Below are 124,480 nucleotides of genomic sequence, written 5' to 3'. Positions count from 1 at the left end.
TTGTTATATTAAAAAAATACTACATGAATAGTCGTAGCAACAACTTTAGAGCCTCGTTGCAACGATGTTTTCCAAGAAAGAATGGCTGCTGTATGAAGAGCTTTCAAAAAACGTGTGATAAACTGTTGCAATAAAAGCATGAATTTGTAGACAAAATCCTAATGAAGGGCCTATGTTCTGTGGGCATATGTAAAAGGACTCGTTGCAAGGAAGACAGCACAGACTTGTAGCATAAAAAAAATAAATCTGCTACATCTAGAGATGTGTGGTCCGCATTTGCGCACAAGAAAAAAGCCCATGGGAAAATTTTGTTGCCAATATGGCTGAAAGATGCTTTCACCAACGTGCATGCCTTTAGGCCGCTACATACGCTTGTTTACATGAAGGTACTTATCGTATATTTGTTGTTAAAGAACTTTAATTCATACATTGACATGAAAGCCTCCTCTGATGACGGAAAAGGAATAGTTCTGTTGTCATATACACATAACATTTAGATGAAGGTACCCTTTTTCACATTATGCAAGTACTCTTGAGAAACAAGACTGCAACAAACAGCATAACACTTCTGTACATTTCATAATCAATTATATCAATGAGCTTCCTATTTCATCTGGCAAATTAGCATAGGGCAGTTGGGATGTGACATCTCTTATTCAGAGATGCGTCATTCAATATATGCAACTCATCATTGTGCGAATAAGAAATAAAAAGCATTGATTCCTGGTATGTCATCATGCCACATGCATCTGAAAAGTGACTGTCATTTCAAATCAAGCTTGCACCTGACACACTTGCATTAAAAAAACTTAAATTTGGGGCTTCACGTGCCAAACCCACATTCGGATTATGAGGCACGCCGTAGTGGAGGACTTCATAAATTTCGACCAATTGGTGTTCTTTAACGTGCACCTAAATCTAAGTACATGCGTGTTTTCGCATCTGGCCCGCTCAGAAACGCGGCCGCCGAGGCCGGGATTCGATCGCGCGACCTCATGTTCAGCAGTCCAATACCATACTCACTGAGCAACCACGGCGGGTCACACTTGCACTGCACATCATGTTTATGTGCCCTATATGTGTACCCCATTTGTAATGAACCGTTGCTTTAAGTTATGACCAGTGTCATGTTAATCCTGTACATAATTGTGGTTTCACATAATACGCTTATAAAGTGTTTGATCAGCATGGTAGTACTTATTCTACATACGCACCGCCTTTCTGTCACTACATCCACTTAACATCCATGATAAATGCTGAAATCAGCAAAGTGAAGTTTTAGATTAAGTTTCCTCAACTGCTTTCATTCCAGCAAACCCCAAGGAAAGTTTAGGTTCTTGAGAACAAAATTTATCTGCGTTCTCTGATTTAATGCTTGCAATGAATTTTAGGATTTCTGCTGTTTAGATTGATGTCAACTTGATAAAGGCGATGGTGAACCAAAACTTGCAGTCGTGATACTAGTTACTACCAAGCCCGGATTAACCTATCGATTGAACGGCTTCTACCCCCGGCCCCTGACTGCCAGGGGGCCCTATGAGAAAAAAAAAATTTTCCTTGAACTGAAAGTTATTTTTTGCGTACAGTACAAAGTAAAACATGTGAACAACTGCATTTAGATCCCGGGAAGAACGCTAGTTGGGAACCATAACAAAACTCTGTAGAGGAAGCAAAGCAATAATATAAAATAGACACATGTATTTAACGAACTAAGCAACAAAATGCACTTTACATCAGACAAAGAGGAGAATACAATACAAAGGACCTTCAATATGCAAACAGTGTTACTGAATGTTTACAAGTGAAACACAATACACCAGAAGAAAAGAAAAAGGAAGCGGTGAATGTAATAGTAAATATAGGAAAGAAGATCACGACGATACAGTTTTAATTATCTCTGAAAATTAGCTACATGTTTAACTTCTGTGGGCAGAATGTTCTGCTTGACTACTCCGACGCTTGAAGTTCTCTATTTACAATACACATCACGGGCCTTTGAAATCAGATAATTTGTTTTTAGTGCACTGCATGTAGAGCGTCACAATTCGGTAAAGTTGGTCGCAAAGAGTGGGTACTTGGTAACGACCCCATTATTAACAATTACAAGAGTTGTAAAATTTAGCAATGGGGGAAACGGTAAAATGCTTACCTGTTGACAGGGCGGCGTTGTGTTAGCAATGTAATGTGAGGAAGTCGTAAAACGGGCAGCCCTATTTTGAAGTTTTATAACAAGGCTCAATGTATGAATGGCCCCCAGATGTAACACAGTACGACAGATGACTGTGGAACAAGCTGAAACAAATTTCTGTCGGATTTCTGTATCAAAACAATTTCGGTACTTCAGCAGGATATAACAAGCCAAATAAGCAGGTACGTAAATGATTGACTGCGCAAATATCGACGCAGCTGCAGTCTGGTACAAGCACCCGGAAACCTTTCTTCGCTGTCACGTGGTAGTGACGGCGAAGAAAGAAGCAGTACGGTGGAATACAAAACTAGCTTTTATTGGGCGCACCTGTGCCCACAAAACAGGCTACACTTATAGCACAACGAAAGCGGCGAACACAGTCGGCAATCGTCGAAAATCTGATCAGCAGGTCAAGCGCGTCGGCTTTTATACAGCAATCATCGAATGTTCCAGATTAAACGTTGGGACCCGCATGCCTTCTAAAATGTTCTACACCATTCGTGTCAAGCGATGAAATCAGATAACACAACGTTCAGCGACAACAGACAGCGGGTAGAAGCATCGATAACTTTCCAGAAACTTCGGATACATGCAGGCGCGTCCCGCGCTGTGCGATAACATTTGTTCGGCGGCAAAACTTGTCGCCCGATAAAGACAAGTACACGTGTCAATACCCCCCTCTTAAAAAAGCATCGACGCGATGCTGCAAACAAATCAAAGTAATAAGCAAGCGCTCATAGCAAAGAAAAAAAGCGAAATAAGGAAAGTTCGTTAGCGTCCGTAAAATGGTTTAAGACGCACCCCGTGGACCACTTCAGGTCGTGCGCGACGTCGCTGTGAATGCGAAATGCCGTCTGGCACGACCTCATAGTCCAGTGCGCCAATACGTCGGATGACCTTGTAGGGTCCGAAATAGCGTCGCAATAGTTTCTCACTCAGTCCCCGTCGGCGTATCGGGGTCCATACCCAAACACGGTCGCCGGGCTGGTACTCGACGAAGCGTCGTCGGAGATTGTAGTGTCGGCTGTCGGTCCTCTGCTGGTTCTTGATTCGCAGGCGGGCGAGCTGTCGGGCTTCTTCGGCGCGCTGGAGATAGGTAGCGACGTCAAGATTCTCTTCGTCCGTTACGTGCGGCAGCATGGCGTCGAGCGTCGTCGTCGGGTTCCTGCCGTAAACCAACTTGAACGGCGTGATCTGTGTTGTTTCTTGCACCGCCGTATTATAAGCGAATGTTACGTACGGCAGGACGGCATCCCAGGTCTTGTGTTCGACGTCGGCGTACATCGCTAGCATGTCGGCAAGGGTCTTATTCAGCCGCTACGTAAGACCATTCGTCTGCGGGTGGTAAGCCGTTGTCCTCCTGTGCCTTATCTGACTGTATTTCAGAATGGCTTGGGTGAGCTCCGCTGTAAAGGCCGTTCCTCGGTCGGTGATGAGGACTTCTGGGGCGCCATGTCGCAGCAGGATGTTTTCGACAAAGAATTTCGCCACTTCGGCTGCGCTACCTTTCGGCAGTGCTTTTGTTTCAGCGAAGCGGGTGAGGTAGTCCGTCGCCACGACGATCCACTTATTTCCGGTTATTGACGTCGGAAAGGGTCCCAGCAAGTCCATCCCGACCTGCTGGAATGGTCGGCAAGGAGGCTCGATTGGCTGTAATAATCCGGCTGGCCTTGTCGGCGGTGTCTTGCGTCGCTGACAGTCTCGGCATGTTCTGACATAACGGGTGACGTCGGCGGTCAGGCGCGGCCAATAATACTTTTCTTGTATCCTCGATAGTGTCCGGGAAAATCCGAGGTGTCCAGCGGTCGGATCGTCATGTAGGGCATGCAATACTTCTGGACGAAGTCCTGACGGGACAACAAGAAGGTAATTGGCGCGGACTGGCGAGAAGTTCTTCTTCACGAGTAGACTGTCTTGAAGCGTGAAGGAAGATAATCCGCGCTTAAATGCCCTGGGGACAACGTCGGTGTGCCCTTCCAAATAATCGACGAGGCCTTTAAGTTCCGGGTCCGCTCGTTGTTCTTCGGCGAAGTCTTCCGCGCTTATTATTCCAAGGAAAGCGTCGTCATCCTCGTCATCTTGCGGCGGCGGGTCAATGGGGGCGCGGGATAGGCAATCGGCGTCTGAGTGTTTTCGTCCGGACTTGTATGTTACGTTGATGTCGTATTCTTGTAGCCTGAGCCTCCACCGTGCCAGCCGTCCTGAGGGATCCTTTAAATTCGCTAGCCAACACAAGGTGTGATGGTCGCTGACGACTTTGAATGGCCTGCCATATAGGTAAGGGCGAAATTTCGCTGTAGCCCAAACGATGCCGAGGCATTCCTTTTCGGTTGTAGAATAATTGCCTTCCGCTTTTGACAACGACCGGCTAGCGTAAGCTATCACGTGTTCATGTCCATCTTTTCTCTGGACCAGGATGGCGCCGAGGCCCAGGCTACTGGCGTCAGTGTGGATTTCGGTATCGGCGTGATCGTCGAAGTGCGCAAGTACGGGCGGCGACTGCATGCGTCTTTTGAGTTCTTGAAATGCCTCGGCCTGCGGCGTTTCCCACTTGAACTCGACGTCACATTTAGTTAGCTGCGTCAGCGGCTCAGCGATGCGTGAAATGTTCTTGACAAATCGCCTGTAGTAGGCACACATGCCAAGAAATCTACGCACTGCCTTCTTGTCGATGGGCTGTGGGAACTTTGCTATGGCAGTTGTCTTTTGTGGGTCGGGGCGGACTCCAGATTTGTTGATGACGTGGCCTAAAAATAGAAGCTCCTCGTAAGCGAAGCGGCACTTTTCCGGCTTCAGAGTAAGTCCTGATGACCTGATGGCCTCTAGTACTGTTGCCAGCCGCCTAAGGTGAACGTCGAAATTTCCGGCGAAGACGACGACGTCATCCAAGTATACGAGACAGGTCTGCCACTTCAATCCTGCTAAAACCGTGTCCATCACGCGCTGGAACGTTGCAGGCGCCGAGCACAGTCCGAATGGCATAACCTTGAACTCGTAGAGGCCGTCTGGGGTGATAAAGGCGGTCTTTTCGCGATCTCTTTCGTCGACTTCTATTTGCCAATAGCCAGACTTTAGGTCCATGGACGAGAAGTATTTAGCGTTGCAGAGCCGATCCAATGCGTCGTCTATCCGTGGGAGGGGGTATACGTCCTTCTTCTTGATCTTGTTCAGACGACGATAATCGACGCAGAAACGTAGGGTTCCGTCCTTTTTCTTTACCAAAACAACAGGGGATGCCCACGGGCTTTTCGACGGCTGGATGATGTCGTCGCGCAGCATTTCGTCGACTTGTTCTCTTATAGTGTCACGTTCTTGCGCAGAAACTCGGTAAGGGCTCTGACGGAGTGGGCGAGCGCATTCCTCGGTGATTATGCGATGCTTGGCGACTGGTGTTTGTCGAATCCTCGATGACGTCGAAAAGCAGCCTTTGTATCGTCGGAGCAGACTTCTGAGCTGCGGTTGCTTAATCATAGGGAGATTTGGATTAATGTCGTAGTCTGGTTCGGGAACCATGGTCGTCGGGGTAGATGCGGCGGAATCCGAGAGGACAAACGCATTACTTGTTTCCAGAATTTCCTCGATGTACGCGATCGTCGTGCCCTTGTTGATGTGCTTGAACTCCTGGCTGAAGTTTGTCAGCAACACTTCAGTTTTCCCTCCATGCAGTCGAGCGATCCCTCTTGCGACGCAAATTTCATGGTCTAGCAGTAGACGTTGGTCGCCTTCAATGAAGCCTCCTACGTCAGCGGGTGTTTCGGTGCTGACCGAAATAACGATGCTGCAGCGAGGCGGGACGCTCACTTGATCTTCGAGCACACTCAAGGCGTGGTGACTACGAGGGCTCTCCGGCGGCATTGCTTTATCTTCCGACAGCGTTACTGACTTCGACTTCAGGTTGATGATTGCGCCGTGTTGGTCCAGGAAGTCCATACCGAGAATGACATCTCGTGAACACTGTTGGAGGATAACGAAGGTGGCAGGGTAAGTCCGGTCATGAATGGTTATTCTTGCCGTACAGATCCCAGTCGGCGTGATGAGGTGTCCTCCAGCGGTGCGAATTTGAGGGCCTTCCCATGCGGTCTTAACTTTCTTCAACTGGGCGGCGATGTGTCCACTCATTACGGAGTAATCGGCCCCTGTGTCGACTAAGGCAGTGACTGCGTGGCCGTCGAGAAGCACGTCGAGGTCGGTTGTTCTTTGTCTGGCATTGCAGTTAGGTCTTGGCGTTGGATCACGGCTGCGTCGTGTTGAACTGAGGTTGGAACGTCGCGTCGTCAAGTCGTCTTTCGTCGGTGTAGTTTTGGCTTCCAGACTTTGTCGGGACGGTGGCGTGTCGTTATGTCGTCGAGATGGTCTCTTCGTCGTCTTCGTCGGCGGCGGAGGATCTTCGTCAGTTCGACAAACAGCAACCGCACCTCCATCGGTTGCTGCTTTTAGTTTTCCGAGTATGGGCTCGCAGAGCGGCCCCGGGCTGGGCCAGTGTATGGACGGCGCTGCGGCGACAGGTAGCGGCCTGGTGACGGCGAACGGGACGGTCGTCGAGAGTTCCACTGAGTGGCGGCTAGGTAATCGGCAATGTCACGTGGGAGCTCCCCAAGCTGTGGACGCGGTGCGTTGACGGCGAACCCTCTCAGTCCCATGTCGCGGTATGGGCATCGGCGGTACACATGGCCGGCTTCTCCGCAGTGATAGCAGCGCGGGCGGTGGTCGGGGGCTCGCCAAATGTCCGTCTTCCTCGCATAGGTGCGCTGGGCGACGGGTGGGCGCGCTGGCGGCGGCGGCGGTGGACGACGGAATTGCGGTGTTGCAGGACCTTGGCGCGGTCGCGCAGGGGGGCCTTGACGGCGGGCGACGGCGGTGGCGTAGGTCATTGCTTCCGCTGCGGTGGTTCTGGTTGCACCTCAGGAACTCCAAGGGATCGGTGCAGCTCTTCCTTCACGATGTCGGCGATAGAGGTCACTTGAGGCTGCGACGAAGGCAGGACCTTGCGCAGTTCTTCGCGCACAATGGCCCTGATGGTCTCCTGAAGGTTGTCGGAATCCAGTCCTTGGATGGCGTACTGCTGCGTGAGCCCCTGGCGGTTATATTGCCGGGTGCGCATCTCCAGAGTTTTCTCTATCGTCGATGCCTCTGCAGAAAACTCAGCTACGGTCTTCAGCGGGTTACGGATAAGTCCTGCGAAAAGTTCTTGCTTGACACCCCGCATCAGGAAGCGGACTTTTTTCTCCTCTGGCATTTCTGGGTCGGCATGCCGGAAAAGACGGGCCATCTCCTCCGTGAAGATCGCGATCATCTCGTTTGGCAGCTGCACTCTGGTTTCTAGTAGTGCTTGGGCTCGCTCTTTTCGTACGACGCTTGTAAACGTTTGCAAGAAGCCGCTTCGGAACAAGTCCCACGTCGTTAAGGTGGCTTCCCGATTCTCGAACCAGGTCCTGGCGGCGTCTTCCAGTGCGAAATAGACATGCCGCAGCTTGTCGTCGCTGTCCCAACTGTTAAACGTAGCGACCCTCTCATACGTCTCAAGCCAGGTTTCCGGGTCCTCGATTGTTGATCCGCGGAACGTCGGAGGTTCCCTGGGGTGCTGCAGCACGATGGGGGACGCTGGGGCTGCCATTGGGGTTGCCTTGGCCACAATCTTCTTGGTCTTCTCAGGTAGAAGTCCGTGCTCCGGGGGCAGCTGTTGAAGACGGCGGCTTGCTCGATGTTCCGGGACGGCGCTGGTGTTGTCTTTGCGGTCCGGGCTTGTATTACGGCTTGTCGGGGGCGTCCGGTACATGGACGTAAAGCACCTCCACCAGATGTCACGTGGTAGTGACGGCGAAGAAAGAAGCAGTACGGTGGAATACAAAACTAGCTTTTATTGGGCGAACCTGTGCCCACAAAACAGGCTACACTTATAGCACAACGAAAGCGGCGAACACAGTCGGCAATCGTCGAAAATCTGATCAGCGGGTCAAGCGCGTCGGCTTTTATACAGCAATCATCGAATGTTCCAGATTAAACGTTGGGACCCGCATGCCTTCTAAAATGTTCTACACCATTCGTGTCAAGCGATGAATTCAGATAACACAACGTTCGGCGACAACAGACAGCGGGTAGAAGCATCGATAACTTTCCAGAAACTTCGGATACATGCAGGCGCGTCCCGCGCTGTGCGATAACATTTGTTCGCCGGCAAAACTTGTCGCCCGATAAAGACAAGTACACGTGTCAATATATTACGCTTTATGCAAGTGCAAGCCTATCTTGCACAGGTCGGCGATCTTGCTGAAATGTGGAAACCAAAGAAAAACAAAAGTTGTGGAAGCCTACAACATGAAGATCACCCCAAGTGCCATGAATATCACTCAGCAGAGAGATTAGCTCAATGACTGACAGCAGATGGTGTAGGTAGGCTGCGAAAAGCTAAGCTGCGCGTGCGAGCAGGCTATATGTAACGTCTCGCTTTTCGAAAAATAAAACGGTTGTTAATTTGCGCTCAGGTGTCGCGCGTTGTTTTTCTCGCTTAAGCCCTGCCCCTTCGTCACTTTGCGCAGCAATGTTAATTATATTGAATCAACTCGCTCACAACGGAATTTCCCTTTATTACATGTAGTATGCTCTGAGTGCACATTTATGTGAGAGTCATGTTTGCAATCCACATTTGAAAGACAGCACAAAAAAGATGCACTATTAGAGGAATGCGAATGGGGATTTTTCGGACCGGATGGAATAGTGCCAGAATTGAATTGAATTGATCTCTTTTCAAAAATGAATCGCCTTTATCGCAATTAATATAAACTGATGTTCACAAACGAGTATTCTTGAAGTTAGCAAGTTTGTGTCATTATATAGTACGTTATGAAGTCTTGTATTTGAAAACCACAAATATCACGTTATAGCGTGTTATTTGATACCAGGTCACTGCACTGGAAACACTGCAGCGGATGCAGCTGCGAATCGGGCGTGCAATAACGAAGACAGATTAAACCTTCCTCTTTCACGAAGTAAAGCCCGCTTGCTGCGTAGTCAATTATCCAGTCGTCCGGGCAAAAACACCTGGTTTATTCAACAGTTTAAAATTACCGAGTTATTCTTTATAAATCCATACATAAACTCGTCGATTCTACCAAAGCTGAGATAAGAAAAAGAAATCAGACTTTACTTCAGCGTCTGCGACTTGCCTCCCCATATAAGCTGCCCTTTTGGTGCAGCATTAAATGTGCCCTTAGTCTGCAGTACTCGTATGGCCACCCACACGAAGACGTGCACCACCAAGATCTAAGGAACGAAACTGCAAGGCGAAATTTGATGGATTTGAGGGCAAATGTAATGCTATTAGATGGACGACTATTCACCCTACAAAAATACTTTGCGAATAGCCAACAGCGGGGCTTAAAAAGCGCTTGTCGCTTTAAAAAACTCTGTAGAAAACACCAGTACCTCTTATTAAATTTTAGTGCCCACTGAAATATACATGCATGATGTAAATCTATACTTGTTAAGGACGAGGGTGGGGATATGGGCTTGATGGTAGGTCATCATTGAAAGGTGTCTGAATAGCGCAACCAAACAAGGACACAAGAAAAAACGAAGACAAGCGCCAACTAGTTAGCGATTGTCTTCGTTTTAGTTTTTTCTTGTGTCCCTATTTTGTTGCGCTATGCAGATACCTTAGAATGACTATACTTGTTAGTTTGACAACAGTTTCTTTGGTATATTATGTAAGAGTATACTTATGGGCTGTGCACTCGTCTGGGAAACTGAAAGTCTTTATGGATGGAAAGGTGGATGGAAAAATTTAGTGAGAGTCCTGAGATACGCGATCATCGCGCTGCGGGCCGCTCCCACGTTGGGACAGGCAGGTCGAGCCTGGTCATCGCATCGTGGGCTCTCAGGATGGCGCAGATATGATGCCCCTCGTCGGGGCTTTATGTCTTCTCGGAAAAGAGGTCCCCCTTCTAGAAAATGTTCAAGTTCTGAAAAAAAGATGTTCACCTTCTGGAAAATGTACGCCTTCTTGGCGTCCCTGGACTCATGTACAAAATGAAATTGCTTTGTGGTATTGCTGGCTGGCTGTTCTTGGGATACTGTTGTACCGCATTTTGATACAAATTTTATTATATTTTATGTATTTATTTTTTGCCAAGCAAGGAAGAGTAGCCGGTGCCACCTAAAGGCGCCAGCTAATCCTATTACATCGGGTCTTAAAAAAAGCTAATTGCGAACACTATCGTATATGTAAGCTTCATCTGTGCAGAATGCAGTAGTATTTATTATTTCACATTCATACTGACATTAGCTAGGACACCCCTTGTATCAACCTCCCCGGAGGACTCTTGCTAGTGGCTCGTCTACTGCTTCCCTCCGGCCACAACCCAAGCGGCGCCTACCACGTACGAGCTCTCCTCAGAGCAGAGGAACACGACGGCTGCTGCGATTTCTCGGGTCGTGGCTGGGCGACCGAGGGGTATACTTGCACACAGGGCGTTGCGCATTTCGTCGCGCATGCTGAGCACGGGTGGCGAATCCGTCAGTCCGGGCATCACGAAATTGCAGCGGATGCCCCGTGAAGCTAGCTCGGCCGCCATACAGCGCGTAAAGGGCACGATCGCGGCTTTGCAGATAGCTTATACGGAGAAGCGCGGCATGGCATCGTTAGCAGCACGGCTGGACACGTTGACAATTGCTCCATTCTTGACCCCGGCTTGCAGCATGGCACGCGCCGCTGCTCGGCAGACCAGGAACGGGCCCTGCGACAATATCAAAGTGATCATTATCATCATGTATTTAAGTCTAATCCTGGATGATGGGCTAGTCCACAGATCTGGAATTCTTTTTGACTAGATTTACCTCAATCTAATGATTCTGCAGCGCTAGACAGCGGTTCCTTTGTTTTGGCATCGATTCGCTCGGATGAATCACAGGTAATGTGTTCTATGTATTACACCACATACACAAAGCCCAAATTGATGTTCTTAGTTTCAATTTGAGCATCCATTCATCCATCTAACGCACCTCTCGCACCCCCGCGCAGGGTAGAAAACCGGAAACTTTTCTGTGTGCCTAACTCCTTTCCTCTGCTCAAGCCTCCGCAGACACACACACGCCTCCTAGCATGCGATCCCTGTGGCATTATGCTGCCTCTCTATGGCGTCTTGTACCGCCTGTTACTTTTCTTGTCATTGTTGATTGACTGGTTGTCAGCTTTTCTTTCATCTTTCTTTTTTAGCGTCGTTATTCCTGATTCTTTGTTTACTTACAAAATACAGTGAATACATACGTTTGTGCTCGGGCATATCGCTGTAAGCGTACGTTCTTGACTTGAACCTGTCTCCCGAATTGACCAGAACATACTGTATTTGCGCATGTTTTGATCTTCTGTGGCATGAGTTATTAGTTCTAGATAAACATGATTTTTTGTTACTCCATCCGCACTAATAATGCGACCATGGAACATTTCTTAATCAGGTCTCCCATCATTTGTGGTCCAGGACATTTATAGTGATTTCGTGGTTACATGACTGACTACACAAGTCCAGATCAAGAATTTCATAAGGCAATTTAAGGGCACCGCTCACCGCGAATTTTAGGTACGGCGCAAACACATAACCCCAGGAGGAAAGACACGGCTTTGCGTACGCAGTCGAGTCGACAGTAGAGTTCCGTAGTATTGTAAGGAGATGAATTATTTATGAGGGGGTTGGGCTTCACCGTCCTTGCTGATCTGCCCACCTTGGTGGCTCAGCCGCTACAGCTTTCTGCTAAAGAGCGCCAGGTCGCAGTCACTTTTCGATTGGACCAACAGGCACAAACGCCAATCCAAATACCGACACTTGTACTGGTATTAAAGCATCCCTCACTGCCTTACTACTGCATTCGGACGTTGAACCCTATGAATCAACAAATATAAATCCCATCGTGTTTGCTGCGCTCACACCAGTCACTCAATTTTATTGGCAATGGCCAAGTGTGTGCAAGTTCTCGTGTTCTAGCGAGTGCCTCGTATTAAACATCCACGAAAATTTCAGCAAATGGGTGTTGGCGCATCCCATCTTCATAGCGATTGGGCCACCGAGAAGAGAAATCGCAGCCGCTACCTTGAGCTGAGCACGAAAATGCCAGTCACCGAACCATCGTAGTGGCTCACTGAGCAACTCGCGAGCTTGGAAAGTCACCTTGAGATTTACCCGAACCGTGCGGTCGAAGCTGTCCTCACTCATATCGACAGCCGTCGGTGTCTCTAAGTCCGCATAGCCGACGCAGTTGACCAGAATATTGGCGGTCACTGGGCTGAACGTCTTCACGGCGTCAAATAGGCGCTCTACCGAGGCTGCATCACCAACGTCCTCTTACATGGCTCGGTGATCGAGGCAACCTGTCGTTGCAAGAAACGACGTACACAAGTCGCAGCCTAGCCCAGGCACATCGCGTGTGCTAACATGAGCATTTATTTCCCGCAATACATTGTTCAGAAGGAACATACGATCCGATCCTGTCTATTTAGGTTTTCCACCAATCCAGCCATTGTCACGATACGTATTACGGCTACAAGTCGTTCAGAAGGCGAAAATGCACGACCGAATGCATATTTAGGCTTCCAACCCTTGTAGTTTTCACAGTCGCGAAACTTCTGGGCTATTTGCGGATGCTATCATTAACAGTGTTTCATAGGTACCGCTCCTGAACATACTATTGTTGGCACATATACTCGTGTTTCAGTCCACAGAATAGAAATGCACAGTGGGTTCGCAGAAATGAAACCATCTTATTATTACAGATTTCTCTACGCTCAAACTGCATGCTACCGCATCTAATGCAAAACATATCGCCCCTTTTTGAATATATGCGCTGAAGCACTTCGTATTGTACGTAACAGAAGTTTAAGCAGCATATGAGCACACATATGTAGCACACAACAAATGCCACGAATGAAGCGAACGCAAATGTCACAGCGGCGGCTTCTACAATGCTGTGATTTAGCTAGAGCACTTTAGCGAAGCCACCAATATGACGCGCGTGATGCGACGACACAAGCAGACTGTATATCGTCGTAAGTCGGCATGGACTTTGCCGCTGCCATTATTTTCAGAATCAGTCTTTCACCTTTCACCAAGTCGAAGATCGTGGCAACCTTAAGAAATCCCACAAGAAACACGATGCCCGGCAGGGATAAAATTAACAACAAGACCCTCCAAACCTGGACGACGGGCGACGGAGAGTTTACTAAAGTATATCAATGAAAGCCGGGAGACGGGCAGTATACCGGCTTCCTGGAAACACGCAGACGTAACGATAATCCTGAAACCCGGCATGCCCATCAACCCACAGAACCTGCGTCCGATCTCTCTCACGTCATGCACGGGAAAACTCTTCGAGCACATGGTCCACAATCGTCTCTCGCCCTACCTGGAAGAAGGTGGGCACCTGCCGAACACTATGTTCGGTTTGCGACCTAACCTCACCACCCAGGACATTCTACGTCAGCTTAAAGAAGAAGTCATCGACGGCCTCAGCGCATGCCACAAGAGTGCCATCCTGGCACTCGACGTGAAAGCAGCCTTCGGCAACGTCTCACACGAAGTAGTGCTAAACAGCCTACAATATACCAACTGCGGATGGCGGACATACAACTACGTCCGGGACTTCCTGACGGGTAGAACGGCGACAATAGGCCTGGGGAATCTCAAGACCGAGAAGTTCCAAACACCACAGAAAGGAACCCCCCCAGGGGCCGGTGATCTCCCCGTTGCTGTTCAATATAGCGATGAGGGGATCACTGAACCTCTTGGAGAACATCAGGGGTATCCGTCACGAAATGTATGTAGACGACCTGACCATGTGGACATGCAAGGGATCGGTGGGCGAACAACAAGACGCCCAGCAGGAATCCATAGACAGGACCGAGCATTATCTACACCGCTGCGGTCTTTCAAGCGCACCGGAAAGGTCGGAGCTCCTGATCCTCAAAAAGAGGACAAGAGGGCGGCCTCCGCAGGAGACACCTGACCCAACGTTGTCACTACATGGTGTCAACATACCCAAGGTGGACAGACTCGGTATTATGGGCCTCACTTCCCAGAAGGACGGTGCCGGTCTCGCCACCATTAAAAAACTGCAAGCGACAGTTACCCAAGTCACGCACTTGGTGCGAAGAGTGACAAACAAAAAGCACGGCCTGAAAGAGCAGGACACAATCGGATTAATACAAGCCCTGATAATCAGCAGAGTCACTTATGGCACCCCGTACCTGGGTCTAATACACCCTAACACCCTAATACGAAAGATCTACAAGCTGGCACTGGGCTTCCACCGACGACGTCGACGGAGAAGCTACTCAGCCTGGGCATCCACAATACTTGGGAGGAACTAGTAGAGGCCCACAAGACGAGCCAGATATAGCGACTCAAGCTAACCAGCACGGATAGGGACACGCTAATAAGACTGGGCTACCCAGTCGCATATGAGTCCTCAAAACAGCGGGTTCCTCTACCCCTGAGGGAGAAGATCACGGTGGCCAGCATCCCGAGAAACACGGACCCTGAATACCACAGAGAAAGGAGGCGAGCGAGAGTGAAAGCTCTACGTAAGGCCTACGAAGGCCCAAAACAAGGAGAAGTCCGATACACCGACGCGGCAAAGTACAAGAACAGAGCGGCCCACGCTATCAGCGTGATCAACTGCCAAGGACAAGAGGTAGCTGCGGTCTCGGTAAACACTCCAGACATCGACTGCGCGGAAGAAACGGCGATAGCCCTGGCGGCCACTACGGTCCAGCGAGAGGAAGATCAAATCACAATCATCACCGACTCGCAAACAGCATGTAGAAATTACCAAAAGGGCCGCATTTTCAAACAAGCCCTGAGCATCCTCGAAAAACGAGGCAATGTTCCAGAACTGTAAATTCTCTGGGCCCCGGGACGCGACTCCCCGGTGGGTAATGTAGCGGTTAATGGCGCTGCTCGAGATCACATTATCCCGGCTATCCCACCGGGTTCACGAGCACCGGTACACCAACAAGATAGCGTCCCGAAAAGATACGCCTATATCCTGAGCCACTACAGACTGGGTAGGAGTATCTATCCACCCTCGCATCCCAAGCTGACAAGAGAAGAGGCAGTGATCTTCCGAAAACTACAGAGCGGCACATTCCCGCACGGCACCCTGCTACACGCCATGTATCCTACGAGCTATAATCACAAATGCGCCTTCTGCTCTACGCCCGATACCCTCTACCACATGGTATGGGAATGTCAACAAAACCCATCGACAACGCCCATCACCAGACCAACCGTCGAGCAGTGGGAGGCCGAGCTGTCAAGCTCGAGCCTTGAAGACCAGCATCGCCTCGTGAGCAGGGCCAAGCTATCGGCTCAGGGCCACGGCATCCTGGACTAGGGACGCTGCCCACCTCGGACGATTTTACCGTCGGCTCAGTTCTACTAATAAAGTTTATTCCTCCTCCTCCTCCTTTCAGGGTCACTCAGGAGAAGAGGAATGTTAAATCTTATTATGAATAATGCAGGACATGCGGCCCCAGTGTCTCCGATACAGCATTGAAAATCAGAAGCTCAAATAACACATCCTCATGTCTGACCTTGTTGATGCGATCTCAAGCCGGCGGGGCTGGGCTGCGATCTCAAACCGGCGGAAGGGAGTTCACGTAAACGCCGTCGGTTGAACTCAAGCTCAAACCACTCGCGGCAGCATCACGTACAGCAATTCAGCCCGGATACCTTGACACGACTCCTTTGCTCCGATTCTATTCCACGCTTACTACGCTGAGTGGCCAATCCCGATGATACCATCTGCACGGCTTGCAGAGAAGCAATGAAGAAAGGAAAAATAAAAAGAATCATTACGAAATAGGTGTCGTGACGAGCGAAATACGACACACCGACCTGCCATCGAAGTCAGTAAAGCGAGAGAGGAGAATTCGTCAGAGCCTTGGAGGCAGCACGACGCACGTTGTCTCTAACCTGGCAGCGCCGCGACCACAGCTTCCACCGCTTCCAGCGTGCGTCCGCCGACCACAACGCGGGCTCCTTTCTCCGCCAGCACCCGACAGACGGCGCCACCGATGCGTCCTCCTCCACCAGTCACTATGGCCAGGTGGCCAGACAGGGCTGCTCCTCCTCCTGTGGACATCTGCGGCTTGCCCCCGTGTGCATAAATTGTCACATCAGCTCACCATTGCACATGATCAACGCGTCTACGAAAGGGCGCACACATATCGTACATTGTCAACATGATGGTGTGCGTGGGGTGTTCAATGCGAGCGATGAAAATAAAAAGAAACTACAAAAGACACATTAGAATACCTGGCGATTCTACGGCAGCCTTCGCTCAAATGTGCAGTCACTAATCTACTATCCCTACAATCACGAGTTGAGAAATAAATAAATAAATCTTGCCTACAGCGAATCTTCACCCACATCAAAGAAAGATTGGCACGAGTTAACATAGGTGCGCCCAAAGTCAGAAAATTAGCCCATTGACGATCAATCGTCTATTGAAGCGACTGCGTAAAGTCAGTGTTTATTGAAAAGCCACTAAGTGCTTAAACGTGTCTTTGTTTGGGCAGGGCTAGGAACCATGTCCACAGATAGAGGACGCCTATCTCGTCGGTCGAAGGGGCTGCATAATATTTTTCGCTGGGCTTGAGTTACTGAGACAGTAGATGTACCAAAGAACGTACCAACGTTTCAATGCGGTAATATTATGTACTATTAAGAATATTTGTATGCTGCTTTGTATATGTCACTGGGTGCATAGCCACGCATTTGGAACATGCATTAATGAATTGCCTTACTACATACCTATGGCATTTCATTTGCAAGATAAGTGACAAGCAGTTACGAAAGTAACTGCAGTCACTAAGTGACTGCCCCAAATACTGTATGAATCCCTATTGTATTCAGGAGTAGGCTGATAACTCTCACCTCCTTACAAATATCTAGGAGTGAGAACAACTTTCTTTTTTTAAAATTTATTTTCGTAAGAACGAAATGCCGCTGAAGGGCGTGGACGACCCAAATACAACATGGACTCTGTCCTCGCAGCTACATGTCTTCGCAATGGGTGAACATGCTCAATTCAAGGTAGCACCATAATATAATTCTGATTATACGTTAGGGAACTACAAAAACGAGCTATTTCCTGAGACCGGTTAGTTATACGGAAGCCCAGACACTTATAGCTGTCGACGAACTAAAGGCGACAACCGTTAAAATCATAACACTGAGATGTCCGACTCATTAAAAATTAGCCAGCACAGCACACAGTTGCCTGCAAAGAGTCCTAGATTAGAAGTAACAGGAGCAGGCAGATCATTAATATAACGAAAAAAGAAGACGCCCAAGAACAGACCCCTCTGGAACACTCGATGTTACGTAACATAATTTAGAGCCATGATCATTAAACGACACATACTGCGTCCTATGCTGCAACAATAAATCTATTTAAGCAAGCTACAGTCAAGATTGATTGCGCTAAGTTTCAGTAATAGTAGTCGATGTGAGACGGTGTCAAAAGCTTTTGCGAGTCAATCACTTAGGATAGATATAAAGCAGAAGACAAATCATTACTAAATGTTAATAATGGAGTGTCCCAAGATCAATGTTTACGAAAACCACGCTGCTGTGACGTAAGAAAAAAGCTATTAGACTGCAGCAAACTAATAAGGTTGATTGGCTTGCATAGAATCGAAGTTAACGAGATCGGCCGGTTGTTTAAGCAGTTATGAACATCACCACACTTGTGGACTGGGATCACCTTCACCGCCTTCCACTCGTCCGACAGTGTTTACTCTTCAAGGAGTGAGCGAAGGGATATGACAAGAAAGCAGATCAATACGCTACAGTACTCATAAGAAATTTATTATTTATAAGATCAGCGCCAGTCGAAGAGGACAATTTAGCCATTTTAAAGAAATTGCATATCTCATCGACGTCAATTGCAACCGGCTCTATTTCAAGGTACGTAAAGGCACATGAGAACTTGGAAGCATGTGTTTGAGCGTGAGAAAAAGATACCGGGAATGTTCTCAATAAACTAAATTATGAATTATATTTATCAGTTCTCAAGTCAGCAATTATGATGACTTGGATAGACATGCGAAGCAGATATCTTCTAATCATAGTTGTGGCAAAGCTGCATTTTTTCTTATAGACAATGGACCAATAAACTCGGAAAAACCTCCCGAAAAATAACTACTCATCGCTAAAGAAAATTGGTAGAACGCCCAATCATAAGTTAGTGGTAAAAACTGAAGACAGGTTACAGTTGCAAGAAAAAGGATCCAGGTCAAAATTTTTTGCGTACCACTAGGTGCTGGAAAATCAGGTAACGTGCAGGTGGACTTCACAGCAGCTCGAGCGGCGACAAAAAGTTATGTCCGTGCAGCGCACTTTAAATATTGCATTGTACCCACTACTGCAGGTGGCAATATAACTGGGTCATAAACTCCAGTATCCCTGCCAAACGAAAGTGGCGGATGGACTGAGCAAGAGTATCGATTCACCAGAATCCAAACTCCAGCCATGCATGGAAATAAAGCCAGAGCATGTATAATATTTCGCCCTTCCTAATTGCAGATAGAGCATATTTCCGGCACAGATTTGTCGCATAGCAATGCAGCTGCGAAAAGCCTGCGTGGACAAATATGCACAGACGCTCTCTCATCCATGTCCACTTTCAGCTGTCAGACGCCGCCTCCTCATAAAAGTGACATTTCCTGGAAATCTGCTAAACGCACAGGCCACTCGATTTTCCGTGAGCTTTTCTTCTGCATCCAAGTCTTGCGTTTTTACAAGGGGCGTAGCCAGGGCGGGGTGCCTATGGGGCTTCAGCCCCCTCCTCCCCCCCCCCCCCGCCCGGAAATTTTTTTGTGCTGTCATGCACCGCCGACCAAAACAACCCCCGGAGCCGTAAATCATTCTGGATATTGTTTAGAATGTCTTTCACGCTAGAAAAGACACATACATTTCAGCGCGAACATTGCGAACTCGGGCTGGATTTCGTGGCAACGCCCATGCACCTGGACAGACAGACAGAAAAACTTTATTGATAGCGAGTGAGTTTGGACTCCTCAGGGTCCCTGGACCACCGCACGGTCCCGCACTACGTTGAGACGTTCATGCTCCTTTTTTTCATGACGTCGGCAGCCCGAGCCACCGCAGTAAGCTGTGATGTCGGGTCCGTAGACGAGAGCAGGACCTCCCAGTCCTCCCAGCTTGAGATGGCGGGCTGTCCCTGCGGGGGAGGATCGGCAGGGCAGCCAAAGAGGATGTGGGAGAGTGTGGCGTGAGCGTCTCCGCATAGGGAGCATGTAGGGGAGATGCCACAGTAGTGGGATAGCAGCTGAGGGGATGGGAGAGAGCGGGTCTGGAGGCGTCTCCAGAGGATCTGTTGGGAGTGCATCAGGGAGGGGTGGGGAGGAGGGTAGGTCCGACGGTCCAAACGGGGTATTTGCGTGAGCTCAGCAAAGCTGTGCACCCGCTCCCTCGAGAAACCCGGATCGAGGCTGTCCTGAGCCCGGCAAATTAAACCTCGAGCCAATTTATCGGCAGCCTCGTTCCCGGGGTTCCCAGAGTGAGCCGGCACCCACCGGAGCTCAACCCTGCGTGGTAAATTCTGGGTGGGGATGTTCAACAAGTTCCAGGCAGTGTTGTGAATTCTGCCTCTGGCCAAGTTGGACAAAGCTGTCTTTGAATCGCTAAAGATGTATTCAGCATCCGAAAGGGCAAGGGCTAAGGCGATGGCGGTCTCCTCTGCTTCCTCAGGTGTAGAGCCCGAGGGAAGCTGGTGAGTTAGGGGTCGGGGTAAGGTTGGGTTTTAAGCAACTGCTACAGCTTCATGCGTTGTACATGCGGCGTCTACCCAGATGGCTTTCTCGACTTATCCGTAATACTTGTGGAGGGCATTTGCGCGAGCTACGCGGCGACCGATGTGATACTGGGGATGGACGTTTCGAGGAAGGGGTTTCACTACAAGGGGTGCATGAATGTGTCGCGGAATGGCCATAAGGGTTGACTGATTAGCGGTTATGTTGATGCGAAGGGAGGCGAGGATATGGCGGCCAGTGGCGCTCGCGGCAAGTCTTAAATACTGCGTCTGAAGGTGCGCCTCAACTAGTTCAGGAAGCGTGTTATACATGCCTAGTGCAAGGAGTTTGGCTGTGCTAGTACTGCGAGGTAGGTTGAGGGCTGCCTTAGTTGCAAGGCGGATCATGGCGTTCACGCGCTCGGTTTCCGTGCAGTTAAGCTTGAGATATGGTGTGGCGTACAGAATGCGGCTAAGCGTAAAAGCATGTACAACTTTCATGTTGTCTGCTTCGTCTAAACCCTTGTGCAGGGAAGATACGCCGCGTAGAAGCTGCAACACTGATTGCGTGGAGGCCTTGAGTGTTTTAAGGCTATGGTCATTGCGTCCGGAATCCTGCAGGTAGAGGCCAAGGATGCGCAGGGTGGGAGTGATGGGGATGGGGGATCCTTGTAAAGTGATTTGGATGGGTGAGTTAGCGACAGCTTTTGGTCTAATTAGGAGGAGCGCGGACTTAGAGGGGGAACACTCGAGTCCGATAGATGACACGTGAGCGGAGTTCGTGTCGACTGCTAATTGTAGAGTTTCCTCAATTTCCCCGTCTGAGCTATGAGTAGTCCATGCGGTAATATCATCAGCGTACAGAGTATGCTTTAGGTGGGGGATGAGATTGAGCTTCTGGGCAAAGGGGATGAGAGTAATGTTAAATAGAAGGGGGGAGAGGACCGCGCCTTGCGGGGTTTCAAATTCACCCAGTGTATAAGAGGGTGTGCTGAGCTGATCAATGAGCAAGGAGGCAGTGCGTCCAGAGAGGAAGGCGCGAACATAGTTGTAGGTCTTAGGGCCTACCTGTAGTTCCTGCAGTTTCCGTAAGATGGCAGCGTGTCGAATTCTGTCAAATGCCTTAATGAGGTCAACCACCAGGATGGCTTTAGTAAGATGGGGGACGGTATCATCGAGCACATCGTGCGTAAGTTGAAGTAGGGCATCCTGCGCAGATAGATGCGCACGAAAGCCCACCATACTGTGTGGGAAAAGGTGATTTTCTTCCACGTACGTTGTCAGTCGGGCAAGGATTACGTGCTCAAAGGTCTTGCTGAGACATGATGTAAGAGAAATGGGGCGGATGTTCTCGAGGGTGATGGGCTTGTGGGGTTTTCGGATAAATATAATTTTGCTATGCTTCCAGGAGGCAGGGAGGGTACCTGCCTCAAAGCACTCGTTAAAGTAGGTAACGAGGTGAGATATGGAGTTATCATCAAGATTTCGGATGGCAGCATTCGTAATTTGATCTTCCCCGGGTGTGGTATTGCGCAATTTCAATACCTTGGCGTCAGATCCTGACGTCAAGGTGTGGTTGGGGTGAGCCCGTGTACTGGGGATGTTTGCAAGGAGGACCTGGGGTGGCATAGGCGCATTTCACCTGCGCGAGGAAGGCGTCGGTGTCCTGCCGATGATTATGAGTGAGGCGGCGAATGCTAAGACGCGTCTGAGGTTTAGATTGCGTGGGATCGAGCATATGGCGTAACAGGTGCCAAGCGCGTGTTGTGGAGAGATTGCCTCGGAGGCCATCGAAAACCTGAGCCCAGTTAGCTTTGCAAATAGTGGCACTATGGTGTTCTATTTGGGATTGAAGCTGGGTGAGTTTGAGTTTTAGTGTCTTGTTGTGCTTTTGAGTTCTCCACCTTCGCGTTATGTTCTCTTGAGCTTCAAGAAGGTGGGCGAGCTTACTGTCGATAACGGGGGGGTGTCTGGGGTAGTATCGAGCATTTGGGTATGTTGGCGAATGTCTTTCTGTAACTGAGTAGTCCAGGTGTCTAGGTCGAAGGGGCCCTGTGCTGGCTGCGCTTGCCTAAATTTACGGAGCTCATCCCAATTAGTGTGCCTAGCGGTAAATTTGCGCTGAGGTCGGCGATAGTTCACCGCTATGCGAATCAGGTGGTGGTCGCTGCCTAGTGTGGCTTGCGTTCTTTCCCACTGTAGGTGAGCCAGGTTTCTACCAAGCGTGAGGTCTGGGCTAGTATCGGCAGGAACACTGTTACCAACCCGCGTAGGTAGGCTAAAATCATTAAAGAGGGTCAGGTGAAGTAATAGCGTATTATTGTATAAAACTGTGCCTCTGTGGTTCGTGCTTCGATAGCCCCAGTCCCCGTGAGCGCAGTTAAAGTCACCGGCAACCAGCAGGGGGTTTGATCCGGCCATTTGGGTTGCGGATTTGAGGAGTGGAGCAAGTAGGTGAATCGGCTGTCGTGGGAGGAGATATCAGTTAAGCATGAACAGGGGAGACTGTGCAGGGGTGTGGGAGGGAGGGAGGGAAAACTTTTGAGTCTTTCGAGAGTTTCGCGGTTATGAGGTCTCCGTCGTCTTCATCTTTTTGGCGCTGGCGACTGGAGACTTCTCTTCAGCAAGGGTGGGCCCCTATTCCAGGGCTCCACTGAGTCGCGCTGCATCGCTCGCGTGCTGCACTAGGGCCCTTTGGGCCGTGAGCTCGCTGCTGGTGAGCCGACTCTCCCATTGCTCCGCACTCGGGTGTTCGTGTTTGTGGAATGCTTTGTTGCGTTCGCACTCCCAGGTGATGTGGTAAAGTGTAGGTTTGGCACCGCACCAAGGGCAGGTGGCCCTGTATTGCGTCGGAAACATCTTATTAAGCACGTGTAAGTTGGGGAAGGAGTTTGTCTGTAGTCTGCGCCAGCTGGTCGCTTCCTCCTTTGAGAGGTCTTTGTGTCGTGGCGGATATCTAATTCTAGTTCCTCTATGTAAGTTTAGGGTCTCTGCGTATCCCCCCTCGCAAGCCTGTAGGTGGGTCTCCGGGGCATTCGACCACCCAGCTCGGAACGCTTCACCTCGAGCTAGGCTGTCTGCCCTTTCGTTCCCCACTATGCCTACGTGACCCGGGATCCAGATTAGTTTGTGTCGGGGCTTTTCCTTCTCGGCGGAGGTGGCTCCGCTGAGTATTCTGAGGGCAGTTTTGCTGATTCTGCCTCTCGTGTAGTTTCTGCACACCTCTTTTGAGTCCGTCAGTATGTTGAGAGATCGGCCTGTTCTATAACCTTCCGCTGCCGCCAGCGCTACGGCAATCTCCTCGGCCTCCGCTGTGCCAGCGACCTTTGCTGTGGCATACGTGATCGGGTTTCCTTCCCAATTAACCACTACCGTCGCGGCTACGCGTTCTCTTCCGTGTGGATATACGGTGGCGTCCGTGTATACTGTATTGTCTAGCTGGGCTAAGGGGTGTGGGGTAAAATTTCGATGAAGGTGTGAGCAATAGGGGAGGTAACGTCGTGTTCCGCGTAATGCAAGGTGTTACAGACGTATGTAACCACCCGAGGAAGATCAGTGGAGTCAGAGGGGATAACAGCGTATCCTGGCAGTTGCCTGCAAACATTGGCATCCTGGATAGCGATAATGTCTGGTGGGGACAAAGAATTGGTGGGGACAGAATCTGCTGTAGAGGGTCGCGCTTTCGCCGAAAGCCCCTGCAATTCCATTGAATAATTTGTAAGGAATTATGGTCCCTCGGAGGAGCCATGTTGAACGGTAGCGGGGCGAAGGAGGCGTGCAGAAGGTGGGAGTGCGGGAGAACAGGCCTCTGAGAGTCCAGGCATAAGGTTAGCTAAACGCTCCTCAACCTTGGCCATTACGCTAGATATGACCCTATCTATTATACCGGTAATGGTAGCTTCAATCATAGTCTTGCACTGTGCTGTGACCTGCGCAGTAATGCGCTCTTTGAACTAGGATTCTAGGTTTTGGGCGAGGTCCTGAAATTTGGCTTCCAGGTCTATAGGTTGGACTGGGCTCTGATCAGGCCTCCTCTTTTTCTGAGGAGGTTGGTTGGACGGGGTGGATGAAGAAGATGGAGATGGTGGAGTGGGGAGTAGAGCAGGGGTGGAGGTAGAGAGGGCTGCCTTGAGCTGCCTTACCTCATCCCGCCGAGTCTTCACGTCCGAGTCCTAGGAGGTCATGATTTTCGTCTTGGCAACCTTGGAAGCCCATGTAGAGGTAGAATGGAGGGTCGTGCTAAGCGGGGGAAAGTCCTTCTTGGTAGGGAACTTTGTCTTCTGGGGCGGTGGGCTAAGTCGTTTGGTGGCGGCATTTCTTGCCTTGCACGAGCCGGTGCCCGTGAGGTGCCGCCCCCCACAGACAATGCAAATCAGGATGCAGGAGGGAACACCTTGCGGCTCATGCCTATCGCCGCACCGCGGGCAGAGACCACTCTTGGGGTGGGGGCACACATCGTGTCTGTGGCGCGGTCGACGACAGTTTGTGCACGCGTCTGGACTTCCCTTGTACGTCGTGCATCTATGCACTACACTCATGTAGCGTATGGTGTGAGGGACTGGGCCATGCGCAAACGTGATCAATATGGAAAGGGGCCTACCCATTCTGCGGGCTGCGATGATATCAGCTTCCGGGTTGCGAGTGTGGAGGTCTTGTAGCATCTATACCGGTGTTTCCGCCCAGTAGGCTTGCGAGATGACTCCGCGCGCCGCAGCGGGCGGCGGTGCGATCTAGGCGGCGACGGCATAACTGGTTTCTTGAAGGACCACTTCCTTGATTTGGTCGAGGTGAAGGGCCGTTGACTCGTGAGGTGTAGCGACCATGAAGGTGTTATTCGTTGGGTGAATCCGGAGGTGAAACTCTCCTAGGTCCTGGTCAGCGGCGGTGACTCGCAGAGCTTTCATGAGTGACTGCGCCATGGCTCCGTTCAAAGCGAGGCCTCCTCTTGGTCGGAAGACTACCCTAATAGTGCCGGGAGGGAGTAAAGCAAGTTGCTTACTTCGCAATGCGATTGCTTGCGTCCCGCGCAGCTATTGTTGTTGAGCACGGTATGTCGGCTTGAAGGTCGCAGGGGCAGTGTCGGCCGGAGCATCAACGCCAGGCTTATCTCGAACAGGGGCTGCATGAGGAGGCACAACCAGCGTTTCCGGGCTTGGTTTGCCTCCCTTGTACGCGCGGAGTATCGTGGTCCATTCACTGGGTCATAACGTTGTCGGGTCGAGGTCTTCGCCCTTCGTTTGCACCTCCATGGCTGTTGGGGGTGTGTGCGCTACCAGTGATTGGCCTATCCTCTAGCGAGGCAAGACCCAGTGCGGCGGCTGGCCAGGAGCAGACTTTCCGACATCGATACGGTACAAAAAAGGTTCGGATGCAGGTTTAGCGGTCGGCAGCGGCGCAAACGGAGGGGATTCGCGCGTGTTCCGTGGTGACTGGCACACACAGCGCACGGCACCTCAGGAGGCCCGGGCGGGGGGCGACGGGCAAAGCTCGAGCCTCGGGAGGCCCGGGCAGGGGGCGACGGGCAAATCTCACGTCGGATCGGTTCGGAGTGGGCGCCGACGGCACGTCCGTTCACTTCGGGTGGCTGTGGTCGAGTCTACACCTGGAGTCACACAACGCAAGGAGCTCCATCCAAGCACAAAGTTTCAAGGGTGTTCTGATGGCGAGCGGGCTCGTCGCGGCATCTCGCGGAGGCCGCGGAATCCACGGAGCGCGTGGATTTCAATTTTGAAACCTAATGGTTATAAGGTTCTCATAAACCTTTGATGTAAAAGGTGCACTGACGTTTCCAAAGCCGTGCTTTAGATTTTAGACCCCGGAACTTTGCGGGTTTAATGTTCTAAAAATTTCACGCCAAAGGTGCATTGAGTTTTCTAATGTCGTAGATCGGACCATACAACGAGACAAGCCAAATCAACACACGCAGCGATGTCCGATGAGACGAAGCGTTGTGGCTGTTCATTTGTGCCGTCGTGTTACAAAAACAAATATCAACATCTTTTTTCCGTGCCCCAAATCATCTACTCGAAAACACTAAAGCCAGCAAACGTAACTACGTTATTATTCTTATTCTTTTTTTTGTAGATTGACTTTTATTCGCGAGGGCACATTGAGCATCTTCAATTTTCTTGTTCTCGCTACCCGTGGGCTGCGAGAGCCAGCCAGAGCCTATACGTTTTTTTCGCGCTGCCCCGACCACCGCGCGACCACTTTGGTGCGCGTTCGTTTTTCTGTGGCCGAGTGCATTTTCGCATGGCAGAGTTTTAGACGCTGTCCGGCTAGCAGACGAGAAAAAGAAACAATGGTCGCTCACCGCCATCATTTTGGGGACTCGACGGATTGCAATGCGCTAGTTTGAGCGCAACCTCTCCGGAAAGTCTTGTCTCGCCGGTGCAGTATACCGGGCAGTATGCATATGGTTCTCTATGGACCAAGTGTCTCACGTTTTCTTCGATATTCCTTAGGTAGCCACATCAGGCGCCCAAAGAAGGCATTCAATTGCGACCAATGTGCTTTTCATGGGGCTTTTTTTTGTCATTTCGGTGCCCCCGCCACACATAAGAAAAAAAAAAGACATTGTTGCGGCGCAGTGAATTGTCCCATAGTGAAAGTTCGATTTTAGTTAGTTAGTTAATTCGGGTTTAATGGCGCAAAAGCGACTAAGGCCATGCTGCGCCAGTCACAGGACTGTATAAGATCTAATGTTAAGGTAGTTATAGCTGTGTTACCTTAAAGTCGATGTAGATAATTGGTTTCACCTAAAAACTGGAACAGGTTGGTGAATGGCACTAGTGGCTCATCGCCTAATAATAAAGCAGGGTGCAGAGGTATATGTAAGTGATACAAATTTTTGAAATGTTTCCGTCTCTGTGTTTCAGTGTGTGGGCATGATATAATGATGTGGGTTACTGTGAGTGTTTCGTGACATTTCTCGCATGTTGGTGGACTTTCATTTCGAAGTAAAAAATTGTGTGTTAGATGCGTGTGTCCAATTCGAAGTCGACATAACATTACCTCATAGAATCGTTCTTGGTGAGTGCACGATTTCCACTCGCGAAGCAGGGGTTTAGTTATATGTAGTTTGTTATTTACGCACGAGTTCCATTCTTGTTGCCATTTTGATGCTAGGGCCTTACGAACCGCTCTGATGCTGTCTTTATATGGAAGTGTTATGTGTGTGATGCTTTTGTGCTCTGCCATGGATGCGCTTCTATCTGCAGCTTCATTCCCTGCTATCCCAACATGGCTTGGGACCCAGCAGAATCGTATGGTTCCTTCGTATTTCTTGTTAAACACTATGTTTAAGATATCCCCAAGCAGGGGTTCAGACGCGGAGCTTAAGTTAAGGGCTCTTAGGGCACTTAACGAGTCGGTATAAATAACAGCATTCTTCTGCTTGTCGGAAGTAATTTTTTTAACTGCCATCCATATCGCATAAACTTCGGCGGTAAAGACTGAAGAAAAATTATTTATGCGAATGCTATTTTCCCAATATTTTGTTACGATCCCGACACCTACGTATTCTTGTGTTTTAGAGCCGTCAGTGTGAAATTCTATGTAATTTTTATATTTTTCTTGGATGGCTCGGAACTCCTGTATTATATGCTCTTGTGGAATGTCTTTTTTCTTTATATGTGTTAATGTCCAGTCACACAGCTGTGTGAAATTGCACCACGGGGGCAATCTTGGTGGCCTTTCGGCAACCTGCAGGGCTTCGGGAGGAACATCATAGGTCTGACAATATTGTTCGTGTCTTAAGATGAGTGGCCGAATTATGTTTGGTTTATTTGTGTAGTGTATTCGTGATGGGCACTGTGTTACGATGTTGTAGCATATATGTTGTGGTGATGACCGAATTTTTAGTACATAGCAAAGTGTAAGTTGCGCTCTGCGGTGCTGTAATGAAGGCTCATTAGCGTCAACGTATAAACTTTGTACAGGCAATGTCCTGTAGGCACCGCTCGCCAGTCGTAGGCCAAGATTGTGAACTGGATCAAGTCGCTTAATGTAGGACTGCCTAGCTGCACCATAAACTACACTACCGTAGTCGAGGATGCTACGTACGAAGTATCGGTATATACGTAGTAGACATGTTCGGTCAGATCCCCAGTGCTTATGTGATAAAACCTTTAGGATATTTAGCGCTTTGTTTGCTTTAATTTTGGTTGCGTTAATGTGGGCCAGGAAGTTCAGTTTAGTGTCAAACGTTACGCCTAGAAATTTATAGTGTTCTTTGACCGGTAGCATTGTACCATACACTGTAAGACCTGGAGTACACTGTAACCCTCGCTTCTGGGAAAAGAGAACTGTAACAGTTTTTTGTGTTGAGAACCGGAAACCATTTTTGTTAGCCCATTGTGTAAGATTATTTATCGTTATTTGTAGTTGTCGTTCACAGGTGGGTAAGCTTGAGGCGCGGCAAGCCATTTGCAAATCGTCGACATATATTGAGTGCATAACAGATGATGGGATGATCTTATTTACCGAGTTCATTTTGACTATGAAGAGCGTCGTGCTCAGAATGCAACCTTGTGGAACGCCATTTTCTTGTGTGAATGTTTGCGAGAGTGTTGTGCCGAGACGTACTTGAAATGTTCGGTTTGACATGAAATCGTATAGACAATTTAGCATTCTTCCGCGAATTCGCATGTCAGCCAGGTCTCTCAAAATTCCGAATCGCCATGTGGTATCATATGCCTTTTCAAAATCAAAGAAAACCGCGAGGCAGTATTGCTTGTGAAGAAACGCGTCACGGATTTCTTGCTCTATTCGCACGAGATGGTCAGTGGTGGAACAGCCCTTTTTGTATCCGCACTGGTGTTTGTCTATTAGGTTTCTTGTTTCTAGGATGAATGTGAGTCTTATGTTTATAATGCTCTCATAAGATTTGGCTAGGCAACTTGTTAGTGCAATGGGTCTATAGCTGCTAGGGGATGTAGCGGGTTTACCAGGTTTTAGAAAAGGAACTACCACTGCTTTTTTCCAATCTGTGGGCATTACTCCAGACTCCCATATCTTATTGAAAAATTTAAGAAGTGCCCCTACCGATGCTTGGGATAGGTGTGCCAGCATTGTGTAGTGCACACGGTCAGGGCCTGTTGCCGTTTTTTTACCAGCAGAGAGAACTCTGTTCAATTCGTGTATTGTGAGGGGTTTATTGTACATTTCAGCTGAAGCCCCAGTGGTAGGCAGCCTCTCTTTCTCAGCCGATTCTTTATATTTTAAAAATGTATTTGTATAGTTTGCTGAGCTGGATATGTTATGAAAGTGTTCACCTAATAAGTTGGCCTGGTCCTGTAGTGCTGTTTGTGTGCCTGGACATGTAAGTAGTGGTATAGTGTATGATGAATACTCTCCTCTAAATTTCCTCACCTGGTCCCACATTCGTTTTGATGTGACTGTACTATTGATTGAAGATATGTATTTTTGCCATGATAATTTTTCTGCATTTCTTCGAATATATCGTGCTTTGGCTTTGGCCTGTTTGAAATTTAGAAGATTGTTATAAGTGGGGTACCTTCGTAGGATTCCCCAGGCCTCATTTTGTTCTTTTTTGGCTTTAGTACATTCGCTTGTCCACCAAGGATTTAGCTTTTTGCGCACAATACCGGAAGACTGCGGTATCGCCTTTTCTGCCGCTGTGATTATGACTTCAGTGATTTTTTTATTAAGTTCTTCAATACTGAGCTCTGACGAAAAGACATTTTCCAGTTTCGCGTTCTGTATAAAAACCTGCCAGTCCGCGAGCTGTAATTTCCATCGGCGTGGTCTAGTTACTAGGGTTTGTGGTGAAGATAGGTGTTTCATGAGTGCGGGTAAATGGTCGCTGCCATATGATGTGTCGAGAGCTTCCCATTTAAAATCAGTGAAAAGAGAGGGTGAACAAAAAGCTAAATCTAAACAGCTAAAAGTGCGGGAAGTCGGTGAGAAATAAGTTGGCGTACTTGAGTTTAAAAGACAGATATCGTTTGACAGAATAAAATCTTCAACGAGTTGCCCTCTTTGGTCAGTTTTGACACTGCCCCAAAGAGTACAATGAGCGTTAAAATCTCCTACCAAGATAAATGGTTCCGGTAACTGATCTGTTAGATTTTCTAACTCTTTGATAGTAAAATGTGTGTGGGGTGGAATATATAGTGAGCAAATGGTGATTGTTTTGTAGGATAGAATGGTGACAGCTATGGCCTCTAAAGATGTATTTAATGGGACATTTCGGGTGGGAGTGCCGCCCTGCACGACTATAGCCACTCCACCTGACAACCGGTGGGAACAATCGCGGTCCTTTCGGACAACGGTGAAGCCTTTAAGGAATTGAGTGTGTTTAGGGCCTAAGTTTGTTTCCTGTAGGCAAAATGCGACTGGCGAAAAGTTATTTGTTATGTCTTTTATGTCACCTAAATTGCGAATCAGTCCTCTACAATTCCAATGCACGATAAAAGCCATAGTGGCAGAATTGAGAATGGTAATTTACATATATGTGCTAAGTAACTGTAGGTGACATTTGTTAGTGGGAATATGCTATAGGAAGAGCGGTAACCGTTCAGGTTACCGGTCCCTTTGTTCGCGTAGTTATTGTGAGTTTGTCTTTCTTAGTGCGCTCCAGGGAGCGCTGATGTTTTGGCGTCAATGACGCCGGAGTTTTCGTGTCGACATCCATAACCTTCTCCGAGGCGCTGGATGATCGAGAACCGGGCGCTGATACGCGCGTCTCAGGCCTGTGAGTTCGATTAAGCCTGGGGCCCTGTGGGACCGGGCTCTGCAGGCCCGTCTGTGATGATGATGACGGAGCAGCGCTGGCTGCTGCCACCAAGGGGACGGATGGAGTTACTACTGGGCCACTGACTGCGGTCCCTGTAGACTCCTGAGACCACTGCGGTGCTGTCCCCTGCCGCACCGCACTGGCGTAGGTTGTTAGAGGTAGGTGTGCTAGTTTCTTTCTTGCTTCATAAAAGGAAATCTTCTTTTTCACTGTGATTGCAATTATCTCTTTCTCTTTCTTCCAGCAGGGGCAATATCTTGAATATGCTGGATGCTCTCCTTTGCAGTTTGTGCAGTGTGGAGCAGCATTGCAGTTCTCCGACTGATGGTCATTGGCACTACACTTTGCACATGTCGATTTACCTCTGCATGATTGCGATGCATATCCGAATCTCTGGCACTTAAAACACCGCCTCGGGTTCGGGATATATGGTCTTACGTTGATCTTAAGATAGCCTTCATCAAGTGTAGTAGGTACAATACTGGTACCAAAGGTAAGTATAACGTGTTTGGTCGGGATTTGTTCGTCATTTCTTCGGAGAGTTATTCTTTGAACCTTGATTACATTTTGTTCTTGGAAACCTTCCAGGAGTTCTTCATCGCTCAGGTTTAGGAAATCTTCTTCTGATATTACGCCTCTGCTTGTGTTAAGTGAACGGTGTGCTGAGATTGTGACTTTGATATCTCCGACACAGGTGAGATCAGCGAGCTTTTCAACTTGATCTTTGGTTTTGAGTTCAAGGAGGAGGTCCCCACTTGACATCTTTGAAGCTTTGTATTGTTTTCCGATTTTTTCTATTAGGCATTTTGCTATTAGGAATGGGGATAGTTTCCTCATTGGTAGAGATCCTTCACTGTGGATCACATGGTAGCGTGGGAACGTTTCTGCGTTGGTTTTCAAAGTGAAATCGAAGATTGCTTCGGTGCGCCCTCTTTTGTAAGGACGATCTGCAAGGGAGGGGAATGCATTTGCCATGTATTCTTAGAATATTCAGCGGCGATGGTAGCCACCCACCACCGAGAACAACAAGGGGACGTTACGAGGTTAGGAACATACCTGTAGACGTCAGCTATACAACGCCGCTATAACCTAATATATGTACCCAAGGCTGGGTAGATACACACGGTTAACCCTTGCCGCCAGGAAATACGGAAGTAATTAGAAGTGAAGAGAAGACAGGAAAGATGGAAAAGTGGGAGAGAAAGACGAAGATTGGAGAGGAGGACAGGAAAAGGCGACTGCCGATTTCCCCCGGGTGGGTCAGTCCGGGGGTGCCGTCTATGTGAAGCAGAGGCCAAAGGGGTGTGTTGCCTCCGCCGGGGGGCCTTAAAGGTCCAGACACCCAGCATTGGCTCAACCCCCAGGATCCCCCTTTCCCCAGACACGGCTAAGCCGCGCACGGCTACACGCGGGAGGGGCCAACCCTCGTGTGCTCGGGTCCGTGGTGTCGCAACCCACCAAACGCCTGCTGACACAGACGCCCCTGCGGGGAAAGTTCGATTTTATTCTCTTGCGGAAAGAGATGAGTCGCGGGACGCTTGAGTTGCCGGATACTCTTATTATTCGATAGCAATTATATGGACACTCAGGCGCATCCCTGCCGTCATCGTCACCTTCATGTTCCGTACGAAGTCCAAGGGCGATAGCGTTATGACCGCGCGCCGCTTGCTGTATGTGCGAGTGAAAGCGTGATGGGGGGAAGGGGGAGGGAGCATGGGTCAGCCAACGATGGTGGCTCAGTCTTGTGTGCGCAAGAGAGAAAAGCGGGGAGGAGGCACGCCGGTTTCCGTCGCGCGTGATACCTCAGGGGAACTAGAGGGAGGGGTAATGTATGCCCAATATTTTGAACCATCGCGCTGCCTTGACTCATCTGATCCGGTATCACAATGAGGGTGACGACTTCTTGTCTGCAGTTGTGACTGGGGACCGATCATGGTGCCAGTACAACGAGCCTAAAACACGATGGTGAAGCTAATAGTGGAAACATTCAAATTCACCACTGCAAAGAAAACAAAGGCCGTCATTTCCGCCGGAAAGGTGTTGTTGACTTTTTTTGCGATCATCAGGGGCTATTACTGAAACAATTTGCTAAAGCTGGAGACACTATCAGTCGTTTCCGATATTGTGAAACGTCGGATCGGCTGCGTCTCGCAATCAAGAACAAACTACATCAAATTTGGCTAATGGGGTCATCGTGCTCCACGACAATGCTCGTCCTCACGTCACTGATTTGGTTAACACAAAACTTGGAAAACTAAAGTCGGAAATGCTGCAACAAGCGCCATACAGCCCAGACCTGTCGCCTTGCGTCTTCCACATTTTGGGGCAATTGAAAAAAAAAACTGCTCAAGGGAACCAGGTCCGTGTCGGACGATGACGTGAAAGAGTCAGTTACAGAATTCTTGAAGCAGCAACTGAAGGAGCTCTATGAGACATGAATCCCGCGACTAGTTAGTCAGTGGGAAAAATGTCTAGATGGTCATGGAGACTACTTTTAAATAAAGTGCACCGTTTGTCATATATTCGCATCGGCTAACTTTCATTTGACTCGCCCTCGTATATGTTGCGGGAGTCCTGCTGTCTATGTGTGCTATCTGTTGCGGCTATAATTTCGGTGCAATTAGCCACAATACATGACCGGTGGCAACTGCTCCCGCGCAATACTGTGGAATAAAGAACAGCGCCATAGAGATTCTTCCCTGGCCGTTGCATTTGTAAAAAATGTATACAAGGTTCTTCAATGACAAAATTTCATTAATATATTTGTCCGGAACTTTTTCATTTCATGGCCTTTACATTTTTTCATATCAGCGGCATGCCCTGCTTTGCTGGTTTCAAACTAATATAGTTCCAAAGTTCGTGTGATATTTTCTCTACTCATTGAGTAGAGGCAAAACGTGGAAGCATTGATATCAGTTATCTGGGGTACAATTTTTGGGACGTATGAGTATAGTATTCTTTCATCAAAAATACATAGTCTACTTCACAGTGCTTAGCGTTCAAATTCATTTGCAGCATATTTTTCAATGGTAATGGAGTTATTATTCATGTTTTTGATTCCTCGACAAATTCCATAACGAGGAGGCCGAGCTGCAACGTGAGCCCCTCCCCTCCCCCCCTTCAGAACGAAATTTCTGGCTAGGCCACTGCTTCTTACCTGTGTCTTATATAGCAGCTTTTCCTATATATGTAAAATCAAGCTTCCCATAATACTGATTCAGCGCAGTTATCCAGGCCGAAGGTACGACCTGCCGACATCCGGAATTTTCGATAGTTTTCCGGCTTCTGTAAAAGCAGGCACCTTGTTTTTCAAACTTAATTTACCTAATTCGCAGTTATCGCTAAGCGGCACAACTCGGCATTGAATGAAAGAATGAATGAATGAATGAATGAATGAACGAATGAATGAATGAATGAATGAATGAATGAATGAATGAATGAATGAATGAATGAATGAATGAATGACTGAATGAATGAATGAATGAATGAACCCTTGGTTGAAATAGTGATTTGTCACTCGAGTTGAAAAGGTCCCTTATTCCAGGAACCCTCTGGCCTAATCGCCCGCCGCGCCCGGGCGACGAGTTTGCGCTGGTCCACCAGGAATAGCTTGGAGGTCGCAGCCTGCCACGTTGCAGTGAGCAGGTTTGAGGCTGCGTCTTCTGTGGCTGGTTGTGTCGCTGTTATGCTCACTCCGGTATTTTTCCATTGCAGTGGAAGGTGTGCAGGGTGTCGGGTACGTTGCAATGTGGACAGGCTTAGCTGTATAGCGTCGGTTGCAAACGATGCATAAGATGCCATGGGTGAAGGTATTGCTTTGGAGCCACCTGTTGTCGGTGCCTTCGTTTCTAGTTAGTTTTCTATGTGGGGGAGGGTATACCCTGCGTGCAAGCCGACAGCTCTCCAGTAGTGCTTCGTAAGTTAGTGCTATGGGTACTGTTTCCTCCACTGATGCGGTTGGGTTGGACGCGTCTAGAATGGGGACGCCCGGTTGACGCTTGCGCAGGCCGCGGTGTGTTCCCCTCGCGTCCCTAGTGACCCTAGATTTTACGGATATTCTTGGGTTTTACGTGCAAAACAACGAAAATATTATGAAGCACGCCGCAGCAGGGAACTCGTTAATTTTGTCCACCTGGAGTTCTGTAACGCACACCCAGAGCACAGTACACGGGCGAAAAGCGGCCGGCTGGCACTAGATCCCGCGCCATCGGGCTTAGCAGTGCGAGCCCATAGTCACCACCACACTGGGTCGGCATTTTATGCCCTGAAATACAAAAGTAACTGGAACACCCATGTATTTCGGCGCACACTTTGGGAATGACTATTCCGAAAAGTGGTGTTCAGGAACTTCACTTCAAGTGCGTACGCAGTGTGAACTCACCGGCTGCAATTGGTGAATTGCTACCGCGAAGTGATTTTTACGTTAATTGGTGATTTTTCGCTAATTAGTCGATTTTTGGATTGCAACTTCTCGTATAATTAATGTCTGCCTCTTTGAGTATTCCAGATAAATGACTGGAATTATGCTGTCCCCAGAGGCGATCTTAAAAAATTCTGTATTGTTCAAAAAAAGGAGCGCCCGATATACGTCTGTGATAAGACGTTGTTTAAACGCCGTGGTGGCATAGTGGCCATGGCACGGCCCTCATACGCCCGAAGGCGCGGGATCAAATCCCCGCCACGGTGGCTGCATTTCCATTGGCACCTTTGTACAATTCACCTTTGTACAGTGCATTGTGGGCACGTTAAAAACCTAAGGTAACGAGCGTTCATTTGGGAGACCTCCGCTATACGGCAAGACTCATAATTACAAAGTGGTTTTGGCACGTAGACCCACAGAATCTAAGTTTTCTTTCAACAAGATGTTTTGCGTGATGACTGTGAAAGAGAACCGTCTTCGGTATTTGTTGACGAACGTGACGTAACAAGAAGTGCTGACGGCAACAACTCCAGTGAAACCAAACACCGACCGCTCTTTCACAAGCAAGAAGTGCAGCGTTTTCCACTAAACAGCGGCGTATCGAGGTTGTCGCCCTGATCCTCTGCTGCCTGACTGGGAAGTCAGACTGGTGCCCTATAACGTAAAACTATTCCAATATGTTTTTATTCCAATCTCCTGACGCCAAATTTCCGTAACCGCCGACGCAAGCATCGGGTGGTAATCCGCAAGGTTGTCTCAACAGACCAATCAAACACTCATCTCGTTCATAGGAGGTCACTTATGTTTGCAAGAAAACCGAATTAAATTGCCCACACTTAGCGGCCTGTCTTATCTAATTGGCTCACAAGAGGCGAGGAGCACGCTCAAGTGGAGATGGATTCAATGGGGCCGAGCCACTACACTGAAAATCGGCAAGCGGATGAAGAGGGTAGTGCCAGCGTCTGTGATTGGTCCGCTTTCCCTTACTTAGCTTACAGTGGCTCGTCGACAATCGCGGCGGCATGCAACAGAAGCTTAAGAATGACGCTAAAACGGATCCTCAGCAAAGAAGAGTTGGCCTAACGAGGTCGTAAACGTGCCGAAATCGCTCGAAAATGTTACACGGCCACGCCAAACGTTTTATTATACGCAAATAAGCCCATGCTCTTAGGCAGGTGCCAGTAGCCAGTGCGTGAGCGATCGGCGGCAGCCATCTTAGCAGCCTGCAGCGATTGAGAAGAAACTTCAGGTTTGTTCGGCATAATATTGTATCTTTAACGCGTACACGTCCTATTGACGCGGGGAGTTCTTGCGGTTTTGTGACGTCGCATGACAGGCAGGTGAAGTGGGTGTAGCCCGAAACCTTTTGACCAATAGCCGAGGGCTAATGGCGAAAAGGCGTCGAATTAGAAATAACTATTTTTCTTTTGTTCGGTAAAAGCATGCATAATCAGTGTGTACACGTCAGGTCATGTGTACACGTCATGCGCAAGGAAGGCAGTTACCTGACGAGGACAGGCGCCCTTTTCGTCGGCTATCTCTGCTCTGCTATGCCCCAGGATCAGCTAGTGTACGTCGACGTCCCCGCGCCTGCGCTGTGACCCCCCAAGCTACTGGACGCTGCCTATATATACTGACTGCCCTGCGCATTTCCTCCAGTTTGGCAGCAGTTCGTGTGGTTTCAACAACACTCACCAGCCATTTTTCTGTACAGGTAAGATCGTATTACCTTTTCAAGTCCTCCCTATTGGAAAATCCTATTTAAATTCAAACTGGGTTATACAGGTTTAAACTGGTTCTAACAGGGACCTGTTTGGCAACAAACAGGTACAAACAGGGCCAGTTTACACATGAACAGGTTTGAACGGGGTCCCGTTTGGCATGCAAACAGGTATAAACTGGACCAGTTTACACATGAACAGGTTTGAACGGGGTCCCGTTTGGCATGCAAACAGGTATAAACTGGACCAGTTTACACACGAACAGGTCTGAACGGGGTCCCGTTTGGCATGCAGGGAGGTATAAACAGGACCAGTTCACACACGAACAGGTCTGAACGGGGTCCCGTTTGGCATGCAAGCAGGTATAGGCATGACCAGTTCACGCAGAAATGGGTCTTAACAGGGGCCCTGTTTGATACTAAACTGGCTTATACTGGACGCAGTGGCACCATATAGGGTCGCCTGTTTGTCACAAAAGCTGGTTTAATCTGGAGCTTTCTGGCAACTATACTGGATGGCATCATGCATACCAGTTTAATGCTTGATTATAACTGGGGAGGAGCTTTTTTATTGTTCGACATCCTGACAATTTAACCCCTAGTGCTAAATTGGGCCATTATCAAGCTCTACAGAAATTGCGTGAACACCTCGGAACATTCACAGACCAAACTGCGATATGCTAGCTGCGAATTTCAAACCGATTCCCGGTCCTGCCCAGTTGAAAAAGACAACAGGAATTCCTGCTGCAAATACAGAAATTTCTGTTGTACGACAGAAGTTCCTAACGTTTCTGTAGCTGTGACAGACATTTCTGACGTTACGACAGCAATTCTGACGTCGCAACAGAAACATTCGGTCGCGACGGCCAAGAGTTCTGAAGTCGCAACAGAAGCACTTTCCGTCGCGGCCCTTTAAAATGTCAGCTTCGCATCGGTGGTGTACACTGTACTTTTCTCTTGCGCGGTATTCAATCGTGCTTCTCTGAAGCCGGCAATACTCATAGCACCGACACCGATATTAAAGTCGACGTGGCCAATTGTTATCATTGTGCCGTGACGACGCGGCACCAGCAACGCGCTACCGGCCTCCTCAAAATCGGCCGCTGATCAAAATCATACCATCTGCGGGAATGGCTGCGTATCCGCTTTGTTTTATTTGGTAAGATGGGGCACACAGTCCTGTGGACTTACATGTGCGGTTACACTGACACATCAGTTAATTTCCCAGAAATATTGCACAAGCTTATGCGAAGCGGAAAAGAAGTTTTGGATTGTTCCACAAAGTTGCGTGAAAAGCTTTCTCGCTCGGGTCTCATTAATCTGGTACAGCGCTGCCGTGAGAAGCCAGTATACTGTCCGGATCAAGACTCACCCACGAGTGTTTATATAGCTATTTTGCATTGAACGCACGAATTATATGCGAGCTCAAAACTGTAAAGAGCAAGAGACAACTGTCGAAATTAGCAGTAACAACCTGCAGTGTCCCCGGTCCCCGTTGTCTATTTCTGAATTTCTTATTAAATATGGATATCGTTACAGCAAAATTGATGTTCTAGCATTCCACGATGTACCTGTCGATGGTAACAACACTTTTGCGCATATAGAGATGCGGCAGTTGACGCGGTTAAGTGAAAGCGCATCTTGGCTTTTAAAATGTAAATGTAAACAGCAACCCAGAAAGAGATTTATATTGCTAGCCTAGTCGAGGTTTGGGCTTGTTCGAACGGCCACGTTTGCGATGAGCTCCGCTGGAAACAGCGCATCGGCCCTTGGCCGAGGATCACACCCACCGTCGTCTACCGATTCCGGTAATTATAAAGTCGTTCTTCCTCGTCTACCGACTGGCAACACCGTCCTCAATTCAGTTTTCCTGCATGCTGACCTGGCAGGGCGGCCGTATCGAGCCCCGGACTTTCGCGATGCTCTCCTTTCAGTGCTAAGTGCAACTGATATCCTCGGCGCTGGACAATACCAGATGAGCCATTTGTGGTTGGTAACATGTGTTAATAACATCGCGAAACAGAAACTTGTCGACAAAGGCGAGTTGTTGGTGAAAGGCCTCAAGTGCCTTGTCATTGACCCGGAATGCAAGAATGTCAAGATGAAGCTTCTTTGGCTTCCCCCACACCTCGAACAGAGACGGATTGTTGAAGCGCTAGAGCCATATGGCACAGTGCAGTCCATCACGAGAGAAATGTGGCGGTGTGACGGCATGGAGGGCTGGCAAATGACTAACCGAGACGTGGCGTTCACATTGAAAGATGGCGTTTCTGCCGGTAATCTGCCACATCTGTTGAGCATATATGGCCACCAGTGCCTTATCTTGGTACCTGGCCGACCACCACTTTGCCTCCGGTGCAACAGAGTTGGGCATATCCGGCGACAGTGTCGCACACCACGCTGCAGTAACTGTCACCGCTACGGTCACCCTGCAGATGCATGCGTCGGAACTTACGCTGATAAGCTTCGTGAAAATAGACCGGCTGAGGCTGATACCATCACCGATCATCTCATGGACGTGAGCGAAGTTGTGGATGCAACTGGAGAAACACTCCCTGAGGCTCATCGACAAGAACAGATTAAACCGTCATCGGCTGACATTAGCCTCAGCCAGAAGCCTGCGAGCGAGGAGGAGACTAAGGCACCTGACGACGAACCAACTGTGTCTTGGGCAGAATCTCCACCAGTTCAAGATCGCCCACTGCCTGTGGAATCTGGATCGATGTGCGAGGCCGCCAAGAAGCGTCCAGCGCCATCCGACAACCCATCGCCCTCGGCAAAGGAAGCTCGCGTTCCCAAGGTGTCAAAGTTGACAAAACCGCTCCGGGGAACACCTACACCTGCTGATGTCCCTTGTGTTAACGTGCACCAAAAAGTCCATAGTGCATCACCTCATCGAGAAGGGAGTGGTGCACCTCTGGAGCAGCGTTTAGACGCTGCACCTACATAGGTAATCATGGCGGGCGCTCTTCCCTTCCATTTTGGCACTTTAAATGTCCGTGGCTTACGAAGTAAGCGACGGCAAGTACAGCTTCTTCATTTGTTACGCAATAGAAAATTAGATATTGCTGCTATCCAAGAAACAAAGATTGAATCCGACGAAAACACAGAAGTAGCTCTATCTCCATTCATATCTGACTATAATGTTTGTGTCAGCCATGCAGTAGGCGTTTCCGCAGGCTGTATGTTATTTGTTAGCAAAAAGGGCGCCTAATCTGCTGCGATATTGATATCAGTGGCACGAGCTTTAGATTTGTGTGTGTTTATGCCCCGAACAAGTTACGTGAACGCGAGTGTTTCTTCTTATCTCTAGAAAATCATTTCTGTACTGATCGTGCATTGGTCCTCTTTGGAGACTTTAATTGTGTATGTAACGCGCAAGATCGTACGTCACTGAAGCGGAGACATGATCCCAGTAGTGATGCGTTGCAACGCCTGATATGTGATTATCAGCTTGTGGACATTGGGGAAAATGAAAAGGCGGGATGTCGATATACGCACTTCCAGGGTACCTCGCATGCAAGGCTTGACCGAATTTACGTTTCACTTAGCGCGCTACCTCTTATTCATGGTTACACTGTGCATCCTATATTCTTTAGTGACCATTGCCTAGTCTCAGCATCTTTTGGCAGCCGTCGGCACCAAAGTCGGCGTATGTGCTGGGAGCTGTGGAAATTTAATAACCAGTTACTTTCGCGCGAGCGTTTCTTAAATCGTATTACTGAGCTTATAGCTCATGTGTCTTGCCGCAAAGACTTGCCACTCTTTGCTTTGTGGGAATTATTCAAACAGGAAGCTAAAATGATAGCTATCGAAGAATCATCAATATTAGCCTTTGAAAAAAAGAATAATTGCAAAGCATTGTATAGACTTCTGACTGAGTTGCATGAGCTTGAATGCATACATCCGGGTCAATATATTGAGGATATTCATAAGGTCAAGGCACAGTTACAAACTTTGAACGCAGAAAAATACAGAGGTGCACTAGTGCGGGCGCGAGAGCAGCGTTTCCTGGAAGAACAGCCTTGCAGTAGGGCCCTTAGTGATGAGCGCCGACACGCGCTGTCTAAACAAATACTAGAGATAGAGTATGGTGGAATCATTGTTAACGAGCCTACTCTAATAACTAAAGCATTTTTTGAACATTACCAAAAACTATTCCGAGACCATATGCCATTGGATACAGATGCTGCCAAAAAAATTGTATCGTTGCTGCCCCAGTTAAATCAGGATGAGTACGATTATACAAACGAAAACATTGATATCAATGAGGTAACTTCATGCATCGATTCGTTAGCGAAGGGCAAAACGCCCGGCCCGGATGGCCTTACTGCCGAATTTTATCAGTGTTTTCGTTCCCTCTTATCGCCATTATTACTTCAGGTGTACCGAGAGGCCTTGGAAGTAGGGTACCTAACCGCCACAATGTACGAAGGACACACCGTCCTTATAGCCAAAACCGATGATGAACAGAAATTGCAAAAAGTTGACGGATATCGTCCTATCTCCTTATGCAATGTTGATTATAAGATTTTTGCTAAGGTATTAGCTAACCGTTTGCAAGTTGTAGTAACATCTGTGGTCGGTGATCATCAAACATGTGGCATCAGGGGACGGTCCATTCAGACGAACATTCATGTTGCGAGATCGGTGCTAGAGTGTGTAGCTGAGGGGACTGGACAGGTGGCAATGGTACAGCTAGATCTGGCTAAGGCGTTCGATAGGGTGAATCACACATTCCTGTTTACTTTACTAGAGCATATAAATATCGGATCTCTGCTCCTTAGAGGTGTGAGGATATGTTATGCTAATGGCTCAACGCGGCTTATAGTGAATGGCTCTCTCTCCGATCCAATTAGGCTTTCATCATCAGTGCGACAAGGATGCCCATTGTCACCGCTTCTTTTCTGCTTGTATTTAGAGCCACTTTGTATGCGCATTCTTAAAGAACAAAATTTCCAGGGGTTCAAATTACTGACTAATGAGGTGCGGGTTCTTGCGTATGCAGATGACGTGGCCTTTTTCTGTACCGATAAAAAGAGTGTAAACACTGCTCTTGCAATTACAGAAGAATTTTGTGCTGCTTCTGGCGCAAGCGTTAACTTTGAAAAAAGTTCAGGGTTTTGGTTTGGATTATGGGCCACAATGCCATCACATTACGCAGGAATTCAATGGAAAGAAGATCTGCGTTATTTAGGTGTGCCTCTCTCACAGTATAGAAATAGCAACGCTCATTGGTCGGGAGAAGTTGGCAAAATTCAACGTAAAGTGAATTCATGGCGAGGGCGGAATTTGTCCGTGTTCTTTCGTACTGAAGTGTGTAACGTTTTCTTAGCTTCCCGTCTTATGTATGTGCTCCAAGTACTGCATTGCTCAAGACTTCGCCTTCAGGCACTGCATCGCGTATTTGTAACATTCATTTGGAGTTCGAGCTGTGAATGGATGCGGCGCGACAATCTGTTTCTCCCCCTTGAACGTGGTGGTCTAGGATTAGTACACCTCTTCGTCAGGCAAATTGTTTCTCGCCTGTTTTTCTTTCGAGACAGTGACCATCCGTTCTTGCGTGAAATGTTGCAACTGCGTTTAGTTCATTATGTTCCTAACATAGTAGTGTCATCAAATGTCAAAGATGTCCCACAGGCTCCTTGGGGCTTTCTCAAGGAGGTTGTTGATACATTTCTTTTCTTGAAAGTTAGATTCAGCCTGGAGTACGTGTTCACAGCGAGTCGAAAAGCAATTTCTGCGGCACTGGTTGACTCTATTTTCCCAGATCCTTTGTATCGTGCACCTTATTTAAATCGACCTTATCAGGATGTACTTAAACGCGTCCGAAAAATGTGTGTTCCTCCTGGAGTTAAAACATTTTTCTTTAAATTACATTCGGAAACACTCCCTGTTAAAACTTGGTTGAATTCGAGGGGTTGCTTTGTGCCATGGTCAACAAACTGTCGGCTCTGTCCACGTGCCGAAACCATAGATCACTGTTTCATAGACTGTAGGGATGCTGTATTTTTTTGGGACATTCTCCAACGGACACTTAAAAAGGACATTGACATAACTCCATACTCAATTAGGTTTCTACCGTTTAACGTTACAGGTGGTCCTCCCTATGACATGTTCATTGTACTTGGTTTATATAGCCTGTGGAGAAGTAGACTCTGCGATCGCCATGCCGAAAGCCCGCGAACTACAAAATCCTTTTTTCGCGAAAGTGCTGCGTATGTAAGAAGTGTGTACGCTGTGCAGGAACCTCCGCCAGACTGGATGCACTTGTTGGATGCATGTGTGTGTTTGCCTGAGTTTTAAGTGTGTAGTTGTGTCCACTTTGTAATACACCTTCAGTTTTCTTTTCCATGTAATAAAGAAAAAAAAAAGTTCGGCGTGGTGCGGCGGTAAGATGCTTGTCTCGGAGTCGTGAGGTCCGCAGTTCAAATCCTGTGCGAAAGCTTTCTTTTTTTCTACTTTCTTTTTTTTGTATAAATAATTTTTCTTATCCTTAAAGAGGTGTCTGTCAATTTTTTATCAAATATATTGATCAGAAGCTACAGAGTTTTCGACTACAAGACGGCACACTACAGAGAACAGTACGACAGTCACAACGTCCCAAAATACGACAGACTGAAAATTTCCTGTTGTGTTATGCAAGTGGGTGAGACGTCTATACGGCGTATACGCACATTGCCGTCCTCTTCATTAAAAGCAACGTTGCTGAAACACGTCGTACAAGACGCTGTACGACTCGCATAACATCGAAATACAACGCCGTCATCATCCATGAGATCACCGAGAGCACGGTCGCTTTCGGTGGCGGCCTACAGATGGCAGCACAGGTAGCGCCGGTAAAGTTACAGGTGATATTATTTTGCCGTCTTCAGCCTTAGCTACATGTGAGTGCGCGCTGCATTGACGCCGTCCGATACAGCTGTTTAATCGTGTGTACGCTGTGCCGAGAGTAATTGTGGTGCATTTTGTATTCATTGAGAATCACAAAACCCCTGGGACCGCGTAATGTAGCCCGCAGTATCCTTCGTGTGGTGCGCCGATGTCGAAGGTATGAGCCTTCGCCACTTTCTTTGTTCCGGGCTCACGAAAAGGATCTCCTCCTCTGGCACTTTCGCATCGTGTCACACTGTACGGAAGAATTTGGTGAAAATTGTGCTCTTACGTCCTGTAGTTGATCCGCAATTCAACAGTGTGTGCGCCGGAAGGACCGTTGGTGCAGTCGATGCCGCGGCACCTGTGACGCTAAAAGGAGCGTTTTCCGAGTACGCCTAGAAAGGTAAGTCCGGCGCTTGCGCGCATTCTTCCTGTCTATGGTTCGTGAAGTGTGCGTTCTTGTACGTATCGCAAGACCCGTACAACAACCGAATCCGAATGAGTAAAGCAGCAAGAATTATAAATGTGCTTTTCAAATGGTTGTTCTTCATGTCGCAGTGCACATTTAGCAAAAAGTTCCATGGAAATTGCCCTAAAACGTATTCATGTTACCAACAGCTCTATCTGTGGTTTATTTACTTTCACCTATGAAGCACGCTAGCGCGGGTGGTTCTTTGATCTAAATGGGCACAAAAATTCAAGCAAAGAAAGTTACTGCTTGTGTACATAATTTTTCATTGAGAAATGGTATAGGCATTTCCAGAAGTAGTACGTCGATGTGTCGTCTTCACAGCTAACAGCTGCGCGAGATAGCACCCGATTTCTTCGTCGACGCATGGCCAGATTTTCAGCTTGTATGGAAATTCGTCTGTTTATAGAGTGTCGTCAGATGACGTGTATTAGTGTCCTGTGTGTTTTCGTGTACTTGTAAAGGGTTCCGATCTTGCAGTGAAGCCGAAATTACAAAATCAATGTTTCTTTTTAATCGAGAAATCTTTCTCTTTTCTGTATTGTCTCTCCAGAAAAAGAGGTGGTCTGTTGAAATTTTGAGCGCATCGTCCTTTGGGAGCAGTGCTTTGTTGCGCCGCATAAACAAATTAGGTTTTGGAACGCTTTTCATGTCCTAAGGAATTTTTCGATAGTACAATTCACATTTCACGTTATACAGCTGTACGTTTGTGTGAACCTTTTCATAGTAGATTCATGTTTGCTACAGTTCGATTTACGTGTTATTTAACCGCCTGTGATGTTACGGTCAGATATTTGCACAACCAGTTGCAGCTTCATGTAACTGGTTGTATGAGACTTTTTTCAAAATATGACGTGATCTTTTTATATCACAAGTTTGCAGTTTCAGCAGGGATTACAATAAATTAAGCATTTATTATTGTTTAGGGATGGCAAGATTTTGTGAACCAGAGGCACCTCCACATATGCACCTGCGGCACTTCTGCAGCCTCAACAGCACGGCAAAGTACCTGATATGCATGCTGTGACAAGGTGTGTGCAAAGCAGTTGCTGCCACTTACGCGAGCTGCAGATTTTGTTCGTATCATCCGTGTTTGGAAACTCTCCTGAATTTTCCGTGGGTTTACAAATGCGGGCTCATTTTACAATTTTATGGATGTCACTTTAGAAAGACAATGAAGTTGTGTTGGTTAAGATATTTTAAAGCTGTTGAGAGATTAAGGGCATGACATTGTTAAAATGCACGTAAAAATTAATTGTAATGGTACTTGTAATGGTTTATTATTAGAGATGCAATATCTCTAACGAGAACAAAAGAGAGGCACCTGCTTTAGGGAAGTTTGGTCAGATAAATTCATGAAGCAGCGTAAAGCGGCAGCAGCAAACACGCTGTAAAAGCTCTGTAATCTAAAGAAAAAACAAAGTTGTCAGTTACTGGTTTCAAGTTCGCTGCTGCTTTTTGTGCTGCACGACAAGTTAAATAATGGTTGATAATGTGTGTGTGACGTAATAGTTCTGCGCAAACACACGAGGTGGAGAGAAGTAATTATTAAAGGGAAAATCAGACATCGTAGCATTTGCTACAAAGGAAACCCGTATGTGTTCCTCAAAAGGAAAGCCGCACAGTTGAAGAAAAATTCGTCCTGGTCCGGGACTCGAACCCGGGACTACCACCTTTTCGAGGCAGCCACTGTACCATCTGAGATAACCAGGTGGCTAGCACATGGCAGGGCGAAGTCGAATTAGTTGACAACACGAAGCAAAGGCAAGGGTTTGACGTAATATTTTTTCCCCTTTATTAATTACCTCTCTACACCTTGCGCGTTTCCGCAGAACTATGATGTCACACCCTTGCCTTTGCTTCATGTTGTCGACAAATTCGAATTCGCCCGGCCATCTGCTAGCCGCCTGGTTATCTTAGATTGTAAAGCTGCTGTCCCGGAAAGACGGTGGTCCCGGGTTTGAGTCCCGGACCTGGACGGTTTCTTTTTTTCAACTATGAGGCTTTCCTTTCGAGGAATCTGTACGGGTTTCTTTTGTAGCAATTGCTACGAGTGGGTGGATGTGCGATTTTCCCTTTATTAATAATGTGTGTGTGTATGCAACAATGGGGGTGCTGAGAGCAAGCTTTAAAATAATGTGTGTTATGTCCCCAACAAAGAATTTAGTGTCTGCAGCATTTTTACAAAATATTATGTTCACAGGTTGGCAGGTATGACATAATGTACAACAATAATGTACAACACTTTTGCTGTAGATGCCATATTCATAACGTCCCTTTTCTGTCTACTTGAATCGTATATTTAGAATTTGGCCCACCTTCAGTTTAATCAAGGTTCATAGGTAGCCCCCTCTGAAATAAATATAATTAGGAGCTATTGTAGATAAGCATGATATACCTACTCACTGTATTGTGACATATATTTTTAGGGACTGTGTTGTGAGGCATGCATATCCTTTTACCTGTATGTCTTGCAGCAGGTTGCCCGACAATAGCATAAATGCTCTGCCCACCTTTATTATTATGCTTTCATGTAGACATCTAACATCTGTGCCCACATAGACTCCATGTTCTTAATTACATTTTTCTAAGTATTCACTGTTGTGCATTACATTATTGTGTTAAACTACTGTGCATTACATGTTTTCTTTGTTTTATTTTGGAGGGGGCTATTTATTTCTATAATAGTACAGAGAATAGGACTTCAAAACAAAAAACCACGAAAGGTGGCTTAAAAGTGTGTGATGCTTGGAATTCTACATTCCATCCCCTAAAGCGCTACCAGTAGTAAAACATTCCTAATTGTCTTTTTTATAAGCTAGCTGCCAGATACATAGTCCCATTATGAGAGTATGTTATTTTTTTTTCTTTGGTCTGACTTGTTTTGTTGAATGTTCTCCTTGTTAGTTCAGAATTTGTTTTCTTGCCACCTCATGCAATACTCCAACTGGAGACTATGGAGCTATGTGTACAATAAATAAGTAAATCCCTAAAGCATGGAACAAACCATGCAGCATAGCATTTAAATGTTGCCAGATTATAATGCTTCTCGAGTGCAGCGCAGCATGGAGCTTGAGGCTGATCTCTTCAGATGTAAAAAAAATGCAGGTTATGAAAATGTGGTCCTACAAACTGCTGGTTACGCATGTCAGTCAGCCTGTTGCAGTGGTCACAAGTGAGAATGTAACCAAAAGCTGGGCGTGCTCGGCCATTTTGCATATGGCACAGGATAAAGCTTCACCTCTGCTATTGCTTCTCCTATAATAATGGCCTCCGAGTATACATGCCGAGTTATGCTTCTGGGGACACTTATTAGTTAACCTTATCAGGTAATACCATTAGCCTTATGGGTGCGCTATAATGTTGCAGTGCCTGCAGGATGGCCAGCATTACAATACACATTAAAATTATTGTACAAGTCATGCAATGGTATCGAGATTGGCCCACCAAGTGACACCCTTTACTTACACTATACCTGGGATCAGCCCAGCTCACTCAGTCAGGGAGACATCCATGCATAAGGGGAGGCGTGTAGCAAATAGAGGGCGTTCGATTAATCTTTCTCACATAGATAGCTCATACATATAATGTTTCTTAAATTGGATGCTTTGTTGCTCAAAATGAAGTTACTTATGTGCATAATGTCAGCAATGCGATCCTATTTATGCCTAACGAAAGTTGCTTTGTTCACTGCCACTTTTTATATTGTTTCGCTTGTTATTCTAAGCTCACTTGTTTTATAGCTGCTATAGGTATGGCTGGACCTGGAGAAGAAGTGTAAGCAGACCATGCTATGTTGCTGATCTGCGCTGATCTCCACATCCAAGTTGGTCCCGCGACAGTTGGGCGCCATTGTGCCTTGCTTCATTGACAAGGTGATATAATATGGTGAGCTTGTACTTCAATATCGCTATTGAAAATTATGTTAAGGAAAAAAGACAAGGATTGGTCTTTATGATAGATACACTCATGTTCTTTCTTTAAGGTGTTCTTTTGACACTGCTCTGCATGGACATATTTTTAGAGAATTATAACAGTCCTTTATTGCAATGTGCCACGGCGCTAGTTTATGCGTTAAACTAGCACTCTTTCACCAAAAAAAGCCGTATTTAGCACACAATTCACAAGGAAAGAAAGGAGGCAACAGGACAGAGTGCTACTAACAGTTCAGTATTATAGCTCGCACAGTAATACAGTCGCCGACCGATTTTCGGGACTCCAAAAATTCGGACATGCCCGATTATTCGGTCAGCTTCGCGGCACCGCCATTCTCCCCATAGACCATAATGTATAACAACTGCCGAAAGTTCGGACACCTTGCAACCTCTCGTCTGATTTTTCGGACACTCCTTGAGCCAACTCGGTCGAGAGCACCATGCACCGACTCTGACCGGTGCATGGTTCCATACATCGTTCGACTTGCTGAACGCCATGTTTGTTTTGAACAGAGCTTCCTTGCTGCCCCACGAAGTGGCGCTACTGGAAATCCCCGCTCATCATCATCGTTTCTGCCTGGTTAGAGTGGCTCTGCAGCAGTTCCGGTTTCAGCTTAGTAAGCCATGTCAAGACAATCCAGCAGCTTATTTGTTTCTTCGCGCACGACGCTGCAAGCAGGCCACGTTTTTCGTTTGTGCGCTGTGTCGAGGTTTCGGTGATCCAACGCGGTGTACGGAAACATCGCGTCAAGTGTCTAATGGCGCCGACAGTGCCCGCACAGACTTCGCTGGGGAATGCCGGCTAGCGGGTGCCGGGAGGCCTAAGTCGCCTTCCGATGTGCGCCCCACCTGACGCGGAAAATGTTCTTCCGAGACCTGCGCAGTGGTTGCATTGCGGTTCCGGACACCGTCTCATTTGACAGTTTCATAGGTGCTGACACTGCTGTATTGACATGCGCAGAACTCGACGACGGCAAGATCATTCGTCAGGTTTCTGCTGCACCGCCGGACGATGACTCAGAGTCGGAAGATTACTCACCATGTGCTACGCTGCCGTCGCATGTGGAGCGTGTACAAGCAGTGACTGTGCTATCAGCCGCTAATAGTGACCGTACGACCCTCTCCGAGATTCAGGCTTATCTGATTGCGCGTAAACGGAACAGCGTGCAACGGCGCATTCACGCTTTCTTCCAAGCCTACTGCCAAGCCCGAATAAGTGCGTGGAAATAAAGGATTTCATTTTTTTTTCTTAATCTGCTTTTTCGGACACCTCTTTATTCGGACATTTTCGCAGTCCCCGTGAGGTCCGAATAAACGGTCGGCGACTGTATTGTGCAAAAGGTGAAAGGGGGAGAATAGATCTGAATACATATTGTTCGCACAGAAACGAAAAGGATGCATCACATGGTGAGTGTGACATTTGTTTTACAATGATAAGAAGCAGTCTCACTGTCTAGTAATTCTCTGCATGGGAAGCTAGTGCTAGGTTCCTCTTCATACATATAAGAAAAGTTTCAGATATCTCTCCAGCGCTTTTGTCTTTTTATTTTGTCACGATCAAGCAGCTTTTAAACATAGGTGCATGTGCACCGAGAGTAGTGCACTACCACTGCTAACTGACCCACACATCAAGTTTGCTTGGTCACGCTGCCAGTCATTTATACATTTGCCGGTTTATCCGATGTAGCCTCTACTGCACGAAATGGTATGTGATAGACACTGCACCTGTGTACTGTACGTGCTTTCTTACATTATTTTTTTCAGAGATAGTGATGCAGGCCTTTTCATTATTTACATGCCTACACAACAAACGAAGCATTATCTGTGCTTAGAAAGAATTGTAGGAAAATCCAGCATGAGGCAACTGTTCTCAGCACGAAACAAACTTGATTCGTTGGTTTTCGTTCATTATTGCGATCACACTAAGGCAGACAAGCTTGTAGGCTGTGCTTCTGCAATTTGTACAGCACACTGACAGCACTGGTGTGGGCCTCATCTGTGGGTTGACTGATGGCACCTTCTACGGCGCAGACCACTTGTGTTGGGCGAGGCACCAATGTTGACGTTTGTTCCCTTGTGCAAAACAGCAGTCCTAGGTTTAGAGTAGTTGTAGGAAGACAAGGTAAACATAACTTCCATAGCTTGAGTGGGCTCATTTCTCTTGGGGCATCTAGCTTTTTTTCTTGCAACTGTGCAGAGGTGCTTCCCTAGAGTCAGCGGGAAAATGGCATAGAGTTGTGCATTCGGGAACTCCTTAACAATGATCTGCCGTAGTTAGGGCCTTGCGAAAATGCACTGTCTGCCAAGTGGTAGAAGGTGCATTATTCAGCCACAGATTTCCTGTTGGCATGATTGCACTCGTGCTGTCAGTAATTTCTTGGCTTGCCGAATTATCTTGAGGCCCCACGCTGATGATGCTACCGATGTCTTCGTGTGCAGATTTTCAGGATGAGGTTTTTTGCTTTGCAAATGTTGTTGAAAGGTAGGTGGTGCTTACAGGTAGCTATTCTAAATATTAGTGAAATGAATTGGCCCATCTTGCTTCGTCAAACATCGTCACGCCGACATCAGTTGCACAAACAAAAAACCTGGCCTACTTGCAGCGTCGTGCACGAAGAAACAAACAAATCAGCTGCTGGATTGTCTTGGCATCGCATACTAAGCTGAGACCGGAACTGCTGTAGCTACAAACCAGGCAGAAACGATGATGATGAGCAGGGATTTGTAGTAGCGCCACTTCGTGGGGCACCAAGGAGGCTTCGTTCAAAACAAAAATGGCGTTCAGCAAGTAGAACCATGCCACGGTGAGAGTCGGTGCATGGTGCTCTCGATCAAGTTGGCTCAAGGAGTGTCCGAAAAATCAGACGAGAGGTTGCAAGGCGGCCGAATTTTCGGAAGTTGTTATATATTATGGTCCATGGGGAGAATGGCGGTGCCGTGAAGCAGACCGAGTAATCATGTCTGGAAAATCTGTCGGCGACTGTACCTATACCTATGTGTCTATGTATACCTAGGTGCAACAGTGTTTGCTATGATCTGTGCCAGAATTGCTGTTGCCCGTAGATGCCCAACATGTCGGGTGTCAAATTGTAAAATACCTTGCAAAAGTGATCTACGGAAAAATACCGCTTCTGCTATATTTTGCTTTTGCAAGAAATTTAGCGGCTGCTGGCACCTACCTTAAAAGGCTTTATATGGTCTTCGCATGGCCAGGGCCTTCTACTTTTGTGAGTTTACTTATCTCGAAATTTACCCCGGTTTTTATAACTTCAAGTTGGCGGGATCCCTATTCTCCTTTAACGTGTACCCAATAGACCTTACATAGGGGTTTTGGCATTTCCCTGCCATCTAAATGCAGCCATTGTGGTTGGGATTCAATCCCATGCCCTCTGCCTGAGCAGCGCAATGTCAAAGCCAGTACACTACGGTATTTTGCTGGCAGACGGGTTTAGTTTCTGAATAATTTATTATCTCAACCTGTCGGTGTTGTTTTTAAAGGTATTTCATGTTTGTATTCTGTTGCTTCAATGCTAGTAATTATTGTTAAAGGGAAGCTGAAGAGTCTGTCGAATTCAATAAGACGCTCATATACAGATGCGGGAACCTTATAAACCATGTAGGTCAAATTTGGGGTTTTTTTTCAAACAGGAGCGACGTAATCGTCGGTTGAAATTGCGCTATAGCTCCGCCCCCCGTCGAATGCCGCGCGCTGCTGCTGACGCTGACGATGCGAGCGGAGACCGGAAACCGCGGTGTTGTGACGTCAACTTTAGTGTTTTGCTCCTTCGCAGCCTGCGCGACCGTGCCTGACCATGCTTGTTTCTGCGTGCGTGCCGTCGTAATCTGCTTCGATCGACCCTGCATTTCTTTGTTGGTGCGTCTGTGTGTATGTAGAGTGGTGGTCAACGTGCGCAGCATCAACTGATGTGGTGGGCCGATCATGCCGTCTTTCTGTGCAGCCTACGGTTGCACGAACACCAGCAGCCGCGACGATGTTGTCTTCCATTGCTTCCCACAAGACAAGAAGCTTTTAAGGAAGTGGGAGGCTGCTGTAAAGCGAAAGAATTTCAAGCCCTCAAGAACAACACTGCTGTGCTCCAACCACATCCGTGACGACGATTATCACCAGAATTTCCACTAGCAGGCTTTCTAAACGCAGCGCGAAAAGATCGGAGCAACGAAAACAAAGACGGCACGAGTGCGGACTTACTGACGATAACTGGTGTTGGAAGGCCTTATGAATACACGAACTCGCCCAAACCTGGATTTTGATTTACTGCGAGCTCCTTCATGTTAGCACGCTGAACGGAAGGTTCATGTTTATTTCCCGCCCTCGACGCAGGTTTCGTCGCAAAGCGCCGCGAATTTTCTGTTTGCACGTGTGTTGTAAAACAGCCTGCACGCAGCTACCATAACGCAGTGCAAATGTAGAGTTTGCATGTGCTGGAAAGCCGGCGCACGCCAGGACGCTACGCTCCCCCCGTGTCTCGCGCACAGCGAGAAACCGACCGTCTCACGTAGCCGACGGAATTCGCCGCCTTTACGACTTCGGTTGCGAGTATAGTGTGCGGATGGCGCACAGATGAAGGTCACTACACGTACTGCATGAACCGGGAAGCTTTTCACGCGTTTGAACCGTCTTTGTAAGTTGCCGACAGCTTTGGACAGCGCACAAATGCCGACGATCGCATCCCCGCTTACGTTCCACGAGGAGGCATGCAGGAACACAACACTGCAGTTGTTTGACCGGAAACGAGCTCACTAGATCGGCGAAAGATCGGCGAGTTCACTAGATCGCTTTTCAAAAAACATATTCACCAAAGAGCATTTCCAACACGAGGAGATCCCAAGACTTCGCTTTCGTTCTCGTCGAAAGCACTGCTCGCACCAGCATCGTTTGCTTCTTCGAGAGGCCGGCTCTTTGCAATCGGCTCGTACATGTAGGGAGCAACGCCGAACTCTTCAGAAAAACGCAGTCTCTCTAAATTTTCTATTACCTCTGACATTTCTATTACGGCACCAAACTACCTGGCACCGCACTTCATGTGGAGCGGCAGCGGCCGGTCGCTAAAGTTGACGTCACGGGTCGCCCGACCAATCACAGGCGGAAACGAGACGCGCGAGCTGGGCGTGTCCGCTGCTGCACTTTTCGTCGAAATAAAATATATTTGCGCTTTCTTTCGCTCAATTTCGATACGATATTCGAATTCAGAGGGTTGAAAACCATTATGTACACATGTTCACTCATTTTTTCTGGAAAACCTTTCAGCTTCCCTTTAATCAAACGATGTGTCCATCTTTTTCCTATAAGACTTGCTTCAATTGCCTGCTCATTATGACAGCTTATTCTCCCACAGTAATCCATGTTCCCTTGAAACATAGGCAGTGCATGAAACCACATATTTTTCAATAAGATGTATTCGTTATCTTCTATGACCGGAATGCTGAACCTTTCTTATCTGTGAGAACATAGGCAAATTTGCCTATGTGCTAACCTGTTGCATGAGTCAAGATAAATTATTGGCTTTACTTTTTCAGGTGCCCTGCTCGCTCTCACCCAAGCAACCCACTCCAGCGGTCTTCTCTCGGCAGACTGGATGCATCGAAATACCGTTAGAAGGTCCAATAAACAGTGCTTGAGACATTTATGACATGCTTTTATTTAGGCCGGAGGACTTCAGGCTTAATGAAAGCTCAAGTGGGTGTACAGAAATACCTACGTAATGTATACTTGTATTTTTCACTTACAAGTACATGCCAATACTTTGCCTGACATTTTTCACCCCAAAATTACACTTTACTGTGGATTTGTGTACAAACCATTACAGCAAGAAGCACTGCATTAAGACGAGTACAAGTAATCGAACATATACTAAACTAGGAAGAATTACATTTGCATACTTGTAGTATAAATATGAAAAGGAGGTACAATCTTCTTCAGGGTGCATTTTCTTGTAGGTCATACATAGAGAACGTACTCGTGGGTCATACAAAACTTGTTCATAATGTATCACATCAGTGTTGGTAGTGCTAATCAATTTATGCCGAAAATTGTGTTCATCTTCGTATCAAGCAATGTACCAGGCAAACCTACATATGAAAGTGGCTTCTTGTTGCGAACCTAATGCAGATCTACTTCTCTTCAATGCTGATCGCAAATACACAAGTGCACAAAATATGTGTAAAGAGTAAATTATATTAAGCAACATCAATCCATTCTGAAAGGACCTGGTATGAATGTAGCAAAAAATAGGTCTGAACAGGGGCAAACGGGTCAGGGTTAGATAGGACGGGATTAAACGGGTCAGGATTAAACAGGATTTAAACGGGTCAGGATTAAACAGGATTTAAACGGGTCAGGTTTAAACAGGATTTAAACGGGTCAGGTTTAAACAGGAACAAACGGGATTTAAACAGGTCAGGACTGAACAGGATCAAACGGGGTCCCGTTCCATAACCCTATTTGATGAAACCCGTTTGAAAACAAATAGGATTTTCCAGTAGGGCTGCCATTGTTGCTGCATGGCCTGCTGCCAAACAGGGGTAACATTGTTTCCCTTGAATACTTTGTCATGGCCAGCGGGAGGGATCTGGGTAAAGCATTCGAGGATTTCAAACGTGAAATCCGTGCTCAACTTCGCTCCTTCAGAGTGTGGAACATTGCAGTGAAAGCTCTGACAGTGTCAATGCGCTCACCTTGGAAATCAAGACTTTACGTGAACAACTTGTCGCAACGCGAAACAGCAACGAAAGACTCGCTGCAGAAAATAAACAACGACAGACGAAAATTGAAGGATTGGAGCAGTACTCAAGGGCGAACAACTTGAAATTAAAGGTGTGCCTAATGAGGGAGAGCCTTTTGACATTGTCCAAAAGATTTGTGTAGCCGTAGGTTAGCCGTTGGCACGTGATGAGGTTGACGTTTGCCACAGAGTTGGAACAAATAAGACTGGCGTAAAGAACATTGTGGTATGTTTTGTGCGGCGGAACAAGCGAAATGCTGTGCTGGCCAAGGCGAAGAAGGCGACCCGCCGTGGTTGTTCAGTGGCTAAGGTGTTGGGCTGCTGAGCACGAGGTCGCGGGATTGAATCCCGGCCACGGCGGTCGCGTTTCGATGGGGACGAAATGCGAAAACACCCGTGTACTTAGATTTAGGTGCACGTTAAAGAACTCCAGGTGGTCGAAATTTCCGGAGTCTCCACTACGGCGTGCCTCATAATCAGAAAGTGGTATTGGCACGTAAAACACCATAATGTTTTTAAGGCGAAGAAGGCACGCCTGTCTACGACAGCACTAGGCTTTAACTGGCCCTATATATGCCAACGAACACATAACAAGGCAGGGCAAACAGTTACTGGGAGCCACAAATGCAAAAAAAACGAGAAGTAGGAGGGAAATTCGTTTGGACGCATGGCGGAAAAATCGCCGCAAGAAAATCAGAATCATCAGACATGTTAAAGATTGAATGCCGATAAGATCTGGATAGAATGCAACGTTAAGGTTGGCGTTGATATAGCATTTGTTTTTTGTTTATAACCTAACAGAAAATTTAAATTATGGGGTTTTTAGGTGCCAAAACACTTTCTGATTATGAGGCACGCCGTAGTGGAGGACTCCGGAAATTTCTACCACCTGGGGTTCTTTAACGTGCACCTTAATCTAAGTACACGAGTGTTTTCGCATTTCACCCCCATCGAACGTGCGGCCGCCGTGGCCGGGATTCGATCCCGCAACCTCGTGCTCAGCAGCCTAACACTAACCTAACAGAGCCATGGCTGCCATGGCAGAGTGTAAATGCTATGACATTGAAAACTTCAACACTGACGTGTCGTCTACTTACTTCAGTACATTCAATTTAAACGCTCGTAGCATTAAAAATAAAATGAACAGCTTACGCATGTTTTTGAATAGCCTATCGATAAAATTTGATGCCATATTGTTCACAGAATCTTGGCTTTCTGGAAACGATAACCCACCAAATATACCAGGATATAATTATCACGGAATTACGCGGTCCACTAACCGTAGTGGAGGTATATCTCTGTACATCAAAAATTGTATTGCTTGTGATGTTGTTGATGAACTAACTTGTATTACAGCCAATGTAGAGTGTCTAGTAGTAAGACTTACGAATGTTGTTATTGCAGCAGTTTATAGGCCACCATTAGGACTTAAGTCCTAATTCCTTGAGTTCATGGAAACTTTGCTGCCTATTCCACACTCAATGCGCATATCCATTTTTAGTAATGGGCGAGGTGAACATCAATATGCTCAGTGGTGACGCATCCAGTGAACATTCTCAAAACATCCTTCGTACTTTTGCCTGCGCAAATATGATTACGTTACCTACGCGTATTACTGGAACTAGCGCCACATTTCTTGATATCAGTTTCGCCAGCCTTCGTTGCGAGCAGTACTTAACAGGTGTTTTTTCCCTTGATATCAGTGATCATCTTCCGATTTTCACGTTTATACCAGTAGCTCCCAAAAAGCACAAAAATAACAACCCAAGTTATCGCGACATTAACTCCGCTTCACTCAAGAATTTTTATTCTTATACTGAACTGATACCATGAGACAATTTTTACGCCGAAAGTGATCCCGATCACGCCTACCGTATCTTTCTATGCAGGCTATGATAGAAAATCATAGCCTGCTATGATTTTTCATTTTTAAAACATTTCCCTTTGATACATAACACAAAACGAAGCAAAAGAATACGCAAGCCTTGGATTACAAACAGCTTGCATAAAAGAATAAAAGCCAAAAACAAATTGTACCATAGATTCGTGCAATCACGTGATGCTGCCTTGCTCACAGAATTCAAATCATATCGTAATAAATTAAACGCTGATTTAATAAAGGCTAAGATCTCCTTCTATCAGTCCCTGTTTGCTAAAATATACAACAGTACAAGAAAATTATCGCAGGAAATCAATAATTTTTCTAATAACTCTAAGGTTCAGTGCTCCAAAAATATTGCAGCTTTTGCTCAAGGCAAGACAAGACGGATGAAGACGCCCTAACAGAAATGAACGATTTTTTTTCCAACGTTGGCGACTACGTGTCTCCGACTAGCCATAGTGATTGTACTAAAACGCCACAGTTTGCATGTAAGAAAGTGGCTAATTCAATTATTCTTTCACCGGTTACTGCACAAGAAGTCACAAATTTCATTTCCAGAATTAAAAACAACGTCGCCACCGGGTTGGATGGCCTGAGCGCTGTCCCTATTAAGCATGTGGCGTCTATTATAGCCTTACCGCTGACATTAATAATTAATCAAATGTTACAGACTGGTATATTTCCCTCTGACCTTAAATTGGCATGTACAAGCCCTGTTCCCAAAGGTGGAGCCGTCAGTGATATAGCAAACTGCCGACTAATGTCTGTTCTGCCCATCTTGTCCAAAGTTCTTGAGAATGTCATCCATACACGGCTCAAAAACTTGCTCACTAAATAGCGCATTGTGAATGATTCACAATATGGCTTCCAGAAAGGGAAATCTACCGAAATGGCGTTATTACTAACCACGAATGAAATTTATAGCAACATAGAAAACAGACTTTTTAGTGAGGATTGTTCATTGATTTAAAAAAATTACCGACGATTACGTTACTTCCTAATGCGAAATTTGAGCGCAGCAATTAAGCTGTTTCACCTTTTCGATAGATTGAGGCAAAGAAATCGAGCAACACATGTATGCGCTATCACAGAATTTTTTTTTAATTTTTCACACGTATTCGTTTAACAAAGACTCCACTAACAGTTCTTGACAGTCATGAAGCAAGCTTTGTGGTCGGAGAAATAGACTGATATATGTTCGACTTGGTACACCAATGCTTGATTCTCAAAGACGTTCACAAAGACGTTCACAACTGGGCCCTTAATGCCATATTGGCCTCCGCCGTGCATCAGTCGTCGCACTTGCATGAATGGGATTCGCGGAGATACGAGTCTTACACTCACCGCATTCGGTTGTGGAAGGTGCGCTGGCCTCGAGGGATATTTGTAACCGTTTGTTGTCGAAATAACAACCAAAACAAGCGCGAACGAGACCGACCCAACAGAACCAAACAGGCGCGGGCGAGAGCAGTGGCGCGAGCAGACGATAGTACGAAACGAGCGGATCGGCTGAGACCAGACACGAGTGCGCATCGAGCCGTAAGGAGGGTCCGCATGACACCAGCATCGCGCGCGCACGTCACTGAAGGGGCCGCCCTCATTGGTCTCCGCCATTCGCTGCTCGCGTCCTTCGTCTCCCACTCCAGCGAAGGGGGGCGGAGCTGGTTACGAGGCCGACAACGCCGACGACGACGCGAAACCCAGGAACGGACGCCAAAGAGCTGCGCTTTAAAAAGCATTTGATTGTTTTAATCATAATATTCTGCTGTCAAAACTGCATGACTACGGCATACGTGGCATCGCCCATGATCTCATAAAGAACTATGTTTACAATAGAAAGCAGTGTGTGAAAGTCGATGGCTTGTCATCTCCGACTAGTGTGGTGAAACATGGAGTGCCTCAGGGGTCGATTCTAGGGCCCTTTTTGTTTATACTTTATATCAATGACTTATGTGATGTGCCTAATTCTCCCAAACTGGTCATGTATGGTGATGATACTAATATATTATTTTCCGCACCAACGTTAGCCCACCTAGACACAACAATAAACAATTACCTAATTAACCTTGAACAGTGGTTGAACTCTATTAGATTAACCTTAAGTATTAAAAAAACTAAATATATTATTTTTAAACCTCTCAACAAACAAAGCGATTTCGAACTCACCCTAAACTTTCAAGCAATGGCCCTGCAACGCGTTGCATCTGAAAAATTTTCGGGAATTCGGTTCGAAGAAACAATGTCTTGGAACATGCACGTTATTAAGCTCACGGTTGAATTAGGCGAAGCAGTTGGTTGCCTCTACAGATTGAGCGAATTAATTCCAATTAGACTAAAGAATGTGATATATTATGCTAATTTTTACTCACGTCTTTCATATTGCACATTAGTTTGGGGCACTACAACAACCACCAACTATAACAAACTGGAGCGGCTCCAAAAGAAGGTATTAAAAATCTTTGAGAACTTTAATGAACACCCCAGCCTATTACCCACTGGTCCCCTATTCATTAAACATAACATGCTTAAAGCGTCTAAGTTATACAACGATAAACTACCTCTTTATATGTATAAAAATAAACTGCCACTCAATACAGAACATTCCCCGTATGACCACAGCATACGTAACAGGCTAATACCAGTGCCGCGTACGCATACAAATTACGGTAGATCTAGGCTGGATTACTGCATGCCAGCACTATACCACGTCTTAAAAAATCACATTAATTTTAGTGCCCCACTCGGCACGTTTAAATCGGAGGTGCGTGATTACCTGATGAAGCAATGAACTCTTTTCCCCCGGCTGCTACATTTCCTGCACTGTTTATGCATTCTGTGATAGCATCCACCGTGTATGCTGCATCTGTATAAAACAAGTTCATTTCTTTTTCATAATGTCTGTATGTATTTACAACTGTTCGAATTTGAGAAATCCACTGCCTTCTGCTCTCTGTAGGCCCCCAGGTCCCGTCAGGCTGTCTGCGACAGCTTTTTGCCTGGGGGTCCCCAACGAGTGTGTTGGAATTAAGTGGATTCTCATTCTGATATCAGATGGAGAGCGATCGCGCTTTTCGTGACGGCGCGTGACAAACAGGTGAAGTGGTGGTGGTCCAGAAAAGTTTTTCACCAATCGCAGAGGGCTGATTGCAGAATTAGAATAGAAAAGTTTGGAATTGTTTTACGTTATAGCACCCCTGATTTCGGCATTTTGTGCGCTTCGAAAATCGGGGTGGGGAGGAGTTGGAAGAGGCAGGTGTAGGTCAGCATAGTGCATTTTTCGCAAGCCGCGTAATGACAGGTATCACCGAAAGCTGGGCAAGCGTAACGATCAATTGGGATGTGCTCACCACATCCGGTACACTTTCCTTTTTTTCCCTCTTCACTTGCGCGTATTCCGTTCTCCTCACCGACGTGCGTCGCTTCAACACTGTATAGTACAGCGAGGGCTCAAATATGGGCTTGTTAGTATCGTATCGTAGAGAACAACACTGACAAATGATTACATAAAATTCAGCAGAGACACTTAAGAATGCTTTGGTGTGATAATGCGAAAGCATTACAATCGCTTACGTCAAATGTTTTAGACTGATGTTTTCGACATGCATTAAAGTTCTTCCTGTTGAATCTGTGTGTGTGTTTGCCTATACCTTGGCCACAGGCTGGTTACATTCGGACCAGTTGGCTGCAGATCGATGACTTTTATTTTATGTCTAATGGTAGGTCTGTCGGGACTATGTCGTCTTTTGTGTTCTCTTGCTTCGTCCTCTGAGGCGTCGGTAATGACGCGCTTCATTTCAGTGGGCAAATGACCTTACGAAATGCTCCGTCTGTACCTTTACAATGACATGCAGTTCGGATTTTTTTTTTCAAGTACAAAATAAAGGGCAATATGTGCTAGTATCAGCGGTCTGTTCGGAGAAGCTTTTTTTATCTACTGAAAAAAAATATTTAGGGATAAATATGCGCCACAACAATCCGCGATGTGTTTTATTTCATTATTAAATGACATTTTCGTAAAATCGGAGGACTATCCGCCCAGTCATCTGCATAATGGTCATCACGCTTTTGTTTTATGATAAAATGTAATAAATACTCACAATTTGTTTTATTTAGCAGCGACTGGAAAAAAATTTCACTTTGGATAAATTGGTAATGGATGACTTGGACGTAATACTGAATCAACCTTCGCAAATGTGCACGGCTGGTAATTGTCCAATCTTCTTTAGTAGGCGGCTTTGATGTAGCACGTAAGCGACGACGCCTGCTTCCGGTGGTTAGCGGAGATGACGTCAGTACGATGCCTCGGAGATTTTTCAGCGCTTGGCCGACAACTACGGGTGGCTTCCAATCTCGGAGGTTATGGCGAACAGACGCGAGTTCTGAGTCATGCATAATTTCAGGCGAGTGGTTATGGCAGTTGCGGTATCGAAGTGGCGGCAACGGCGTGATCAGCGTTGGCTGCACCATCCCCATCGACACAGCCTGCCATTTTTTTTTTCTGGGGGGAAATAAGCAGAGATCAGAACTTTAGTAAAAATGGCATTTTTTTTTTCTTACGTGCTAACGGCGCCCGTTTAACAATAAGTATGAACTAGGTATCTAGAAGCATTTTGGTGGCACATTTAGAGTGCATATAAATGGTTATGTTTATTGTCATGCCCATATATGATTTTAGGAGTCTTAAAAATGAATTTTTTCGTGTTTTGTCTTAGCCTCAGTGTGCCTATAATATTATAACCAGTTGCAGAAATCCGCTCGGAGCAGTAGAATGTTATCAGACACTTTGCAGCTTTAAGGGCTGTTACTAACAGTTTTCCAGCATACTAATGAGAAGGGCTCAAATGTGACATGGCACAACGTACATACATTTCAAGGTGACATAGTGTACATTTTTAGATGACATCATCGTCAAACTTCAATGGTGCGGCGTAACTGTGGCCTGAAACGTGGGCCCCCTTTTGAAGGTTCAGTAAAGGTTCGGCATCTATCCCAATCATCTGTTGTTGATGGAAATGCTTCGACACTTTAGTTTGTCTTGGAGAAATATGTCGCATACTTGGTAGTCAAAGAACTGGCAAAGTTTCTGACCGGCGAACACCTTGATGCCCAGAGGGCACTGGATCATCAAACATTCCGACGCATGAGAACATGCCGCTAACTTCAGAGGACGTTGAGCGTTGGTTTTCTAAACACGAAATAGTCTCCGTTAAAAATAGAGCATGAAACCCCAAAATCTCAACATTGTGCTTGTTTCTCACAGTACAACATTTCCCGTGGTGCTTTGCCACACTAGATTTCAGATAAATACTGTAGCCACTGCAAATTTTAATCCCCAAAATAAAACGATGCTTTTGTTGGCTAACTTCTATTAAAAATTATGATGTAACCTCAGTTTAACAGCTGAAATTCTTTATAACTGAGTCTATACCTACTCGAAGGACAGTATCTGGCACCTATAAAACTACAGCTTAAATGCTAGCCCTAGTGCCTGTTATAGGCTCCTGAAAGAAAAAGTTTAGTGCATAAACATCCGGTCTTAAGTATTCAGTGCGCTATGATGGTTAGAACGGGTTTCTATACCAAGCAACCAAAGTGGAAAGAACGCCATTGTCCACTTCGCACTCTGAAATAAGTCGAATACCAGAGAAGGGAAGGGCGAAAGATAGTGTCCGCTATCGGGCTTGCATTCTCCGAGTCGGTGCCATTTACACCAATGAGCACATGTGCCAGGAAAGCAAGCGTCTCGTCGCAGAGGCGATTGTCAAAGAGCGTGAAATCAATTGGAAATACGTTTAGGTGCGGGATGGGTATACTTATGTCTGTAAAACTGAAAATTGTAGCTTGAGATTATCCAACGTTAATGACTTAGCTAAAATGAGCTAGAGACATGGATGTCCCCACGAGTTGCGGTGAACATTCATTAATCGATACGCTAAGTACTAGATAGACTTTCTTGCAAGAATGAAATTACCCTTATTTATTGTCATATGAATTGTCATTGCCTGCACGACAAGGCTGATCAAATACACTATCTCTTTAATTGCGTCAGTTCTTTGTTCCACGTAAATATCTTTAGTAAAACTTAGTACTGGGATTCTGTAGATTTGGTAGTAGAAACTTATACTCACTTTTAATATAATCGGTCAGCTAGAAGAGTTGGCGCGGTATTTCTGTAAATTATTAATTCCTTACCCGCCATAGGAACGTTAGGAATAGCGAAGGTATTGCTATGAAAAAGAAGAAAAGCTACAGAAGTATTCATTTGTTTTATTAAGCACGCCATTTGTTTTCAGTAAACTATTATGATAGTCCGTTCAAATTTTCTTTCGGAGCAGAATTTTCTCAACCACTATTAGGCGAGACCTTGAAGTATTTTGCCAGCCGGGCATCATGAGAGATAAACGTCAAATGTTTAGCTCCTCAGATGGATTCAACGAATATTTTACTGGGTCCTTAAAGCATTCATTTGGTGTTAGCAAATAGCCATAGCTTTGAATAACTTCTGTACAAGGCGCAAACCACTGCTGCTAACTACTGTTCATTCTGTAGATGCTGCTCTCGATGTTCACCTTCCTTTATGCACAGCTGTTTACCGTTGAATCCTTGTACTGACAGTGCAGACAACGCTGGTGACTTTCAGTTGCTCGTACAGCGCTTGTGGAGTCATTCTCTTTTCTCATCTGACCACCCCTTTCCCTTTGTCCTCATAATTTGAGCCATGGAAACGTAGGTTTGGGTTTACATGGCGCATTAAACGAACCCCGCATGGCATCCGCTTCTACCACCCTTTATACTCTCTACCCTGCCCAAGGCACTGGAAATTCGAAGAAGGCCGAAAGTGCGTAAGGGAGATCCCCGAATGTGCAATGCCATTTGAATGAATTCACGTGGGGCTATTTTCCGCCAGAAGGGCGGGTCCACCATCTCTCAGTTACAGTGTGGAGGGATTGTGGGAAGGCTAAAGCGCTTGCCACAAGGTGAACTAAATATTGGTTGCAGCAAAACATTTCAATACGAAAAACGTGCCAGAGTGCCTATGGTGGTAATGTCAAGCATGTGATGCATTTAAGCTAGGAAGCAGAAAATACATCACTTCTTTGTGCGTTAAAACGTCATACAAAGGAGTAAAAATGGTGTAACTACTTCGGCCCTGCGATGGACAAAAATGATATGCTAGCAAAACAAATCTGCCTAATCTGCGAGTCGAGGGTAAATTAGAGATGGCAAGTCGTTCTCACACAGTTCATACCACATACCACCACTGGTCCACTGAATCCAGGGAATAAGAAGCAAAACGAGATGGCTGCTGACATGTGCTCCTCTGCATTCACCAGGCAGTTTGGATGATCTCAATTTGGCTGACGCCGTCCTAAGTTTCATAGGCCATACCAAAACATTCAACGTATTGCTAAATACCTTGTGAAATGTGAACTGCTATGATCGCATTCGTATTAACGTGGGTATAGTGGTATATCAGGGGAAAGACGTTTGTTGTCATCAATAAATTAGAAGGCTCAACAACACAAATTTCTGAAGCAACATAGCCATTTCAGTCTGCGACAAGAGAAGCATTTCAGGGCAGTACAATGGAGACTTCCATACAAACCGGCCTACGACAATTTCTGCCTCATATGTGTTTTTCTTTTCACTCAAAGGACAACGAAAAACTGAGGACACTTAAACACTCTCGCGAGTTCTGAATGCGACAGCAGGAATGTCCAATGGAACGCGGCTGAGCGATCCTTCAAGTTTTGCACTGCGAGTAATGTACCATAGCACTACGGGCTGCCAGAGCCAGCAAAAACAGTAATCAGCAATAGAAATCCACTTAGCGGCCCTTCGAGTGTTGCGCTGCAAGTAATTTACGCAAGCAGTAGGTGCTTCCCGAGCCAGCAAGCAGCAGCAGCAGCTTCCACTGCCAACACCGCACGCCACCGACGTCCTGCGCGGCTCGAGACCAAGGAAGCAGCAGCTGCCACGAAGGCCGGCAGGCGTGCCCAGCACTGAAGCGCAGTAGGGGTGAGAGAGAGAGAGAGAGCGCGATACGGACTTCGCGCCATCTTCTGAAAGAAAGAGGGCGGCACCCGCACGCACGGGTCATGCGACTGCCTCACCGACGACTACCCGTCTCGCCACACGGCGTCGCGTCACCGTATCTGCTTCGTCGGAGCGTGCTGGTCACGTGGCGTCGCAGCGACACCATCTCCCCTCACGCAACATCTGGCGCGCTATCCCTGTAGAAGGTGTTCCATTTCGCTCGCTCTACTGTGTCAAAGCCTGCTCGTGACGTGGCGTCGCAGCCAATGAAAATTTAGGTGCTGTTTCGCTGCTACAGACGCCAGCCTTTTCGCTCAATTGGCCATTTGAAACTTTCCCATCAAAATAAGGAGCCACTAAAAAGGGAGTCTTCCATAAAAAACTTTTACTCTATGTATCCGAGGAATGTCGAAAATTCTCTCTGTACAGCCATAGCTGAAGAAGTGAGGATCTAAATAAATGGTTGATGCTGGCTAAATAAATCAATATATAAAAAAACAAGTGTCTTCATGTGGTCATAGTCACTGCCGATATCGCGTATGTGAGTTTATCGGTGAATAATATAGTGGTATTCACATTTTCTATCCTGACTGACGTTAGCTGGGACACTCCGTATATCAACCTTTTCCGGAGCATTCCTGCTAGTGCTTCCTCCACTGCTTGCCTCCAAGCCACCAGCAAAGCGGCGCCCACCACATACGAGCTCAACGCAGAGCGCAGGAACACGACGGCTTATGCGATTTCTCGGGTCATGGCGGGTCTACCGAGAGGGATGCTTGCACACATTGCGTTTCGCAATTGATCGCCTTTTCTGAGCACGTGCGGCGACTCCATCGGTCCGGCCACCGTGGAATCGCACCGGATACTCGGCATAGCCTGCTCGGCCGCCATGGAGCGCGTGAAGGATACTAAAGGCGCCCTTGCAGCGCTTATACCGACAGGCGCGGCATGACATCGCTAACTGGATGGCTCGACGCGATCACAATTGCTCCGTCGATGATTCCGGCTTCTAGTATGACACGCGCCGCAGCTCGGTTGACCCAAAACGAGTACTGGGCGGATATTATGATGATCATTATAAGCTTGTAATTAGGCCCAATGCAGGACGATGAACCATCCTACCGATCTGCAATTCAGCATGACCCGCTTATTCGGAACACACCTTCAACCTTTAACAAAATTCCCGCAATCTTGATATCCAATCAAATTTTGGGTAGCACTGGAAAGCGCTTCGCTTGCTTTGGCATTCATTCGCTCTCGCAGACGAGCGGTTACGTATTCTACATATAACAACAAACAGCTAAAAGACAAATTGATCCTCAAGTAGGACGTCGCTTCCTCCCTCTTGCCCATTTCCTCTAGGCCTATCAAGGGTAGAAAAACAAGAATTGTCATCTAGTTAACCTCCTTGCCTTCCTTTTTTGCAAGTCCATACAGCCATACGCACTCACGTGCGGCCTCTTTTGCAAACTGCTCTATGTCTACGTCTTCTAGTACCGCCTATTACTTTTGTCCCCAATGTTCATTGACTACCCCCTCAGCTTTCTTTTAACTTTCTTTCTTAGCCTACTTATTTCTGTCCGTTTGTTCAAAATAGTGATTATTTTCAGGCATGTCATCGTTGTGAGCGTGCGTTCTTCACTTGGACCTTTCACCCACATCCATTAGAACATAATGTTTGTTACTCTAACGAACCATTGTATATTTCTAAATAAATGAGCTTGTTCATTGAGCCTATAAATCATAGACTCGTGTTCGCTTGGCTGCACTAAAGATTACTGTACTTTCCTTTACAATAATACTAACCGCGACCTTTAACTTTTCCTTTCCAAGTCTCAACTCATTCGTTGTCCACGGTATTCATGACGATTTCGTGGTTACATCCCGCGTCAAACAGGCCCACTGTCATAATTTCATAAGACATTTTAAGTCACCGCTCAGCGCAAACTCTAAGTAACGCTAAAGGCACGACCAAAGATGGAAAGCAGAGTTTAACATTACGCCAGACATTACACAGATTAGGCCTGCACCCAGCCTCTTCATCTACCCATCGAGATGGCTCAACGACTACGGCGTTCTGGTAGAGACCTCGAGGTTGCCACCATCTTTCTATGGGGGTGAAATAAAAAAAAACGCTCGTGTAGTTAGATTTAGGTGTAGCTTAAAAAATTTTAAAAAGGAAGCATGTCAAAATGCGGATCCCTGTACTGTTTTTACCGGATTTCTCGTAGTCTTAGTGTTGCATTGGGCTGTTGAACCATGTGAAAGAACCACATCATTTTCGACCGTGTTTCGTGGACTCATACCAACAACGCAATTTTACTAGTGATGACCAAGTGTACAAAAATGTTTAGCATCTAGCGAATGTTTCGCATTTACCATGCGCCAAAACTTCGATAAACGGGCGTTCTCGCTGTTGCACCTATATATGAATTCGACCGCCGTAGAAAGGAATCGCATCCTTTACCTTGTGCTCAGCCCCAGAATGCCAAATTTACCAAAACATCGTGGTGACTTACTGAGTCACTAGTGCGCTCGGAAGCTCACAGTGAGATTCACCCGCACCGCACGGTCGAAGCTCTTATTGCTCATTTCGACAGCCATCCGTTGCTCTACGTCCACATGCCCGGCACAATTGATCACAATATTGGTGGTCACTGGGCTGATCCTCCTCAGGGAATCAAATGAACGCTCTACAGAGGCTGCGCCACAAAGTCCCCTTGCAGGGCCTGGTGATCGAGGTAACCTGTTTAAGTAACGAGGTACAAGTCAGAGCAGAGCCCACTTGCATGACGTACACAATGACGTATGAAGTTACGATATTTCCTGCAATTAACTATTCAGAAGGATCTCGCTAGCGCACTTTTTGGGTTGGAGCTGTGCATGAATCGAGCCATTAACAGCATCCGATTCGAGGCTATAAGTCATTTCAGGACGAGAAAATGCATGACCGGACGGATATGTAAGCTTCCTGTCTTCGTATTTTTCACAGTGGGGAAACTTCTGAGCTATTTGCGGATGGTAATATTTGCAATATCTAAAAGATCCAGTTCTCGCTGATAGCATTGGGGGCACATGGACTCGTGTTTCAGTGCTTAGCAGACGGGCAATGCAGAGCTCGATCGCAACACTTCTTACTGTTGCATATTTTTAAATACGTACTCAGCAATATCCACGCTCTCATTGAAACCAATTAACTGCTTCTAATGTGAAACATGTCACCACTATTAGTGCACGGGATGAAACACTCCATATTGTCTGTCAGAGAACCTCAAACAGCATATGAACCGATATAACAAGCAGACGACAAACGCCTCGAACGCAGCGAACGCAAGTGTCACAGCGCGACGCGCTAAATATTCCGGCCCACCGGTACAGCGCACAGCTGTCTATCGCGAATCAGTAATCGGTTCGTTAACTGCCGGTTGCCTCACACGCACCCAGCCTGACACGTCGACGCCGCAGCAGGAAAAAAGTTGCCGTTATGAAAAACAGGGTAAAAACAGGATAGACAATGCGGGCATCACGTGTTCAGCGTGGCTCGGTGCACCAAGCTTAGGCATGCGATGAACCAGGCACGAATTGATGTCGCCTAGACGTTTTTCTTTCCGTGAAAACCCGAGCGATCCGCATCACTGAGCAGCACGCTAACACAGCCTGGGCATGGCAGCGCTCTCCAGGGTGATTTGACATGCTATGAAAATGAAGCGACGTTTAGCAAGAGCAGCCTTTTTACCACGGGCGTGTCAAGAAATGTAAAAATGTGTGATTTTGTCTGCAGCTCATTGGCGAAAGAAGCGGGTGTAAAGCGTTGCTTTATAGTAGCTGATGGACCTATTAGCAAACTAGGCAACCAATAGAATGCTGTAGGGTCATGTCCGACATGCGGCACTGAAACTGCGGGGGGTGGGCGAAGCTTAAATGCGAAATAAATTTTGATTCTCATCCTGCAAATGTGCCCGGATATCGATTGGCTTTCAGAACATTTTTTTTTTCGAAAAGCCGTCCTCACGCACGTCATTCTAGTTGAAATATCTATACATGTATTCCGTTGAACATCATGGCGGCGAATATCTCCACAATATTGCGACAAACTCCCAGGATTGATCATGCCTCCGGCACTGAGTGCCGTTTAGTTTTCAGCGAGACATGGCCCCTAGTTTTGGTAAACCACTCATGAGATCCGAATGCTGGGCGCTCTCGAGAGCTACGGACGCGCGCAGCAAGATTATTCACTTCTTCGTTCTACCAGAGTTCGGCAATGGAACCCATGTGATTTCACCAGCTCCCACCTGTATCTACTCAACCCTTATTTAGGGCCTGGCCAACCTGTCGGATACTCCGGTCGCGAAATATCTACGGTGTGCCACCTGCGTTTCAGCGTCGCATTTGAGAACGCTTATACATTCCTCAATAGAGCTGCCAACAACCCTGCAGAAATTCTTGCGGGTGTCACAAAACTTTCTAGCATCTCCTGTTCCACTGTACAACCTTCGAGTGTCAGCACAACATGACCTGTGTACCAGTCGCAGCTGCTTCAAAGGTAGACCTTCCTCGGAAGCAAAGCTCGTCGGCTCTCGGTCAAGGAGCTCCTGTATACGCTAGGCCAGTAATCCACACCTTGAAGCCAAGTAGACTGTGGCAGCGCTTGCGACTATGTCAATGAACGTTCCCTTATTGGCTGTGTGCACATTGATTCTCTCTCTCCTTTTTCCTCGTCTCTTTCACTTTATTGAAGTACACAGTAGCCGAGCAGGTAGGACCATGTCAAGCCTTTCCATTTTTCCTTCTCCGTCTGTCACTGTCACATCAACATCGGCTATAACACAAACTACAGCTATTCTCCTCGCCTCGAGAACGCGATAATGGCTGCTGTTTCGTCAGCCTCCCGTGATCGCGTAAGTCGTGCATCATGTCTCGCGTCATCCAGTGGAAGACGCTTGCGGCTTCACCCTAAGCTGCTCCTCGCCTAACCAGAATCTCTCTCTCAGAAGTTTTAACGCACCCACGAATCGGGCCCATGGCGAGACATAAATGTGTCATAAAACGCGTTTGCGATGCTTACGAAATGTTGTTTTGCATGCACGTTTTTCCTCCGGTTGGCGAAAGTAACGAGAGCACCTACGAACTGTTTTGCTTGCCTTTCCCTTGGCCCTTTAGCTAGCTCTGCTGCTCAGAATGTTGACACACTTCAACTGTTTTGCTCAATCCCATTATTCAACGCCAACGTAATGATTCACATAATGTTTTGGCGTTTCCTTTAGATGCTAAGTGTCCTGCAGAAAAGAACAATTTGTTTTCTCCCTCTGAGGGAGTGCGTTAGAAGCTATGTCGATGAAAGGCGAGATAGTGTGAGAATTGTAAACGCAAATTGAGTTTTTCTGAAGCGCCTTTATCCGTATTTCACGTAATTTTCGTAAGAATTGCGCGGTGAGCATATTGAGTTTGTTTATTGTGCGGAATGTTTCCGTAGGGATTTAGCAGCGCACACGGATTATTGACAGCTGAATGTAGGAACGCTGGATTTAAAGAGGCGCAGGAACGGTTCAATGGCGGCTGGAAATCTAGATATGAGCCGAGGCTGGAAACATCGTAGTTCGCTGTTTCCAGACCTCCCCACACCCGCTCACCGATAGTGCAGGAATCCAGGAGTAGAAGGGACGAACGGCGACGGTCAGTTGAAATCCAGAGAAACTGCAGCTGGTCGCTATCAGTAAGCTGTAACTGAACTGTGAGAGGGGCTAACAGGCTAACGCAATGTGCTGTTCAGCGTGAGGTCGCGATTTCTACCCCCGGCTGCGGTGGCCGCATTCTAATCAGCGGCGCAGTGCAGAACCACTCCTGCACTTATACTAAGTGGTACGTTATTAAACGCAATCACGTCAAAATAATATGGACCCGGCACTCACAGTCCGAGTATTGCATTAGCCTCAATGAGTCAAAAATCAAGCTGCCGGAGACTGTACAGGTGCTGGCCAAAGATGTCTGTACCAAGGCTGTAATTTTCTATGCCTCAGATGGCCTATCATGCGCGTGGCGACCGATCAGCGGCAGCGTTCGCTCAGCTGGTGCGTAGAGTGAAGGCCTGCGCCTTAGCCCCCGAGCTGCAGAGGTGCCATGAACAAAAAAATGTTGGCATGAGGTTGACAAAACCCAATACTGCTGCTTGTGGCCATAAAATGACTGCATTGGCGGGTCTATCCAGTTCAGTTCATTAAATTCCGTGTGCCATGGTTAAGGAAAGCACGGGGCTGGCCGTGTTCCGGAGATTGGATTAGAGTGGCGCCTCGTGCATTGTTCCTGGTTACCAATAGGGCTACAGCACTTTCGGGTGGTCACTAGTACGGCGGGCGAGAGGCGATGACACAACCGGACAATGTATCATCGTCAGCCATCATTGGCCCGAGCCATTATCACCGGAATCCGTCTTTCAGGGCGATTCATGAGAATCTTAAATCTATCTTAGTTTTACAATGCACAATATTTAGCCACGAAGTTACATAAGCGCAGCATTAAAGCTCGGAATCTCTGACCACACGTCCTCCTGTCTCGCCTTGTCGAGGTCTGCGGCTGCGATCTCTGCCCGCCAGATGAGAGTTCATGTCGACTGTTTTGGTCGGACTCAAACGCAAACTGTACACATCACTATAGTGCAAAGTGATCCCGGTACAATGTTCTGACGAAAATTCTTTTATCTGATTAAATTTATTTGTTATACTGCTGGGCGATGGATACTGGTGATAGAGAAGGCGCAGTTTTGTACGTGCTGTTGGAAAAAAAGGCAACAGAAAAATGAAAAAAAAAACAAATCAACATTACGAAACATGGGGCGTATAATGCGAAATACAACCATGCAGCCAACCGTCGCTCACAGTAAGGCGAGGCAGGAGAATTCTTAAAAAATTTGAACGCGACGCGTACCGGCGCAGTTGGCGGGCAGTGAAACGCGTTGTTTGATGATGATGATCATTTATGGCATCCCCTTTGAAACGGGACGTTGACAAATAGTCACATGGCCTGCTTGACTTAACCGGATACGCTTTAGATGCTTTTCATTCTAACACTTTTGTTCGCATCTCCTGAAGTTTTTTTTTTAAACATATCTATCTACTTTGTACCTCTGCCTATGCCTGTAACGGATCCGGTAGTATGAATATTCTTCCAGCTTTTTTTTTTACATCAGTACTCTAAACACCTGTTGTTACCGCGACTGCTGGTTGATGCTTCCATCCACTTCAAGCAAGCGATCTGGAAAGTGTACCTTACCCATGGGTCTCACTTGGTGAATACTTTCGCATTACATTAAGATTTGCTGAGTGATCTCCAGATTTTCGATGCAGCAGTCACGTCTCATCTTGTTGCGAATATTTGCTCCTGTATCTTATTGTCCATAGGCAACCAGCTCAAAGCCTCAATACTAATCAAGTCCTTTTGTGTTATCGCCCATATTTTCCTTTCTAATTCCTTCCTTCTCATTTTTGTAAATCACCATTGTCATTTTTTCCCTCTAACCTGGTATCTCAAACCTAGCAGCGCCACGGCCACGGCTTCGACATAATCCAGTGGTGCGTACGGTGACCACCCCGCGGGCTCCTTTCTCGGCCAGAAGCCGACAAACGGCGCCACCGATGACTCATCCTCTGCCAATCACTATGGCGAGGTGGCCAGACAGGGCTCCTCCTCTTCTTGTGGACATCTGCGGCTTGTCCCCATGTGCATAAATTGCCACGTCAGATGACCATTGCACAAGATGACTGCGTCTTTTAAAGAGGCTACACACATCGTACGACGCGTTTTCATTTATTATCATGGTGTACATGAGGACTTGCACGCGTACAATGCATATAAAAATAAGAAAAACACAAAAAATGTCGTGAACGGACGGCAGCAGTTGCTCAATTGCCCCTACTTCACTACATGAAAAAAATTATTCAGTGAAACAAAAGAACCTTGCTTACAGGGAATAAAAATGCACATCAAAGAAATATTGGTGTGACTTTTCTTAAACGTCCACGGAGTCAGGTACTGAGCACATTCACGATCGACCGTCTTTTATAGATGCCGTATAAACGCGCTATCTATTAGAAAGCTACTCAATTTCGCGAGCGCGTCTTTGCTGGAGCAGGCCCAGGAACCATGTCCACAGGCAGAGGCTACCTATCCATCCGGTTCAAGCAGCTGCGCAGGATCTCTCGCTGCCATTCGTATTGCTGAGGTTCGAAGAGAAGAGGTTCCACAAACGCATCCGGGGTATTAGAGTGGGTGCAAATAGCGTATTACCTCTTGAGAAGGGGTCACCCTCTGCTTCTTGAAGAAGGCTTTTTCATTCTGAGTTCAAGTAAGGTGTGTAGCCTAACTCCAGGGGAATAGATGATATATGAACTTATCAAACGTGCGATACATGGGTTAACATGTTCTAAAGTGCTGTACTCGACTAAGGAAATTAGGCTAACTTTCGATAACACCATCTGAGAACGACAGAGTTTACTGCCCAGAATGACAGATCTCGAACGCGCTGTCGATGTGAAGGTACTCGTGGCTATAACTCGCAAGGAAAATTCAAGCTGTTGTCAGAAAACAGCATGAAAGCGAACAAACTCTCGGCGTGATTGCTGCCATCGCAGTACCTGTGTTCTTTCTTTGTTTACTTATTTTGGCAGTTCCATTTCGTCAACAAGGATCTGTGCGTTGCAATGTCAAAGAACAACGTTTCAATACGGAAACATCACCTTGGTATCGAGATTTTTGTGTTCTCCTTAGAAAACTCCGCTGGGTGCACCGACAGTTACCTAGACTACACCCTAATAGTGTCACTGCCTATATCTGAAGTTCCGTTTGGAAAATGGAACAGAAGCAGTCACGAAAGTAACAATAATAACGAATTACAACAGCAACTACAGTAGAAATGAGTCTTGTGTGCACGTGTAGCTTATTAAGTCTAACCTCTTGGTTATGAAGGTGAACAAATTCCTGCCAGCCGGAACATATTATTCTTTTTCTTTTTCAGTAGCACTAAACGGCGCTAAAGGACCAGTACGCCATAACTCGTACGACATGGAACCCACCCTCAAATTTAGGTACAGTTATAATGCCTTTCCAATTAGTGTACACTTAGCCTGTAGCGGTAGCAGCATCGGCGTCGCAAGAGAGATGACGTAGACGCTAGCGTCTACACGAGGCACGAGCGTCCCGAAGGCGATTAAAAAAAAGAAGGCTACGCTAAGAGATCGAGTGTCGGTTTTTTCCTCTCCCGCGAAAACCCGAGACTTTACCGGTCTACCTGGTCGCTCGTCGCCACAGTTTGGTGACCCCGGATGTGATACTCCCATACGCTCCTGTGGTAGAGACGACCATGAACCAGACCGACGCTACAAGAGCTCAAGGCCAGAGCCCTTCCGAGGAATGCGGCGAGCCATCCTGTTCGGCCATCGCTGTCCGCCTCCCCCAATACTGGGACCAGCATCCTTTCGCGTGGTTTCTTCAGGCCGAATCGCAATTTCAAGGCGCTGGTATCCGCTCCCAAGTCTCAAAGTTTCATTACGCCGTTGCAGCGCTCTCAGCCGCCGCCACTGACGAAGTAGCTGATTTATTGAACTCGCCTTTGTCTATGGCCGTCTATGACGATCTCAAAGCAGCCCTGCTACAGCGCAAAGCAGCTCCACAGTGTTCTCGCATCCAGCAGCTTCTATCCGCTGAAGAACTCGGCGACCGGCGCCCTAGTCAACCTCTTCAGCGAATGAGCTAGCTGCTCGGAAACAACGCGAGATCCATCGACGACACGCTGTTGCGCGAATAGTTTTTGCAACGACTCCCGGCTAACGTGCAGATGGTCCTGGCGACAGCCTCTACTATGGACCTTACCGTACCTGCCACTTTGGCCGACAAAGTCATGGAAGTAGCCGCCCCAACCATCGCCGCCACGGCACCGTCTCCGGGTGACAATACAACCGCTCTGCAAACTCTTCCCTGCTCTTGCGCAGTGCAATCTCCGCTCGACTCCTTGTGTGAGCGCCTGGAACGCATCATCTGTGGAGCGGAACGCCACCGCACATCTCGTCGCCCACGCAGCCGTAGTTCCAGCAGAACAAAGCGCACGGGCACCCGCAATGAAACGTCAACTACAACGCCTGGCGTTTGCTGCTACCACCGGCGTTTTGGAAACGACGCTCGTCACTTTCGGCGTCCCTGCGCTTGGCAGGGAAACAGGCCGGCCGACTTCTGACGGGGACGAGTAGTCCGGCCCAACACACAAGTCGCCTTTTCTACGTGACGGACAGAGTAACGGGACAACGATTCTTAGTCGACACAGGTGCTGACGTCAGCATTCTCCCCGCCTAGCACTCCGACCGAAAAGCGACACCTGTGTCGTTTTTGCAAGCAGTCAACGGCACCAGGATTACAGTTTTCTCATCACGCTCCACCATACTAAACCTTGGCCTTCGACAAGCGTTCCGCTGGATTTTCCTGGTTGCAGACATCCGTCGTGCAATCATTGGAGCAGACTTCTTGCATAACTACGGACTCCTTGTGGACATCCGACGACGCCGTCTCATCGACTCCGCGACCCAGCTATCCGTTCCCGGCGTCCCATCATCAGGCACATTGCACATAGCGCCTATTTCTGCCAGTCTGGACGAACCTTTCACCGCGCTCCTACGCGAGTTTCCAAATTTGACGCGCCTGCCGGACTGGACGTAACCAATGCAACATGACGTGTGCCATCACAGCGTCACCTCCGGCCCTCCGGTCTATTTCCGACCCCGGTGTTTTTCCCCGGAGAAACTCAAGATCGCTCGCGCGGAGTTCGAACACATGCTGGAACTTGGCATCATCCGCCCTTCCTCCAGTAACTGGGCATCACCACTTCTCATGGTGCCTAAGAAGACGGGAGACTGGCGCCCATGCGGCAATTACCGGGCACTAAACAACATCACAGTTCCTGATCGCTCCCTCTACCGAACATTCAGGACTTCACGGTAGCGTTGGACGGTTCGACGACCTTTTCTAAGATTGATCTCGTTCGCGCCTACCATCCACTATCGGTCGCTGAAGAAGACACTCCCAAGACCGCCATCACCACCCCCTTCGGTCTTTTTGAATTTCTCCGCATGCCTTTCGGTTTACGGAACGCGGGCCAATCCTTTCAGCGTTTCATCGATTCCGTCACCCAAGGTTTGCCTTTCGTTTTTGCATACATTGACGACCTTCTCGTCGCAAGCTCTTCGGCGGAAGAACATCTTCACCGCTTGCGGTTGTTGTTTTCACGCCTTGCCAGTAAAGGAATTGTCATCAACGCCGCCAAGAGTGAATTCGGTCAACCCGAACTCGAGTTCCTCGGTCATATCGTCGATGCTAACGGCACTCGACCGCTGCCGTCCAAGATTCGCGTCATCGAAAACCTTCCCCGACCGACCACACCCACCAAGCTTCGCCAATTTCTCGGATTCGTCAATTTCTACCGCCGATTCATTCCCGAGTGCGCATGACTGATGGCTCCGCTAGACGCTCTCCTGGTAAACAAACGCAAACAAATGCTTCAGTGTACTGAAGAGGCCACCGACGTTTTCACAAGAGCCAAGTCTGCCCTCGCCGACGCTACACTGCTTAGACACCCAAAGCCAGACGCACCCACTGCCATCATGACGGACGCTTCACACACCGCCGTTGGTGCCGTTCTGCAGCAATTCATCGACAATGTGCGGCATCCATTCGCTTTTTTCTCCAAGAAACTGAAGCTTGCGCAGTCCCGCTACAGCGTGTTCGGCCATGAATTACTCGCTGTTTACCTGGCTATCAAACATTTGCACCATTTCCTCGAAGGCCGTGCATTCCCTGTCTTGACTGACCACAAGCCCCTTGTGCACGCAACTAATCGTTCGGCATCCTGTTACTCGCCCCGCGAGATTCAACACCTTTCCTACATCTCCGAATTTACAACAACGTTCCGCCACATCAAGGGCACCGACAACGTTCCAGCCGACGTTCTCAGTCGTGTCAATGTCGTTTCCACGTTGACATCGGAACCTTTCATCATCGAGGCCGACTTACTCGCCAGTGAACAGCGTGACGACACTGAACTCCGTACACTCCGGAATTCGTCAACGTCCCTAAAATTGGAAGACGTCGTTGTGACCCCAGATGGTACGTCCGTCGTCTGCGAAACTTCTAACGACACTCCTAGACCGTACATTCCGGCATCCCTTCGCAGACGTCTATTCGAAACCGTGCACAACCTGTCGCACCCTGGCATACGCGCGACACAGAAGCTCCTTTCCAGTCGTTTCGTTTGGCCTCGGCTAAACGCGCAAGTTCGCGATTGGGTTCGCTGCTGTTTGCCGTGACAACGTTCGAAAACCCAGCGTCAACCCATTCCGCCTGCCAAGTCTTTTCTTCCACCGGATGCTCGTTTTGACAGCGTACACCTGGACCTCGTCAGCCCTCACCCACCTTCGAAAGGTTACTGCTACATACTGACATGCATCGACCGTTATACACGGTGGCCAGAAGCTACACCTATATCTGACATGTCAGCGCCCACTGGTGCAGCAGCTTTCGTGTCTACGCGGATGGCAAGGTTCGGCTGCCCATCCACAATAATCACAGATCGCGGTCGGCAGTTTGGCTCAGCACTCTTCAACGAGCTACTCAAGCTACTCGGAACGACACGTTTTCGCACAACTACTTACCACCCGCAGTCCAATGGACTGGTTGAACGTTCTCACCGGCATCTCAAGGCCTCCCTTATGGCACATGAATCGCCGGAGAAGTGGGTCCTGCATTTGCCCCTCGTCTTACTTGGCATCAGAGCCGCACTCAAGAGCGACCTAGGTTGCTCCTGTGCTGAGCAAGTTTACGGCACTCACCTACGCCTCCCGTGCGATTTCTTTGTCGCCACCCCCAAAACGCCTATGCCATCACCTGCCGAATACGTTGCCGAACTGCAAGCTTTCTTCAGCCAGATACGCCCTGTGCCTGCACGTTCACAAGAAGCAAGGTACCCGTACGTTTCTCCCGCACTCACCTCTGCTTCCCACGTTTTCGTGCGTAACTGCGCCATGCGGAAGCCTTTGCAGCCACACTACTCCGGGCCATATGGTGTTCTAGAGCGTCGTCCGAGGACGTTTGTAGTGAATGTCAACGGCCGATCAGACACGATTGCACTGCAACGTCTCAAACTCGCCTACATCGAAGCACCCGCGCCATCAGCTCCACCACTATGCGACACCCCCCTGCTGCATCCTTCGCCGCCGCCTGCGCACGTGACACCCCAGACCAACGCCAAGACACGCCGCGTCACGTGAACTTTCCATCGTTCGTCGAACTTTCCTCCTCTCTAGGGGGGGAGCCCTCTATAGCATCAGCAGCATCGGCGTCACACGAGGGATGACGTAGACGCCGGCGTCTACGCGAAGCACGAGTGGCTGGCACGCTCGGGCACGGGCTAGCGTTCCAAACGACATTAAAAAAAAAAGAAAGCTACGCTAAGAGATCGAGTGTCGGTTCTTTTCCTCTCCCGCGAGAACCCGAGTCTTTACCGGTCTACGTGGTCGCTCGTCGCCACAAGCTCAATTCAAGATATAACCATAATATAGTCCTGACGGTATGTAGATAACTATGAAAAAGAGGTATTACAATTCAATAATACAATATTACAATACTGATACAATTTTGATATCATGAACGAACATGCCATGGTGGTGGCTTAGAAGCAAAGTCAAGGCAGCACGGCATTTCATTCCGGTTGCCCTTGAACCAATAACCTGGGGAAAATCCTCGAAAAGCTGAGAATAAAAACGTTGACCGAATTTTAATTTCGTGGCAAAAAATGGAAGCCAGGACTCAATTAGAGGGAATAACATAGAGGTCGAAACCTTTAGCATACCAATAAGTAGTCAAAAAACATGTAAGGTGGAAGTGGACGACATAGCTGTTTTGTCATAAAGCTCACTTTAAATTGCTCACAAACATAAAACGTGCGAAACATCTCCATGGATAAAAGCACGGAGACACTCTGTCATCCACGCTCACTGCATGCAGACACTCTGTCATCCTTGTGAACTTCAGGTGTCGCCGACTCAACATAAAGAAAGTACATTTCCCGGAAATCCACTAAGCACACGCCCCACTGGCACTTGCTTTATTTTTCCATTCAGCATCACCTTGTTGCTGTATGCAACATCTTATTTGACGTGTATATTTAAGCTTCCCATATTTCTGCTTCAGCGCAGTTATCCACGCCGAAAGTATGACCTGCCGGAATTCGGAACTTGCTCTAGTTCTCCAGCTTCTTCCAAAGCAAGCACAGTGTCTATCAAACTAAATTTATCTACTTCGTACTTGTCGCGTGGCGACAAAACTAAGCATGGAAGGAAAATCACAACACGCATCCAAGTTTAATGCATACTGTCGGGGTTCATTGTGCAGGATTTCGGGCTAGCGTGCCCGACACCGGCTAGGTAAGGTCTAAAGAGACACGTACGTAATAGCATTGTCGTGGTTATACAGAACGAAGTACAATAAACATAAATGAATAGCAGTGCCAACAAGGAAAGACAGCAGATGTGCGCGACCATGGAGAATTACAACCCAATTTCATGCAACGCTGTTTCTTTCGAACACTTGCCATAAAAGTTTGCTTCCTGTAATTATACCGCATGCTTGAAAAAGTTGCCCGTATATGACTGTTCCGTATGAAACCTTGCCCGCATGTAATGCTTTAAGGCATTTATCGTTGGCAATTTATAAAAGGCAGTAATTCGTGAACACACATGCTACTTCGCCATAACAGTTACCATGGTGTCCTCCTTCCATCATCCCTTCATCAATTTCCGCTAGATTTGATATTGGTTTAGTTCACATTTCTCCGAAGGCAGGGCGATAAATTCTGCTTCGTGCGTAATACACATTCAAAAACTTCGGATCACTTCAATGCCTAAATTACTGCAAATGGCATAATTAGACCCCTGTCTTTGAAGATTACCGACATATTGCCTATAACGCACCCTTGATTTTTGCCAACTATAAACAAAGTGTCTTGTTTCATTCACTGAGGTCAACGCTGAAACCAACTAGCAACGTATTCTGACACACGAAGGAGGGGGGGGGGGGGGACAACTGCTCAGTAATTTGCAGCGCTTCTAACTGGACCACGAACGTAAACATTTTGTTGCACATTGTAGTTACCATGATTTTCCTCCCCTTCCCGCAAAATTTACACTTATTGTAACCTACAGCTATTTCGGGACACTGGGTAGCATAGCTGATAGCTGCCGTATCACACGCTCTAACACTTGAATAAGAAATATTTTACATAGCCTCTGTTTGATCCAAGCACATTAAACTTCGCACAGAGCGTTGTTATAGCATACATGCAATTTTCGCCAAATTTGCTCTTCGTGGCTTTTATAGGTCTGCCAGGGCTGTGGCCTAAATTCTTTCCCGCTCGTTAGATATGCTCATAACACGCATACGTAATACGTAATACGTTGCACACGTAATAAATTTCAAAAGCCCCGATTAGCCACCTAATTTGAAGTGTACATGCATATGACCCATTGCCTTGTCCTTACAGTCACGAAACAATCAGGAGCGGCCTCCTTTGGTTCAGGGAGGTCACCAGGCGAACCTGATATATCACGCATTAAAATTTCAAAAGAAAACAAAACCATGAGGGTTCAATATTTATTCCCAAATCTTCTAAATAATTTGAACACGTTAAAACTATGCGACAAATTTCACATAGTATGCTGCCTATTCCTTCCAGGTATAAAATATCTGAAACGCAAACTCCTCTTGGGACATATGGAAACCTATCTGATAAAAGCTCCCTGATATTTTCGAATGATTGGTTACAGTTCTTTAAAGCTCTATTTGATCAATACGCATTTACCAGCACACGTAAATTTCACGTATTGTTCCCGCTATGTTCCGAACATCTGACCTCCGTTGTTGTCATTATGCCAGCGTAGTCGCTTAAGATTTACACCGCTAGTAAAACAAACTATTCAGGCTGTGGACCACTTGCAGACGTACTCATATGGAAAAGGCGCCTTTAACCCACTTATTTGCAGCGTTGCCTACACATTACCCATACTATGCTCCTAATTAGCCATGCTTGGGTCCCCATGTACTTAGATTTAGGTGCACGTTAAAGAACCCCAGGAGGTCGAAATTTGCAGAGTCCCCCACTACGGCGTGCCTCATATTCAGAAAGTGGTTTTGGCACGTAAAACCCGAGAATTATTTATTTATTTATTTATTTTGCTTAGGTCAGCGAGGACACCGGACAAGCAAACTACCATTCTCGTAAGATGCACAAAAACACATGGCGAAACGAGGGTTTAGTAGTTGTTTAGGACACATGCATTTAAAGCTGGAAAATGAGAGTTTTGCAACGCTTTGGGCGCTTAAGCTTTCGCTGTTTTCACGGAATTTCAAGCCAGTATATCGTGCAGTTGTCTTAGGAGTCTGGGAAACATGTCGATCTGCGGCAGTATGGCACCCTGAATGCGTTGATGAGTCACTTTATACAAAGGCTGTATTGAATCTACCCAGAATAAATACTGAACGCTCGTCACTGAGAACATTGCTTCGTACTTCGAATAAATAAAACACGGTGCCCCGCATAGTTTACCAAGAATACCGGGGGAAAGCAAATGAATGCAGTGTATAACGCATAACACTATAAAAAAGAGCAACCTACACAAATTTTCGGTACAATTCATCAAATAGCCTTCATTTCTTCAAAATATGAAATATCTCCTGTTTTCGCTCCTGCCGGGAAGCAAGTAATAGTGTACCTCTCATTTAGGAACACACTGAAAACGAAAGCGACAGTAAAGAGTGACACATGCCTTTAGGAAAATTATGTGGAAACATCACTGCATTGTCTAACTATGCGCAAGCATACCCCAAATTTCAGTTGGCCCACCCGAAAATTTCAAATTGCCACAACCGCAAATTTCAAGTTGGTCCACACCCAAATTTCAGTTGGCCCACACCCATATTTCAAGTTTACGCACCATCAAAATTTCAGTGGCCCACCCCAAATTTCTAATTGCCCCACCCCCAAATTTCAGTTGGCTCACCGCTAGTATAGGCTTCCCCATGAATTTCCTATGGGCCCCTATGTACCTCTTGGGTATGCGTAAATCTGAGCATGTCGATATTCTTCGATCATTTCTTCTATTTGAACTGTTCCTTAACACTTCTAAAGCTACCAATCGTCTGTATTTCCACTATTTATTATATCCAGTGAATGCCTTTGTTAAGGACGCATTTTTGCGCAGACACAAGGAATTACCCTTTCCGCGGGACAGATCTTGCTGGGGTACTCGCGAAAGGATGCATAGGCATTAAAAATGCAAGTCAAGGAAAATTCCACAATGGGTTAGTTGGCTGGTCATAATTAACACAGTTGCGCAAACCGACTAAAGGATAGGACTTAAGCGAGAAAAACAAAACACGATACCTCAGGTGTCATGTGTTCTGTTTTTCGCTTAAGTCCTGTCCCTTCGTGGCTTTGCGCGACTCTGTTAATTCAAGTGAATGTTTCATTTGTATTGAAATGGCTCTGCACGTTCCATCAAGGCCATTCTCACGAACATATCTGTGATAACGCGCAATTTTGATTGTGATACGACACTGAGACTGCACGCTATGTAGGCTGCCTTTGTACAAAGATTCAGCAGTTCCAGCATTTAATGGGCCAATAATTTCTGGCCGTAAGGCACACCCGTCATTGGGCGCGGCTGATTGTAATATTTTATCGGGACTTCCCCTTCGACTTCAGGTTCAATATAGCAAGCTGAGTGCGTTTTCAAATACGGATATAGCGGTCCCCAATAAGTGCGCATGCTACAAGTAGCGCAAGCTGGCATTTGTTAGGGCGGGGACTGCCCAGAACCAGAGCTCCGCCACGCGAGCGTGTATGGCGAATACCACGCGTCGTTCGCTAAAGCGTGTCCCGAGTGAACTAACGCACACGAGCGACATGGTCCAGGAGCAGAAACTCGTTTTATTGGGAAGAACGGTTTGTTCTTAGCATTGTATGACGTCACACAGGGCCGAGTACAATTTACAATAGCACCCTATCGCCCGATAAGACAAAGCGACACACAAGAGCTTGCCCTACGACGCTCCTTCCCACTTAGATTAGGTTCGCACTTCACATCCTAAAGTCCTCATGGCTAAACCTATCCGGCGGACGTCGCGCACGGCGGCTTCGTCGAGGCCTTTCTGGCTTGCTGGGAACTTCTGTGCTCTGCTCTGCTGGGGGTGTGTCCTTGTGCGAAGGCGCTACTGATGCCGTTGTCGAAGAGGTGATGAAGCCCGAAGAGTTGGACGCCGCATAGAGTTGTGCAATGCAGATTCCATGGCTTGTGCAGTGTCCATCGGAAGCCTCGTAAGGGTAACTACGGGATCATGATCTGGCGGCTGTTCCTGCTGGAGCAGGCGCATCGCGTCGGAAAGTAGCTGCAATTGCCGAGCTGAAACAAGTCTCGCAAAGGAGTTACGCAAGATGTCACCATGAACAAATCTTACTTCACCCGCCACATTCACAAGGTATGTCACTCGGCTCACAACGGGCGTAACTACGCCATCTTGCCAACCCACATTTTCACCGCGAATGCGTTGAATAAATGCCTTTTCACCCACTCGGAATGCACGCTTGGTACCCCGGTGCTTATCTTTCTGCCGCTTGCTGCTCAGATGCTTGTGGATCCTACATTGCTGTAAATCGGGTTTGAGCAATCGCAACTTTGTCTTAGGTTGCCTCTCTAAGAGATGTGCAGGAGTGCTTCTCGTTATACTATGAGGTGTGTTTCGATAGCTCATCAAAAAGCTGCCTAATACTTTGTTTTGCGAGACATCCGACAGTAACTGTTTCAGCAATTCGCGCTTCGTGGTTTGCACCAGACGTTTGGCTGCCCGGTTCGAAACAACGTGATGGGGCGGCGTTCTTGTATGTTTTACGTTGTTTGTAGCCAAGAAGTGCCGGAACTCTTGGGACACAAACTGAGGCCCATTACCAATCAAAATTTCGTCGGGAAATCTGTACGCTGCAAAAACACATCAAAATTTGGGAATCATTTGGCTTGTCATGGTTGAGGTCATTAGCCAGACTTCAATCCAGTTAGAATAAGCATCAACTAAGACTAGGAAGTTAAACTATCCTTTCACAGCAAAGTCAACATGCAGCCTTTGTAAAACCTTGGACGGATAAGGCCAAGGGTTTAATGGTACAGGCTGCGCAGCCGGTTGCACGACTTGACAAACTCCGCAGATTCGTACGTAGTCTTCTATGGCTTTATTAAGACCTGGCCACTTAATGAAACTTCTAGCCAGCATTTTCATCCTTCAGGGGTCTGGATGGTCATCATGCAGCTAAGACAACACAGCTGGTTGCAATGCATCTGGCACGATCACCCTTGTGCCCCACGTGACACAACCTTGCTCGAGCGATAGCTCTAGACGCCGAGCGTAGTACGGCTGAAGTTCATTAGGCACCTCTGAAGGCTGGCCATATCGCGTGTACTAGATGACTCTGCACAGTTTACCATCTCGTGCAGTGGCCTTAGATACGTCAGAGGAGTTCAACGGAGTGCTTTCGAATACGGAAAGGCATTCCGGACTCTCAGATTTGGGACGAGAGGATAAAGGTAGACGAGACAGAGCATCAGCCAATTCAATTTCATCCCTTTTTCGGTACTTAGGCGTATACTGATACGCCAACGTTATCAAGAACCATCTTTGCAGTTTAGCCGCTGCTTGCGATGGGGTCGCTTTGTTTTGTCCCAAGATGCTGATGAATGGCTGATGGTCGGTGTACAATATAATCTTTCTGCCAAAAAGAAACTGATGGAAATTCTTAAAGGGAAGCTGAGGAGTCTGTAGAATTCAATAAGAGGCTCATATACGGATGCGGGAACGTTATAAACTATGTAGGTAAAATTTGGGTTTTTTTTTCAATTAGGAGCGACGTAATCGTCGGTTAAAATTGCTCTCTAGCTCCGCTCCCAGTCGAATGCCGCGCGGTGCTGCTGACGCTGACGATACGAGCGGAGACCGGAAACCGCGGTGTTGTGACGTCAACATTAGTGTTTCGTTCCTTCGGAGGCTCCGCGACCATGCCTGACCGTGCTTGTTTCTGCGTGCGTGCCATCGTAATCTGCTTCGATCGAACGTGCATTCCTTTGTTGGTGCGTCTGCGTGTATGTAGAGTGGTAGTCAACGTGCGCAGCATCAGTTGAACTAGTGGGCCGATCATGCCGGCTTTCTGTGCAGCCTACGGTTGCACGAACACCAGCGGTCGCGATTATGTTGTCTTCCATTACTTCCCACAAGACAAGAAGCTTTTAACAAACTGGGAGGCTGCTGTGAAGCGAAAGAATTTCAAGCCCTCAAGAACAACAGTGCTGTGCTCCAACCACTTCCGTGACGACGATTATCACCAGAATTTATCATTAAAACGTGCGTTGGGTTTGCCAGTCAAGTCGGCTTGTCTAAGATCGGAGGAACGAAAACAAAGACGGCACGAGTGCGGACTGACTGATGATAACTGGTGTTGGAAGGCCTTATGAATACACGAACTCGCCCAAACCTGGATTTTGATTTACTGCGAGCTCCTTTGTGTTAGCACGCTGAACGGAAGGTGCATGTTTATCTCCCGCCCATGACGCAAATTTCGTCGCAAAGCGCCGCGAATTTTCTATTTGCACGTGTGTTGTAAAACAGCCTGCATGCAGCTACCATAACGCAGTGCAAATGTAGAGTTTGCATGTGCTGGAAAGCCGGCGTACGCCTGGACGCTACGCTCCCCCCTTCTCTCGCGCACAGCGAGAAACCGACCGTCTCACGTAGCCGAAGGAATTCGCCGCGTTTGCGACTTCGGTTACCTGTAGTGTGCGGATGGCGCACAGTTGAAGGTCACTACACGTACTGCATGAACCGGGAAGCTTTTCACGCGTTTAAACCGTCTTTGTTGATTGACGACAGCTTTGGACAGCGCACAAATGCCGACGATCGCATCCCCGCTTACGTTCCACGCGGAGGCATGCAAGAACACAACACTACAGTTGTTTGACCGGAAACGACCTCACTAGATCGGCGAAAGATTGGCGAGATCACTAGATCGCTTTGCAAAAAACATACTCACCAAAGAGCATTTCCAACACGAGGAGATCCCAAGGCTTTTCTTTCGTTCGCGTCGAAAGCACTGCTCGCACCAGCATCGTTTGCTTCTTCGAGAGGTCGGCTCTTCGCAATTGGCTCGTACATGTAGGGAGTAACACCGAACTTCTCAGAAAAACGCAGTCTCTCTAAATTTTCCATTACCGTCTCATAAAAACAGCACCAAACTACCTGGCACCGCGTTTCATGTGCAGCGGGAGCGATCGGTTCGGACGAACACTAGTGTTGACGTCACAAGGCGCCCGACCAATCACAGGCGGAAACGAGACGCGCGAGCTGGGCGTGTCCGCTGCTGCACTTTTCGTCGAAATAAAATATATTTGCGCTTTCTTTCGCTCAATTTCGTTACGATATTTGAATTCGGAGGGTTGAAAACCATTATGTACAGATGTTCACTCATTTTTTCTGAAAAACCGTTCAGCTTCCCTTTAAGACCGAAGGTAAGCGCTAGGGCCTATTTTTCAAACTGAGCATAATTTTTCTCGGATGACGTCAGAGTTCGCGAAGCAAAAGCAATCGAACGCTCTTCGCCGTTCGGCAGCACGTGAAAAATAACCGCTGCAATGCCATACGCACACGCGTCACACTGCAACCCGAGCGGCTTGCATGTGTCGTAGTGGGTAAGAGCGCGGCTGTTTACAAGCAGATGCTTAGTCGCTTCGAAAGCATTACTACGCTGCTATTTTTACAGTCATCGCTCTCCCTTCCGTAAGAAACTGTATTGGATCTGCGACAGATGACACATTGTTGCGTACCCAAGGGTAGCGTCCCCCACCGCCACCGAGTTGTTGCGACGCCTGTTTATCGAAGCTCGACCGACGTTTCTACTGGGTAGGGCGGCGTTGTCGGCGGGCTGCAGGCATCCGGTAGACCATGGCGACCAGGCAAGGACGAGGCGACACCTAGTGCGAAACTTGCACGGTTTATTCAATGGCTGGTGAAAGATTAGAAGAAGAGAATAGTGTGAAAAAGTACATTGTGGGGCCCTTTAATAAGCCCGCTAAAGTCGTAGGCAGGATCTTGCTCAAGTCAACGTCACGTGATATGCACTGAGTTCCACAGTGCTTGACGGCGGCACCCATTCACCTTGTGACGTTTCACAAGCCCACCTCCGCAGGTGGCAACCAGCAGGTTCGGGATCGTAGACGCTTATCCTTTCTTCTAGGCGACGTTGGTTCTCGGAAGTTCTCCTGCAGAGCTTGACAGTCCGCGGAAAGGGCGTCTGGTTGTGGATAGGTGGCTGATCCATTGTCCCAGTTGACGTCTTCGCGAGCGTGCCTCCGCTGGTGGCAGCCTGGGGACCTGTCTGGTTCGTGGAAAGGGATTTCACGCACACGCACAAAAAGGCCTGTGAACATTGCGGGGCGTCCACCAGACCTGCATCCACTCGAAACAACCATGGCAAATTAGGAAACCATCCTTCGTTTCGATGAGGCATGGAGGTAGAGCATCCTTCTTGCCCGGGGTGTTGCACGCCAACCGTAAGATTCTCCATAAACTTGCTGTACGAATTGAGCAGCCCTAAGTGTGCTCTCAATTCAGTTACATTTGTTGGCTCAGGTGTGTGTAGGATTGCCTTCACTTTCCGTTCTGTCGGGTATATTCCAGCGGCGCTGACTCTATGTCCAAGGTAGGAGACGGAATCTTCGAAAAACTTGCATTTTTTCAGCTTTAGCGTATTGCTATGCTCTGAAAGCTTGTCTACCACCCGCTGGAGTGCTTGTTCGCAATGGTCTGCGTTCCGGGCTGCAATTATAACATAATCGATGCAACAACCAACATTTGGAATACCGTGCAAAACTTTATCCAAGCACTGGAACAAATAAGGGGGCATTGGCTATACCACAAGGAAGTCTGTTATACAGATAGAGTCCGGTATGCGTGTCAACTCTCAGAATCTGTCTTGATTATTGCTTCAGCACCATTTGTTACTATGCCGTTGACAAATCTAAGACACAAAATACTTTGCCTCCGCGAAAAACTGAACAATTCCTCTGGTTGTGCAAGCGGGTAGTGGTCTATTTTAATAACAGCATTTACAGTGATATTGTAATCACCACAGAGGCGTAATTGATCACCTTACTTCTTTGAGACCAAAACCAGTGGAGTTGCCAAGTCGATTCTACACACGGGCGTGATTATACCTTGCCGTTCAAGATCAGCGAGGGGTTTTCCGCTTGTTCGCGCAAAGAAAAAGAAAGCGGGCGTGCTCTGCGAAACACCGGCGTAAAACCGAGGTGCAAAACAACTGCTGCTTCGAAGTTCCTTAAAGCGCTAAGCGAATGCGAAAACAAGCTTGGAAACTTCACGCGAATTTTATCTACGCTATCCTCGCTGTATGCACTGCAAAGCGATTTCCAATTCAGCCGAAGCTTATTAAGCAGGATGGTTCGCAGCAACATAGTTAACTCGCGCTCACGTTCTTTGGCAACAATGATTGGCAAAACATCACTCCGCCCTTAATAGGTTGCGATTACATTCCATTGCCCTACAACATCCATTTTCTCACCCGTGTACGTCTTTAGAAGGATCCGAGTTCGTTCACAATTTACATGTGAAATCTTTGTACACACTTTCAGGTAAAAATGTCATTGCGGCCCCCATGTCCACCCACATTGTCACTTCTTGGCCTTCTGCGATTACAGTCACTACATAGCTGTTCTGCACTGATGTCTTGACTGTGCAGTTGTAGACAGTGTGCACATCTTTCTCTAATAATTCCAGCACTGCATGCGCCTTCAGCTCACGTTTGCTCATGCGGCACATGTTTTGAAGGTGTCCAACTTTTGGACATAACTTGCAGGAATAGTTGTAATACCAGCAATTTTTTGGCGCATGCGTCTTGCCACAGCGATAACATTCTTGTTTCTCGGACTTGTTTCGCGCCGAACATTTCGCCTTCGCTGGGTCACGGTCACTATGGTTATGCTCGTTAGTTTTCATTCTCACTGAGTTTATGCACTCCACCCGGCTTCCTGCTTGTATTGCAGCTATTTGCTTCGCGGCCAATTCACTGCCAAGAGTTATTTTGTACGCCCTTTCAAAGTTGAGTGCATCCGCCGTGAACAATGGCTTCTGCGCTTCTTAACATCAAATCCCAGCTACCAGTCTGTTGTGTACCGCGTCCAGGAGAGCTTCCTCTAACTTACATTTCCGGGCTAGGCGCTTCAACTCCTCTACGAAGTCTTCGAGACTTTTTTGCTCAAGGTGTATTCGATGGTTGTATTCGCACCTTTCAGCAATTACAGACGTTTTCGGGCTCTTTGGCTTTGCAAGAGCTCTTTTGCTTCCGCGAAGGTCTTCTTCCCGGGCAGCAATGGAACAGCCAAGTTCTTGAGACTTTTATATGCTGATATCTATCTTCTTTGGCCTGACGTAATGCCGAAATTGTTCTCCATAGGATTCGAAGTTCTGAACCATAGGGTTGAACTCGTCTAGGCTGCCGAGGCGAGACATGGCTTGGCTGCAGAAATCAATGTTACTTGTTTGACTCGCTGGTCCCTTGCTGGCCTATGGCAGTGACACCTTCGGTAGCAGCATTTCATCTTTGAGCCGCCATATCCTAGTTGATGGTGTCTAGTAGGCCAGGTCACGTTGATCCCATCCTCGTCGACAGATGAACTAACGCAGACAAGCGACAGCGGTGCAGGAGCAGAAAGGCAACTGGTCTTATCAGTTTTATTGCCAAGACCGGCTTGCTCTTATATAGAGGATCGTATGACGCCGCACAGGGCCATGTACAATTTCCAATCGCACCATATCGCTCGATAAGACAACGCAATACACAAGAGCTTGCGCTATGACACCGAGGAGGAACAAGACAATCCTCGCTGCCCAAGCAGGGGATACATCGTACAGAAAAGAATTAGTTACATGGCCATGGTATCAAAAAATACAATTTAGCTTCAGGTGCAGTGTTGTTGCACTTTCGAACGTGCAGCCGAAAATGCCGGCTGTCAGAAGTGGGGGGAGGGGGAATTACATATTTCGCCCCTCCCTCCACATTTGACAGTGGAGGGGCAAGTGCCCCCCATCCTCCCTCCAGGTAATTGGGCCTATGGGCACAACGGCCGCTGGGAATCTACGCTGTCCGCAATATGGCTAGAATGGCATGCCGCAAGCGATCGCACAAGCAAATTGCCCAAGTCGAGGCGTGAATAGGAGACGGGGCCCAAGGGTCCGCACAAGTGGCAGTGAAAAATCAGAAACAGTCTCAGAAAATGTATAAAAGACTACACTTTCGAATCTGCGTAAGTGTGCTCAGTAAGCTAAGCAATCCTAAAAAAATACTAAAACGCTCTGAGCTAGGAGAGCCAGCCGTTTTCTCGCGCCTTCCCTACCCTCTATACGGGCGCTTTCTACACTTCACCGTGTATTTACCTGAAACAGACGTGGAGGCTACATCAGTACCGAAAATCACGCTGCCGTTCTTTTCTTTCTTAAAAAAGACGCAGTTTCGCCCGGAAGGCGAAGCATTGGTTGCGATAGCAAAACAGCAGAACGCTATACAAAGAAAAGATAGTAGTTTTATCCACCGTATAAACATGCAAACATTCGCTTAGTAACAAAATTACAAAGCTTGGTGTCATGCGCACAGGCAAACATGAACACATTACACTCGATAAGTGCTGACGCTGTGCTGTAAATACGGTGGCGTGAGGAAGCGCGGCAGCAGTAGCGAGCGAAGTGACATTCGTTATGTCTATCGCTTTAACGGAAACTACGCATGGTGAACGCAGCATGCACAAAGGTACGTATGAGCCGTCGAAGCGCCTAGACTGCCCTCAACGCAGATCATTTTCAACATATGGCGCGCGCGGCCGCTGAATACGCGGTACAAACCCGCCCCCCTCGCTCCAATCCCCCTCGGAACCTAGAGCGCGACGGAAGACCGCGTGCTTCCCGCTTTCCTCCGTTGCAAGCGCGAGTTTGAAGCGCGATCGTCGGCTCCTTTCGTACGCTTTCACTCGCACGTACAGCCTAACGCTCGCAGAGAGGATGTTATCGCCCATGTACTTTATACGCAACATCACGGCGACTCCGACGCGGACGGCAAAAATGCACCTTGTGTGTCCATATAATTTCTATTGCAATAAAAACTATCAACGTCCGTTTATCAGGGGTGCTATAACGTAAAGCTATTCCAAACTTTTCTGTACCAAGGGTGCTATAACATAAAGTTATTGCCATCTTTTCTATTCCAATTCTGCAGTAGGCCCACCAGGATGGGTAAAAAAAATTTCGAACCACCACCCTCTTCGCCTGTGTCAGTCCACGTCATAAAAACGCGAGAACGCCCCATCTGATATGATATGCTCACACTGATTTTGCATGATTACACCGAACACAAGCAAAATAATTTTTTATTCGACGCCTTTTCCACCATTAGCGAAACAGGCGTTGTTTGACCAATGCCTATTGGTCAAGTGTTTTCGAGCTACGCCCACTTTAACTGTCTGGCACGCAACGTCAGAAAACCTCGAAAACTCACCACATCAAAGTGACGTGTAGGCGTTAAATACACATTTATTTCCCGAACAAAACAAAGTTTTTCTTAATAGCCGGAGAATGCCCCGTTCCAGAAAGATTAGGACATGGCTGCCCGTCGATTGCCGTGGCACTAGCTAACCGAAACTGCCGGGAAGCATAGATTTATTTGCGTATAATAAAACTGTTTGAGTGGCAGTATATGAGTACCGAGACCTTTTGGCACATATACGACATCGCTCAGCCAACTTTACTTTGCTGAGGATCACCTATAACGGTATTTTTACCTTCCGTTGCACGTCACCGTGATTTTCGACCAGCCACCTCAAGCTAAGTGACAAGAAGCAGACCGATCGCAGACGCTGGCACCACCCACCTCATCTGGATATCTACTTTCACTGCACTGCCTCGGACCCATTGAAACTCTCTCCACTTGAGCGTACCAACTAGATAAGAAAAAGTTGCCAATGAAGGCAGTGCTATTCGCTCTGAAAGCAAAAGAAAGTCACATCCTATAAACGAGATGCGCGTTTGATTTGGGTTTTTCAAACTACACTGCGGGTTACCACCCAATGCTTGTCAGTGGTTACGTAAATTTCACGTCAGGAGTTCGGAATCAAAACAGATTGTAATAGTGTTACGTTATAGGGCCCCAATTCTGCAATCAGCCCTCGAGGACTGGCCAAACTTTTTCGGGCTACCCCGACTGGACCTGTCTCTCAAGTGACGTTACGAAAACCGGGAAGCGCCCCATCTGATACAATATGTGCACACAGGGCATGCGTGATTAGACCTAACGAAAGAAAAATAATTTCTGAGTCGACGTCTTTATCGCCATTAGGGAAAAAGGCGTCGACCAATCGCTATTGGTAAAACGTTTCCGGGCTGGGTCCACTTCGCCTGTCTGTTAGGCATCCTCAAAAACCGCGAAAACTAATTGAAATTTAAATATGCGGTTTTACATGCGAAACTCACTTTCTGATTATGAGGCACGCCATAGTAGGGGACTCCGGAAAGTTGGACCACCTGTGGTTTTTTAACGTGCACCTAAATCTAAGTACACAGGAAAACAGCGAAAGCTCACCGCGTCAAAATGACGTGCGCCTGTTAAAGACGCCTTAATAAGCCGAACACTACCAAATTTTTTTCTGAACAGCCGGAGACTGCCCCATTCCGAAAGGAATAGAAGATGGTTCCAACCGATCTCTCTGGCACTGGCTACTCGGAGCTGCCGGGGAATATGGATTATTTGCATAACGTAAGAAAAAACTGCGTGGCACTATCCTCTTATCGAGACCTTTCGGCACGTATCCAACGCCACTGTGGCAGCTCTGCTTTGCTCAGGATCCGGTTTAAGGCATTCTTAATGTTCCGTTGCGCACCGCCGCCAATTCCGGCCAGCCACCAAAAGCTAGCGCAAGAGGACCAATCACCGACGCCGGCGCCACCCTCTTCATCCACCTGTCTACTCGGCCCCATCGAAACTCTCCACTTGAGCGTGCACCTATCCTCTGGTCAGCCAATTAAGGAAAACTGCTAAACGTAGGCAATGGTAGTCGCTTTGAAAGAAAAAAAAAGCGTCCTGTAAAGGAGAAGTACGCTTGACTGGACTTTTCCCGTAGCGTTGCGGATTACCGCTCGATGTTTGGGTCGGTGGTTCCGTAAATTTGACGTCGGAAGATAGGAATACAGATTGGAATAGTTTTACGTTATAGGGCCCCAGGTATACGAATTTTCTGTTACATGCTTTGCCGCCACGGTCGCAGTGCAAAACAGGCTACGCGACGAGAAAGCAAAACACGAGAACAAGAGGACACAAACAACCGCACGAACCGGAAGAATAACGAAAACACAAACTGAGAGAAGCAGTCCCACAGTTCACTACAGTTACTTTAAGGCACATGATGCGTACCGTTCCAGCTCCCGTGCTTCGCCACTCAGAACTACTTACCGCAATAGGGTGTGACATTTCAGTAAAGTGCGCGAAAACATCTTGTACGTACATCGCCGAAAGTGTCCAAAGTGCACGGCCACCGAGCTCGCACTCCATGTAGCTTCGTCAAATTTTATAGCGATAGCAATTATATGGGACACTCAAGGCACATTTCTGCCCTTGATGTCGCTGTGAGGCCTTGTGTAAAGGCCAAGGGCGGTAAAATCTGCGCCGCGCGCCCTATGCTGTATGAGCGAGTGAAAGCGTGAGCGGGTGAGCCGGCGATCGTGGTTCAATCTCGCGCACGCAATGGAGGAAAGCGGAAAGGGAGAGCGCCGTTTTCCGTCCCACGCGAGGGTCGGAGAGGGGGCGCGTTTTATGCCGCCCGGGCCACTATATCTTCAAAGCATCTGCGACGGGGACAGAGTCCATCGGCGGAAAGCTTACCGGGGGGCGTGGCTGGGGCCCGACTACCGTTCCGAACCCCATATATATACTACATTAACGAGCCCGTCGATGCACTCCTTTTTAGATTTTGAGAAAGCTTTTGACGAAGTTGCTCACCAACGCCTTCTACTTCAACTCTCGCATTTAATCCTAAACCCCATTGTCCTAAACTGGGTGCGTGACTTCCCTACTAATCGTCAACACTTTGCGTGGGCTGACAACCCTGCGTCTCGTAACGCACCCGGCTGTCTCGGGCATGCCCCAGGGCACGGTTCTGGGTCCTTTGCTTTTCCTAATTTACATATGTGATCTTCCCAATAATATCTCCTCTACCATTCGACTTTTCGCCGACGACTGTGTTATCTACCGCACCATCAACAACCTTCACTCTACCAAGCTGCAAAATGATCTGCATGACGTCGAAAAGCGGTGTGATATGTAGTTGATATTCCTCGACACATAGAAACTGCACTCATTCCCTTCCACCGTCGGTCGTCGTATTCCGCAGCATGTAACACCCCCCCAATTTACGCTTCCCAAATATCTTCCCTGCATTCATAAAAATATCTTTGCATCTGCCTATCTCGTGATCTTACATGTTCGTCTCGCGTAATTAACCTCTCAAATGATGCTAACCACACCCTCGCTTACTTACGTGGGAACTTGCATCACATCCCATCCTCTGTGAAATTAATTGCTTGCCAAACGCTTGTACGACCTAAACTGGAGTGCGACAGCGCAGTCTGGGACCCCCATCACATTAACCTTTCAAACATGTTGAAATCTGTCCAAAATCACGCTGCAAGTTTAATTTAGTCAAACTACTCTTATCTAACTAGCGTCAGAGCACCAAAATCCCACGCCAACCTTCTCAGTCTTGAATGCCACCGCAGAATTTCGAGGCTTTCCATTTTTCACAAATTTTATTACTCGTCGATTAACCTCGCCGTCATCACTCCCGCTCATCGACTATCACTTCGCATAAGTCACTAAAAGCCGTTCATCGCTCACATGCCCGTTCTTCTGCGCATATGACTTAATTTCAAACGGCAAAAGAGTGGAACAAGTTACCAGTAGATGCTGTAGCAATACCGACCCTGATAAACTTAAAGCGGTTCTGGCTGGCATTAAATAGTGTTATGCATTGCTCGCTCTCTCCATGTTCTAAGACGCTGCACTGAAATCTTCATATGTATACGTGAAGTGAAGTAACATTTTTAAATTCCCTAAATATTACACATGCCTACATTTTTTTTTATTTTACCGCTAGATGTGTTGTATTTTCTACTTGTTTATATTTGTTATCCATAGTTATTTTCCATTCTTGTATTTAGTGTTTCTTTCCTGTTGTTCGATTGTTTCTATGTACGGTTAACCATTCCTCATGTAAGATCCCGCAACAGGGGTATGTTGATGCACATAAATATATATAACCTTTAAGAACAGTTGCACTTGAATAAACTTTCTGCGAGCTCGAAGAAGTGTTCACTGAAGTGACGGTCTTGTATGAATGAATGAATAGAATTTATTGATTGGAAAGACAGAGAGGTCGACCTGAGCTAGTGCGCTCTAGTCTGCTACTCTGCACTGGGGAAGAGGGAAGGGGAGTGAAAGTATTGGGATGGATGATGATGATAAGCGAAGTGGTGAGTGCTTATGTATACATGAGACAGTTGCCTCGCTAGAGCCGCTCGTCGAGCTTGGTATCCTGCAGGAACTTCAACAATACTTTTGTTGCACGCACTGAAATTGCAGTGTTGGGCCATGGGCCGAGGATAGCTTCCTCCGACCGTAGTTGTCTGCCAACGCTGGCTAGGAAACTGTCTAACGTCCTTCGCTCCAGCATATATGCTGGGCAGTCGCACAGTACGTGTTGCAGTGTTTCGGGCATCTGGCAGTGTACACAATCGGGGTTGTTCGATTGGCCGATGAGGTGTGCGTAGCGACGGGTGAAAGCAACGCCGAGCCGAATCCTGTGTAGCAATGATGTTTTGCTCCGTGTAAGCTTCGGGGGCAAACAGAATTTACCGTCTGGGTCAATCGTATGTTGACGTCTGTGAATATTATCAGAGTGGGCTCTGTAAGCCTTTGTAAGGTCCTGCATGAGTGCCTTGATCATGGAGTTGGTGTCAGGTCGCGAGTAGGCAATCCGTACTTCATCAGAGGAAGAGGAGGCCGATCTTGCCTCACTGTCAGCGAGTTCATTACCAAAGACACCACAATGGCTAGGCATCCATTGAAAGGTAATCACGTGGCCACTTAACTCGGCACTGTGACAAAGTTCGACGATTTCCAGCACGAGCAGATAGTATGGTCCTTTCTTTAAAAAGTATTTTAGCGCCTGTAGCGCTGATTTGGCATCGCACAATATCGTCCATTTATGGGGTGTCTGCGTTCTCATAAAACGGACAGCCTCTCGTATTCCCGCAAGTTCTGCAGCCGTAGATGTCGATTTGTGGTCTAATCGAAATCGTTGAGTAATTCCAAGTTGTGGGATGGCAAATGCGGCCGTTGTGGCAGATGGCGTGACCGAACCATCGGTATATACTTGTACAGTCCCACTATATGATGTAAATATATGGGACAGGGTGAGCTGCTTCAAGCCAATGGAGGAAACGTGAGATTTCTTCCTAATTCCGGGTATCTGAAGCCTCACTAGTGGTCTTGGCAATGTCCATGGAGGTGTCACGGGGATGTCGGTGGCCTGGAATCTTGCAGGTACAATGCTTGCGTGACATGCAATAGCTTTAGAAAAAGCACAGTCAAGGTTGGTGCTTGGAAGTGTTGACAGTGGATGGTGTGAGTGTCTGGTTAGGAGGCGAAGATAGGTTCGCACAGGTTCACAAGACCTGTATATGTCGATAGGACAAGCCCGTGCTTCCGCTATTGTGCCCTTAGTTGACGTGCAGCGTGGCAAGCCAAGACATATTCGTAGTGCTTGTGCCTGAAGGCTCTCCAGCGTGCGTATACAAGAGGACCCCATGTTAGATAACACAGGCATGCTGTAGCGTATGTAGCCCACAAAAAGTGCCTGGTACACTTGGAGCAAACTTCGCTCAGAGGGGCCCCATCTCAGTCCTGATATTACACGAAGAACGTGTATGAAGTTGGTCAGTTTAGCCCTAAGCGCAGTAACATGTTTGGTCCAAGAAAGACTGCGGTCTATTATCACGCCAAGATATCTCTGGTGGGTGACTAAAGGGAGCGCTGTTCCGTCGACAACGATTGGATAATCTGACATTGATTTGCGCGTGAATGCCAGGACTGCACACTTAGTTGCTGAGAGTTGCAGGCCTCTACGGCGCAAGTACTTCGCCGTTATGGTAGCCGCACGTTGGAGTCTTGCACACACTTGTGGACGTGTGACCCCAGATGACCAAATACAGATATCATCCGCGTACGTACTGATACGCACTGTTTCAGGTAGCTCGTCTGCAAGGCCCACCAGTATGATATTGAACAATATTGGGCTAAGGACACCACCCTGCGGAACACCCCTGCGAACGTCATGTCTATCAGTCTCGCCATCCGAAGTGGACATGAAAATGGTGCGGCCACTGAGGTAACTCTGCAGCCATGCATACATCCGGCCACCAACACCAATATCCTCAAGCGCCTGAAGAATCGAATGGTGGAAGACGTTGTCGTAGGCACTTTTGATGTCCAGAAATATTGCGCATACCAGACGACGGCGTCTCTTTTCCTGTTGAACAGAAGATACTAGGTCGATCACACCGTCAATTGATGATCGGCCTCTTCTGAATCCATTGATGAAATCAGGAAGTCCACCACTTTTCTCGAGTAGCCATTCCAGTCTGCTCAGTACCATCCGCTCCATCACTTTACCGACACAGTTTGCCAAGGCTATTGGCCGATAATGTGAGAGATCATGTGGGCATTTCCCAGGTTTTAGTAAAGCCACAAGACGACTGCACATCCAGTGATTAGGCACAGTTGCTGTGTCCCACGTAGAGTTGTAGAGCACCAGGAGAATTTCTCGAGCTTCTACTCCAAGATGACAGATCGCGGAGTATGTAATTCCGTCTGGTCCTGGACAAGTTGACCGGCGGGAAGAAGATATCGCAGCGTTGAGCTCGTGCATAGTAAAAGGTGCATCCAGACGGTGATCACTAGATGACGGGAAAGTCAGTCGTGAATGGGTTGGTATATCGTTCGAAGAGCTCACGAGTAATTTGCAGAAGTCATCGGCGACCTCAACTTCACGCCGGCCTTGCCATATGGCCACAGCGCCGAACGGATGAAGCTGTTGTGGAGGCGAGCGAAGGCTTCGTACAATTTTCCAAATTCTAGAGAGAGGTTTTCTCGGATCCAGAGAGCCGCAGAATGATCTGCAGCGCTGTTTGTCAAGCTTGTCAAGGTGTCGCAGGACATGACGCTGAGCCCGGCGTGATGCAGTGACGTCTAATGGTGATTTGGTTCTTCTGTATTTCCGTTCTGCTGGACGCCGTATCGCGCGAAGTTGCTCGTACTGGTCATCAATAGATGATCTCGGTGAGGGTGCGCTGAGGTGTTTTGTTGTGTCGCGTAAAGTTGCCGCGATGACATCTTCCAATATTGGATGGTGCTTGGATGGCTTGACATGCATTGGTCACAGATTCTCGAAATGTTGGCCAATCGATAGAACGCACAGTGTGAGGAGCTGGGGGACGTAACCATTTCAGCTGAACATATGTTGGTAGATGGTCACTTCCATGGGTGTCGAGATCAGTACACCATCGTGTAGCAGACAGCAGGCTTTTTGAAACAAACGCAATATCAAGACAACTGCTGTAGTTAGAGCCCCGAAGGTATGTTGGCGAGCCATCATTGATCACCATCAAGCCTTGACTAAGCATGAAGTCAGCCAAGTCTCTACCGCGGGCGTTCGTCGAAGCAGAGCCCCACATGGGATGGTGGGCATTAAAGTCACCGATGACTATGTGGGGACCCGGACAAGCTTTCAGTATGGACAGCAAATATGAACAGTCTATGCTCGATGTTGGGGGTATATACCCGCCAATTACTGAGAGTGTGCGCCGCTTGTACTTCAGCGTTATGCAAACGTACTCGTTGGAAGCATGTGCAGGAATGTCTTTACGAAGGCACGTTAAATTCCGACGAATAGAAGTGAGCACTTTGCTTGAATTGTGATCATTCTTTGACCACAGTGGCACATATCCGGATACACGTAGTGAAGACGTCATGTTTGGTTCACATATTACAGCCACGGGAAACTGGTATTTAAACATCCATTGGCGAAAGTCTGCGAGGCGGCCTCGTAGGCCTCTGGCATTCCACTGCATTATTGCAGATCTGCGTAATTGGTTTTCAAAAGATAGCGCCATGATGCCTTATTGTAGAGCCGCGAGGAGTGGTTCCAAAGCATCTAGAACATGTAGCACGGTCTTAGCAACCGGCGTCTGTAGTCCGCAGAGAAGTGAACGCATCGTAGTTATCAGGTGTTTCAGCATACTTCGTACATTTTCATTTTCTGTCTTATCATTCTCTCAACCACCTTTGCAGACACATCACCCGACGCGTTTAAGCCTGTTTGTTTGGGTGGGAGCGACGGCCAGTCAATGTCAGAGTCGGTCGGCGGAGGCGTCGTTTTATGCAGCGCATGTGCTCCACGTGCTGCTGCCGAAGAAGGTACGTCAGGCCCGCATCTTGATCGCAGAAGCAAACTTGGCAAGCGAGGAGCTTGCCATGCGGCCAATGGTCCATCTGTACGGGAAGCACTCTTGTCTTGCTGTCGTCTGTGTCGCGATCGACGTCTGCGGCGGCGTATCGATGTAGCAGCCTGTCTGTGAGTGGAGTTGTCCCGCACCATCTTTCGAAGCACTGACACTTCGTCCTTGATTTTCTGGCAGGCTTTTGATGTCGCTTCATGTGGACTGGCGCAATTGGGACATTTTAGGGCAGTAGCATCGCAGCTATCATTTTGATGGGCCCCTCCACACCGTTGGCATGTTACGCCGCCCTTGCAAGCTGCGCTTACGTGTCCTATTTTGAAACACTTCCGACACTGCACCAGTTTTGGCACGTAAGGGCGCACACGGTGTCTTACATACCCTACTTTTACGTAGTCAGGTAATGTTTCAGAGTCAAAGACTATTTTAATACACCGGGATTGACCGAAGCGGTGAATCTGCACTATTGGTGCGGTGGAATTCAAAAGCTTCTGGAGGTCAGTGTCTGCGATTTCTTTGTCCACATCAGAGATAACGCCAGTCGAGGTTCCTTTTTCCATACGCAAAGAAGGAGCGCACTGGGATGTTTCCTAGTAGTGCGGCAGCCTTTAACGTATCCAGAATTGACTTGTTGTTCACGTCCACCGAAAGGATGTTCCTCCGAGCGTTAATTCTGATCTCGCTGACTTGGCCGGGCGCAATTCGCTCAAAGTACTCCGTTAAGCTATGCCTGTTCAAAGTATTCAGATCGTCGGTAGCTGTGGTAGGGACGTAAGCAACAGTGAATGATTGCTTACCACTGTCCTGCTTGGGCAACGATTCACTGTCTGTTGATGTCCTCCTGAGTTTTCTCTTCAAACGGCGACCCACGGCAAGTGTGAAATCGTTGTCCGATTCCATTTCTTCAACCGTTGAGCTGTCGGAAGATTCAAGGGCGACAGCGGAAGGGCCAGTGCGGTCCCTTGTCTTCGATGCAGCCAGTGGTGGACGACCAGGGTCAAACGCTTGGTTGGGATTCCTATCCCCCATCCTGGAGGATGACGTTGTGCCCTTTGCACAGTCTCTGATGTTGAAAAACGTCCGGGACACAGGAAAATGAAGAGACTACAGCTATAGGCGTTCTTCTTCCCAGGCACTTCTTCTTCCTCACCATCACTTGTATGAGTATATACAAGACCTCATAGTAGGAGACAGTTCAATTTCACAGCCTGAGTCTTCTCGCACCACAAAGAATCTGGCATCTCTCGATGGTGTTCTCTTCTTTCGTGAAATTGTTTATACTTTGCTATCACTAATACTCCTTCGCCTTTGCGGAGAAACTGCAGCATTTCTATTTTTTTTCTGTGAGTCCGAGTATAAGCGCTGCTGCGCGTGGTTGCTGTTGGTTCTGATTTTCAGTTAATCCAGCTTGACCTCATTTCGGTGTCCTCATACAGGGTGCCCCAACTATCATGCACCAAGATGTAAAAAAGAGCAATTGCGTTACTCGAAGAAAATCTAGTGCATATTGTTTCCAGTACAGCGGGACAGCCGCCAGTAATTTTTTTGTCACCAAGATTTCTTTAGATAATTATAATTAATTATCGAACTCGAGAAGTACTGTCGTAATTATCAAAGTGTCAATGAAGAATTCGTAGGCACTCCCAAATGACATCTAACTACGGTGTTTTCAGCGACATACTAATTGCATTGTATTGTATTGTATTGGGTTTTATGGCGCATAAGCAACTTAGGCTATCATGCGCCAAACACATGGTATAACTTATTTCAAAAATTGGGTATCCTCAGCGAGGTCCTTGTCCGGACAAGGCCTCTGAGGAGCCCAACGAACCAAATGAAGACCTCAGCCTTCTTCTCAGACTAAGAAAATGGCTGAGGTGCATCACAAGATGTGTGAAAAAAACGGGTAATAATTTTTAGAATTAGTAGTTCTGTGATACATTATATTTCATTTAGGATCGCTGCGTCTTTCAAAAAACTAAAAACAAATGAAATTTCTACTAGTGGGTTATCTCCTAAAAGCAGACTGGGATGGAAGGGAATGCGTTCATTGTAAAATACAGTAAAATGTTTTTTCTTTAGCCGTTCGAGTTGTGTGCACGAGAATAAAATGTGATTTACAGTGAGTTCATCTCCACATTTCTCACATAAGGGTTTGTCTTGTTTTGTCAGTAGAAAGTTATGTGTTAGGTGTGTGTGTCCGATGCACAGGCGGCATAAAATTTCTTCTATAAAACGTTCCTGATATCTGCATGATCTCCATTCTCCTAGAATAGGTTTTACTAAATGTAGTTTGTTATTTTCTTCGTTATTCCATGTACGCTGCCATTTTTCGTTAAGCTTGTTTTTTACTAACTTCATGCAATCTGCATAGGGTATATTTACAGTACTGACATCCTTATGGCAGGCTTGAGCGGCGCACGCGTCAGCTCTCTCGTTGCCTCTAATTCCTTGATGGCTTGGTATCTGTCAGGAGTGACAAGCATAAAGAAAGAAAGAAGACGAGAAAGAAGGAGTGGAGCGGGCGCGTGGAGCCGCCATCTTGGAGAAGGGGCACGCGCAGAGAAGGACGTGGTGACCGGGCGCAGCGTTCCAAGAGAAGACGGCCGGAGATCGCCTATCTGGGTCCTGTCCCAGATCTTAGGCGACACATCGACGTCCCGCCCGAGTACCAGGCTCGGCGAGCAGATGTCCGACGTCCCTGGAACCACCGCTGGCCCGGACCTACCTGCTAGGACACGTCAGCGTTGCTGCCGCTGAACGTAGACGCGCGGAGGCTGGCTACAGCCAGTCACCATCCCGTCCGGAGAACCAATCTGGGCCGGCGCGCACCGGGAGCGCCAGCCGGCACGAGCCCCGCTCTGCCGGAGCGCGACAGCCCCTCAGCGACCGTGCCGTCGTCACGTCGGCTGGGGCATCGGTGACGCCGGACACTAACAACGACTGACGACGACCAGATTGCATTGACAGACCACAGACCGGGGGACGCCGATACTCGCGTCGAACAGTACCGGTACCGTAAGCGCTCCTACTACAGCGAATAGACAATCGCCGCACAGACGTTTGTAAACGCGGTAGTGTGCGCGGTAAGCTTAGTAAGGGAGGACGCATGCCGTGTGCGATCAGTCGAATGTTACCGTATTTTCCTGTTCTTAAGACTCCATATTGAATGAATGTTGTGTGTGCTGCACCTTGCGTTCGTGTGTTCCTTCCGCTCGCTCAAGCAAGCGTACCAGGCGTTAACGAATGCGTGACAGTATCCAACAAAGCTTAATTTCATGTCCTTGTGTTGGAGCGGTTATTAAGTTATGGTTTATATTTCCTATTAAAGGTTCCCTTACGTTTCTGGCTTTCAGTGGTGTGATTGCACTTAGTGATTCCGTGTAGATAATGCTGTTTTGAATGTTCATCTCGACTATTTTTGATACAGACACCGAAATGGCATGACATTCGGCTGTGAAAATTGACGCGCACTGAGGCAACCTGACTACCTTTTCCCATTTATCTTGCACTACAGCACTTCCGACGTAAAGTGATGTTGTAGAACCGTCAGTATAAAGTGCCGTGTTTTCTTTGTACTTTTTGTCTAGCGCCAAAAATTCTTGTATGAGATGTTCACTTGTAGTTTGCTTTTTATGTAATTGTGTCAGTGTGTAGTCACCTACACTGGGAAAGGTGTACCAAGGTGGTAGTGGTTCGTGTCTCTGGGCAACATCGGGCAGTGTTTCTAGAATGCCTAATTCCTGGGAAATTTCTTCAAATCTGTGAATAAGGGGTCTCGTCGCATTCGGTTTGTTGTTAAAAAGCTGCTTAGACGGGCACTTCGTAACTATGGAGTAGCAGAGATGTTTTGGTAGTGAACGGGTTTTTAGGACATATGCACATGTGAGCAAGGCTCTTCTATCTGCGAGGGCTGGTTCGTTACATTCGACATGTAGGCTGTTTATGGGTGATGTCCTGTATGCCCCACTTGCAAGGCGCAGACCTGAGTTATGAACTGGATCTAATTGCTTCAGGTACGACGGTCGAGCTGAGTTGTATACTATGCACCCGTAATCGAGGCAAGAGCGAACTATACTGCGGTAGATGTGGAAAAGGCAGGTCCTATCAGCCCCCCAGCGTTTATGTGAAAGCACCTTTAATATGTTTAATGATTGGGATGTTTTCTTCTTCAGGTTCTTTATGTGCGGCAAGAAGGTCAGTTTTCTGTCAAAGGTTATGCCCAGAAATTTATGTTCACTTTTTACCGGCAATTCCGCTTCGTTAAGGTATAGTCTAGGATCTGTCTGTAGGCCACGTTTGAGTGAAAAGAAGATTGCCACTGTTTTCTGTGGGGAGAACCGGAAACCATTTCGGTCAGCCCACGTTGAAAGTTTCTTTATTGTTAACTGCACTTGTCTTTCGCATGTTGTTATGTTTGAGGATGTGCAAGCTCTCTGAAGATCGTCGACATAGATTGAATACATAATTGACCTTGGAATTATTTTACTGATTGAATTCATTTTACCGACAAAGAGAGTCGTGCTTAAAACACTCCCTTGGGGCACTCCATTTTCTTGAATGAAAATTCTCGACAGGGTTGAACCGAGGCGTACATGGAATGAACGGTTTGACAGGAAGTCTTCTAGGCAGTTCAGCATCCTGCCACGAATGCCAAGTTCAGCCAAATCGTGAAGAATTATTTTGCGAGGCAGCTGGTGAGCGCTATGGGCCTGTAACTACTCGGAGAGGTTGGTCGTTTTTCGGGCTTTAAAAATGGAACGATGATGGCCTTCTTCCAGGCTTCGGGTAGTTTACCCGATACCCAAACCTTATTAAAAAAGCTTAAGAGTGCCTCTACGGCACGTTCAGAGAGGTGGGACAGCATTTGATAGTGTATTCCGTCAGGGCCGCATGCAGTCTGCTTACCAGCGGACAAGACTGTATTGATTTCTTGAACTGTGAATAATTTATTATATGGTTCATTTGTATATCCACTTGTCTTTGTTTCACGGCTGTGTTTTTGTACGCAAGACATGATTCTGTGTAGTTTGATGAGCTGATAACTGCCGAAAAATATTCACTTAAAATGTCTACCTCTTCAATGTTTGTCTGTACACCAGGGGCTGTTACAAGGGGAAGTGTGAAAGGGGAGTATTTACCATCTAGCTTTCTTACCTTCTCCCACATTTCTTTTGACGTGGTTGAGCTATTCATGGAAGTCACGTAATCTTGCCACGAAGTCTTTTCGGTTCTACGGCGGATATATCGGGCTTGTGCTCTTGCCTTTTTAAAGTCTATGAGATTTTTCTGCGTGGGGTACCTTCGAAAGTTTCCTCATGTTTTCTTCTGTTTCTTTTTTGCAAATCTACATTCTTTGTATACCGCGTTCTGTGGTTTTGTTCCACCACTCCAGAAGATTGAGGTATAGCCAGGAGTGCGGCAAAAATAATGTAGTTTGTGACAATTTCATTAAGTTCATCTATACCTAAATCATGTGGATCTATTTTTTGGAAGCTGGCATTTTCTTGAAACAGCGCCCAGTCGGCCAAATGGAGCCTCCAACGTCGTGGTTTTGTAGGAATGATTTGCAGAGATGATGTTAGGTTGATAAGAAAAGGTAAATGATCGCTACCATACGAAAAACAGAAGGCGATGTAAGAGACAAATCTATGCAGCTCCATTTTCCGGAGCTTGGAGAGTAGTATGTGTGTTTGCCCCTGTTGAGCAGGCATATATTATTGCAGAGAATAAAGTCTTATAAAATACGGCCTCAAGTGTCCGTTTGTTCGCTTCCCCACAAATTGGAGTGAGCATTAAAATCGCCGACTAACAAATATGGCTATGGTAATTGTTTTAAAACGTCTTCTAAGTCATGGAGTGTTACTGTCAGCTTTGGTTGGATATATACGGAGCATACTGTAATTGTTTTAAAGTGTACTACAGATACTGCAACGGCTTCAAATGTAGTCTAAAGCTTGACTTCACGAGTAGCCACACTACTTTGAACAACTATGGCAGTACCTCCAGAGAGCCTATTTGCTTGCTCTCGGTAGTGACGATAGACTTTATATTTACTTAAAATATTTTTATGTTTTGATCCCAAGTTTGTCTCCTGGAGACACAAAACAACTGGGGAATATACAGCAAGAATATCTTTTATGTCACCGTAGTTTTTTAATATTCCTCGACAGTTCCAGTGAATTAGGAACGCCATATCTAATAACTTTGACGCATGTATTTCAGGAGCTATGCTCCCGGTTTTGTGGGGCCCGTTATTGGAGTTTTTCCTCCCTTTTTGTAATCAAGGGAGTTGCGCCGCCGCTGCTACGGAGGCGGGCTACTACTTATATCCATCGCCTCCAGCGATGTGATGGGTTTCTGTGGGGAACCCGTGGGGGTACGGATTTGCGGCTTCTCCCGATGGGAGGAAGCCCTGCGGCTTACCGGCTCAGGGGCCAACGAGCCTTTCTTGTGTGGTAGTCTGGCAACCTTGGCTGCACCTGTCATAGTTGTGGTTGGCCCTGCCTGGGCAGTGACCTGATGTTGGAGCGGTGTGTCGCCACTCCCACTAACTTTGGTTGCGCCAGAGGCCGCCGTCAGGTGCACCTCCGAGGTGTCAATGGTGCCGACACTGGAGTGCCGTTCGGGTGGGGGACGGGGCAGGCACACATCAACAATGGTGTACTGTGTACTTCTATGGCTAACTTAAAACTACACGAAACTCCATACAGCACAAGAAAGCCAGAGTACTGGCACATACCAAAATCGCGCACAAACTATGGATCACAAATGCTGTGCTCCAGACTACCTCGGTTATTAAACGATCTTATTGTTAATAAAATTGATATTGCAACTTGTTCTCCTCCTGATATTCTTGATTTTTTCTCTCATATGTGAGTTGTACAATGCCTGTGTGCTTTTTAGGTGCAGTGAGATTTCGTGTTTTTGCTTGCTTGCCCACATCTTGTTTTTGTTGTATTTTTTTTCCTCGCCAGATTTGCGATGCGTGTGCATGATATGTTGTAATGCTTGAATATGTGTGTACTTGGGAAAACTGTATTTCCGCGCTGCTGCTCCCTTATTTTCTTTTTGTATTTTGAAGGGTATTTGGGGCTAGTCAAGCTGCTACGAGCAGCTTTTTTCCCCACTTTACCCCCGCAAAGCTATATTTAGTTTTTTGTGGAAATAAAGCATACATACATAAATACACTGTCACCAGACGCCACTCGGCCCCCCGGCGCACGGCGTCAACATATGACCTGGATGTCTCTTGAGTGAACTTTTTCCTTGCCTCAGGGTAAGATATATTTTACTCGTACTTTAAGATTGATTATTTGTTTTTCGTTTTTGAATACTTCACAGGTTCGGGAGTACGCTGCATGTGGACCGTTGCAATTTGCACACTTTGTTTCACTTGCTTGGCAGTTGTCAGTATTGTGTTCGCTTTCGGCGCATTTGGCACAGGTCTCCTTGCCTCTACATGTGTTGCTGCCATGTCCATACCTTTGGCACTTCAAACATCTCCTAGTGTTAGGAATGCAAGGACGCACTGGGCAGCTGATGAATGCAACCCGGAGAGACTCCGGCAAGCGAGTGCTGCCGAATGTTAGTACGATGTGAGGTGTTTTTTCTTCGCCGTTGCGCCTTATATTTATGCGGCGAAGGGACGTTACTCCTTGGTCTCGCAAAACCTCGAGGAGCTCATTTTCGTTCTCCGTCATTAGCAGCCACTCAGAAATTACTCCCTGAACGCTGTTCAGGCTTCTGGGAGGTGTTACAGTAATGGTAAGGTCAGCAAGGTTCTTTTGTGCGAGTAGGGCATCACTGCTTTTTGGATTTGACTTCTACAAGCAGATCTCCTGAGGACAGATTTTTTTGCTTCATATTCTTCGCCTATGTTAGCTACTAGTCATTTTTGTAGTACAAACACTAATACAGTGGCCAATGGAGCGTTTTGCTCAACAGCGTGAACTACCCGGAACTGTGGAAAATTTTCAGCACATTTCTGAGTTGTAACTTTGATTCCTTCGGTGCGGTACCGTTTCCGGTTCCGATCGTTTTTTTAGAGGGGGAAATTCAGAATCCATGCTGCATGTATGGATTAAGGGTTCTTATTGTGTCACCTGTGTTGCAACCTTATTGACACAAGAAGGTCCCGGAGTCCCCCTCCTCGTAAACAGACGGGGAGCCCGTCGGCCGGGGCTTGACCCTGGCTCCGACCGCCACCGTTCATGGTTTCTACACTTCACCTTACAACCTGTCCCCACGGTGCGGATTACAGCTACGGTATGGGGGCTAAGGGTCCGTGGTGGCACTAAGCACCATCACCTTGAGTCTCAAGGTGCCCGCAACTATTTGAAACCATCAAGAAGGGTTCATGCATGCGTTCAAAAGTGGCAGGAGCGTTAAAAAGAACGAACGGCATTACTTTGAATTCTTAAAGACTGTCGGGTGTTACAAAAGCAGATCGTCCTCGGCAATATGCCAGTAGCCGGAGCGAAGGTCAATAAAGGAGAAACAACGAGCACCCTGGAGGCAGTCAAGGGCGTCATCAATCCGAGGTAGGGGATACACGTCCTCTTTGGTAACCCTGTTAAGGTGTCAATAATCCGCGCAAAAGCGTCATGAGCCATCCTCTTTTCTTACCAGTACAAGAGGTGACGCCCATGGCTATATTACGGTTGAATAATGTTCTTGGCAAGCATTTTGCGAACTTCGGCGTGAGTAACTTGATGCTCAGCCGGTGACAATCGATACGGACGGCGATGGCTAGGAGGGGCAACGCCGGTATTACTGTGATGGTTAACCGCTGTAGTTCGAGCCAAAGGACAAGCGTTAAAGTAAAAAATATCGTTTCAGGAAAACAGAACGCGGCAGAGCTCACGAGCGTGCTCGGACGGCATGACGGGCGCAATCATTTCTGTGTGTCAGCAATGGTAAAAATTGGCGACTGCGATCGTATAGGAGGATCGGCTGAATTATCATGTGCTGCAATAGATGCTACTGAGTGATCCTCCAATGAGCAAATTTGGGCCAGAGACATCTCGCATGGCAATACTTGTGTCGTCAAGCCAAAATAGACCACTGGCATACAGACGCTGTTCGCCGGAATAGATAGAACTGTATGAGGTACTGTGATTCCGTGTGTAAGGAGGATCTCTTGCATAGAAGCTGCGATGTGGTGCCCATCGGGGTCGGGTGGCGATGACACTAAGTGAACGTAAGTGAGTGCCGAAGGTGACAAGCGAACGAAATCGGTGTAACTAAGGCGACTACGGTGTGGTACAGCGGGATCCAGATCAGGCAGGTCAAGGCGGAGAGTACTGGCGGAACAATCGGTGAGAGCAGAATGTGCGAAGTGGAAGTCTAAGCCGAGGGTGATGTCGTGGGGACAGTGGGCAATGATCGTGAATAGCATGATAGTGGAGCCATCGGCGAAGGAGACGCGGGCGGGACACATACCAACTACGGGGGCTATTCCCCCATCGGCGACACTGACAACAGGCGTCGTGGCAGGCATGATTATTTTTTTCAGCCGGTTAAGGAGGTCAGCGTTCATTACCGACAAATGCTCCACAGTGTCGATGAGAGCACACACAGAAACACCGTTGACTTGCATGTCAAGAAGGTTCAGATGGTGGGCAACGTCAGTATAGGATTTGGCGTCGTAGGGAGCATTGCAGCGTCACCTCGAGGCGCTGCATCGTTTAGATTCCCGGCTGGGAGCGGCATCTGAAGGGAGTCGGCGAATTGGAGCGATGTAGCTGGGGAGAGCGAGATTGTCGACTTTGGGGCGAAGGCGAGCGAGAATAGGGGTGGTTCGGTGCAGGATAATCAGTGGTGGCATTATCGAAGCGTGCGGCATATTGACGAGAAGGGTCACCTGGCGGCGAGAGTAGGCAGTATAAGTAGACCAGGTCGGAGAACTCCAGCGACTGCGACAGTGCCGAGAAATGTGCCCGATTCAATGGCAGTGAAAACAAATGACCTTGTCATCAACAGTGCGCCATTCAGATGCGTTTCGTAAATGCGGTGGGCAAGAAGATACGGGGCGGGCCGGATTTGAACAAGCCGGGTGGGTATCACGGCGATGGGCCCAGCAGTTGTGAAGACCATATTTTCGAAATCCTGGCGGACAACTGCCTGAATCAGGGAAACCGCAATAGCAGGTGCGTTGGTGGGGCTTGAGTCGAAGGCAGCCGGATAGGAGGCCTCGATCTAACGCGGGGCTATCCTGGTAACATCGCTAAAGTTGTTCGGACGAGGAGCGTCGGCACAGGAAGATCTCGCTGGGGTGTTGAGCAGACGGGGAAACTGCTGGTCGATATGTCGGCTTCTAGCCAGTTCCAGGCGGCGGCACTCTTTTATAACTGCATCCACCATCGCCACGTTGTTAAAGACAAGCTAGTTGAAGGCGCCATCGGCAGTGCCTTTGAGGATGTGGGAAACCTTGTGTGACTCAGTCACGTGTGCGTCAACTTTGCGGCACAGATCCAAGACGTCCTCGTAGTACCTGACGTAGGGCTCCTTTGACGTCTGCATACGGCCGGAAAACGCCTTCTGCGCCCAAATTTGTGACCGTAGGGGTTGCCGAACAAGTCTCGGAGCTTTTGCTTAAGGGAATGCCAACTGGTGAGCTCCTCTTCGTGCGTCCGAAACCAAACTAGAGGTGGGACACCTTGGTAAAAGACTACGTTGGTGAGTGTGATAGTAGGGTCCCACCGGTAATTGCGGCTGACGTGTTCGTAAAGGCTGACCCAGTCCTCGACGCCTTCCCCATCTGTGCCCGAGAAAACACCAGGATCACGGGGAGCGGGAAGATTGATGTAGGCCGTGGAAGTGGCAGCAGGTGTCTTAGCCGGCGGAGTCGAGTTGTCGTCGCCGGGAGCCATGAACGAAGGCTCGACGTACCGTCCACTGCGAAGGTCCGTGACGAGTTACAGGGAACGTCCACCTCCACCAGATATGTTACGTAGGAAGACGCAGACGAATAGCTATATACAAGTATATATACATGGAAATACGCCACACTTGGCCAAGGGGCAACAGCCCGCGCTAGTCTCTAATCGTCGTCGTTGTCTTACACTGCTCGCCTCTTCGTGATCGCAAATACTGTTCCGTAGCAATAATAATCAAGACCTTATATGTGTAGCTTGTAATATTGTCGAGGTTATCAGTTGGTGCTTAACTGAACAGCAACACAACGATATCTGCATTACATTTGAGAGCACCCAGATGCAAGAGTTGCCATCAACCAAGAGAAAAGTAAGTTTGGCATCACAATAATACCCTACTTGGGGCACATCATGAATGAAAACAAGCTCAAAGCTGCCTCAGACATGTCAAGTCCATCCTCCCAATCAGAACTACAGCTGCTAATGGGCATGGTTTATTATTAATGGGCATGGTTAGCTGCTAATGGGCATATCTAGGTTTATTCGCTCCTACATGAGAAGCCCTACATCCATTGTCCAGCTTGCTGTTTTCAAGCACGGCGCATCTGGAACTCACACAGGATCACGAATTCTCAAAATGGAAAGGAATACTTTCTTCTTATTGAGTTCTTGGCTGGTGCTCATCAAAATGAGAGACCACCTGCTAATGACAGCTGATCCTTTGTGTTGTGTTCTAGTTGCAGTGCTCAGCCAAAAACAAGACGATGGGCAACATGTTACTAGATACGCCTCAAGATATTTTGCACAGATAGAATGCCTGGCTATGCCCAGATATAGAAAGAAGGGCTTTCTTTCTATCAAGATCAAGATAAATTCTATAAATGGACCAACAATTTGTTCCCAAATTCAAAAAATGTGCACATGATTGATACATTGTGAGGCATAATGTACATCTTAGGCAAAGGCTTTCCCGCAGCGGATACATTATCAAGGTCTCATGTGAAGGAGAATAACAGGCACCAGAAGGGCCTACCAATACTGAAGGCTATGCATGCTGCCTCCCCCCACCTTCTTTACAAGAACTGAAGAAAGAACAAATACTAGATGAATGCTGCTGCAAACTTCGCATCTTCATTCGAAAGAGCTGGACAAGGTATTGCAAAGTGAAAGAATTCTAGCTTGACAAGGACGATGTAGTCCAACACATGTTGATATCTTGGCAACAAAACCATCGCGCCCAAGAAAATACAGGAGCTTACCCACCAACGATTCTCACTTGAAGGCCACTTTGGAATGAACAAATGCCTAGCAAGACGACGAAATTCTGCATCATAAATACATACACACAGCAAATGTCTTCACGTCATGTCATACATGCTAGCACCACAGGGCTAGGAGAAGGGTGCGACTCCTGCAACTAGGATTCGGAGAAAAGCTGTTATAGAAGTTCACCATGGACATATTTTCTATTGGAGGGGTGCAGTGGCTCATCGTCACAAAATACTAGTCAGGGTATCCTCAGCTAATACTGGCTAGTTTGACAGGACCTGTGGTCCTGACTCAATGCCTCTTTGTTTTCACTCCCCAAGGCATGCAATGAACCACAACAAATTGTAGCTTGCCAAAGGGCGCAGCTCGCTGTTCCCAGATTTCATGAAAATACCAACAAATGGCGTGCAGTCCACGCTACCAACGGCGCAATGACCTCACAGAAGCCACTGTAAAATTATCTAGAGCTCCCTTGAACCACAGGTGATGCTCCTCGCTAGTGCACAGAATAGCTCCTCGCTAGTTCAAATGCTTCCGAGCCGAAGGCTCAGGACTGCACTTCCAGCTACTGCAGACAACTTCTTTCCACAACTCCCGGACCGGAGGAAAATGAAAGTCCATGATCAAAAGTGCTGGTAGAAATAGAAAACGTAATAGGATGTTGGGCATGGCAAGCAAGATCTACCCAATTTGTATACAGATGTTACTGTCCGAGCAGTTGACCTGGAAAATGCAGGTGCGCTTCAGCAGCCAGGAGATAAGCCCAGGTCATAGTGGAAAGACACGGACCAAAGCACTATTCATCCCAAACAGGAAATAACCAGTGCCACTGCCTCTGGCTACATAACCAAGGGTTCGACGAAAGTTCGTCTGGTCAGGCATGGAAATTAAAAAAAACATGTCGTAAGAAATAACAGTCACACGACGAACGCCATTGCCGCGCATACACAGGAACATAGTCCAAAGATTGACTGGGACAATGCCACTGTTGTTGCCAAAGAACAGAATATATCATCCCGGCGGCTGCTAGAATCGCTAATCATTCAATCGACGCCGGCTATGATGAACCGGACACCAGGGACTATGCCTGAGATTTACGCATGTTTGTTACGTCACGCGCTGGCTGCATAAGTGACGACGATTTCCTGTCCAACTCTGTGAACAAGTGAAGAAGAAACCCGTATGCAGTTCCGAAACGTCGGATTATACATCAAACTTAGTCAGTGACCGTGAACCCCCCTTCACGCTTCTTGCTAGGGGAGAACAACACAAGCAGCCCCAAGAGTGTCCTAAATAGGTTCCGTTTTGCAGAGATCCTGGGAATCAACACCATAGAAGTGGACAATGCATAACACCAGCTAAGCAGTATGCAACATGACCCTTTTTATACAGGGAAGGATGTGCTACAAAGATGCTCATACTACTGTAATGCTAATGTGCATGCTTGTAGAAAACCTCTCTTTAAACATCAATCACTATTTCAATTTTTAAAAGCTGTACACAGCTTTCATACTATAGCCCCAGGAAATCCGTAGCACAGCCTCTTAACAGAGGTTTCTGCTGCGGTACCTGCATTGAAAGAAAGCATCTGCCTCCCAGCCTTTGGGCTCAAAGGCTTTAAGGAGGCATATCTGCTATTTCCACATTCATGCATTTTAGCCCCATTATGACCTGTCACTCGTCCTATACCCAGAGACCACTCCACGTATCACTGTCATAATTTTATACCTATATATCGTTTTATGCTTCTACGATAGCGACTAATTTTAGGCCACTTTACAGCCATGTTACACCTCATCATCGTAACTCACCAATCAGTGCTTAACACATCATTATCAGTCATGGCGCTCTTTGGCCACACCTGGCCCTTGCGTCACTAAACAACACACATCCATCCATCCATGCTTGTAGAAAATGATCGCAACAAAAAACTCACCTTTGCCTGGTGCTCAATGTTGAGGCTATCATCCTGAATCCCAATTACTTTATCTCACCTAGCTAACAGTTTGCCATATCTCAAAGAAATTTCAATAAGAATCTCGTCTCGCCTACGCGAAACGTCAGTCTGTTTAGCAGTGTTGATAGTGTTGAGTTCAAATCTGCGATAATCATGAATCCGAATGAACTTGCCCACATTTCAGGTATTCTGGAAAAAGTATTTGGCATCACTTCGTTGCTTCTATACGCACTGAGGCAATGACAGCTGTGAAACACATTTAGGTCGTACTGAAGATCTCCAAGGCCATGTAACGTATGTGCTGAAAGGAGCAATGACAACTTACAACGTTGACAGATGCCATCCAGATGAGCGTTGTTTGCCGCTCGGAAATCGCTGCTTTGACAATGGCAAAACATGATACAGAATAGCATGACGCAAAGTGAAAACAGAACAAAGAAGGTGCATTTTTCAGGTACATCGCATCAATTGCTCAAATACCCCCGCATTTGATAATTCATTTATACAATACGACGGCCTCGGCAAAGCCACGTTTGGAGGAACCAATCTCTGCTTTTAAACAACACAAAATTTCACTTTTTCACTCACTCACGAAGAACTGTCAGGTTTGAGGATTTAAGAGTTTCAAGAAATATTGAATTTATCATTCATATGTTTACAGTTTGTCTTATCAACTTCGTATTATCAAATGTATGCTTGAAAGCGCATATATTAGTGCTGGCTTACTAGCTAAACGCACATTCAACTGGCAGCTGGTGATAGAAATCTTCGAGCATTTGTCTATAAAGATGCTCTTGTACATTTCGCTGTATGCTCATGCGCTTTCAGTTCAACGCACTACGTGATATCTACCTGTCAGGTTGAGCAGGAGAGCGCCAAGGGACGAAACACCAAATTGCTCATTTGGCACTGTAAATACGTATGTCTCTACTATAGTGTGCCTGTATACACTTCGGCGACGGCAATGATGCCAGCACTTGCAACAGTCGGCTAATTTAAGTACCGTGTCACAGCGTTCGCTTTCCATGTGTACAATCTAACACGGTGACTTTCTTTTTTCATGCGGAAGCAGCATTCTGGATCTAAAAATATTGATATCGCGGGTGCAATAGAACGAAGGCGGTAGCGCACATGAGGTTAAAATTGTAGTCCGCAAAATACGGGCTATAAATAGCGGCTCAAACACGTTCCAGATGGGTGTCAATTTATGGCGTGTAGTGCACTTCAGTTTAGTTCAGTTTCAGGTTATTCGTCATTTAAAAAACAATAAGTAAACGACAAATAGTATGCAGACGAAGATCCCAAAGTCAATGACTGCAACGGGACCTTTGGTTCCAAAAAGAAAAAAAAAAGATGTGTACAAAACGTGGGTAAAGCAGCAAATATAAAAAAGTACAAGGAAAACAAATGAATGCGTGTAATGCAATATATTAGTAAGAGAAAACAAACAAAAATGTACATATTTAAAAAACCATAATTTTACAGAGAACATGTTACAGGACGTGAAACCATTTACAATAAGAAATAAAGCATCTTAACTCATGTTCGAATACATTGAAAGATGACGTTAGTTTAAGTGAATGGGGTAGGTCATTCCATATTTTTAAAACTGAAAACGCGGATGTCATTTTCCCATGGTTTGTGTTACATTTAGGTAATAAAATGTCGTAAATACGCGTAAACCTAGTGTGCTTGGTATTAGTAATTTGTAGTCCGCAAATTCGTAAGGAAACTGTTTGTTTAGTAATTTAAAAAAGAAAACACTTAGATGATACTTAAACAAGCCAGATACAGGTAGTATAAGGTTAGCCTGGACTAGCGGGAGAGCATTTGAGTAAAATGAACTGTTGGTGATTATGCGAATGGCCTGGTTCTGTATGGGTTGAATAGACGAGAGGTGGCAGTTATACGTATTTCCCCAGGAAGCAATACCATAGGTGATATGACTGTGAATGAACGCAAAGTATAAAGATAATAGTGCGTGTTCTAAAAAGAATGCACGTGATTTTTAGAGCACTTCTGCCGAAAGCTGTTTTCTGTTTAACAAACGCAATATGATTAGTAAATTTCAAGTGAGAATCTAATTTTATGCCAAGGAACCAAACACCGTCCACTTCAGGAATAAGGTGACTGTTGAGAGTTACTCGGGGGAAAAACGGCACGATCTTCTGCTTTGTTCTAAATAACATGAACTGAGTTTTGAGAGGGTTCAAAATTAAATGATTTAAATGACACCATTCAACAACTTTTGCTAGTTCATTGTTCAGTTTAAGGAGTAAGGTTGCTAAAGAGTTATCAGACATGGAAATAGCGGTATCATCTGCATATAAAATGGCATTAGAAAGGTCAAAAACATCGGCTAAGTCGTTAATGTAAACGCCAAACAAAAAAGCTCCCAGTATTGAGCCCTGAGGGACCCCTTGATTAACAATTTTCGACTCGGAATAAGCGCCCTCAACACAGACTATTTGCTCACGGTCATGTAAGTAATCTATACGAAAAGGTAAAGCTGGACCTATTTTACCTAAAGATTCTAGTTTGGCAAATAAGATGGTATGAGTCACAATGTCAAAAGCTTTAGTAAAATAAAAAAAATACTGAGCAAACAAATTTACCACTGTCAATAGAACACCTTATGTAATCGGTTAAGGCAATAAGAGCTAAGCTCGTCGAACTGCTAGGACGGAAAGTGAATTGACAGGATTTCAACAACTTAAACTGTGTTAGATACGTTTCAGAAATAATTTCTAGATAAGTTCTAGATAATAGAGGACAAAATAGAGGTTGTGCGATAATTAGACGCAAGAGATTTATCACCTTTTTAAAGACAGGAATGACTTTTGCCTGTCGCTCAAAGCATACTTTCAGCGAGGACTTCAGGTGGCGTGAAAAAGCATGCCTAATCATTCATAAATAACGCACAAACGAATTACGTACGCACAAGATGAGTTGAAAGTGTTCGCGAACAGCTACCTTACCTGTCTATGTGAATGGCAGGTGCAGCCTCTGAGCTTCTATGCGATTCCTATTCGATGTTATAGTGGGTACAAGAAAGAGTTATTACGCGGAAGGATAAGGAACACCTTGGGATAACCAGGAAAGCTTAGATGTACCATTGAAGCTCCCATGCTACGCTCACATCCAATTGACAGGAAGCCACCATGACACATTTTGACTACCGGAAACAGGTGGTGCTCAGAGCCCTAGAATGTTAGCGTTACTCTAAAGAATGTTGAAACAGTATTTCGTTTAAAATATATACTTATCCTTATCTTAATTTCCAGTTTTCGTTTTTTCGCCGGTCCAGAGAATCGCCAACAAAAAGCAGAATTTACAAATGGTTCATTATCACGAACGGCAGTGAAAACCGAAACCGGAGCCAGGGCGATGCGCTCGTAGCGCGTACAGTTTTATTAAACTCGATGTTAGTGCGCCGAAGCGAGAACATATGTGTACAAGGGCGATGAGTACTACATTCATAAGAACAATATCTCGACATCGGACAAAGCTGCACAACATAAGCTTGCAGCTGTAGTCTTCAGACATATTTTACAAATGCTTTGCTTCGGTTCTTTTCGGATTTACTCTCCGACAATATTAGGCTATGCCACTACGCACATGCCCACATTTCGTCACAATTTCTTTAATGCGGCCGTTAGTTTATCGAGTACACCGACAAAGCATGCGTGGAATCACTTGTAACGCTTTCGAGCCACTGTCTCGGCCATCCCCCAGCCCTCCCTTTTTTTTTTCTATACCGCCGCTAATTAATGCACCTATGTGTTAACCTCCGCATACAATTCACTCGAGGTGTGTCCCTTATTCACTCCGAACTAAATGTCGGTGCCGTAAACGTACGTACATACAGTCCTATACACCGCGGCTGGTCACGTAGCAATCCTGTGTTTCTCTAGTAACACCCGTTCAATAAGTATGTAGAAACCAACAATCGGTTTGCTTTGGCGCAGTTAGAAGACGATCATGTTCAACGCGATCGCCGTCACACACACACACAATTCAATTAGGCAAAATGCGATGTTCCACCTTGCATCGCTTCGTTCGTGGTCGTGCTGTTTGTGGGAACAAACGCGTTACACACGCAACTCGATTGCTCTTTGCGCACACCAAATGCCAAAACGCGATTTTCCACCTTTGTTCGCGGTAGTTCTATTTGCGCATACACATTCATCCCACACGCAACTCTCTTGCTCTGCACACAGCAAGCGCGTCACACAAACACAACTTCGATTGCCGTAAAAGGCGCTGTTCCACCTTGTACCACTTCCTTCGTGGTCCTGCTGCTCCGGTGAGTTGGCCTTAACAATAACACCCTGCGCAATGGTATATTTCTATGGGCCCCGCGCATTGGGACTAGAGCATTGAGGAGCTAGGCGTGTTTTTTACACGACACCTAGGGACCTCGGCTCCCCTAGGGCGAAAAATTACCCAGATATATAGTTCCCGTTGGTGCCACGGGGGCGGCGCAGCAGTCGACCGGCTGCACAGGCGAGCGAATGTAAATGCGCGACACGTACGTACAGTGTCGATCACACTTGTTTAGAGTGGCCCGAAGGCTGCTCCGCACTGCGCCTGCGACGCCTAGCGACAAGCACCGGGTTCGAGATGTGTTGGCCGATAGCGCCACGCGCGTGGACGCTGCGGCATTCGCGGGCAGCCAAGATACAGGCCGCAGCATTCTAGCCGTGTCACGCTCGCAGCTCAGCTGGCAGTGCTCGTCCAGTGATAAAAAGCCGGTGCTCGCGACCCGCAAATCACGCAGGCCTGTATCTTGGCCGCCCGCGAATGCCGCAGCGTCCACGCGCCTGGCGCTATCGGCCAACACATCTCGAACCCGGTGCTTGTCGCTAGGCGTCGCAGGCGTAGTGCGGAGCAGCTTTCGGGCCACTCTAGACAAGTGTGATCGACACTGTACGTGCGTGATGGCTACGAACACAAGTCCCACGTCGGCGGACAACGGTACTCAACAGCGACCACAATTAACGGTGAACAACGAGAACCATTTCCCCGCCATCGACATGGAAGCAGACACAAACGTACAGGTGCGTCTCCCGCCATTTTGGCCGAAAAATCCGGCAGTATTGTTTACTCAAGGGGAAGCGTTCTTCGATTTGCGCTGCATCACTGCCCATCGCGCTAAATACCTGTACGTCGTTTCTACACTTCCATATGAAGTTGCGGACGAATTCGATGACGTTCTGAGCTTTCCACACGCAATCCAACCATTTCAAGATCATTGTTCTGAAGGGCAAAACGGTTTCGGAATGCAGCCGTTTGCAGCAACTTCTCACAGGGAAGAGCTGAGAGGCCGACGAACATCTCAGCTGTTGCACTGAATGCGCCAGCTACTCGGCGGCAGTATGCAAGATTCCGAGATGCTCTACTTCGCAAGTTATTTGTGCAGTGTCTGCCACAAACCGTTCTTCCGGTCCTGGCTGCTGCAGGCGACAAGCCGTTTTAGAAGCTAGCCGAGCTCGGGGATCGCGTTGCAGAATACTCCCGCGCTGACAACACGGTTGCAGCAGCGACCGCCATTGCACCGGATACCCAAGTGCGGCACTCTCGCCTCAAAAGCCACGAACAAAAATAGAGCAGCTCGCTGCCGCCCACGCCGCGATGCGGACTTCTACCCATGGTCGCTCTCACGGCAGCGCACGGTCGCGTTCTCGTTCCTGCAATAGAAGCACCTGTGACGGCTACTGCTGGTATCATATCCGTTTCGGCGCCAGCGCTAAGAAGTGTCGGGAGCCTTGTCGCTGGCAGGAAAACAGGAACGCGCGTCGCTAATGGCGGCGAGTAACTCACTTGACCTCGCAGCGAAACGCAGCCACCTGCTATATGTATCAGACAGAATGACCGGACGCAGTTTGCTGGTCAAAACTGGCGCTGAAATAAGCGTTATCTCTGCCTCACGTCACGACCGACAACGTGCTTACACTGCTGTGTCATTAGAAGGTGTGCATAATTACACAATCGCCAGATTTGGACAGCGTTCGCTCACCATCGACTTAGGACAGCGCCGTACATTTCAATGGACATTCATCGTCACTGATGTGGGTTTTGCTATACTTGCAGCGGACTTTCTTAACAACTTAGGCCTGAACGTGGATGTCCACCCACGGCACGTTGTGTACGACCGGTTTGCCTGTGCAGGGAATGCTCGCACCTTTGTCGACCCCGTTGCAAACGGCTCCGAGCTTACAAGCATGCTCTTGTGGTTCAATTTTTTCTGATTTTCCAGAATTTACAAGGCCCAACAGCTTAAACCTACCGGTGCGACACACAGTCACACACCACATTTTCCCAACCGGACCTAGAGTGTTCAACAAACCACGACGCCTCGCGGGTGACCGCCTTGCCATGGCAAGCTGGGAATTTGATCATATGCTGCAACTTGGCATCATTCGCCCATCGTCAAGCCATTGGTCATCCGCCCTGCACATGGGTCCGAAGCGTGACCCAGGTGATTGGCACCCCTGTCTTCACTATCGTGCACTGAACGCGCGCACTCTCCCTCATCGGTGTCCACTTCCCCAGTTACGGCTTCGCCTCCACACTAGCTGGTACGACCTTATTCAGCAAGATCGGCTTGGTCAAAGCTTACGACCACATTCCTGTTGAGCCATCGGACATACCAAAGACTGCCATTGCGACACCTTTTGGCCTCTTTGAGCACGCCCGCATGCCTTTCGGTTGAGGAACGCCGCCCAAAAGTTCCAAAATTGCAGCAGGGAGGTGACCCGCGGCCTACACTTCGTCGTCGGCTACCTCGATGACTTACTTGTGGCTAGCTCTTCACCTGAACAGCATGCCATCATCTGCGATTGCGTTGTACGCGACTCCAGGACAACGACTTGATCATTAACACAGCAAAGTGAGTTTTTTGACGTCAACAATATTGAATTTCTGGGCCACCTCGTCACACCTGAAGGAGTCAAGCCCCTGGACGGCAAAGTTCAAGCGCTGAACGATTTTCCTCATACAACTTCACTTTGAAAGCTGCGCGAGTTCCTAGGACTGCTGAACTTTAACCGTCGCTTTATACCTAAAGTGGCACGTATTGTAATACCACTGACCGACATGCTCAACCCAACTAAAGCCCCGTCAGCCCCTCAGTTGTTCGCCTCGATGTCAGTGAGGGAAACTTGAAGATGTTATGGATGTCGCGAAATCATGTTACAGTAGGCAAGCCATTGACGCTCATTGCCAAAGGGTTCACTGTTTATTAGGATAGAGTAGGCAAGTGATACAACGGAAAGTATTGGAAATTGTGGAAACGAGCAATGCCTTGGTCATCTCTGATTCTTCCGCATCTACCCCGCCGTCCATAGTCCCCGAACAAGACTTCAACGTAAATCCGTCTCCCCATGAGTAAGCAACAACAGCTAAGAAGTCTTCTCCGACAATGCAAGCACTGCTTTTCGAGGTCATCGAGGATTCGACAAACACCAGTTGCAAAGCATCGCATAATAACCAAAGAATGCGCTCGACCACTCCGCCAGATCCCTTGCCGAGTTTCGACGCTTGAACGTGAACCTATTAGGCAACAAGTCGACGAAATGCTCCATGACGAAATCATCCAGCCATCGAAAAGCCCGTGGGCATCTCCTGTTGTCCTGGCGAAGGAAAAGGACGGAACCCTACGTTTCCGCGTCGATTATTGTCGACTGAACAAGATCACGAAGAAAGACGTATACTGCCTTTTACGGATAGACGTCGCATTCGATCGGCTCTGCAACGCTAAATACTCCATACTCCTCGTCGATGGACCTCACGTCTGGCTACTGTCAAATAGAACACCACGAGAGAGATCGCGAAACGACCGCCTTCATCACGCCAGACAGCCTCTACGAGTTCAAGGTCTTGCCATTTGGGCTGTGCTCGGCGCCTGAAACCTTTCAGCGCGTCATGGACACGGTGTTAGCAGAGTTGAAGTGGCAGACGTGTCTTGTTTGCTTGGATGACGTCATTGTCTTCACCTGAAATTTCGACAATCACCTTAGGCGGATTGCGACAGTACTAGAGGCCATCCAATCACCAGGGCTCACTCCGAAGCTGGAAAAGTGGCGCTTCGCTTACGATAAGCTTCTGTACCTTGGCCATGTGATCAGCAAATCCGGAGTACGCCCAGACCCGCAGAAAACAGCTGCCATCGCAAAGTTCTCGTAGCCCATCGCCACGAAGGCAGTGCGTAGATTGCTTGGCCTGCGTGCCCACTACAGGCGCTTTGTAAATAACTTTTCACGCATCGCTGAGCCGCTAACGCATCTAAACAAATCTAATCTCGAGTTCAAGCGCCAAACGGCACAGGCCGATGTATTTCAAGAAATAAAACGACGCATAAAGTCGTCGCCGGTACTTGCACATTTCGACGAAGACACCGATACCGAAATCCACTTTGACGCCAGTAGCCTAGGCCTCTGTGCCATCCTAAGCAAGAAAAAAGACGGACATGAACTGGTTATATGTTATGCAAGCCTGTCCCTGTCAAAAGCGGAAGGCAATTATTCTATGACTGAAAAGGAATGCGACGTCATCATTTGGGCTACAGGAAAATTCCGCCCTTACCTATATTGCAGGACATTCCAAGTCGTCAGCGACCATCATGCGTTGTGTTGGCTAGCGAATATAAAGGATCCTTCAGGACGACTGGCACGGTGGAGCGTTAGAATACAAGAATACGACAACACTGCAACCTACAAGTCCGGACGAAAATACTGCGATGCCAATTGCCTATCACGCGCCCCCATTGACCCGCCGCCTCAAGATGACGAGAATGACGACGCCTTTCTAGGAATGATAACCGCGGATGATTTCACTGAATAGCAATGGGCAGACCCGGAGCTAAAAGGCCTCGTCGAATATTCGGAAAGGCACACCGACGTTGCCCAAGGGCATTTAGGCGCGGAATATCTTCCTTCACGCTTCAAAACAATCTACTTGTGAAGAAGAACTTCTCACCAGTCTGCGCCAACTACCTTCTTGTTGTTCCGTCGGCGCTGCGTCCAGAAGTACTGGGCGCCCTACATGACGACCCAACCGCTGCGCACCTCAGATTCTCGGGAACGCTGTCGAGGATACGGGAAAGGTATTACTGGCCGCGTCTGACTGCCAACGCCACCCGTTACGTAAAGACATGCCGAGACTGTCACCGACGCAAGACACCACCGACAAGGCCATCAGGATTCCTACAGCTGCTCAAACCTCCTTGCCAATCATTTCAGCAGATTGGGATGCATTTATCGAGATCGTTTTCGGCGTCAATACCCGAAAATGTGTGGATCGTCATGGCGACGGACTATCTCACCCGCTTCACTGAAACTAAAGATTTAACGAAAGGCAGCGCAGCCGAATTGGCAAAATTTTTCGTCGAGAACTTTCGGCTGCGACATGGTGCCCCAGAAGTCCTCACCACCGACAGAGGAACAGCCTTTACAGCAGAGCTCATCCGAGCCATTCTGCAATACAGTCCTACAAGCTACACGTGGACAACTGCCTTCCACACGCAGATGAATGGTCTCACAGCGTGCCTGAACAAGACCCTCACCGACTTGCTGGCAATGTACGTCGACGTCGAGCGCAAGACGTGGGGCGCGGTTCTGCCGTACGGATCTTTGGTTACAACACGGCGGTACAATGCCGCACAAATCCCACCGTTTAAGCTGGTGTGCGGCAGGAACACGACGACGACGCTCGACGCCATGCTACCGCACGTCACTAACGAAGACAATGTTGACGTTTATAGCCATCTCCAGCGCCCCGAAGAAGCCCGACAGCTCGGCCGCCTATGGATCAAGAACCAACAGCATACCGACAGCCGACACTACAACCAACGACGGCGCTTCGTCGAGTAGCAGCCCGGCGACGGTGTTTGGGTTTGGACCGCGATACGCCGGCGAGGACTGAGTGAGAAACTATTGCGACGCTATTTTGGACCCTACAAGGTCATTCGACTGATTGGCGCGCTGGACTATGAGGTCGTGCCAGACGGCATTTCGCATTTGCAGTGGTACCGCACTTGATCTAAATTGGTCCACGTGGTGCGGCCTAAACCGTTTCAGAGACGCTGACGAAATTCCTTATTTTGTTGTCCTTTTTGCTACGGGTGTTTTTCTTTATTACTTCCGTTTGCAGCATCGGGTCGATGCTTTCTAACAGTGGTCATTGTCACGTGCATTTATTTGTCTTTATTGCGCGACACGTTTCGCCGCCTAACAAATGTTATCGCGCAGCGCAGTACGTGCCTGCATGTACCTGAAGTTTCTGGAGTGTTATCGATGTTTCCATTCGCTGTCTGTGACCGAAGCTTGTGTAATCTGATTACATGTGTGCATGACGCGAATAATGCAGAGCTTTGTGGAAGGTACCACCGGTTACTCTGGAACATTCGGCGACTGATGTATAAAAGCCGACGCGCTCGACCCACTGATCAGATTTTCGCCGATGGCCGAGTGTTTACCGCTATAGTTCCGTGAGTGTAGCCTGCTTTTGAGGGCCCAGGTTCACCCAATAAAAGTTTCGTCTTGCATGGTATTGCTACTGTGTTCTTCATACGTCACTACCACGTGAATATATGTACCGGACAAGATAAAAACCTTACCTTCTCGAGGAGCAACGGCTAAGTGTTCTGACTAGGTAGGAACTACACGACAAACTATGGGCTATCCAGCGGGCCCGGGCAGAGATGGAAAGGCTATGCCGCACCGCACATAATGCCCGGGTGGCCTAAGCCAGGGCTGGCAGCCTTGCAGGTCCTTTTCTCATTAAAGTTTTTTCAGT

General features: G+C 47.4%; 3 protein-coding genes and 1 long non-coding RNA gene across 5 annotated transcripts; 3 read left to right on the top strand and 1 right to left on the bottom strand.

Annotated features, from left to right (window-relative positions):
- Positions 1 to 10,293: 10,293 nt before the first annotated feature.
- On the bottom strand, positions 10,294 to 78,024 carry LOC139051557 ((3R)-3-hydroxyacyl-CoA dehydrogenase-like). Its single transcript, XM_070528524.1, has 3 exons — positions 77,853 to 78,024; positions 10,815 to 10,920; positions 10,294 to 10,784 (listed from the first exon to the last, which is right to left on the bottom strand). Exons 1-3 carry the CDS (start codon positions 77,886 to 77,888, stop codon positions 10,522 to 10,524), a joined length of 405 nt encoding a protein of 134 aa, XP_070384625.1. The 5' UTR covers positions 77,889 to 78,024; the 3' UTR covers positions 10,294 to 10,521.
- Positions 38,617 to 41,901, top strand: LOC139051538 (uncharacterized). Its single transcript, XM_070528507.1, has 2 exons — positions 38,617 to 39,697; positions 41,898 to 41,901. The coding sequence occupies exons 1-2, from the start codon at positions 38,628 to 38,630 to the stop codon at positions 41,899 to 41,901; spliced, it is 1,074 nt and encodes a 357-aa protein (XP_070384608.1). The 5' UTR covers positions 38,617 to 38,627.
- LOC139051491 (uncharacterized) lies at positions 43,741 to 53,817 on the top strand. Of its 2 annotated transcripts, none has more exons than XR_011509393.1 (4): positions 43,741 to 44,168; positions 45,161 to 45,265; positions 47,978 to 48,122; positions 53,708 to 53,817. It is a non-coding gene; the product is annotated as an uncharacterized lncRNA (long non-coding RNA). The 2 variants fall into 2 exon arrangements; XR_011509392.1 differs by having other exon boundaries at positions 43,746 to 44,168; positions 47,987 to 48,122.
- A 44,964-nt stretch (positions 78,025 to 122,988) lies between the features above and the next one.
- LOC139051556 (uncharacterized) lies at positions 122,989 to 123,555 on the top strand. Its single transcript, XM_070528523.1, has one exon. It carries the CDS (start codon positions 122,989 to 122,991, stop codon positions 123,553 to 123,555), a length of 567 nt encoding a protein of 188 aa, XP_070384624.1.
- The last annotated feature ends 925 nt before the right edge of the window (positions 123,556 to 124,480 follow it).

The sequence above is a fragment of the Dermacentor albipictus genome, unplaced genomic scaffold, assembly GCF_038994185.2.
Source record: "Dermacentor albipictus isolate Rhodes 1998 colony unplaced genomic scaffold, USDA_Dalb.pri_finalv2 scaffold_12, whole genome shotgun sequence".
NCBI classification, from domain to species: Eukaryota; Metazoa; Arthropoda; class Arachnida; order Ixodida; family Ixodidae; genus Dermacentor; species Dermacentor albipictus.
This window is presented reverse-complemented; position numbering and strand designations above follow the sequence as displayed.

What these genes read in the sequence shown, in the direction of transcription:
- LOC139051538 (XM_070528507.1), top strand. Translation starts at nt 38,628, where the DNA reads ATGAGCTCCGCTGGAAACAGCGCATCGGCCCTTGGCCGAGGATCACAC.
- LOC139051557 (XM_070528524.1), bottom strand. Translation starts at nt 77,888, where the DNA reads ATGGCGCAGTTACGCACGAAAACGTGGGAAGCAGAG. An exon ending in CGAAAACGTGGGAAGCAGAG is followed by an intron (nt 10,921 to 77,852) that starts GTGAGTGCGGGA and finishes ATATTGTCGCAG; the next exon opens with GGCCCGTTCCTGGTCTGCCG. An exon ending in TGCTGCTAACGATGCCATGC is followed by an intron (nt 10,785 to 10,814) that starts CGCGCTTCTCCG and finishes CTATCTGCAAAG; the next exon opens with CCGCGATCGTGCCCTTTACG.
- LOC139051556 (XM_070528523.1), top strand. Translation starts at nt 122,989, where the DNA reads ATGGCGACGGACTATCTCACCCGCTTCACTGAAACTAAAGATTTAACG.